Here is a 105000-nt window from a genome sequence, read left to right as displayed (position 1 = left end):
ACATATGATTGCTTTTGGATTCTGCTTTATTTGTCAAGTAGGTATAAATAGAGTCTGTTCGAGTTAAACATTGTAAAGTAAAATAAAAACACACAAAGTGATTATAAACTGTTCTTTAATAAAGTACACGTTATTTTTTTTAGAATCTAAAGCTTATCTTCCAGAGTCATCTGATAAACAGTTCTGGGAGTGGGATCAAATGTTTACCTCACTTCCAATCCACCAATTTTTAGTACTCCTGTTTTGTCCCATTTGGTTTTATGGTGAAAATTAAAGAATATCTTTATTTATATATCTATTCTGGTAATTCATTCTTTGTAAGACAGTTTGATGCTTACTTGTGATCTTGTAAAGTCAAAAAAAGAGACTAGTTTTGAAGAGCTTCCCATGAGAAGAGATCTGAAACCTGAACTGCAGGGACTTTGGATGCCAGCTGTCAGCGTTTAAACCAGAGACAGTTGGAAACTCTGGGTAACCTCTTTGGGAAATTCTGAGGCTTGAGAGCTTCAGTGTGAGGAAGTATTGTACCATATATTGTCCCATTTGGACTACATCCCTGGTAATACGTTACAAATTAAATCCTAGTCAAAATTGACTTTGAACTAAACACATAGAGGCCCATCCATTAATCTCTGATATTGCCAATGCAAAACTGGCAGAAAATGTAAACAATTTGACGCTGTAAAAAAGCTGGGTTTTTTAGCTTTATTTATTTAGATTAATGTAATTCAGATAACTCTCCCAAATGTGACATCTAATTTTCATACATTTGTTTACCACTTTTTTGCTTATGGTATATAATTTGAAAGTGACAGTCAAAAATCTCACGTCACCAAGGTGAATCTAGGTTTTTGCTTGAGAGGAGAAACCGAAAGACAAAGGGAGACAGAGGGGCTTATTCTAGTAGCCCCGAAGTTGTCACTGCCAAATTGTGCGGCTTTGAATGTTCAGAAGTAACTGAAGGAAATGTGAGGGAAAAAAAACGTATTCTCTATTCCAAATTGCATCGTTTGAACTGCGTCTTTCAAAAATGCCAAACCCTGTGGTTCAACAGCCATTCCACACGGGTTGTTCTTTTGTTTTTGTTTTGAAGCGGAGTGAACATAATAAATGTTTGATGCAAAAATTTCGAGCTGGTATAATTTGTTACCACATTCAATCTTTGTAGATTCATGAACACTAATAGATAAATATTAACAATTAAGGCTGCTGAACAACTAATCACACAATTAGTCAAAAAAAAATATAGGTAACCATAGTGTACATTCTCCCAAATGAGTAGCATTATAAATAAGCGACATATTTCCAATTAAAATATTTAAACGTTTACTATGAAGATGTTTACCCCTTAGGTAGAAACATTTGTATTATTTTGAAAGATGTGGTGTGAAAAAATGTTTAACATAATATGAAACCTGCAGCATAGCAAAGTCACTATATACGGTTACCAATAAGATATTTCTACTTTGGTTGGGAGTTAATGAACACCTACAGAAGGTTAAAAGACTTATGCCAGTTGCTCTATTAAACAAATGGTTTTGATTGACAATTCTGAACATTTGTGTTCCATGCCTCCACCCCTACTCTCTCTCCTCTCTCCCCATCCCTCTCCTTCTCTCCTATCCCTTTCACTCCATCTCTTCCTGTTCCTTCTCTCTCTCCCCCCTTCTCTCTCTCTCTCTCTCTCTCTCTCTCTCTCTCTCTCTCTCTCTCTCTCTCTCTCTCTCTCTCTCTCTCTCTCTCTCTCTCTCTCTCTCTCCCTCTCTCTCTCTCTCTCTCTCTCTCTCTCTCTCTCTCTCTCTCTCTCTCATCTCTCTCTCTCTCTCTCTCTCCTCTCTCTCTCTCTCTCTCTCTCTCTCTCTCTCTCTCTCTCTCTCTCTCTCAATAGAAGCTCAATGAGTGTCTGCTTTGTTCTTCCAAGGAGCTTCTCTAACATTATAATAACCTATTTAACTGTCCAAAAAGCATAAGCCATTTAACAATTGCAGGCATTTTCATTTATTATCTGATGCAGAGATAACCACATTTACAGTAAATTGTTTACCCGACATTAACTGACCTTGTCCTACTTTTCATTGACCAGATGCCTCATCGGAAACTTCCTGGCATGACTCCCCCGTATGTAACATGTCACCAATGCGCGACAGGGGTTCTGAAAGTATGGAGGAAGATGAGCCAAGGGATGAAGCGCCTCAGCTATCATTGAAGCAACATAGCCAGCACGTGTCTCTGTACAACTCGTTCAAGTAGTCAGTGATCCGACAGATGAGGCAGAACATTAAATGGTGTGTCACCGGGAACACATACAGTACAAATTGAAAAAGATGTGTCACAAGATATAAAAGACAAAGAAACAACTGGCAGACAACAATGTTATGCTGAAAAAAGCATCTTGAATGCCAGGTGAGACAAACAGGAACAGAGAGCATTGCTGCCAGTTTACTAAAAATGTGCAGTTTTTTGGAGCAGACACAAGATGGGAAGCATCTACTGTAACACAAAGGAATCCCTGATAATAAATGTGCCTGCCCAAAACAGGTCAAGAATGTTTTAAGGAGTTCCGCAAACACCTGCTAATGTCTCACAGACACAAATAACAAATAATACAAATACCAGGTCAGGGAAATAAGTGCTTCAGACATAAAAGTAACATTTAGGAAAAGGAGTCCCTGCTCCGAAGAGCTTACAATCTAATTGGCAGGAGTAACATACAGATACAGTAAGAGGGCCTACTAGTAAGTGAGTTAACAAGGGGCCAATCTTTATGTACCAGGTTTATAGTGTTATCCACAGAGCTACTTATATGCTTCGTTAAGCAGGTATGTTTTAAGGTGAGTCTTAAAGGTAGATAGAGAGGGTGCTAGTCAGGTATTGAGGGGAAGGACATTCCAGATGTGTGGGGCAGTCAGTGAGAAAAGTTTAACACGGGAGACGGCTTTAGATACAAAGGGGGTAGAGAGAAGACGTCCTACAGCGTAACGCAAGAGTCGGGATGGTGCATAGCGAGAAATTAGGGCTGAGATGTAAGGAGGGACAGAAGAGTGTAAAGCTTTAAAAGTGAGGATGAGAATTTAATGTGTGATACAGGATTTGCTAGGAAGCAGGAGAGGGATTTCAGCAGGGGAGGCACTGAGACAGATTTAGGAAAGAGTAGAGTGATCTTGGCAGCAGCGTTTAGGATAGATTCTAGGGGAGACAGGTGAGAGGCAGGAAGGCCGGAAAGCAGGAGGTTACAGTAATCGAGGCGGGAGAGATTGAGGGCCCGTGTCAGAGTTTTAGCAGTCAAGTAACAGAGGATAGGGCATATCTTTGTGATTCTGTGGAGGAAATAGCAACAGGTTTTAGATATGTATTGAATGTGGAGGAGAAAGTGAGAGAGGAGTCGAGTGTGATACCCTTTTGTCAGTGCCAGACCTGGTGGAGCTAGCCCCGCAGATAGAAATGAGTTAACCAGAGAGGATGCAGCCATATAGTCTGATCCCCTGAGCTAAAATCATATTTCCCGCTCACCCGGCTTTTCGAATCTCTGTGGCACGCCTACTCCCCTGACGTCAGCCAAGGGTCAATCCCCTCTTTCTATTGGCTGATGAGAAAGGATTCCCCTTCTCTGATTGGCTGCTTCTTACCCCCAACCCCTCCTGGTTCTGGGGATAGCCCAGTGGAGAGTATGTAAGGTGCTGACCAAGAGTGGGAGCCAGTCCTTCTAAGCCAACCATTCAGTGAGTCGATGAAGCTACGGCGGCCTTTTTAAAGTTGCTCTGTTCGAAAATGTTTGCCTCGCAGAGACTAAGTCCCGTCTTTTGCGACCAACTTTTCAAAATCGAACGGAGTGGTCGCGGCTAGGAATTGAAGCCGAAAAGAGGACCAGGAGAAACAGGGATATATCCAGGTCAGGGTAAGCTCATCCAAGCAGGCGACCTGCACCTAGGAAAGTCTAGTATTTTTCCCCAGAACCCCAGTAAGTGTATTTTTAATTGTTCCTTGTGTATTTCTTCTTTTTGGCCATGCCAGTCTTGGCTACATATCTGCCCTGCCAGACATATCAGTCTTGGTAAATACAAGCATTGCCAGGCAGCATCCCTGAGTGAAAGGGGTGGAGGTGGTACTTGGTCTGTGTGCAGCCAATCCAGGTGCAGACTTTGTGCCCTCCCCCTCTGTGCTAGGGAGGAAGCATGAAAAATTATAGTCAGTCTGAGTCTCTCCCTCTTGGGATTGAGACGTGCCCTCAGCCCCTCAAGTAGCTGAAAAGAAACCCCAGGCCTCAAGGTTGATATCTGGCCTAGGCACTATCCAGAAGCTGGGGCTTGTGACTGAAGAATGCATTCGCTGTATTACCATCTGCAGTGGATGTGAATAAAGAAGGCCTTGTTTTATATACCCCGCCTAAGTTTACAGTCTATTGGGTAGGGGTATGCTTGATGAGTTCCACTGTGGGGACTGTCTCCAGTCACGATGGAGCCTGCAGTGGATGGATGCGCTTGCACCAAGGGAGGAATGAAGTCTGAAACATCCAAAATCCTGTCCTATTACCCAATGTCATCGCGGATCCTCAGTATCTCCTGGAACCTAACAGGTACTAAGCACTACACCACCGGTAGCAAGGGCCAAATCTTCAAGGGGGGTGGGGGGAGGGAGAAGCAGCTCTACAATTATATAGAAAACTCAATAAGATAGTTCTTGTGAATGATGTGAATATTAGTGAAGTACCTGTTCCCCCACCCTGAGTGAGATCATGTGCCCACCATGTGTTCACATTTGGTGCATACCTGTGAAGTGGAGCAGGAGGCCTTGAGAAACTCTGTGTTGGTATGGGGGAGATATCAGGACAGGTTCTCAGTACTGATATTGCATGCTGCAGTGCCTCCAGCCAGTGAGGATCCTGGGGCAGCCAGGATTGTCCACACTGGCACTGCAACGATGTTCAAGAAAATGAGCCATAAAGTATAGTTCAACTTGTCTTTATTCATAACAATGGCATGTTCATTGTAGGCACAATCCCTGAGCCAGAACCCACAAGGTTTGGGGACCCTGTAAGCCTCTTCCCTAGCTTCTTTACCCCTGATGGTATTAGGGTAATCCAAGATCTGTATTGACAACTCGGGGCAGATCACTTTATTGTTCACACATTCCTACACTCACTTATTCACACGTTCATATTTATATATGTGTCCATTAGATTAGGCTACACAAGTATATTTATATACACATTATGCACTGTATCAAAGTACACAATAACCACACTATACACTAGGGCACTGTAGAGTATCCTATGGATTACTGATTTACTATATCCAAGCACATTATTAATTATGTATTATTATCACTATTAAGGGATCAAGTATATATTGACAATTCCCTAGATCTGTATTGACCACTTAGGGCAGATCATTTATAATTTTACACATTCCTACACTCACTGATTTAAATTTTAATATTGAAATACGAGTGTCCTTTAGCTTAGACTACATGAACATATATTATGTACTTCAATATTCATGTATCATAAACTATTACCATACTATATACTTTGGGTTCTGTAGTGTACTCTACAGTGGTATAGATTACTGATTCTATCTATATTCGCTCTATTACTGTATACGCGAGGTAATAGGGATCTAGATTCATACTACAATCCTTATATTCTTATGTACTCTAAGACACCCCATTCTTTTTATTACATAGTACCATTTTACACTGGCATTGTGTGCGGAACTGGATGTCTTTAATATCTTAAAGAGTAGGCATAAACACCCACCTTGGGCCAAATACCACCTTCACCCACCCCTGCTACTCCCAATAAACATTAAAACAGAATACTAGCCAATACACCCATTGATTGCCAGTGTGGAATGCCTATGCCCTCAATGGGAGCAAAGATAACCCCAATGGCAAAGAATGGGCACCATACTCCCCACCCCCTCCACTCCCAACAACCCCCCCTCCCCATAACAAATGCAGTACAATAATGGGCAAAATCCTTATTATCCAGATTTTTCATAATAGCCAATTTGCCCATTAAAAAATAAAACATTATTGAGCCAGCATAAAATAAATAAAAGTTCTACTTACCCCTGAAAGGATGAAGGCCACCCTCATCACCGTCCTCCTCATCCTTGTCCTCAGTGGGCAGCCGCATTACAATTAAAAAAAAACTAATGGTCACTAACCCTTTAATCACCTTAGCAGTTAGTAACCGCTATACTAATTAAGGGGTTAACTCCCTTTCACCCGTGACCCACCCTGAAAGCCTAACCACCCTCCCCTGAGGCAACTATCCCCACCTCCTCCTTCTGCCCCTTTACCAATTGATTGGCACAGTTGTAAACCATGTCCATATAATATGGGCATGGTTTGCCACTATAGCAATGAATAAGCAATCTACAAATAAAAAAACAATCACCGAATAAAATTAATTACATTGCAATATAAAAAAATGCCAATAAACCAATTGATTGGCACAGTGGTACACCATGCCCATATAATATGGGCATGGTTTGCCACTATGGCAATGAATGGACAAGCGAAAAAAAAGCACAAAGTAAAACACAACATTTAAATAAAACAAGCATTTAACAATCAGAAGGTGAAGACATCAAAGGTAAGAAAAAGATTGATTGTATTTTATTTCTTTGCCTATTTTTTTTTAGATGCCTATTGAATGCTAATGTGTTTATCTATACCCCATTTCGGGCTATCGATAAGCACAGTGACAAGCAATGCATTTTTTTGGCAAATGATTGTTTTTATTTAATTGTTATGTCTTGTATTTTGTGTTATGTTTCTTTTTAGTTTGCCCATTTATTGTCAGTGTGGCAATCCATACCCATATATTGTGGGCATGGTTTACCACAGTCGCAATCAATGGCTTTATTGTGAAATGTTTGTTTTATTTAAATTTCATGTGCTAAATTTTGTGCCTGTTTTTTTTAGCTTGCCCATTTATTACTAGCGGGTGAAGGGGGGTTAACCCGTTAATTACTATAGCGGTTACTAACCAGTAAGGTGATTAAGGGGTTAGTGACCATTAGTTTATTCTTTTGATTGTAATATTGCTGCCCACAAAGGACAAGGATGAGGAGAACGGAGATGAGAATGGCCTTCAACCTGGCAGGGGTAAGTAGAACTTGAATTTACTTATTGCTGGCTGAATAATATTTTATTATTAATGGGCAAATGAGCTATTATTCATATCTGGATAATAGGGATTTTGCCCATTATTGTACTGTATGTGTTGGTGGGGGTGATGGGTGTTGGGGGTAGAGGAGGTGGTTAGTAGATTTGTTGTATTTTAATGTTTCATGGGTGAAGGGGGTATTTGCCCTGGGTGGATGGTTAGGCCTCTCGGGTGGGTAGCGGGAATGTTTAACCCCTTCATTACCAAAGCAATTACTACCGCTATGGTAGTGAATGTGGTTAACTCCTCCCACAACCTTCCCAGCAGGCCTAACCACCCACCCTGGGACAACAACCCCCTTCACCCACCCGCTGTACCCCCAAGAAACCACATACTCCGGTTTAACCTCTTCATTGCCTTAACGGCTGGCCACTGAGGTATTGAAGCTGTTTGTATTTAGACTATAATAACATTGTATTGTAGCAGCTGAACCACATTCATTTCAGGTTAATGACCCCTGCTTCCCGGGTTACAGACCCCAGTATTGGGTGCCGGCATCACCCCGCAATGTTTAAATCTACTGCGTCCAGTGACCGGGACATTTAAATGCACAGGAGATACCGGCACCCTATCCCGGGGCCTGTAACTTGGGAAACAGGGGATCCCCAAGGCTCAAATTAATGCGGTGCAGCTCTGGAGATCCCCTGCTTCAATACTGTGTTAATAAAATTTAAATAAAAACAGTGCAATCGCCTGTAAGAGCTGTGCAGGTAAATGCAGCTCTCTCTGTGCATCTCTTACAGACTGCAGCCAGATCTCACTTACAAAAAGACTGAGATAACATCACTGCTGTCCCTAATGTTATTGTCACGGTTTGTGACTTGTGGTAAAGGTTTCTGATTCTTTCTGAATACCCTTATGACACAAATGACAAACCATTAGGTGGGGTCATGCCACACCTTTTGAGATGGCAACAATTTTATCGAAGCTTCTAGAATATAGCCTATATACAGTACGTACATTAAGTTCAACCTATTTTAAATGTAATCAGCTGAGGTACTTATTCTAAGGCAAACAAAAATTCTAAGTGAAACATTTGCCAATTATGTCACGTAAGATTGTGGTACAATTGTGTACAGCTCCTTAGTGACACCTCAGTAAATCGGACACCCTATATCACGCTATGTTTTGATTGATTCTGTCATACAAATAAAACATTGAAAAATGTAAAGGGAGGGAGGAGAAGAGGATTGTACTCTCGCTTCAGCTAGATGTAATAAACATATGAATGTAGACACAGGTACAAAAAGGGAACAAAGCATTAATTGTCAAAAATGAGGAAAGCACTCTTTGCGTCTAAGTGTAAAATGAGTGTGCTTAAAATCAGTTTATTAATTCAGGGTAAAAATAAATTTATTGGTAGGATAGAATCTATGGCCAATAGAAATAAAACACCCATCACTGAGATACGCATGCTGAATTACTTTCCACACTGTACCACAATGTTCTTACTCTCCTGCCATACTCCAGTACCATGTTTACTGTCTTCAATCGAAGGACATTCATTATGCTTTTATCGGGCTTCTAACTTCTTAAACGACCTACCATACTGGTTTTGACACCCTAGCCTGGGAACTCCAACCACACTAGATTAAGAATGACCAAGGAATTAACACATTTTGATTACATTCAGTGCTCCCTAAACTATGCTGCTTCAAAAGAAAACCGTGGTGGTGAAATGTCACAGCCTCTGCTTTTTCATCTCTTGGAGACTAATAGCTGTGCGGTCTGCTGTGAGACTGCAACCTTTTGTAGCTGTAGAAGGGACATGGTATTACACTGCATCTGTACAAATATATTCATATGGTAAACTTGTTGCTTTGTGTTTATCCCAGAAACCACTGACCTAACATTATTCTTTTTTTTTTTTTTTTTTTTTTTAGAAAATTCAAGTAATAAGTGCTATTGCATTTTGATCATTTATGTCATTTAATGTGTTGTCTCTGTTTTGTACTCCAGCACATACTTCAAAGGGAGATTACTATCTCAATCCTGGAAAAATATTTTAATAAATAATAAAGGGGTATTTTTAACCAGAAAAATGGCAACAATAAAAGGTTATTTTGTGATTATCAAAAGAAAGAGAAAAAAAAATGAGAATATAAGGATATATGTTATGGAATGCATGTTAATTCACTGGTACTTTTACATGAACAATTACTTCCATCGCCTATACTTAGTGCTCCAAACTGTTTCTTTTTTAAATTGCAGGGCTAAAAAAAAAGTTTTAATTGATTGTTTGATTTCTATTGAACTAACATACCCTTTTATAACACTGCATGAACTTTCAAGGGGACAGATTGAGGAACATTATATATACAATTTAACAAACATTTCAAATAAGGTGTAACGTAGAGAACAGAGAACAGAATAAATTTGACAGCAGCTGCAAGATTTAACACTAATAGTTTTGAAAGATTTTGGCTTAAAGGTTAAGAGTATCTTATGACAATAAGCAGACAGTATATATAATGTCAACAATCCTGTAGCTACATGTACAGTTATACTTTATTCATCAAAGTTTGTATAAGGCAAATAATATAATTATAGATGATTGGTTCCTGATATTGAAGAGAAAGATAATTAAAGAAATAATAATGTATGCAGCGGTTGTTCACTTGCGTATCTACTATGTAAAAGTTACAACAACAAAAAAAAAGTTAGATCATTTTTAACCATTAACAATTGCTAGACTTAGCTTTTTTTTTTTTGCTTTTATGCTGCTTGCATTGTCATTGAATTTTATATTTTGTTTTTAGTACATTTTCTTTAGACCAATCATTGTAAAATAACATTCCGATAAAAGTAGCACTAACAAGGTCATTTTCTTTAATTCCCTACGAAAACAAATATTGTTTGTACAATGATTGTGTTTTCAGAGGCAATTAAGCTTCATTAAAGTAAGATGACAGTTTTAAGCTTCATATGAAGTGGTTATTTAATAGAACATATTATAGTTGTCCAAAGGTTGCTATAATTCTACCTCTTAACAAGATCAATCATTCATGTTATCTATTTATGTGAACATGAATCATGCACAAATTAAGCAGAAGTAGATCATAGCCTTCTTAATTAATTTAGATCCAAAAGGTTGATAATATACACTTATTTTCAAGTGAGTACACAATTTAACTCCCTTTAGCCACTCACTCACACTGTAGTACTAGGATCCACTGATTGAGCCACCTGTACTGAAGCATCTTGAAAGCCTAAAGTGAAAAATTAGTGAACAAGCGCTAGTAAAATACAACAAACAATATACCAAAATATGACTGTGAATGAGTTCAATGTCCTTGAAATACAATGGCTGCCTAACCAGTCAACCTGGCTTCTCCAAACCAGAAAAGATTTGAATATGCAAAGGACCTATATGGCGCCAAATAACACTTAGGGCCTCATGCAGTAAGCGTTGATAAGGGAATTATCGCCATTTTATAGCCAAAATTGGGTTTGAGATTCAGTAAGCGCCGATAAGTGCTTGATATCGCCAGGTTTCGGAGCCGATTATTTTGTTATGGCCAGTCGGCTGCCGATAAGCCTGTTTTCGCCACTGATCGCCACTTTTTTAAATCGGCTGGATTCAACAAAAAAAAACAGCTTATCGGGGCTGATCGGCACTACGAAATTGAGATGTTATGGCCAATTTCTCCCGCCAACTAAAGTTGGCAGTTTGGAGGGGAGAACGATCGCTAAGGCTGCCGCAACGGCACTTAGAAAAAAAAAACTTCTGTACATCAATGGAGTCAATGGAGCGGGGACGTATAACAGTATAGTACTGTTTACGTTTCATTGCTCACAATACAAACGTCATTTGCATTACAGTGTGGGGGCATTCCCTGCATTGTGTCACAGCTGACGTGTATTATTTGCATAACATTATACTTTTACATGTTTGCAGCATTTGCGGGTCACATTACTCATCATGTGATGATGTGCCAAGGGAAAATACTATACTCAACTCTTAAAGGAGAACCTCACATCATATCACACATTTTACTGAACTGAGCGACAATTATTTACATGATGTTACACATGTCACACATGTCACACATACACAGTATATTCATCTTCCTTTACATTACACAATGCTTGTAATGTGACACGCATCTTTAAACGTTCATGTACATCTGTCTTCTCATGTTTACATCTAGTTTTGGGTCCTCCCTATTTTCATGACGTCACTTATTGGACGCTCAATCACATTGCATGTTTACATTGTAACCGTAGCATTACAAGCACTTCAACCTAACTTATACACACATGTACAGTAATTCAGCATTGGGACACCTTGTAAACTCATTCTATAGCAACTATCCTCATTACACAAATGCATGCATATGCACACGACTATTCATTGTTGTCAACATGTCACAATAACATGCCTAATTACACATGTTACACACAACTTTTCCCACGTCAATCTCAGCCTTTTTGCCTAATTACATGACTGACTGTTGCGTTCACAAGTGTTACATGCATTGCACATGCAACTATTTATTTGCAAGCAATGTTTCTACAAAGGTTCACGTCACATCATTGCCAAATATCATCATTCCCTGCAGAATACACACAACAAATACTTATAACAAGAACTGCACACAGCTTGCCACAGAAGTACTTTATTATGTTAATGTAACACCTTGCATTTTACTATGTCACCTGACATCATCACATACCTATTTAAAGGACGCCCATTACCTGATCATTCACAGCTACTCATTTCAAAATGTTGAGATTGTTTAGGAGACGGAGGAACATTCTTTTCTATGACATGCTTGATGATGAAGACAATCATATAGGGCAAGGGAGGGACACACCGAGGGACAGTGACAGTGACAGTCACGCGGATACGACAGAGACAGGGAGAGGGACAGGAGATCAGAGGAGAAGACAGAGGAGACAAGTTGTGCCTCGTCCGCGTCTGTACAGGGAGAGAACCCAGTTAGATGGGATGAGTGAGGAGGAGATTGTAAGTCGCTATCGTTTGAGTTCAGCAGCAATCTTAGCTCTTTATCAGGAGAATAAGGGGAGATTTAGATTTTTTCACAGCCAGAGGTCGTGCAGTCCCTGGGCTTGTTAAAATGCTGTGCTCATTACATTATCTTGCTTCCGCGTCATACCAGACAACTGTGGGCATAGTGGGCGGGGTCTCGCAATCTACATTCTCGCGGGCCTTGACCCAGTTTCTCTATGCACTCAATAGACGCGCTAGGAATTATATTCATTTTCCTACAGAGGCGACAGAGTGGCTGGAAGTCAGGACTGGCTTTTATAATATAGCAGGGATACCATGTGTGCTGGGTGCAATCGATTGCACACATGTTGCTTTGATTGCACCTAGTCAGAGTGAGCATGTGTACCGCAATCGGAAGCACTACCATTCACTCAATGTACAGGTGGTATGTGATGCGACGATGAGGATAATGCATGTGGTACCCAAATCCCCTGGTTCCAGTCACGATTCCTCTATCCTGAGGAACTCTTCAGTCTTCCATGCGTTCGAAGAGGGACATTTTGAACATGGTTGGCTGCTGGGTGAGTACACATTTACATGTTCTAACTCAAAACACATTTTTATTTAGGAATGTTGGCATTGTACAATTTGATCACTAATGTCAGCTTATGTGTGCTCAATTCATTATAGGTGACTCAGGATACGGAATTAGGCCGTGGCTCTTGACTCCGGTGCTAAACCCTCAAACTGAAGCAGAGGACAGGTACAATGCAGCCCATATATCTACAAGATCTGTTATAGAGAGGACATTTGGCCTACTCAAGACCAGATTTAGGTGTCTGGACAGAACTGGTGGGGCTCTTCTATACAAGCCTCAAAAAGTGTCTGATATTATCCTTGCCTGTTGCATTTTGCACAATGTTGCACTCAGGCACAATGTACAGTCAGACCTAGCTGAGCCTGTGGTAGACGAACATCCCACCCATGTAGCTGCTGAAAATGAACAAACAGCCAGTGGTGGCCAGACACGCCAGAATCTCATCAATTCATTTTTTTCTTGTAAGTAAAAACATATATGTTCCAAGTTATACTTTTATACTTACATTATGTTATCTTAACAATAATGTTTTTTTATATACCCTTCTGGTAGGACACAGATGAATATGGGTTGCACACCTTTCTTCTCTCTGCTGTGTGCACAAAGGGATGTGGCACCGGTATGTTATTGTTGCACAGGTTATATAATCCCTCTTCAATTTTACTTTAGTTGTGTGTATGTGAATACAACTGGGGTAACAAAGCACTAATATTTTAGCATTGTGTTGTTCCTTATGCTAACACAATACACATATTATGCCCATACTCATTCATGCTTCTAGTATGCTTACATACAATGTTATTGGGGCAGTGTAACATGTACATCCATATGATGTGTACACCAGCCTGATTTACATTTTGAATGTCATGAAATATACATGGTGTTGCACATTTAACACCAAATACACACTTTGCTGTGTTGTTTACGGTACTGAAGATGGCATGTCAATGTTTGCAATTTATATATTGTTCCTTTGCATTATAGGTATATCTCCAGTATGACTGATCATGGTATGTATATTTGCTGACATCTCTCATAAGATGTGCCTACATCAATCTTCCTATAATTATTTGTAGTAAAAACCCAACATATTGATTAAAACACAAATGTTACATATATGTACTTTCTGTATCATGTATATGCATTTAGCTACTCTTGAGCTTTCATGTGCATTGTATTAGAAAATGATTACTCCCATTTCATCACATTTTATGTATGTTTCCTTATAAATTCCATTAATGTAATATAGAGGTGTTTGGAGACAAGGGGATAACTGTAGTTATTTCTTTACTTACGGGAGATCATTCATCACGGATAAAATTGACTGATCATAAAACTCCATGCATGAATGCCTGCAATCACAACAATGCGTACTACATCTTATATTTAGCAATGTTGGTGTTTTGTAATGCTAGGAATTAATAGTCAACATTAATTTAAATTTGTGACATGTGTATGTATAAGTCACACGTGTGTGGATGTGTCCTACATGTACCAAGTGTTAAACTGTTAACAGAGAAGACAAATTTGTCGCTAATGTTACTGTCATTTAGCATTTATAATTTACCAATATGACAATGTTGGTAATATTTTTTGAATATAAATCACGTCACTTCATCATTATCATGATGATAATTATCAAGTATTTTCACAATTGTAACGTCAATCACGTGCACATTAGCATAGACACACTTTGTAAGACAACTGTTTGTGTCTGTATCAATTTGTGTAGGATCCATGTATAACACCGACAAATGATAACACCAGCTTTATTATGGTAGCTTATATCATCATATTGACTATACTATGTATTTTTAGAACGTTTAATAAACACAGTAAACTATAGTTAGTTAGGTTAATGAAATATACACAGAAACGTACTTCATTACATGATGTTGATGTCATAATCAGAACATCATGCATTGTAGGGGACCACAACATCTGGCCAATAACATTATTTGCTACAGTCCCAAACCATTTTATCAACATACCCATGTAACAAGAGATTTTTAACAAGAAATGGCTAGTTGGTTGTAAGTGTCCTTTACATTGGGAGAAGGAGTGGCTCAGTGAGTAAAGACACACACTGGCACTGAGAGTTTGAAGCAGGGGAGTCTGGTTCAATTCCCGGTGTCGGCTCCTTGTGACCTTGGGCAAGTCACTTTATCTCCCTGTGCCTCAGGCGGCAAAAAATAAATTGTAAGTTCCACGGGCCAGGGACCTCAGCCTGAAAAATGTGTCTGTAAAGCGCTGTGTACAACTAGCAGCGCTATACATGAACATGCTCATATTATAATTATTCTTATTATTATTGTTACATAGTTTCGACAGTCATACGTTCCATTACACAATAGAATACACAAATGTGTTAGCAGAGTGGGAATGGTTGTTATATATAAAACACACCATGCCATAAAATGATAGTAGTCATTAAAGAACACTCAATAAAAATTCATGAGGCACTATTTTGCAACATCATTATGTTAATTAAGTGCTTATGCAATATAGGCATAAGGGTATCACATTTTTAATTGTTTGTTAATAAGCGCTGCAAGCAATATAAAATTAGTTCCATATGTAGTATAGTAGTCGGTGACTCCTCCTCACAATCATCTCATATAAAGGTAGACTCTTCTGAAATCATACATTGATCCGATTGTATCTTCCCCGACATCTCTGAAATACAGCAAACACATGATGGTCAAATATGGCACCTTACTATATATGTATCCGTGACAACGCATTACACAGCTCTATATGATTGTGTACATACACACGTCACTCACTTATATGTTAGAAGTACAAGTGTACATCAGTATGTAATGTTTCTTTAAATTTGTAGCAGGCATAACTATGTATATGATGTGAACGTTGCCTGTATACTGAAAAATGTGCGCGCACATCTTAGTGTGCGCACGCACTTCACGCTTGGCTGCACTAACTGTTAGCGCATGCGCAAAACAAAGCGTACGTTGTGCGTTCAATACATCTTGAAAATACCATTAAACATAAAATCTTTATTTCAAATACAATGAATACGAAACTACATTCGTTCTAAACGAGTACATCTGTATTCTTTTGAAACAGACGTGTTTGGACAGAAAGGACGGCCGATAACACAATGCGCAAATGCAATACGTGTGACGTCATGTTAAACCAGCGTGAAACGCACGCTAACACTCCTCCCACTCAATTAACATTCAGCTAACGCCCAGTTGGCGCCTACAAACACTGAGCCGCACACATGACACACTGCAGTTACCGTTACTATAACAAAACATGACAGCCAATAGGCTTTGAGGCGCGCACGTCGCTTGGGGGCGGGACTTACATCCGTAATCCTTTTTAAGGACGCCTTGGCCCATGACAAGGGTCCCACGTCATACGTGGGGGACCCGCTTTTAAATGTTGCATGATAACAAAACAGGTATGTGTTAGAGTTATGTTAAAATGTTGCTAATATGGTTAAAGGGATAGGAAAGTACGTATATTTATTCCGTCAGCAATGTGTACTACTCTTTCAGGTTATACTATATTGTATTCGGCAACAATTTCTTTGTGATCGCTACATGTTATGCAGTCTGCAATGTTACGCTGTATCCACGCATTGAAAGGGAAAATGGTGGTTAAAAAAAAAAAAAAAAAAAAACATTTAAACGCACAGTCAACGCATAACGGTTGTTATATTTACCATTCTTCTAGAATTAACTCTTCGTCTGGCTGCAACTGGTCGCTCCAGAAATGCAAGGCATTTTCATCCACGCTTGACCCACCCGCTGAATCCAGTATGACACACATCTCCTCCATGAAGCGCTCATAGGAATCGCCACTGCTTTCTTCAAACAATTGGTCGGGAGGTAGGTTCATTTCTTCGGGTTCCCATTCCAATGCATTTTCAGCTGAAAGGCTTGGTACATAATCATAGTACTTTTGTTCTTGTACAATGTGGGTTTCAGGAATGGAGGGTGCAGATATTGCAGCAGGTATCGATTCACACGGAACAGTAGTAGCGGATCCATTGCTATTGGCATTAGGAATAAATATGCCTTTCACAACAATATATGTGCCCTCTTTCAGGGTAAAATGCTTTTCCTTTGCAATCTTCCAGAAACCATAGGTGTGTTCTAGATTATCCTGCACACGTTCAAAAAAGTCATTAGTTGATAAAGTGAATCTTATTGAGGAATTAAAATTCCGCGCATGCCTACGGTTTTGGTAATAAGGATATTTTGCTCGAATCAAATCATAGATTTGGCGTGTGCTTGCTTTGTGTCCGCGACTGTTTAAAATAGCTTCTGAAACCATGTACTTATACCCTAAAAGGGGATTCATATTGTTAACGAATTCATCAGCCATGTCAGAGTAGCACAAAAGATGTGTGCAGTTCTGTCTTCTTTGCTCATCAAAATGATTCTGCTCAATGGCTAACAAATTCCTGTGTTTCGTTTTCAAGGTCAACAAAAGTAACTAATTTTACTCCTTATTTCAAACGCCAATTGGATGTGTCCTTTTAATTGGGTTAAGTTTTGTGGTTAGTGATAGGCGAATGTGGGAAAAACATGTATCATTATTTTATCTCGTTTGTGAAAACATTGCTACACTTATTTCAGTAACATTGAGTTTTCTAGAAAAATAACAAAGAGCACTGTGTGAAAATAGTGCTTAGACAGCCATATCAGTAAATACACACACCTGCAAAATGAAATGTTTTTTTCCCACATACTTTTCTGTGTGTATTTGAAAGTCTGGTTAACTACCTGTCTGCATGAGTTTAAATACGTGTGTATCTATATATATATATAAATATATCTCTCTCATAAAAATATATATATATATATAAAGTGTATATTGTACTATATGTATAGTGTGTGTGTGTGTGTGTGTATATATGTATATGTATATATATATATATATATATATATATATATTGTATCTTTTTTTTTTTTTTTTTTTATATTGCAGGAGTACACACAACATATTGATGGCAGTAAGTAGGCCTTGTATGAAACCTATTTAAATGGTGATAAACATGAGTGAATTAAGTCATAAACATTTGTTTGCACCCAATAATGTTAGAGGCTCACACTTAGTATAGTTGTCAAACATTAGGCCTGTATTATTAAAATAGTGTGTTTTCACAAGGAAGCATGAAGTGTATGTTTTTTGTAAATACATCTATACCAGTTTAGATAGTACTATATATATACACACACACACACACACACAGTGTGTGTGTGTGTGTGTGCATATATCAATACATACTACATATATTTTAGTATAAATTCAGAGATGTTCTTGAAACAAGAACACATAAATGATTAAAGGACAACATTACAATGGCCACCAAAGGTAAGTAATATTTAACACAAAATCCTGCTGTACACGTACAAGAAAGATGTTTGCAGTTAAATAGGTGCTTTTATAATTGCATGAAAATAATATGCACATGCAATGATTACATCAATTAACATACCCAAATGCAATGTTTTGCTGCAAAGTAAATGGCAGCTTCTCTAAACTTAGCAACTGGCTCCTGGTGGACCATTACTGAACAGACGATTAAAACATAAATATTTATAACACTATTCATTAATTAGTAGTGTTAACATTTCCAAAACTTCACGTGTACAAGAACATACTTGAAAGTTTGGAAACAACACAGTCTTCAGCATACATACAATAGTAATTAGATAATCTGAAGTCAACAAAACAAGGCCAAAGACATATTTTCTGAATTATAACATTTATTTTTTTTGTTCCTTTTGCGAGCGAGTAACAGGCCTGCTTGTTGTCTCTTGAATTTTCCTTTTTCTTTTGCCACCAACTTTAGGCACAACAGAGCCACTTTGAGTGGCCTCTGGCACTTCACGGGCAGGGCTTGTGGCCAGTGACTCACCTACAGGGCTTTTGGGCAGTGATTCACCTACAGGGCTTTTGGGCAGTGACTCACCTACAGGGCTTTTGGGTAGTGACTGTTCACCTACAGGGCTTGTGGCCAGTGACTCACCTACAGGGCTTTTGGGCAGCGATTCACCTACAGGGCTTTTGGGCAGCGATTCACCTACAGGGCTTTTGGGCAGTGACTCACCTACAGGGCTTTTGGGTAGTGACTGTTCACGGACAGGGCTTGTGCCCACTGACACATGTGAGCAAGTTGGTAGACACTGCACAAGTGATGGTTGGTCTGTTTCATGTGTGTCTTTTGTTGTTTTTGACCAAAAACTGGTCAGTAGTAACTGCTTGTGTTTTCTTTTTGTGGCCTCCTTTGTAGGTGTCAGCTGCTGAATTTGTACAGATGCCAGCGGTAGGATGGCGTCAGGAACCTGCACAGCAATGTCTGCTACTTGACCGGTAACATTTGGGCCTGGTGAATGAATATCAGAAGCATGTGGTGAAAACTGACCTGCATGAACAGATCCTGCCTGTGAGCTGTTGAATTGTGGTACATTAGTCATTCTCCAGTAATTAGCTTGTGTTTGCTGAACAACTAATGCTTCGAATGAGGTGTTGATTTTTTGCAACTGTTTAGGCACTTCAATGAAGACTCTGTGGAGATGTGCCAATTGTGAAACTGTTTCTTCCTGCAGTGCAATCATCCTTTCCAGCACTGTCATCAGGTCAGAATGGCGACGATTTTCTGCTTCCACAATTTTTCCCTCAGAAGCTACAATTGCATCATATGTGGTATTTGCTGGACGTTTTGGCGGTAAAACAGTTTCAATTGGAACCTCTTCATGGTCACTTGCTTGTATTTGTGTGTCTATGGCGGCGGCGGCGGCATCATCATCATCATCATCATCATCATCAAAATCCTCTTCATCATGTTCTACAAATAAATGTACACATTATTAAATGGCATGTTAATCTCTGCTGTGTTACTATGTAATTGTACTGTGTCATAAGTAACAAGTAACATGTTTCCATACGTTTTATAACCTCACATTAAAAACTACCTTGACTTAAGAATAATGTTTGGACTCAGTATGAAATATGAGTGAATGAAAACTTTCTGTAAACTCACAACTCCTACATGATAGTTAACATCACTAACACAATACAAGTTGCCTTACACTTCATTTTCACTGACACTAAGTAATCCTATTTAAAGAAGATGTGCAAAACAAATAATGAACATGACAACATAACATATAGAAGAGCACATATTATATGGCCACCAACTGATACACTCACCTTCTAGGTGTGTTGAGCTGGCTGACCCAGGTGAAGACACTTGTTCAGTCTCAGGTGACACATGTCCTTCAGGGGCAACTATATATAACAATAACATAAGTTTTACATTTACATGTGTAAATATTGAACAAACAGTTATTGTATGTTCTGTATTTATGAGTACCTAACAGCATCATTTCCTTAACCCAAAATGTGTGTGTGAAAGTGAACATAAATAGTTGTAATAACAATGTACTTGCCTGTGTACTTAGAACTTTTGAGTTCCCTAACATAAAACATACTATGTTCCTGCAGTAATGCGTGAGGATAAATAGATAAAATTTGTACATAAAAATCATATGTTGTGTAGTGATATCAGTATCATAATGTACATAACTATCATGAGCTGACCATTCACAATGGTTATCATGAAGGTGGTCATATTGCAAAAAGTGTTGTTTTTGGTAGAGGATATGTGTGGTACATTAATATAAGATGTGGCACACCTGAATGTGGCTGTGACTCAACAAGACAACACATGCAGTGTGTGATAATGTGTCGTTGATAGTAGTAGTTCAACTATAGATATGAGTGAACTAATGTGTGAGGTACGCTTTGATAAGTAATGAGTTGTTGGGGCATTTAGTAGCAAAAGTGAAGCTTTCAAATGAGTGTGATTAACTTCAGTTGTGCTAGTCAGGCTGTAAGAACGGTATTCACTTCCCCAAAAAGCCTAATCAGCCACACCTTTCAATTACTTGAAACAGGTGAAAATGGTGTGAACTAAGTTGACCCTAAAATGAGGCTGTAATTAGTGTGTGTGCTGAACCCCACCCCCTCTGTTGAAGTGTATGCTGTGATGAGATATTAATTGCAGCTGCTTTAACACAATGGTAGATGAGCAAAATAGTCGTGTGCAGTTTTTAAGTTATGAAAACAATGACATAAAATATGATACGTGTGCCTCATTATGCTGTCTGTATATGACTTAAAGCAAAAATGGACCTTTTCATAAACAACTATAGATGTGTTAGTGCAAGTGATGTTTGTAGGCCGTTGCATGCAATATATTTGATGCATGCTTAAAATAGGCAGTAATGTCATGTTTGTCGGAGTAAAATAAATAAAATACACAATAATATTATACATATTTCTGTTCTGTACCTGTAGCTAGTAATAATTTCTCATTAACATGTGTTACACATGTGTACTACCCTGTTGTTCCCCATCTTCGCCCACCATCAATTGCTTCCACTGCAGCAATGCATTTTGGGAATTCACATGTAAATGAGCACGCAATGGCATGTGCTATATTAGTTACTGCTTTTAGTAGGACTACAACATATATGTCTATTTTGAGATATATATATATACAGAATCAGACATATACATATATAGATGCAGGTATGCTTATATTGTGAAGACAGTATAAAAAGCAGTGTAACTATGCAAAATAACTGTAAGCAACGACACGCCTAGTACAGTAATATTTCTCACCTGGTGGAAATTGTGAGGGGTAAATTCCTATATCACGGTCACCAGGTTAGCCTTCCACGATGACGGGAAGTAATTTTGCCCGAAGCAGCTCCTCCAATGGACTTAATATGAGACGTTGTGGTGTGGGCCCACCTCCAGTGCCAGTAGCATGCACGCGTTGGTGTTGTATTTTCTTTTTCAATTTGGACCTAATATCATCAAATCTCTTGTGACAATTCCGCTTGTCCCTCACATGATTCCCACACGCATTGACACCAATGACTATTGTGTCCCACATTTCTTTTCTGCTTGCTGAACTTGTCCGCCCTTGAAAAACATATAAAATATATGAGGTAAATGATTAATAATAGAAGCACCAGTTTCCTACACTGCTAGCTGTTCCAAGAGATAGCAAACATGCTGTTTTATGTGTAATATGTGAAGCACATGAGCATTCACTACTAAACCTATACAGTACATGTAAGCAAGGTTGCATTCATATTGTATGCAGTTATGGCAAATTGACCGCCTGTGTTTAGTTGTCCTTGTAAGGCATGATAAAAAGCTGTGTTTCCAGACTAATTAACATAGAAAGATATTCTGAACCCATATTTGCATATGAACAAAACTCAGATGACCTAGGATCACATGTATTTGAATAATAAATGTAAAGGTACCCTTACCTAGTAAATGTCCATATATACTGTCATAGTGCTCCAGAATGCCAGTGACAAGAGCTGTATTTTCCTGGTCATTGAAGCGAGGATTACGTGGCTTCTCCACACGTTTCTTCCGAGCAGGTTTAGGGTCAGAGCTTGGCTGGTGCTGACTGGACTCTCCTTCTTCCAATGGAAGAGCCTCCAAAAGCTGCCCACCAGCAAGCACGCCACCACCATCCACCCCATCAGCAACTGCGCCACCAGCAGCACTCACAGCACCAGCACTCCCACTCCTAGCACCAGCACTCCCACTCCTAGCACCAGCACTCCCACTCCTAGCAACAGCACTCCCACTCCCAGCAACAGCACTCCCACTCCCAGCAACAACACTCCCACTCACAGCAACAGCACTCCCACTCACAGCAACAGCACTCCCAGCAACAGCACTCCCACTCCCAGCAACAGCACTCCCACTCCCAGCAACACCACTCGGTGCACCAGCAACATCACTCCCCTGAACAGTACGTTCACTCCGACGCGTACTCGCACGAGTAGCACTCCCACTCCCACCAGCATCACTCTTCCCACGCTTTGCGGGCATACTTCCAGCACTCACAAAAAACAGACAACTAATGTACAGCCAATCACACGAAACACTTCCACATATAAAACAAGACAAAGATGTAAACAAAACAACAATGGACAAAGCTCACCCAATACACAACAAGTCTCTCCGTCAATATGCAAATGTTCAATCAGCCAGCTCTGTGCGTCTCTCTCTCTCACTCCCAACAACACAGAGAATGATTAGCAGTACACGTTGCCTTTAAATATGGCGCGCAATCCAAAACATGCTTGTTTCGCCTGATTCAGCAAGATTTGTGATTGGGCAACCTATCAGCACCCCGCCACGCACGCCGATACACCTGTGTGTGATCGGATAATCATCGTGAGAGTGGGCGGATTTGTTTTCGGGTTGATTTTGAATGTATTCGGCACTTACTGCATACGGAGAGGAAAAATCGCCATTAACATGACTAATCGGTAAGCTTGCCGATTTGACTTAATCGACGCTTACTGCATGAGGCCCTTAGACAGACTAGATTAGCCAATCAAACCATTAGAAGATTCCGGGTGAAATCCGCCAAATTGCTAGTGTCCCAAAGTTCCTTGTTGCAGTCTCATCCAATATTGGAAACATGTGAATGACAAGAAAAAAGGCATACAAAACACCAATGTTGCATTACCTTTGATATTACTAGGAGCAAACCTGAAACCTATTAATAGATTAAACAAATATTACCTGTATACTATAGGCATATAAAAAGCTCCTAATTGGATGCAAATGTATTAACAAAGTGAAATACACTAAAATGCTGCAAAAAGCTAAAAAAAAAGTTTGGATATGGGTTTGTTGGTTGTTACCCAAAAAATCTTAATAGAATCGACTCCCCCAAGAAATGTTTAAAATTGGAATCCTACTCATGATCCGTCCTGAGGACTTGTGCCTGTAAGTAGGAACCACTATTAGTGCGTTCTCTGCCTGGCTGTCTCCCCTCATATTGTGGTAGTAGCTGTCAGCTCCGTATCTGTATATCTTAGGAGCATTTAGTTTGATTTGCATTCAATTATCAGGTAGCCAATTAATGAATATGTTAGTGATATGTCCATTACCAAGAAGTTAAAGTTGGAGCATATTGATTGTCCCTTTTATGATGTGCTAATATATATATTTTGTATAATATATACATATTTTGTGTATGTAAAAACAGATTCAAGGCGGGACGGACTCAAATAGAATTTACAAATTAGAATTTAATTGGACACAATAGAACACGGGCATCTGATATAAATAACAGCCAGCATACATCAGCTGTATTTCCCGTGACGAAGAGACACATGGTCTTGAAACGCGTAGGGCATTTTGACTCTCCAAGGACACCGAAGCTAAAATCCCAACAGTGACGTCACAGTAGCAGCAGCCGAGCGAGCGAGCAGTGGAGTTGGAAGAAATCCCGAGCCAGCAGCTACAGCACAGCTGAGACGAGCTGAGACGGAGGTAACTCCAGGATAATATCACCAGCAGCTGTGGTATGCGTATGGACACCCTTACATGCCGCCACGTGGCTTGAAGCATCGAGAGATGGAGCTGACAGCTACTACCACTGTATGAGGGGAGACAGCCAGGCGGAGAACACACTAATAGGGGTTCCTACTTACAGGCACAAGTCCTTAGGACGGATCGTGAGTAGAATTCCAATTTTAAACATTTATTGGAGGAGTCGATTCTATTAAGATTTTTTGGGTTACAACCAACAAACCCATATCCAAGCTTTTTTAGCTTAGGAAATTGTACCTTTATGGTATACTGTGGCAAACGCCTCCCATATGTAGCGCTGCCATTTGCCCATGCTCTTTGCAACACAGTCTTCTAGGGTTAAATTTGTAGAAAAGGACAAACACGTGTATACACACACAACAGGCACTCAGCCCTCAACCTTCATCGGTTTATTTTTCCACAAGCCACTTAAACCACGGGTACACTGTGCCTTTAAGAAAACAAAATCATAAAATAAAAACATATTCCCTATAGGGAAACTAACTAAACTTTGCTGTGGCCCTTTCTAAGGACGCTGGCCAGCTAAACTGGTTCCCAGCCCAAAACATATACTATCCTATGCAAGCAAACAGTCTTCTAACATTGCAGAGTCATATTGATAGCTTATCTGTATTGTAGGGAATTCCTATTTCAGGGTCTCTGTGAAGGTCCAACAACAAACAGGAACGCCAGTTCCGGGAAGCAGGCTGTGTCCAGCCCGTGGAAATCATTATCCTGGGTGTGGTTCTCAGCTGGTCCCAGCAGCCGTGCTACTTGAAGGGCTGGGGAACCAGAAAAGCCAAAGTCCTTCTGGGCTTGGAGTAAATCAATCTCCTCCTTGCTATGGAAAAGCAGTCTCTCTTGTGCAGACTACTTCCTGCCTTTTAAACATTCACTTAGGAGTGCTGTCTTGACTTGTACCAGGTGCAGAAAGCTCCCATAGAGAAAGGTAACCTCCTGTACAATGGAACCTATCCACTCCGGTAGCTCTCTAGTCCATAAGGACAGTGACTCTGTCACAATACATAATAACATAATCACAACAGGGTATATAATACCTACTGTATTATATTGGGGTCCCAAGTATTACCACACAAGCACAATAAATCCAATAACAGCAGTAATAACAATATGACAATATGGGGCAGCTAGTCCCAATAATACTGAGGGTGCTTTGGCACCTATAACCGGTGTCTGTCAAACAACCCTTCCCCAATGTATGTATGAGGGCAGAGTTACCCTCACCCTTGCGGTGCACTTATACCTTCCTGGTTACGTCCTTAACCAGGGAATACTTCCAGATGGAGGATGATTAGCAACAGGGTCCCACGCCGCAGAGTCTCAGACAACAGCCCCTCATGCCTCACGTCCGACTGCTGCACAGTGACACTCCACTGCAATCACTCACTACAGGGAGATGCCTAATTGTGTGGCCAGCCCTGCACACTCAACTAAGGTGAAGGGACTGCCTGGGACCTAGGGGTAGTGTTTCTGTCCTAGTCCAGGAGCTTGACTAGCTCCCCGGACACTACATTCCTCCTTGAAGGCTGCGGATCAACTGGCATTGCCGTCCCCAGTCCACAGAGGAAATCCTGAGCACAGGAAATCCTCTCTCTCTGTTCTTCTATCCGGTTTGGATGTACCAAGATGGCTGATACACCATCTGCATAGGAGTCCCTGGTGATGTCTCTTTACTCCATCAGAGGTGAGTGGAACAATCCTGCCTAGCAGGAGGTAAGAAGGGATACCCTGCTACACACACAAACACACACTGCAGCCCCCTCAATATACACACACTCTGCAGCCCCCCTCTACACACACAAACACAGCCCTTTATACACACAATAGTAATGTAGTCCAAAGGTGGAAAAACGGTGCACAGCATGAGAAGGAAAAATGGAGTACATCACATCAAGGTATTAAGTTAAAAACCTATTTATTGGGGGAATACATGGGGAACATCAAGGTGAATGGGTATAGAGTCTACTCTGACGCGTTTTGGGCATTTCTGCCCTGTGTCAAAATGTGTTTGACTCGCTCGTTGTCTCTCCTGCTTTATGTGTAGCTGGATGTGACGCGACATCGGCACAGACCCACCTCCAGCCTTTATACCTACATATATTCAGACCTATGAATACACTGGGTGCAATACTGATTATAACTAATAAGGTGAGTCGATGGAAATGTCTGTGCAAATCAGGATAAATATATTTATAATATATATAAAGATAGTATATATGAACAATTAAGATTTTAAGCCTCATAATATGGCATCTTAATTAACAATTAAGCAAAGTTAAAAAAGGCGGATTTGATTGAACAGTAAAGTTAACGATATCTTGTTAATATATGTGGCCATGATTATTCATTGAGATGGTATAATCTTTAATAGAATGTACAGTAAATACAGCTCAACCCCGTAATAGCGCGATCCGCTACAACGCGGATCCGCAGTAACGCGGTCTAAACGTGGCTCCCGATTTAAAAACATCTCCCTTTTTTTAAGTAGGCTTTTAGAGCCTGTGACATAACACAATCACTGTGGCTTGGAGGTAGAGAATTAGTAATAGCATATAATGTGGTTCAGCTGTAGTAAGTAATTTATGATAAGACCAACATTAAATAATGTGGGTAATCATTGGACAACATCTTTAAAGAAGATGAATCGAACAATGTATTAATAAATGATTATATTGTCAAATAAAGCTTCATAATGTAATAGATGCATATATACTCTTAATCACACTAAATATTAAAGTTATAATTTATTTGTGTTCCCCTTGATGTTCCCCATGTATTCCACCAATAAATAGGCTTTTAAATTTATACCTTGATGTGCTGTACTCCATTTTTTCCTTCCCATGCTGTGTACCATTTTCCACCTTTGGACTACATTACTATTGTTTCTACTGCTGGATGCACGCCCTGGAGTCCTTAAGATCAAGTATCCAGTGAGTAATATCCAATTTTGCAGTTATGTTCCATGTTTTACTGTGATCTACTATCAACATGTCTTACACTCAAAGTAGTACTTCCCACACGTGTGCTAGTGACTAGGCTAGAGTGGCTTCATAGGCTATCTCTTCCCCCAATAACCTTAAATCCAACTTGGAGTATAATAGGCCCTGGTGTGGCATCTACTAAATCTAAGTGTTCAGTTAGAAAATTATTGGTCAAGCGAATTCAAGGAGCTTATTCAACTTTTCAACTTTCATCAAGCCTAGTTATGTCTGGCTCTATTCATGGGACTTGAGATATATATATATATATATATATATATATATATATATATATATATATATATAACCTTTGTTAGTACCTTGTCGCTTCGGTCTTGGGACTTATCATTCCAATTTTTTCTTTATACACATAGTCACTCACACATGCAATGCCTTGTATGTAATGTATAACCCTGTTCACTTAATGTAACTATACATTTGTAACCATGTATTATTTGTCATCATAACTATGCCCAGGACATTCTTGAAAACAAGAGATAAATCTCAATGTACAGTATTAGTTACTGGTGAAACATTTTATGAATAAATAAACATAGGCACACACTGCAACAAGGGTTTCCACCTTTCCAGATTTGACTCAGAGTCTATGGGTTTGGGAAATTATCCCTGAGCTACGGGATTTGATTTAAAATCTCCGGGTGAAAGATGGCAGATGAGTTGGACCATCGGCAGGAGCGAATTTGAAGCAAGGTGGCAGAGGAGGACACCAGGGAGAAGCGCTCCCCAGCGGTTACGACCCGAAAGTCTTCATTAACTTCTTGGGCAGCATCTCCCCCTGTATGCTCCTGACAAAATCGCCTTGCAATGTCAAATGGTGTTGCATTGACATAACAACAGGACGGCATGTGACGTCATGGTACCATGCAGCATGCAGCATCACAATGCCATGACAACGGGAAGACCTTTGGCGCCACATTTCTATGACAACATGAAGCTTCATGGCGTTGTGATGTCACCTGAAATCCCGTTGTCATGGCAACATGACAGCATTTGATGTCGTGGAGCAATTTTTACAGGAGCACACAGGGGGAGGGAGATGCCGCCACAAGAGAAGGTAAGATAGTTAAATATATAAATAAAAATCTTGGGGGGGAAAACTCTCTGTTTTATCATTCAGCTGAAGGTGACAACCCTGACTGCAGCCCCCCCCCCTCTATACACACAAACACACTGCAGTGTACCCTCTGTACACACAAACACACTGCACACACCACCACCAACCCAACCCCCCCCCCTCTGTTTACGTTACCGCACACAAAAACCTTTATCCTCAGTGGCTTCCTGTGCAGGCAGAGAGAGGGAGGAGTCAATGCCTGGCTGGTTCCTCCTGTCCAACCACCTCCCCTTTCTGAGAGCTGCTTAGTGTTCTTGACAACTCAAAGGTGATTTTGTGAAAAACTTGGCAAGGTGCCAAAAATTCCAATCCATTACTGTATGGATAATTCCCGCAATTTTGACCAATTAGAGAGCAGTGATTTCAATAATGCACCAAATTTCTAACAGTTTAGCCTATAATCTGTGTTATCAGTAAGTAAGATAAAGCAGGCTACCTCCGTAAAATGTTTTTTTGTGCAAATAAAGAGATCAACTTGCAATGAGCTATGTACTTGTTTAGCTTTGTGTTTGTGTTAAACATCTGTTTCTGTTTTTGTCCCTGAGGGCTGAAAGTGGAAAACAAATGTCATGACCAGCAGAGCTTTATTAATTATGCAGTGTTAAGCAGAGACAGGATTGTAATATTTGCAGGTACTACTGTTTGGAGAAGCTTTCAGAGGTGAACAAAGTTAAGTGGGAGACCTTCTGAAGCTAGCTAACATGTTTATAAGAAATATAACTAATGGAGTGTCAGGTTTCCTTTTTTGCTTTTCTTTACATGCCAGGAAAAGAGACGGATTAGCTGCACCGAAGTTATACTGTGAGAGAAAAATGAAATGTATGCACTTGATAATCTATCATTTAGTACAATAAACAAATAAAACTTGCATTATTTTATCTACCAAGATTCCAGCAAGATGAGCAGTGAAACCTCAAGAAACCAACTCTAGTTTCTTAAATTAACAAAGAGGGGATATTTATCAATCTGCCCTAGAGGGGGGTGGTTTGGAACTCCCTGAATCAAACCTCTCCAAGCACCCCTCCCCTCGAAGTTCCATGGTACAGATTAATCAGAATGGCCAATCGGATCTCCATATCAGAGCCAAATCAACATTGGAATGAAACTTTGTTTTTGATTCCTGCTCGGGTTTGAGAAGGAATATCACCACAACAAACATTCTCAAGATGGACGAATTTGTCAAATTTTCCCGAGTCCCATCTGATTTGTGCAATGAAATCTGGAAGCAGACTGTGAAGTCTTAAATCTGAGCGGTGTGCTCGGAACCACCAATCTGAGCGGTGTGCTCGGAACCACCAGCATGCTGTTGCCATGCAGCATCTATGGAATCTGGGTCCGAAAACAAAAACATTTGTATTTCCACTCCCACTTTCTGTCTGTTTCATATGCAATTTCTATTGAGGCAATGTAGAGGGTGTGTGGCTGTGTGGCACAGAGGTTGCGGTGCTGGCTAGGTAGCAGAGGTCACGCATGCGCGGGCATAGCTGCCAAAGCCCACGAAGGAGGAATAGTTCTGATAGGGTGGAGCGTAGGGGACTACGAGTTCCAGCAGCCACCGTGAGACCAGGTGATGCCAGGGAACAAACCGGGGGGTTGGGATATCGGGAGATAAGGTCGGACGTTGCTCAGAGCGCGCAGGAGGAGGAAGAAGATGGAGCTCCAGGTGTAGGGAGGCACGCCACCCCTACCTAGGCCTTATACCCCAGCCCAGTTAGGCCCTGAGTCCCCGTAGAGTGAGCGGAGCTAGGGATTGGCCCTAGACAGGTTCCACTTTCCCTTAGTGTGTAAATTCAGAGACAAAGTAAGAGACAGTACACTTTGGGAAAAGGTCTGGGCTCTGACCTCTACACAGTTGCTGCAGTCATCTGGGTGGGATCGCCCCGGGGGACTTTCGCTGGTTCCAGTCGCATCTGATCCTTTGTGAAGATCCTTGGCAGGACCGGGTACTGGAGTGCCCGGCAGGTAACCATCACCAAGTGCACCAACGAGTCATACTTTATTCACACAGGACATAGTGGCTGCGCAGTCACCCATACATATCCATTATCTCACTTGCGAGGGAGGTTACTGGACACGGGGTGGGATCACCCAGTGAAGGGGGAAGCGTCCTGCGAGACGCAGAAGATAGTAATTCCTCTAGAGAGGGACACCTGTTGATATATACATACTGCCTATGCAAATACAGTAAAGTCATTTGGTTGTTTTATATGCTGTGTGTGTGTGGAGTGATATATAAGTGTCCTGCGAGGAACCACTCCCCCTCTGGTGGGAGCCGTCGCAGGTGGAGGCGCTGCACCACGTATAAGGTTATACATATTATTACGCGCGCCCCAGGCTCTCCGTGGCGGAGGCTCAGGCCCTGCGAGCCTACAGGTTATACAGTATATGGTAGCGCACTGTGTTCAGTAGGAAACAGGGCTACATAAGTATGCCAGAGGACTATTAATATCAGGTTTAATACGGGCCAATCACAAAAATGGAATCACATTAGGTCTTTTTCCAGACCCAATGGGAAAAGGAAACCTGATAAAACTAAAATACGAAGAAAACAGGTACAAGTGCACCGTAAAATAAATAACCGTGCACTTAAATGGGACGGTGAGTGAAAATGATTTAATGTTAGGTGTTACAGAGCAGAACACTTCACCTGACGCCCACAGACAGCCAGGGGGAGGGGGAGGGGAGATAAGTTGCAGTGCTAGCCCTGCAGGAAGTGAGGGGTAGCTGGACTTAATCACTGCAGCTCCTGGGTGAATCTTAAAAGTGCTTTTAAATAACTTAAACTAAACCAAACTTTCCCAAAATTGAATAATATCAACCCCTTAATGTTCATATATCAAAAAATATCAAAATCAGCTTAAATAAATCTCAATAATATATTTTTAGAAGCTGTTATGTGGTTGCTGTTCTCACAGACAACCTGCTGCTCCTACAGCTATTCAGCCAGTGTCAGAGGAACAGGTTGTTTGGGCAAGTATTGCTCTGTCTAAGAATAAACCGGTAGGCACATATTTAAAAATGATGATGCATTGGCTTCCCAATGCACGAAACCCCCAATCATCGCTCACTGCAGAGGTAACAATGTGGCAGACATGTTGATTAAGTTGGAAAACAAAAAATGCTACTCCCTAAGCCATTTCTTGAGCATTGGTAAATGTGTAGCTATAGATGATCTGTTTAGTTTGTAACAGTCTTAACTTGGGAGATAAATTGGCACATCCACACAGTGGTCTTAAGTATAGCATAAGATCTTGTCTTAGGCTTGGGTCCCGCTGCATCCGGCGGTGCGCGCGGCCACGAGTGTGTTCCCCACCATCACATGGTATCCTCCCGAGCCGGTCCCAGTCCCTCCTCACTGCACAGCTGACTACGTGCTGTGACGCGTCAGCCTGCTGGAGCTACCAGCTCCTTGTATTTTGCAGTGCTGACGCGTCACGTGGTGCACGAGTTCAGCCAATGAGGAGGGGAGGGGAGGGGAGGAGGAGAGGGGAGGAGGAGGGGAAAGGAGGGGAGGAGGGTTGTGGGGAGGGGAGGAGGGTTGTGGAAAAGCTCAGAGGCATTTATCTCTGGGAATGAAGCAGCCAGTGCTTGATAGCAGAGTCCTGCTGCAGGCTCACAGGGGATACATGTATTTACTTCCTGTCCTCACACTGACATCCCATTTACATGCAAGGCCTGGGGGATGGGGCCATGTGTCAATGTTTTACAGATATACTCCACTCCAGCACACGGACACACAAGTCATGGCCCCTCCCACCCAACCCATTTGGCCACAACCCCCCTCCCCCCCCCCCCACGCTCCAAAAAAAGTTTCCTGCAGACCGCAGATCGCGGTGCAGTGAGTTGCACGCGCCGCCGGCAAGCAAAACAGCTGTGCGGACGCGTGCAACGGGGCCTTAGCCTTACATGCATCTCTATGCATGTGGTATACTGTGTGTATATACAGGTGTGTGAAAAAGAAAGTACACCCTCTTTGAATTCTATGGTTTTACATATCAGGACATACTGTAATAACAATCATCTGTTCCTTAACAGATCTAAAAATTAGGTAAATACAGCCTCAGATGAACAACAACACATGACATATTACACCGTCATGATTTATTTAACAAAAATAAAGCCAAAATGGAGAAGCCATGTGTGAAAACCTAAGTATACCTTATGATTCAATAGCTTGTAGAACCACCTTTAGCAGCAATAATTTGAAGTAATCATTTTCTGTATGACTTTATCAGTCTTTCACATCGTTGTGGAGGAATTTTGGCCCACTCTTTTTTATAACGTTGCTTCAGTTCATTGAGGTTTGTGGGCATTTGTTTATGCACAGCTCTCTTAAGGTCCAGCCACAGCATTTCAATCGGGTTGAGGTCTGGACTTTGACTGGGCCATTGCAACACCTTGATTCTTTTCTTTTCAGCCATTCCGTTGTAGATTTGCTCATGTGCTTGGGATCATTGTCCTGGTGCATGACCCAATTTCAGCCAAGCTTTAGCTGTCGGAATGATGGCCTCACATGGTATGTATGACTGATGTGCTTCAGAGAGGACTGTCTCTGGTACTTCCAGAGCCCCTGAAGCTGGACGCGCTGAACACCAAAAGGAAAGAACTACAGATGATATCCAAAAGCTTGTCCTGGTCTCCATATCACCGCTGACAGCTCAGCTCTCCTGAACCTACTGTAACAGGTCTGCCTCAGCACCACACGGCAGCAATACAGTGACCTCCCATAGGGTGGGGGAAACAGTGCTACATAAACAATATTAATTAACTGCTTCCTAATCATTGTATATAAACAGTACTGAATGAAATAGTCCATTGTAAACTTTAAAAAATGTGTTTGCTCATACAGACAATACATTTTAAAGTCAAAATACTGCCACTTGAATAACCTCCTATTCTTCTAGATAGTATCTGCTTTTGACCTCCTGAACTCTCTCTGCTGGTTTCCTATTAATCTCTATATAAACAACTACATTTCTCCCTATATCTCATCTTTGCATCATGTACCTCTGCAGCCCTCTCCTGTCTTAAACATGTTTCACTAATCTCTCCCTACCTATGAAACGCTCTTCCACTCAACATTTGTCAAGCATCTTCCCTTTCCATATTTATAGCCCACCGAAAAATCCACCTATTAAAAGAAGCATCGCATTAAATGATCTATGCCACGACTACAAACTCTAGTTGCACTTGAGCTCCCCTGACTGCACTTATGATAATGCATTTTTACTCCTACTGTGTCTGAAACTCTCCAAACATCACACTTAGATTGTAAGCTTTTCAGGACAGGGTCTCCTGTTGCCTTGTATTGTCATTTACCTGTTGCACTTATCTCCATTGTTTGTTATTTATTTACATTGTATTGTCATTTTGAAAAGCACAGTTGTTTCATCTTTTTATATTGTTGGCACTAAATGCAATTATACATAGGTACATCAATACAAGTAGTCAGCTAAATGATAACTCCTTTTTAATTTATTTACATTAGAGAGATCATAAAACTTAGTGGATTTGTTTTCATCAATAGCTGCTGTTTGATCATCCAAGAGTAACAGTGCTTTAAGGACAGCAATAGGTTTAGTACATGGCAGTTTTATGTTGAAAGATTTATTATGCACTTAATTGACAGTTCAGTTTCAAATGTGGCCAACAGTGACATAAATCAGCAGAGTTTAAAAGGCTGGAAAAGGTCTTTCAGGTTAAATTCTCCAGAAAAAAAACTTAGGTGGTCACATAATTCAAGGCTTTATGTTAAGTTTGTTTTAATGAACTTTTACACTGAATGGCCTCTGGAATACATTACAAAACATTTTGTTCTACAAGACAAATTAGCTAAAACAAGCAATAAAATGTGACATTAAACATAATTGGACATTAAAAGTTTTCATGAAGTTAGAGGTCACAAGCAAATGACCTGGTTAGATTGGTGCCTTTTAACATTTAGATACGTTTTCAAAATAAAGAATATGCACATATTGTAAAGTGTTGCATCTGTTGTTTTCAGAACCCTTTGTGAAAAACGATGGTCTTGTATACTGAAAGTTTGTTTCATACTGTAGTAAAACGTGACGTAAAAGTCACAGGGTAGCGATGGAAAAGTTAAAGTTGAATAACACAAAGGCAGATAAAAAGGAGATAATATATTGCCAAGCTTGCTACCTTCATTTACAATGAAACTGTTAATAGAAATTATTGCATGTGAGTTTTGAGACTTCATAAATACTGTAATACTGTAAATTTCAAAAAGATCTGAGGATTGTATACAACAAAAATCTTCTCTTTGTCCCAGCATTTGTCCTATTTCACCACTGTTCTATTTCTTACTGCATGTCAAAAACATCCTTTCTTTCTCTTTTGTTCTTTCTTTCCTTCCTTTTTTTCCTTATATTTAGAATACATGTTGAAATATATATGTCAACATATATCTCAATTATACATGTCCCATGCCATAATAAAGTGTATACGATTTATGGATGTTGTATTCAAGTTCATTATTGCCCCAGATACGTGTTTTTATGCAGGTTCAGGGTGAAAAGGAAAATATACAATACTAATTCAAGAAGGAAAGCGAGTGCACTAGCAGAAATAAAACATACAGCCGCAGCCCCTTTTATTCTAGCACTTCACCGATATTTTCCGGTGACTTTTTCCGAATGCCACGTGCTTCGCCGCGTTCGTGCGGCGTTCGTGCCATATTCATGTCGCAATAATGCCGGTGTCACCCGCGCTTGATCTGTTTAATGAGAATGTTTTGGATTTAATTGGTTGCAATTCTTCGCGTATCCGCCAGGTGGCAGATATTCATGAATTGTAATGAAGTCTAACGTACTGTATGCGCATGCGCTTAAGAAATGTGTCAACTTGCAGGTGTTTAAAAAATACCACTGTGGTCCTTTGTGAATTGACCTTGGTACTGAAGAAGTTGTACAACATTGTATCTATTTAGGCGTTTCATATTAAAAACTAAATGCAAAGTGTCTGGTGTTCTATTCCATTGTCCAGAGAGGTCCACAGATGAGTACACCACTGCAGTCCGTGTTCAAAAAGCCCAACATAACGTACGCTTATTTAATATGCAATTAGTTCAGCAGATGATAAGATGGCCACTGTTGGTCAAATTTATCAATATTTTATCGAAAATTATGACTTTTACAAATTTTCACCAGATGCTCTGGGGTGGAAGTGTGCGATAAAGAAAAAAGTTATGTATCGATCCACATTTTTTTCGTATTGCTCCTGCACCCAGAGTTATAGGAGGAGGGTATTGGTGTGTTGCCCCTGAATTTTCCAGTATCTTTGATCATGGAAAGTTCAAAAGGCGAAAGATCAGGGTAAAATCAACTAAGAATCGTCAGTCCCAGGCAAGCAATGTGCCAGCGCCAGCACCGGTTTCCAATAACGGTCTGATCGTCTGTGAAAACCTTCTGACCGGCAACCCTTGCTATCAGCCCCCGCCTGGATACCTGCAGCCTAAGCAGGATTTCACGTACAGATACCAGCAAGCTTGCATGTACCAAAGCGATTTCCAGCTTCATCAGCTGTCAACTACAGGTGTAGCAGGCCCACTGTCACCTGTCAACTACATGTATAATCAAGACTACGGGACTTTCAATGGCTCTGCGCCAACTGAATGGCAAAGTCTATGGTGGGTACAGCTGCCGTATGTAATTATTTTTTTACCATATCAATATCAATGCACAGTAAAGCGATTCTCCTGTAATCAATCGCTTCGCTTATGGTTATTTAGTTCTTGTAGTCACAATTCACCAAAATGTAGTCCAGCAATATCATTGGCTGTGCAGCTTCAACAGTTAGGCGCATGCACATTGGAACCTTGTTGAAACGCATACAGTATGCGTCTCATCACATCTAGGAGCATGTGTGTACTGTATGTGAACAAGAGACACCCCCCGAGAAAATAATTGTTGGGACTGACTGAGGGGACTGCGGGGACTGACTGTGGGATCTTCTTTAGGGGACTGACTAGTTTGAACTAACCATTACAGTTTTTACAGTATTTATTTTTCTTCCTCAGAAAAGAAACTTTGTCATCAGGCTGAGAATGGCAAATGGAGGGATTTCGATGGATAATATCGCTTTTTGTAACGATGCTTGCACACTGCTGAATCTGAATCAGTGCCATTTTTATTGATTAGGTTAGAATAACTGAGCTTTATTACATACTTTTTTACATACTGTACTGTATAATAAACACCAAAAATAAAAAGTATGCATTTATTCTGTACATGTATTACAGTACAGTATGTGTATTCTACTGTAATAATAATACAAATACCGATAATGCATTTAAATACTGTTTTGATATACTGTAATGCGCAGTAAGTAAAAAAACATTAACGGTGTACTGTAATTAAAAACATACAGGTATATTTAAATAAAGCAGCAATTTATTTTATTGGTGGGTGCAGTAAGTAAAAAAACATTAATGGTGTCCAATACAGTAAAAACATTGACAGTACAGTATGAATACAATCTAAAACAATCAACATTATTTTTATTGGTGGAGTACTGTAAGTAAAAAAACATTAATGGTGTACTTCATATACCTGTACTGTAATTAAAAACATACAGGTATATTTTAAAAAAGCAGCAATTTCTTTTATTGGTGGAGTACTGTAAAAAAACATATTAGAATACAATTTAAAACAATGAACAAGTCAGAAATGAATCAACATTTTAACAGACGACCAATCACGAAGCGAATTCGATCCCCAGCAGATTGTCCTTCCAGGTCTGATGCCTTGTATGCCGCAAAATGCCATTAATGGTGTCTCACGCGATTTTCATTAAAGGATCGGTAATTGAAAATTACAGCCGCAATTCCTCCATAATAGTCTTTCTTAAATTTTCAGGAAGAGCCTTTTTCTCACGATTCCCTTCGTAGTTTACATTGTGGGCCCACCCTAAGTACAACGGGTATGGCACGTGGTCTTGAAAATTAACCAGGCATGCCTCTGGGGTATACGAGCACTTGCAAATCTATACTTCTCCCTGAGTGGCTGGGGCAGCTCGCGCAGGATGATGTCGGGCAGCGTCTCAATGCAAGCTTATATGGGTTGGATTCTGGGAGCAGGTGTTCTTCTGGGAGCGGGTGTGCTTGTCGCGGTGGGCGGGGGTAGGTTGTCTGGGAGGATGCTTTCCTCCTGTCTTGGTCTCCTTGTCAGTATTGCCTCCTGGCGTGGTCTTGACGGGGTTGTCATGTCATCCTCGTCAATGGCATACATGAACACATATTCTTATGATGGAGGGGGTGCGCTTGGTGATGGAAGGTTGAAGGTCCCATTCATCCCATCCATGCCACCCTCCTGCTCCGGCATCCGAGATACAGGGGCATGAACTCTGATCAAATTATGTATCCCCGCTATGTCAGTCTCTATCTTCTCCATCCGTTGATCCATCTTCTCCATCCGTTGATCCATCTTCTCCATCCGTTAATCCATATTTAGCATGGTCTCTAAAAGAAGATCTATCTTTACCAGCATATAGTTCCCAGGGATATCGACACTTAACCCATTCAGCATGTGGTCTAATGAGCTGAATCTTGTGCACGGGGTGCTGTGGACATCTGGGTGGATGGGTGCATAAGAGGATGAGATGGGGGTTCCCTGGAGGTAAGCGGCAGAGTCGTCGAGGAGTGATGGAGGAGGTGTCCTGTGGATTTCCGGGAGAGAAGCGACAGAGTCGTCAAGGAGTGATGGAGAAGGTGTCCTCTTGGTTTCCGGGAGAGAAGCGACAGTGGCGGTAAGGAGTGATGGAGAAGGTGTCCTCTTGGTTTCCGGGAGAGAAGCGGCAGCGGCGGCGAGGAGTGATGGAGAAGGTGTCCTCTGGGTTTCCGGGAGAGAAGCGGCAGCGGTGGAAAGGGCTGATGCAGAATGTGACCATTTGTTTTGCTTTGAGTGTACATCACCGAATTTCTTCTTGACATACTGTAATAAGGCTTCTTTAAAGTCTTACCTGTAGCCTTTGGAGTCGTCAGAAGCTTTTCTTTATTAGCCTTAGCCTTTCGCTTTGGCCTTGGCTTTGAAACAGCTGCCGCCTTTCGTTTTTTCTGCATGACAGGCACGGCAGCGGCGAGTGGGTTCCTGCGTCCGTAGAATCGGGGTTGATCCATGGAAGCAGATGGCACAATGCAGTATCTGGACAAGGGCAAGTTCAGATACAGATCATCGAGTGGGAGGCTATGCAATGTGTGTCACCTTTTATGTATGGCGACGAGGTGCAGGTGTTAAAAGAGCGTACTCTAATGTGAGTCATCAAAGTATAAATACTGTACACCATCCATTTTGTGGATTCACTGCACATTGAATACACAGACTAAACATCGAATATACATTCTTGTGCTTGTATTTCTTTCGACACGCAACGATGCCTGTTAAAAAGATTTCTAAGGATCTCAGCATGAGAATAAAGGAGATGTACACGAGAGGACACCGAATTGCAGATATTCAACGCTGGCTAAGTACTTCTGGCCTCGTTGTGCCAGCAGCAACCGTGAGCTATCATGCCCACGGTTAGACCAAAAAAGTAAAGAGGACACCAACGGTAACTACCGCATAAGTACTGTACTACTGTATACTGTAAAGAAATTGTCACTCACTTCATTATTACTCATTATGACTCACGCACTCACAACCCCCCATTTCAGTACACAGTTTACTCACATTATGTATCTATCTATTATTATTGTTATCGCTGTATATTTTATAACTCTATTCTATACAGTATCTATCTATTATTATTGTTATCGCTGTATATTTTTATAACTCTATTCTATACAGTATCTATCTATTATTATATTTATCACTGTATATTTATACAGTATAACTATTCTATTAATGTAACATCTATATTTGGCCATACTGTAGGCTTGAGCATAAAAGTACCTGTACTTGTGGCCCACTGTAACGCATTGTTGTTTTTCCTTTAAACTGTAGGGAGACAACTGTTCTGGTTGACAGAATAAGTGAAGAGAATGATGAGAAGAGTGCCTTAAGGGTCAAAGACACTGCAGAAAAACCACAATCTAACCGTATCAGAGACCAGCATTAAGAAGATGAGACACAGAATTGGGTGGAAATATGGACTTGTGAGGTTAGTAGTAGACAGTACAGGAGGTGAAAGTGTGGTTTAATAAACTGTACCTGTAAAATTATTCGCTGTCATTACAGAGCGTACCCTATGATAAGGGACGTCAACAAGATAAAGAGAGTGGTCCAGGCACAGGCATGGATCGACAGTTGCGAAAGAATTGTATCTTTACTGACGAGTCTACTGTATCTCTGGAGAGATTTGCCACCTTTGCATTCCACAAAAAAGGACGCATATCTATGAAGCAGCGTCCAAAACACCCAGTGAAGATGCATGTGTGGGGTGCCATCTCTAGGCGTGGACCAGGATGCATCGTCATCTTTGATGGTACAGTATAATAATGCACGAAGTCACATGCTGTACCCTTAAGCACTGTACTGTACTACTGTAGTGTGCATTATTTTGAGCACTTTTCTATTCTTGTTACAGGAATCATGAATAAAGCTTTTTTCCAAGAGCAAATAGTGCCTGAGATTGTGGAATACATCACACGTAAATTCCCAGATGGTCACCGTTTCTACCAGGACAATGATCCGAAGCACACCGCGTCAACTGTGCATATTCTTGCCTGCGGTATCAACTGGGTGAAGACGCCAGCGGAGTAAGTACAGTAACCGTGTCTCGTTTTTTCACACTGTTTACTGTATCTCTTTAACTAATTCTCCTTTTTCCCCCTCCAATGACAGATTGCCAGACTTCAATCCTATCGAAATGGTCTGGCATCAGCTGAAGGACCATATCCGAAAAGTGGTGAAACCCTCAAAAAAGGATGAGTTGGCGAATGGCATAATGAGTTTTTGGAATGATGTGCTCACCGTGGAACAATGTAATAAATATATCGACCATATTGCGACTGTGTTGCCCATTGTGATAGAGCGTAATGGGCAAGCATCAGGAAGGTAGTATAGTACTGTAGTATGGTAAGTACAGGCACACCAAGTACAGCATGATACAGGTAAGTATGGCACAGATTGTTTTACAGTATATAGCATGTACTTTACTGCACTAATTTTTAATTTTTAGAGAGAGCTGCACTACCAATCTTGTTACAAAGTATTTTACAGTATAGTAGTTCCAGCATACAGTAGTTTGACAGTAGTAACTGCATACAGTAGTCCAATATGGAGTAGTTTTATTGTACACAATGCAATTATATGCACTTAACTGCATTAATTTTTTCTTTCCTTTTCAGAGACAGCTGGCTGCACTACAAAAGGACGGGTGGGGGGAGAGGGGTATCATGTGTAAATTGTGTGAAATGTGTGTATAGTGTATCTACAGTCATGATTTACACAACCCCCCCCCCCTCTCTCTCAATGAACTACAGAATGCAATGTGGCCATGACGAACAAGATAAAGACTACACATTTGTATTACTGTTTTTATTATTATAAATGGGCATTATTCATGATTATTGTATTTTCCATTCTTCCATGATTATGCACCGGCCCTCAAATTTCAACTGACAGAAGAACTACAGTACACTACTGTACACTACTGTACATGTACAAAGAAGATAAACACTGAAAATGATTATTTGTATTTTTTATTCCTGATAAAATAAATATTTCATTACATTCATTACATTCACATTTTTTTTCTTTGAACTTTAAATTCACTGTGAATGCGTGAGGAATGGGATTCTTCAAGAAGGCTTACATTTTTATTAATTGCGAACTCAGGGAAAGGCTAGGGAGGGGGGAAGGGAAGGAATATACCCTCGCAACTGCTGGAACAGTAAAATCTGTGGTGCTACAATCAGGGGTGGATATGAACTAGTACTAGTAGAGAAACAGGACCCCAACGGAGAGCACTCAACAGTGCACAATATACAGTGAAGGAGGTAGTGTGGGATGTAATATGTATAGTGAGTTGATTAAAATACCATTTATTGGAGTCTTAACTCAATTAAAATAAAACGGACGCTAAGTACCAAGGTGATAAATGCTAGTAGGCCAAAAAAGCGCAGCGAAAATAAAAAGCACCAGAACTCGTGTGTAAAGTGTTGGCTGTTACCCTTGATGATATATGCATGGTAAAGTCAGATGTTATGAACAAACCCAGGTGTCTGTGTATATAGTAGGTAAATCACAGATACAGCCACCTATATTAATCAAGTGTCTAGCTTATAGGTGATGGTGACTGGTGTTATATGTACCAGATCGTTATATACTCAGGTAAATAAACCAAGTGAGTACACACCTCAATAGGTTTATGTAGGGACCGCCATCAGTTAACAGTGTTAGAGGTAATCCATATAAGCAGGTCGCTGCTTGAGTCCCTGGGTGGTGCTACTATATCAAGGCACCATAACTGTGTAAAATCACACACACTCGCTGAAAACTCCCCCAACGCCAGTCTCCTGGGGGGGGGGGTGTATCTATTGTAAGCAGACAAAAGATGGCTGTAGAACCGGTGGATAGCAAAATGTAGATCACATGTAGTGTCTACTAACACTCAGATGCAGATAAAAAACAGCACGAGGTACTGGTAGCATAAAAAAGGCAGGAACCGTGGCCAAACTGTGTCAATATACACACATCTGCTAATGCCTGGGAGTTACTCTGGGTCAGGACGCGCTTGGCAGTGACATCATCACGTCAAGGGGGCGGGACCAACGCTCGTGATCGGAGCGCGTCCTGACCCAGAGTAACTCCCTCACAGAGAGTTATATATGAGCATTAGCTCGATACTAGTTCATGCAGGCAGAAACCGTGCAGACCTTTGACACACCAGGCATTAGCAGATGTGTGTATGTTGACACAGTTTGGCCACGGTTCCTGCCTTTTTTATGCTACCAGTACCTCGTGCTGTTTTTTATCTGCATCTGAGTGTTAGTAGACACTACTTGTGATCTACATTTTTCTATCCACCGGTTCTACAGCCATCTTTTGTCTGCTTACAATAGATACCCCCCCCCCCCCCAGGAGACTGGCGTTGGGGGAGTTTTCAGCGAGTGTGTGTGATTTTACACAGTTATGGTGCCTTGATATAGTAGCACCACCCAGGGACTCAAGCAGCGACCTGCTTATATGGATTACCTCTAACACTGTTAACTGATGACGGTCCTTGCATATACCTATTGAGGTGTGTACTCACTTGGTTTACTTACCTGAGTATATAACGATCTGGTACATATAACACCAGTCACCATCACCTATAAGCTAGACACTTGATTAATATAGGTGGCTGTATCTGTGATTTACCTACTATATACACAGACACCTGGGTTTGTTCATAACATCTGACTTTACCCTGCATATATCATCAAGGGTAACAGCCAACACTTTACACACGAGTTCTGGTGCTTTTTATTTTCGCTGCGCTTTTTTGGCCTACTAGCAATTATCACCTTGGTACTTAGCGTCCGTTTTATTTTAATTGAGTTAAGACTCCAATAAATGGTATTTTAATCAACTCACTATACATATTACATCCCACACTACCTCCTTCACTGTATATTGTGCACTGTTGAGTGCTCTCCGTTGGGGTCCTGTTTCTCTACTAGTACTATTTTTATTAATTGGTTACATTTTTATTCATTGGTTACATAATCAGATTAACATATTCAATTCGAGAAGGGTTTATCACAAGTGCGCATGCGTTACCTAAACAAAGCCTCAAAGGGCTGGGGGGGTCGTCATAATGGATTAGCATAAGGGATTAGCCAAGCATTTGAAAATGAATGTGAAATTATACACGCATGCACATTAATCATCAACTACAGCCGCGGCTAAGCTTAATCTAACGCTTACCCGCTATTTTTTTCAACTTTTTTTTTTCCGGCTGGAATTGGCCGCGTGCCAGCTGCATCTCATGGCTGCGCGCGGCCGGTTCTCCAATCCGCGCCAAATGGCGCTGAACAATAGAAGCGCCTGCGGCGCCGAAAAAAATAAAAGGCCGCGTCTGCACGGGGTTTTAAATTACCCGCAGTGCCGGCCGCTTGAGATAAAGTTTAGCCGCAGCTGTAGGTCCCTTCCCAAAGAGGATTAGATGCAGGCTCATAGATGTGACGCTCGGCTCGGGACGATTAAAAGCACAAAGCCAAGCTTTTGAAAATGAATGGTTTTCAAGAGGTGTCGATAAGAAGTTGAAATCCTTGAGCCTTGTGTGTGTCTGCGGGGGGAGGGGGGTAAATCTGCATGAAGGATTAGCACTACTGTAGTTCAAAGACATATTTTCATCAGGTCATCATAATGTTTTGATCCCCGCACCCCCAAATCAATAAAAATTACATAAAGCATGTGAATGACCAGTGTCACATTAAAAAGTGACAGTACCGATAGAATATCAGAATAACAATATTTTTTATGCAGGCACACATGTCTGGAAACGAAACATAAAAAATATATTTTTTTTTTCTTCCAGACTTGAACTTCCACATGATTGTGAAGTTATACACGCATGCGCATTAATCGTCAACTAGGTCCCTTCCCAAAGAGGATTACACACAGGCGCTGAAATGTGACACCAGGCTCTGTACGTTATACACGCAGGAATGTGATGACAGGTTCGGGATGATTGAAGCCAGAAAGCCATCTGGCTGGGAGAGGTGTACTGAACTGTAGATAAGAAATTGAAATAGTACTTTAGCCGTGTGTGTGAGGGGGCGAGAGGGAGAGCGCTGTATGTGCCGAAATGTGATACTGTAATACGTCTATGCGTTTCAACAATGTTCAAATGAGACATACAGTACTGTACGGTACACGCATAATATAAAAAAAGTTGGAAAACAAGTAAAAGTACTGATTACAAAATACTGTAATACAGTACATACAGTACTGTATAGAAATGTGATAATTTTATATTCGAAGAAGACGCTATATTTTTGTAATACTGTATACTGTAAATCCTCCGTTTTACAAATACTGGGCGCGCACACACAGACATAATGCATTAGACATGCATTAGACTTATTAGACTTTTAAGACAACAGCTCGCAAACGCCCACTTGTGTTTTTAGACGGTGTTGCAGTATAGCGGACAGCGCTAAAATTCCGAGTGCTAACATACCGGAAAGCGCTACGGAAAAAAAGAAAATATACCGCATTTGACCGCGGTTAGCAGAGCGCCGCGGATCCGGCCGCATTAGGATAAAGGCGGCCGCAGCTGTAACTAAACTAAGACATGAAAGAAATGAGCGTAAATGTATTTTGTCACCAAATATCATATGGTAACTAAAAAATTCACATTCCAAGATTTTTTTTAACTGTGTTGCTACTGTACAGCCGTTTTATTATGATATACAGTATTGATTGTTTAAAATGTTAATGTTTTTCAGGGGGGCTTCATCAATGACAATCAATTCCTAACAGTTTTCCCATTCTGCCATTTATTTTGGAGAAATATGATTTATAAAAAAGAGGCCTGATCCAATGGCATCAAGTACCCTCTACATCATTGGTGCACAAAGTGGTGGACGCGGCTGTTACAGAGGCCCGGCGCTTCCCCAAAGGCATTTAAAATAAATGTTGGGGATGGTGCAAGACCGCTGTAACTTTTACTTACTTTGCCTTCCAGTGACTCATCTCCATGGCAATTAGACGTCAAATGACGCTGCGGGTCACGTGATGTCATGTCACATGACCCCATGACAATGAGTCGTGCAGGGAGGGGGGGGCGTGAGCCGAAGGGGACAGGAGACAGGGGGTGCATGAAGGAACCTTTGCGCAACCCTGCTCTACATTACCGATACATTATTTTTCCTTACTTAAATATGTAGAAAAGAAAGGTAGCCATGCCATCTGTGGCTACTAGCTTGCTTCCCTCCTGGCAGTAAGTCCTGGTATAAGCAGGCCTTGCCAGTAGTCATCATGGGGTTTTCCCCTTCACCTTTGGTGCTGCACTTGAGTGACAGCAGGGGGTGGTACATCCTGTTGTAGCTTTGACAATGGGGTGCCCGCCTTCTGGCTGTACTTAAGGACAGGGCCGCCCTAAAGTTAGTTGTTGTTCCTTCCCTCTGAGGAAGGCAGGTCACACGTCTAGGAGCCTGAGATTGGGGCCTACCCACGTGCTCTTTCCTGCGGGGAGAGTTAGGATGGCTGTGGGTGCCCTTGGCCTGTAGTGACGGTCTAGGGACCATCTCCAGTGAGAGCTGATCTAAGGAGACTGTATCCGGCAGAAGACTGTTCTGTTGTGTTACTGCAAAGTGTGTAGAAATAAACTGTTCCTGTTTTCAATATACCTCTGGCCTGGTGTGTGATCTAACTGGGGGGGGAGAGGTACAAGTTCTACTGTGGGAGATCATCTCCAAATCCCTGGGTCTACGGCAGATGGAGGCGCTGCACTGCTAAGTATTATATGGGTTATGGACCCCAGAAGCCTGTTCCTGTGTCCCAAAGTCATCGGGGATGACTCAGCCCTCCTGTTACCAGCAGGTATGCACCACACATAATGTGTAATGGCCCCTATCTGCGATTCGGGGGGGGACGACGACACTGTTACATGTGCATACCATATAATATAGCAATTCGTTGAATTAGTTGCTCTACTATAGGGTCATCCATATGGACAAAGTACACAAGGTGTATTCCAGCGCAGGAAGGTGTCTTTGTCAGTAATCTTCTTAGTAAATATGGCCCTAATCCTGTTATATGACAATTTAGTCGATTGTGGAGGAACAAAAAGTTTAAATGCTCATTAAAAGGAAAAAAAAAGATTACAAACATGATAGAAGAAGAGTCTTTATGTAAGGCAGAACCATTCCTTTTGTCAACTTTGAGGAGGTTTGTTAGCATCAACTTGATTTTAACTGCAGAACCCAAATACAGTATATGAGTATTTTATAGACTACATTATTTTCTGTTTGTTTGTTTATTTAATCAAACTTTAATAATTGCAAAGAAACATTAGGACTATCTAAATGTTAAGATTACGGCTTTGTATTTTCCTACAATTCTTTTTTGGATTTTAGAAATTGAAAAGTTTGAGAGTAGTTATATATTTTTAGCCCAGTGTCATTAAAGTAAAGTAACATAGATCCTTATTTATGGAGCACGTTAAGCCTTAATGACACTAAAAGGATTACAATTATGTAATGTTAATGTTGTTTTTAACAAGTATTGTTTTGCTTTGGATGCCAAAGAGCTCTCTTAGCCAATGCTGACTAGGGAAGAGCAATGAATAGTATTTGAACTTCAAAGGATTTTGTAGGAGGCCAATGTCCTTGTGTTAGGTATCCCATGATGGGAGAGGAGAGTGTTAACTTGTTGTATGCCTTAATGCAGGGGAGCGCAAACCTTTGCTGCTGCAACCCCTGTCTTCCTTGCCTGGATGCTCCCGGCCCCCTCCCTACCTAAGACCTGCATCATAGAGCAACTGAAAAAAAAGAACAAAAGCGCAAACGCACATAGTGAAGTATGCAAAGTAAATATATATATATTTAAGGGTAAGATATCTGCGTACATCAGATTAAAAGGTTACCAGCAATTCATGTACATAGACATGGGTGATTAGAAGTAGTGCAGCTGCCGCCAACCATCTGGGGATTTTCTTTACTGCATCAAGGCACACCCCTACAGCTGAAGAAAAGCCTCCGTTTGCGTCCGTCTTTGGGTTGAAGGAGTCTTGAGTAGGACTTTGCTTGAGGGAGGCTTCGTTCTGCTCTCCCCGGCTCCTTGCTCGGCGCCGACAGCAATGGAGGTTAGCAGCTTCTCGGGCAAGCTGTTACCTCAAGTGTCCCGTATTTCCTGTGCGTTCGGCCGCAAAGTGAGGACGGCCGTAAAGTGTGGATGTTTTACCGCACTGTTCACAATCGCGGGTAAATGTCTATGAGAATCGGCTCCACGTAGTAACAAAAGAGTCAGCTGGCACACAGATCAATAATAAAAAGTGATAATTCGGGCTAAAATTTATCCAACGCGTTTCGAAGCGCAAGCTTCTTCATCAGGGATATTAATACATTGAATAAATGGGAAATATATACCCTAATACCACATCTGATTGGTTACTGCTATAATTAGGCTAAACCTATCAGGTAAACGACAAGGTGACTCCCACATGTGTGGGTTTAAGTAGGTCATTAAGACATACATGTCAACAGTGAGTTTAACCCCATCTGGTGTGGTCAGGGTATAAGTACATATATCAAGAAATAATAAGCTTTATTTACCAGGGCACAACATTATATAAACAACCTAAATCATACATTTACATAATTTAAAAATATAAAAATATATATTTACTAGTAATGGGGTTTCTGAAATAAAACAGACAATCAGTTAGTCACGTGAAAATAACAATGCGATTGTGCTTATACCTTTGACTAGTAAGAATCAATAGATCAGGCAGGACATATAGGAAAGGATAAAATTAGATATCTAATTTCCGAGACAAACATATTTTTTTAATAAAGACACCATAGGTCTATATTTTCATTAAGGCCGTAAGGACCTAATGTTTCTAGCTTTTGTATCCAGTATGTTTCTTGGATTGAAACATCTTTTAGCCTATCACCTCCTCGTCTACTCCGAGGTATAAACTTTATCCCTTTATACATGAGGGATGAGGGGTCTTTATTGTGATGGGTAGCGTAATGTCTACTTACACTATGAGTCTGTAGAGCATTCCTAATGTTTCTCACATGCTCTTGTATGCGGAGTTTTAGACTACGTTTAGTGCGGCCCACATATTGCAAGCCGCACGGACATTCTAATAAATAAACTACAAAATTGGTATTGCAGTTTATAAAGTCGGTAATATTAAACACTTTATTTGTCTTATTAGACTTAAACGTGTTAGTCACTGGATGAAGGAACTTGCAAGTACAGCATTTTCCACACGAATAGTTCCCAAGTGGTTTATTGCTTAGCCAAGAATGGCCTGACTTATGTTCTCCATTTTTCCCAGCTTGCAATATGTGGGCCGCACTAAACGTAGTCTTAAACTCCGCATACAAGAGCATGTGAGAAACATTAGGAATGCTCTACAGACTCATAGTGTAAGTAGACATTACGCTACCCATCACAATAAAGACCCCTCATCCCTCATGTATAAAGGGATAAAGTTTATACCTCGGAGTAGACGAGGAGGTGATAGGCTAAAAGATGTTTCAATCCAAGAAACATACTGGATACAAAAGCTAGAAACATTAGGTCCTTACGGCCTTAATGAAAATATAGACCTATGGTGTCTTTATTAAAAAAATATGTTTGTCTCGGAAATTAGATATCTAATTTTATCCTTTCCTATATGTCCTGCCTGATCTATTGATTCTTACTAGTCAAAGGTATAAGCACAATCGCATTGTTATTTTCACGTGACTAACTGATTGTCTGTTTTATTTCAGAAAACCCATTACTAGTAAATATATATTTTTATATTTTTAAATTATGTAAATGTATGATTTAGGTTGTTTATATAATGTTGTGCCCTGGTAAATAAAGCTTATTATTTCTTGATATATGTACTTATACCCTGACCACACCAGATGGGGTTAAACTCACTGTTGACATGTATGTCTTAATGACCTACTTAAACCCACACATGTGGGAGTCACCTTGTCGTTTACCTGATAGGTTTAGCCTAATTATAGCAGTAACCAATCAGATGTGGTATTAGGGTATATATTTCCCATTTATTCAATGTATTAATATCCCTGATGAAGAAGCTTGCGCTTCGAAACGCGTTGGATAAATTTTAGCCCGAATTATCACTTTTTATTATTGATCTGTGTGCCAGCTGACTCTTTTGTTACTACGTGGAGCCGATTCTCATAGACATTTACCCGCGATTGTGAACAGTGCGGTAAAACATCCACACTTTACGGCCGTCCTCACTTTGCGGCTGAACGCACAGGAAATACGGGACACTTGAGGTAACAGCTTGCCCGAGAAGCTGCTAACCTCCATCGCTGTCGGCGCCGAGCAAGGAGCCGGGGAGAGCAGAACGAAGCCTCCCTCAAGCAAAGTCCTACTCAAGACTCCTTCAACCCAAAGACGGACGCAAACGGAGGCTTTTCTTCAGCTGTAGGGGTGTGCCTTGATGCAGTAAAGAAAATCCCCAGATGGTTGGCGGCAGCTGCACTACTTCTAATCACCCATGTCTATGTACATGAATTGCTGGTAACCTTTTAATCTGATGTACGCAGATATCTTACCCTTAAATATATATATATTTACTTTGCATACTTCACTATGTGCGTTTGCGCTTTTGTTCTTTTTTTTCAGTTGCTTTAGGGGTTCCTCTACCCTTATTACTTCAGCTGCAGACGCAAGTTATATAGAGGTTGCATATTCATTTGTTTATTCACTTCACCAGGTGGTGTTTTATTGGGTTAATTACACAGTAGATAATAGTAGCTGCACACTTAATATTTTGTTCATCTGCATCATAGAGCACCTGAACCTCGGTAAGTATAGCGTTGCATAGGCTTCACGCGATCCCCTGGCATTTCATTTAATTTAAATGCCTTGGGGAAGAGCGCGGGGCCTCTGCAAACACCTGCGTCCTCCCAGAAAATATTGAAAAAATAGAGGGAGGGAGAGAGAGAGAGAGAGAGAGAGAGAGAGAGAGAGAGAGGGGGAGATTTAATGTGACATCACATCCTTTTGAACAAAGGTAACCTATCACATGGTATAGCAACCAATGGGATTGTCTTCAAGCCCATTGGCTCTAATACCATGTGCAATGGCGATGTGGTTTGAAGGATGTGACGTACCTCCCTTGGAGATTATGTCACATCCTTCACCAAAAAAAAAGAGGCGGGCACATGATACAGCGTCCAATTAGATTGGAGCTATACCATCTGACCTAAAAATGTGATATCACAGGCCATATTTAAGGTCTTCAGTTTTTGGATTAACAGATGAAGAAAGAAGATGAAGAAAAGAAAGAAATGACAGACCAAGAAAGAAGGTGATTGAAGATCAAAGAATTTTGTTACCTGGTCCAGATCTTCAAGGTGGATGGTGTCTGATTGAGTTGAATGACGTCGCGGCACGAGAGCTTCCTGATACCCCTGGATTCGGAGGGACAACACTTCTAAAGGTTAGTAAACTATTGAATGTATGTAAAAAAAATATATAGTTTTTTTTATTGTATTTCTTTCTTTTAATGTTTTTCATTGCCCATTGACTGCTAATGTATTAATCTGTGTCTGTTTAGGGAATTTATTAATACAGAGATAGCCAATGCATTTTTGGAGAAATGTTTTTTTTTTCTATTGAGTGTTATTTTTTTGTATTTTTCTTGATTTTTTGGATTAATTAGTTTGTAATTTGGATGGCTTGTTTTTATGTATTTTTTCGATTGATTAGCATTTTAAATTAATTTCTTATTTTCTCTTGGTTTGAATTGATGTGTTGGCTAGTTGTTTTATTAATTCATTGATTTGTTTGCTACTGGTTAAAATTAATTAATTGTTTTGTGATTAGTGCTTTTATTAATTGAATTTTTTGGCTATTGTTTTTATTTCTTGAATTGGGGTGTTTAGGTGCTTGTGTGTGTTTTATTATTGTGTATTTTGGGCCTTTGATGGCTATAGTGGCTTATCATGCCCGTATTAAATAGGTATAATGTACCACTATGCCATTCAATGGGTTCAGGGTGGGTATACTGGGTCCAGGGTGGGTGGTTAGGCCTCCCGGGTGGGTAGCGGGAGAGGGTGGGTTAACCCCTTAATTACTATAGCAGTTATATACCGCTAGGTTAATTAAGGGGTCAGGGGCCATTAGATTGTTTTATTTCATGTATTATTTCTGACAACAGAGGTCAGTATGCTGATGAGGAAGCCCTTCATAATGGCAGGGGTAAGTAGAAAGGTTAATTTACTTTATTTATGATACCTGGCTAATGTTTGATTTAAAAATGAGCAAATGAGTTATTATCCAAATCTGGATAATAGTTCTTTTGCCCATAACTGTACTGTATGTGTTGGGGGGAGGGAGGTGTATTTATTGCAATGTATGCCAAATTTTATTTTTTGACACAGGATTGGTACCGCAGGCCAGCGGGTACCCATGTGGACCACTCAAGGACCCCCAGACACCCACGTGACCACCCGAGTACCCCTGCCCACCCACTGGGACCACCTGAGGACCCCCAGACACCTGCAGGGAACACCCATGGGGACCACCCGAGGGCTCCCTGACACCCGTGGGAACAACCCGCGGGGCCCCAGATACCTATGGGAACAACCCGGGGACACCCAGATACCTGCAGGGACCACCCGGGGTTCCCGTTGGGGCCCCCAGACACCCACGGGGACCACCTGGAGGCCCATGGACACCTGCAGGGACCACCCGGGGACACCCACCAGCCTCTGGTATCAATCCTGTGTATACAAAAATTAAATTATGGTTTTATGTGGGTGCAAAGGGGTTGGGTTGTGTATTGGTGGGTAATACATATTGTAATGTTTATTGGGACAGAGGGGGTGAATAAAGGGCCAAGTACCCACTTCATCACCCCCTCTGCCCCCCAAAAAGCTGCTGTTGTTCCTTAACCCTTCATTGCCTTAGCGGTTAGCCGCTATGGTAATGAAGTTGACTGTAAATGCATTTGTATTGCATTTGATTGATGCCGGTGGTCTCCGGGGCTGATATTAATGGATATCAGCTCTGGAGACTCCCAGCATCAATCCGATGCAGGAAAATGCATTATTTTTTCTAAGTCCCGTCTCGCCGCTTATTGGCAGCTTCTCACACCCTCTTGCCAACTTTTCCTGGCGAGACGATTTTGAGAGGAAATCTCAATTATAGAGCCGCTATTAGCCTCAATAAGCTGATCGGGGCTACAAGAATAGCACGAGTTTGAAAAGCTGGCAATAAGTGGTTTATCGCCACATGTTTGGAATTTTTTTTGTTAGTAAAAAGTTTTGCCGAAAAGCTCTCTTATCGCCAACTTATCGGGGCTTACTGAATAGCAGTACGCTTTTTTGGTGATAAGTTGGCAATAAGTGCATATCAGAACTTAGTGCATAGTCTCTATTCCAATGTACAGTACAAATCAAATACTTTTTGATCAACATATAGTGAGCGTTAGGTTTGATTTAGGTATTTTTAGTTGGTGTCTCCTTAATTCTAAAATAATCTTAATGATAGATAGTTACAGCTTAATGATAGGTGTTGTCTCTACTGTATTGTGTGAATTAGGTATTTCAGGTTAATATATAGTTAAGTGGCTGATTCCATACTGAGCTATTATTGAATTTGAATTTAAATCATAAACCTGAATATGGACAATTTTTGTACTGACCCCATTTATCAATATTATAAAGCTAATACATTAGCTTCTTTCCCTCCAGTAATTATAATTTGGATTGATGGTAGATTAGCCATTCCCAATTGATAACTAATATTGTGTCAAATATCCACTATTTAGATCCCTTGATCCATAATATCTAATATTATATAATGATGTGAAGTGTTTTGGTATTAGATAGAAACCATTTGCGGTATGGTAATTATATGTCTGGGCCAGTTACGTTCTACTATAATGTATACTATTTATTCTTAAATAATTGGTATGATCTACTGTGTGCAATTAATTGGTCTATAATTGGATATAATTAAATGCCTTTTTATGTTTTGATATCTGGTACGATTCATGTGTATTGGTTTCTTTTAATCAGCATTTACAAATGGGTGTTTAGGTAATTTTTGATTAACCAATGTAAGGTAGGAGGTGCCTATATAATTAGACAGGGATAGGTAGTGCATCAGTAACCACTGACGAAGACTACGAGTTGAAACGCGTAGGGTGACGATTGTGGAGAGAGCACTGACTTAGGATCAATATTGCAGTTTTTTGTCTTTTCTGCTTGGATAATACATCAGTTGCTGGCTGATGGGAGAACAGAGGATTTCTTGTATGAGTGCCAAATCTCCCGTGAGTGCCTCACAGTAGAGCCAGAGGCAGATCTCGCTAGACACGAATTGAGCTACCCCACGTGACGTGGAAGTGGTGGTGTGGGAGGACATGTAACGTGTTATACAGTTCCGGTTCCACCTCACCAAAAACGGTCACTGGAGAGGGTAAGCAAGATCTCCATCTAACGCACTGTTAGTAAACATATGGTGATTACCCCACGGGTTATGTAACTATTGGAGGAGAAGCCAGGACTATACCGGCTATCTATAGAGTAAGTTATGAACTTATTACTCTGGTCCCAACCACCCAGAAGATCGTCACTGTGGATGGTAAGGAGGACTGTGATTATAAAATTGCTGGCAGAATATCTACAATTCATACGTATTGTTCTATATATTACATCCTATGGATACAAGGATTCATACACATTAACTGTGATTTACAATATTATTGATCCCATAGAGAACTCTCTCCCTTGTTTTTTGCATATTTGCATTTTTACAGCTTAGATATTATTTCTCATGTTGAATTTTTTTTAATAAATTCTATTTTATTTTTTGCACGATTTATCTCTGACTTACATTGGAAATAGCACACTTTTTCTATTGGTCCATTGGATTAGATTTATTTATTTATTTATTTATAAAATATTTTACCAGGAAGTAATACATTGAGAGTTACCTCTCGTTTTCAAGTATGTCCTGGGCACAGAGTTAAGACAAATAATACATGGTTACAAATACAGTTACATAAATGAACAGGGTATACATTATATACAAGACATTGCATGCACAGTTAAAGAAAATATATGTTATGGGCGAATGAAACAGTTACAGACCAGATTAAAATGTGAGATGTTAGATTTGTTAGATTTGAAAGAACTTAAACTGGTGGTGGATGTGAGAGTCTCTGGTAGGTTGTTCCAGTTTTGGGGTGCACGGTAAGAGAAGGAGGAACAGCCGGATACTTTGTTGAGCCTTGGGACCATGAACAGTCTTTTGGAGTCTGATCTCAAGTGATAAATGCTGCATGTGGTAGGGGTGAGGAGCTTGTTCAGGTAGCTGGGTAGCTTGCCCATAAAGAATTTAAAGGCAAGACAGGAAAGGTGAACTTTGCGCCTAGACTCTAGTGATGACCAATCTAGTTCTTTGAGCATTTTGCAGTGATGTGTGTTGTAGTTGCATTGGAGAACAAAACGACAAATTGAATTGTAGAGGGTGTCAAGTTTGCTAAGGTGGGTTTGAGGTGCCGTGCCATATACTATGTCTCCATAGTCAATAATTGGCATCAGCATCTGCTGTGCGATATGCTTTCTGACCAGGAGACTTAGGGAGGATTTGTTCTTGTAAAGTACCCCTAGTTTGGCATAGGTCTTGGTTGTCAGGGTATCAATGTGCATTCCGAATGTTAAGTGAGAGTCAAACCATAAGCCCAGGTATTTAAAACTAGTGACAGGGGTTAGGGTGGTGTTAGTATTGGTTCTAATATGGAGCTCAATCGCTGGAAGCTTTAAGAATTTAGTCTTGGTCCCAAATACCATTGTTACAGTCTTGTCAGTGTTTAAAAACAGTTTGTTTTGGGAAATCCAGTTTTCGAGTCTCAAAACGTCAGACTGAAGTATGTGTTGAAGGTCAGAGAGGCTATGGCTGTGTGCATATAGGATTGTGTCATCTGCATACATGTGTATTGAGGCTTCCTTACAAGCTGTGGGAAGATCATTAATGAACACTGAGAAGAGTAGGGGCCCCAGAACAGAGCCTTGCGGGACACCACAGGTGATATCCAGGGGGTTGGAGTTAGAGCCTGAGATGGACACATGTTGGGATCTTCCTGATAGGTAGGACTGAAACCAGTTTAAAATTAAACCATGCTTCCATATTCCAGAGCTCTGGAGTTTGTTAAGCAGGATAGCATGATCAACTGTATCAAAAGCCTTTGCAAAATCTAGGAATACTGCATCAGTGAGTTGTCCCTGTTCCATTCCACACTGGATTTCATTGCAAACTTTTAGCAGGGTAGTTACGGTGGAGTGTTTGGTGACGCCTGAGTGAATTTTTAATTCCTGTTGAAGCGGTTGAGTATTGGTTTAATTGGCCATTACCGTATCTTCTCCATATGTTGGCATCTATACTCCTTAGCATTCATTACATGAACTACTACAAATATACCATCTCCAGTTGGAAGTGCTTTTCTTATTTATTTATCATATTTACCTACACAGACACTATTTTCTAATTTTTTCCTTCCCTTTTGTTTATATATCTGCTCCAAGGTCATTTGCATATATATATATAGATACATCTATCTATCTATCTATCTATCTATCTATCTATCTATCTATCTATCTATCTATCTATCTATCTATCTATCTATCTATCTATCTATCTATCTATCTATCTATCTATCTATCTATCTATCTATCTATCTATCTATCTATCTATCTATCTATCTATCTATCTATCTATCTATATCTATATCTATATATGTGTGTGTGTGTGTAACAATGTGTATAAAAAAAATTAAGCGTCAAAGTGTAATGTACAATACATGCACAGGTAGCTAAAATGGAAATATGGGGGATGTACAGTACAGTACTGATGGAAGGTTTTTTGAAAAGTTATATTTTTAGTTGAGTGTTGAAAATAGAGTGAGTACAGTGTTGAAAATAGAGTGAGTATGTGCCTAGAAAATAGAAAAGGGCAACCATGGTCAATAATTACAATTCATTTAAATAGCTGTTAAGTTATGCTAAAGAATTCACCATTTAGTGAATTTACCCCAATACAGCAATAGATACAATGTGTCTGCTTCAATACCTGCCTAGGTGTCACATTTGACTCCTCCCTCACATTCTCCTCACATACTCACAATGTAGCTAAAACCTGTCGTATTTTCCTTCAGGACATTGCAAAAATACGCTCTTTCCTCTTTTGATCGACTGCTAAAACTCTAACGCAGGCCTCATTCTCTCCCATCTAGACTATTGTAACCTTCTATCTTGCCTTCCTGCCTCTCACGTGTCTCCCCTACAATCTGCTACAGATAGAATTACTTTACTCTCAACTAAATCTCTCACAGCGTCTCTCCTGTTAAAATCCCTCTCATGGCTTCCTATCAAATCCTGTATTACTTACAAAATGCTGTTACTCTCTTTATAGGCTTTACACTCTTCTGCCCCTCTTTACATCTCAGCCCTAATTTCTCGCTGTACACCTGCCCGACTCTTGCATTCTGCTCAATGATGTCTTCTGTCTACTCCTTTTGTATCTAAATCCCTCTCCCACGTAAAGCTTTTCTCACTGACTGCCCCACACCTCTGGAATGCCCTTCCCCCCAATATCCCACTGGCACCCTTTCTCTCCACCTTTAGGATCTTTCTTAGAACAGACTTCTCTAACAAAGCATATGTGTAGCTACTCGGGCTGATACTACACATCTCATGTGCACTGAACATCGTCCTTTGCAGATGCACTTACTAGAACACCCTCCCTCGGTCTCTGTAAATTTTCCCCACTTACCACTAAAATTGTATGCTCTTCTGGGCAGGGACTCCTTTTCCTAATGTTCTATGTCTGAAAGGCTTATTCCCATTATGTGTTATAATATTACGTCACATGTATTGTAAAGCACTATGTACCTCGGTGGCACTATATAAATAAAGACATACACACATACAACTGAAATAAAATAATGGTCCATTTGCATCCCTCCCATTTGACTCAACTCTTAGATATAAATCCATTAATCCAGTTGGCAAAGCCTGACTGTTATTTTTGGCAACTTGCCAATGATACCTCATCTTCAGGTGTCATTAGTCACATAGCCATGTCGAGTTTACTCCTATAATGCGCTTCGTCCAAGGGATTACAATAGTTTCTGTACCAATAGCCATACTGTACACCAATTTACAGGTAGTATCTGTACCAATAACCATACAGTACCCCAATGTACAAGAAGTATCTGTCCCAATAACCGAACAGTACACCAATGTACAGGACATATGAATTTATATGCTGTTAAGTTACATTATACCCACTTAAATTGCATAGTTATGAAGTTGACCACTGTCTTTATCAACCCTTTGAATGCCCCATGACATTGGAACAATGTTATATTAGGAATAAGAGGAACCCTGGTGGCCTTATAGCATGTCCCTAACATTATTGGTATTTTGCTTGTTTCTAGGGGAGGTTGTGACTGGTGTGATCCTGTAGAGTGTACACTTCTTTTTTTTTAATTATGCAGATTTTTTTATCTTTTTGTTCATACAGTACATTGGAAAGAGATTCTTCAGAAGTTATACAATATTTCTGTGCTTTTGGCCAGCTTACATATTGTCATTAAAGACAAAATGTCCTTTTATAAGTAAAAGCTGGAATATAAAAGAGTAAAGTTTACTTTGTTCCCAATTAGGCTCAGCACAATGTGTTTATAGTTATAGAATTGTATGGATTTTTATGGAAAGTATATTCAATCCCTACTGCCATTGTTCTACTTGCTTTATGTAATATATATTATAAATATTAACATTCTATTTCTTCCAAAGTTTTATTTCAATAAACAAAACCAGCAGGTTTTTTTTTGCTGATTTTTCTTCCCTTTTATTGGAAAACGGGAATAAATCTGAGTACAAAATGAGCAGTTTGGACTCTTATGAAAATATGTAAATCAGAACTATGCCTCTTACTGTATATAATTTGTAATGGCAAACACATTACACTTGATCCACTATGCTGCAAAAAAACGGAGTTTGACAGAAAACTGAAATATTAACTCCCGATTTAGAAACAAGTCCTTTCGAATGTGTAGTGTACAGTATATTTAAGTAGCAAGAATAATTTTATATTTTCTATAATGTAGAAAATGTATACTTTTGACCTGACTTTAAAAGAATACATTCAAATATTTGTTTGAGTAAAGAGACAATTGATTCAAAATATTTCATTAGAATAAATAACATTTTACAAAATTAAAAGAGTACCCACATCACTCTTAGGGCCTCATGCAGTAAGCGTCAATTATGTGAAATCGGCAATCTTACCGATTAGTCATGTTATTGGCGATTTTTCCTCTCCGTATGCAGTAAGTGCCGAATACATTCAAAATCAACCCGAAAACAAATCCGCCCACTCTCACGATGATTAGCCGATCACACACAGGTGTATCGGCGTGCGTGGCGCGGTGCTGTTAGGTTGCCCAATCACAAATCTTGCTGAATCAGGCGAAACAAGCATGTTTTTGATTGCGCGCCATATTTAAAGGCAACGTGTACTGCTATTCATTCTCTGTGTTGTTGGGAGTGAGAGAGAGAGAGACGCACAGAGCTGGACGATTGAAGATTTGCATATTGACTGAGAGACTTGTTGTGTATTGGGTGAGCTTTGTCCTTTGTTGTTTTGTTTACATCTTTGTCTTGTTTTATATGTGGAAGTGTTTCGTGTGATTGCCTGTACATTTCTTGTCTGTTTTTTGTGAGTGCTGGAAGTATGCCCGCAAAGCGTGGGAAGAGTGATGCCGGTGGGAGTGGGAGTGCTACTCGTGCGAGTACGCGTCGGAGTGAACGTACTGTTCAGGGGAGTGATGTTGCTGAGAGTGAGAGTGGTGTTGCAGGGAGTGGGAGTGCTGGTGCTGCGAGTGGTGTTGCTGGGAGTGGGAGTGGTGTTGCTGGGAGTGGGAGTGCTGTTGCTGGGAGTGGGAGTGCTGTTGCTGGGAGTGGGAGTGCTGGGAGTGCTGGTGCTAGGAGTGTGAGTGCTGTTGCTAGGAGTGGGAGTGCTGGTGCTAGGAGTGGGAGTGCTGGTGCTAGGAGTGGGAGTGCTGGTGCTAGGAGTGGGAGTGCTGGTGCTGGGAGTGCTGCTGGTGGCGCAGTTACAGATGGGGTGGATGGTGGTGGCGTGCTTGCTGGTGGGCAGCTTTTGGAGGCTCTTCCATTGGAAGAAGGAGAGTCCAGTCAGCACCAGCCAAGCTCTGACCCTAAACCTGCTCGGAAGAAACGTGTGGAGAAGCCACGTAATCCTCGCTTCAATGACCAGGAAAATACAGCTCTTGTCACTGGCATTCTGGAGCACTATGACAGTATATATGGACATTTACTAGGTAAGTGTACCTTTACATTTATTATTCAAATACATGTGATCCTAGGTCATCTGAGTTTTGTTCATATGCAAATATGGGTTCACAATATCTTTCTATGTTAATTAGTCTGGAAACACAGCTTTTTATCATGCCTTACAAGGACAACTAAACACAGGCGGTCAATTTGCCATAACTGCATACAATATGAATGCAAACTTGCTTACATGTATAGGTTTAGTAGTGAATGCTCATGTGCTTCACATATTACACCTAAAACAGCATGTTTGCTATCTCTTGGAACAGCTAGCAGTGTAGGAAACTGGTGCTTATATTATTATTAATTTACCTCATATATTTTATATGTTTTTCAAGGGCGGACAAGTTCAGCAAGCAGAAAAGAGATGTGGGACACAATAGTCATTGGTGTCAATGCGTGTGGGAATCATGTGAGGGACAAGCGGAGTTGTCACAAGAGATTTGATGATATTAGGTCCAAATTGAAAAAGAAAATACAACACCAACGCGTGCATGCTACTGGCACTGGAGGTGGGCCCACACCACAACGTCTCATATTAAGTCCATTGGAGGAGCTGCTTCGGGCAAAATTACTTCCCGTCGTCGTGGAAGGCTTACCTGGTGACCGTGATATAGGAATTTACCCCTCACAATTTCCACCAGGTGAGAAATATTACTGTACTAGGCGTGTCGTTGCTTACAGTTATTTTGCATAGTTACACTGCTTTTTATACTGTCTTCACAATATAAGCATACCTGCATCTATATATGTATATGTCTGATTCTGTATATATATATATCTCAAAATAGACATATATGTTGTAGTCCTACTAAAAGCAGTAACTAATATAGCACGTGCCATTGCGTGCTCATTTACATGTGAATTCCCAAAATGCATTGCTGCAGTGGAAGCAATTGATGGTGGGCGAAGATGGGGAACAACAGGGTAGTACACATGTGTAACACATGTTAATGAGAAATTATTACTAGCTACAGGTACAGAACAGAAATATGTAGAATATTATTGTGTATTTTATTTATTTTACTCCGACAAACATGACATTACTGCCTATTTTAAGCATGCATCAAATATATTGCATGCAACGGCCTACAAACATCACTTGCACTAACACATCTATAGTTGTTTATGAAAAGGTCCATTTTTACTTTAACTCATATACAGACAGCATAATGAGGCACACGTATCATATGTTATGTCATTGTTTTCATAACTTAAAAACTGCACACGACTATTTAGCTCATCTACCATTGTGTTAAAGCAGCTGCAATTAATATCTCATCACAGCATACACTTCAACAGAGGGGGTGGGGTTCAGCACACACACTAATTACAGCCTCATTTTAGGGTCAACTTAGTTCACACCATTTTCACCTGTTTCAAGTCATTGAAAGGTGTGGCTGATTAGGCTTTTTGGGGAAGGGAATACCGTTATTACAACCTGACTAGCACAACTGAAGTTAATCACACTCATTTGAAAGCTTCACTTTAGCTACTAAATGCCCCAACAACTCATTACTTATCAAACCGTACGTCACACATTAGTTCACTCATATCTATAGTTGAACTACTACTATCAACGACACATTATCACACACTGCATGTGTTGTCTTGTTTAGTCACAGCCACATTCATGTGTGCCACATCTTATATTAATGTACCACACACATCCTCTACCAAAAACAACACTTTGTGCAATATGACCACCTTCATGATAACCATTGTGAATGGTCATCTCATGATAGTTATGTACATTATGATACTGATATCACTACACAACATATGATTTTTATGTTCAAATTTAATCTATTTATCCTCACGCATTACTGCAGGAACATAGTATGTTTTATGTTAGGGAACTCAAAAGTTCTAAGTACACAGGCATGTACATTGTTATTACAACTATTTATGTTCACTTTCACACACACATTTTGGGTTAAGGAAATGATGCTGTTAGGTACTCATAAATACAGAACATACAATAACTGTTTGTTCAATATTTACACATGTAAATGTAAAACTTATGTTATTGTTATATATAGTTGCCCCTGAAGGACATGTGTCACCTGAGACTGAACAAGTGTCTTCACCTGGGTCAGCCAGCTCAACACACCTAGAAGGTGAGTGTATCAGTTGGTGGCCATATAATATGTGCTCTTCTATATGTTATGTTGTCATGTTCATTATTTGTTTTGCACATCTTCTTTAAATAGGATTACTTAGTGTCAGTGAAAATGAAGTGTAAGCCAACTTGTATTGTGTTAGTGATGTTAACTATCATGTAGGAGTTGTGAGTTTACAGCAAGTTTTCATACACTCATATTTCATACTGAGTTCAAACATTATTCTTAAGTCAAGGTAGTTTTTAATGTGAGGTTATAAAACGTATGGAAACATGTTAGTTGTTACTTATGACACAGTACAATTACATAGTAACACAGCAGAGATTAACATGCCATTTAATAATGTGTACATTTATTTGTAGAACATGATGAAGAGGATTTTGATGATGATGATGATGATGATGATGATGATGATGATGATGATGATGATGATGCCGCCGCCGCCGCCATAGACACACAAATACAAGCAAGTGACCATGAAGAGGTTCCAATTGAAACTGTTTTACCGCCAAAACGTCCAGCAAATACCACATATGATGCAATTGTAGCTTCTGAGGGAAAAATTGTGGAAGCAGAAAATCGTCGCCATTCTGACCTGATGACAGTGCTGGAAAGGATGATTGCACTGCAGGAAGAAACAGTTTCACAATTGGCACATCTCCACAGAGTCTTCATTGAAGTGCCTAAACAGTTGCAAAAAATCAACACCTCATTCGAAGCATTAGTTGTTCAGCAAACACAAGCTAATTACTGGAGAATGACTAATGTACCACAATTCAACACCTCACAGCCAGGATCTGTTCATGCAGGTCAGTTTTCACCACATTCATCTGATATTCATTCACCAGGCCCAAATGTTACCGGTCAAGTAGCAGACATTGCTGTGCAGGTTCCTGATGACATCCTACCGCTGCCATCTGTACAAATTCAGCAGCAGACACCTACAAAGGAGGCGACAAAAACAAAACAAGACACACATGAAACAGACCAACCATCACTTGTGCAGTGTCTACCAACTTGCTCACATGTGTCAGTGGGCACAAGCCCTGTCCGTGAACAGTCACTACCCAAAAGCCCTGTAGGTGAGTCACTGCCCAAAAGCCCTGTAGGTGAATCGCTGCCCAAAAGCCCTGTAGGTGAGTCACTGGCCACAAGCCCTGTAGGTGAGTCACTGGCCACAAGCCCCGTAGGTGAACAGTCACTGCCCAAAAGCCCTGTAGGTGAGTCACTGGCCACAAGCCCTGCCCGTGAAGTGCCAGAGGCCACTCAAAGTGGCTCTGTTGTGCCTAAAGTTGGTGGCAAAAGAAAAAGGAAAATTCAAGAGACAACAAGCAGGCCTGTTACTCGCTCGCAAAAGGAACAAAAAAAATAAATGTTATAATTCAGAAAATATGTCTTTGGCCTTGTTTTGTTGACTTTAGATTATCTAATTACTATTGTATGTATGCTGAAGACTGTGTTGTTTCCAAACTTTCAAGTATGTTTTTGTACACGTGAAGTTTTGGAAATGTTAACACTCCTAATTAATGAATAGTGTTATAAATATTTATGTTTTAATCGTCTGTTCAGTAATGGTCCACCAGGAGCCAGTTGCTAAGTTTAGAGAAGCTGCCATTGACTTTGCAGCAAAACATTGCATTTGGGTGTGTTAATTGATGTAATCATTGCATGTGCATATTATTTTCATGCAATTATAAAAGCACCTATTTAACTGCAAACATCTTTCTTGTACGTGTACAGCAGGATTTTGTGTTAAATATTACTTACCTTTGGTGGCCATTGTAATGTTGTCCTTTAATCATTTATGTGTTCTTGTTTCAAGAACATCTCTGAATTGATACTAATATATATGTAGTATGTATTGATATATGCACACACACACACACAGACACACACTGTGTGTCTGTGTGTGTGTGTGTGTGTATATATAGTACTATCTAAACTGGCATAGATGTATTTACAAAAAACATACACTTCATGCTTCCTTGTGAAAACACACTATTTTAATAATACAGGCCTAATGTTTGACAACTATACTAAGTGTGAGCCTCTAACATTATTGGGTGCAAACAAATGTTTATTACTTAATTCACTCATGTTTATCACCATTTAAATAGGTTTCATACAAGGCCTACTTACTGCTCAATATGTTGTGTGTACTCCAGCAATATTTTAAAAAAAAAAAAAAAAAAAACATTTTTTTTATATATATATATATATATAATATATATATATATATAAAAAAAAAAATTTTAAATTTTTTATATATATATATAATATATATATATATATATATATATATATATATATATATATATATATATATACACATACACATACACATACACACAATATACATATAGTACAATATACACTTTATATATATATATATATATATATTTATGAGAGAGATATATTTATATATATATAGATACACACGTATTTAAATTCATGCAGACAGGGACTTAACCAGACTTTCAAATACACACAGAAATGTATGTGGGAACAAAACATTTCATTTTGCAGGTGTGTGTATTTACTGATATGGCTGTCTAAGCACTATTTTCACACACTGCTCTTTGTTATTTTGCAAGAAAACTCAATGTTACTGAATGAAAAGTGTAGTAATGTTTTCAGAAACGAGATAAAAAAAGGATACATGTTTGTCCCACATGCGGCTATCACAAACCACAAATGTTCAAGCAATTATAACTAGAAATCCAATTGGCGTTTGAAATAAGGAGTTACAGTTTATACTTTTGTTGACCTTGAAAAGGAAACACAGCAATTTGTTAGCCATTGAGCAGTTTCATTTTGATGAGCAAAGAACAGATACCTGCACACATCTTTTGTGCTACTCTGCAATGGCTGATGAATTGGTGACAATTATGAATCCGAATTTAGGTTATAAATACATGATTTCAGAAGCAATTTTATCAACTTGCGGACACCAAGCAAGCACACGCCAAATCTATGATTTGATTCGAGCAAAATATCCTTATTACCAAAACCGTCGGCATGCGCGCAATTTTAATTCCTCAATAAGATTCACTTTATCAACTAATGACTTTTTTGAACGTGTGCAGGATAAGCTAGAACACAACTATGGTTTCTGGAAGATTGCCAAAGAAAAACATTTCACCGTGAAAGAAGGCACATATATTGTGGTTAAAGGCATATTTATTCCTAATGCCAATAGCAATGGATCCGCTACTACTGTTCCGTGTGAATCGATACCTGCTGCAATATCTGCACCCTCCATTCCTGAAACCCACATTGTACAAGAACATAACTACTATGATTATGTACCAAGCCTTTCAGCTGAAAATGCATTGGAATGGGTACCCGAAGAAATGAACATACCTCCCGACCAATTGTTTGAAGAAAGCAGTGGCGATTCCTATGAGCGCTTCATGGAGGATATGTGTGTCATACTGGATTCAGCGGGTGGGTCAAGCGTGGATGAAAAAGCCTTGCATTTCTGGAGCGACCAGTTGCAGCCAGACGAAGAGTTAATTCTAGAAGAATGGCAAATATAACAACCGTTATGAGTTGACTCTGCGTTTAAATATTTTTTTTTTTTCTAACCACCATTTTCCCTTTCAATGCGTGGATACAGCGTAACATAGCAGACTGCATAACATGTAGCGATCACAAACAAATTGTTTCCGAATACAATATAGTAGAACCTGAAAGAGTAGTACACATTGCTGACGGAATAAATATACGTACTTTCCTATCACTTTAAACATATTAGCAACATTTTACCATAACTCTAACACATACCTGTTTTGTTATCATGCTACATCTACAACATTTAAAAGCGGGTCCACCACGTATGACGTGGGACCCTTGTCATGGCCCAAGGCGTCCTTAAAAAGGATTACGGATGTAAGTCCCGCCCCCAAGCGACGTGCGCGCCTCAAAGCCTATTGGCTGTCATGTTTTGTTATAGTAACGGTAACTGCAGTGTGTCATACAGTGGGGGCGTACACTGGGCGTTAGCCGAATGTTAATTGAGTGGGAGGAGTGTTAGCGTGCGTTTCACGCTGGTTTAACATGACGTCACACGTATTGCATTTGCGCATTGTGTTATCGGCCGTCCTTTCTGTCCAAACACGTCTGTTTAAAAATAATACAGATGTACTCGTTTAGAACGAATGTAGTTTCGTATTCATTGTATTTGAAATAAAGATTTTATGTTTAATGGTATTTTCAAGATGTATTGAACGCACAACGTACGCTTTGTTTTGCGCATGCGCTAACAGTTAGTGCAGCCAAGCGTGAAGTGCGTGCGCACACTAAGATGTGCGCGCACATTTTTCAGTATACAGGCAACGTTCACATCATATACATAGTTATGCCTGCTACAAATTTAAAGAAACATTACATACTGATGTACACTTGTACTTCTAACATATAAGTGAGTGACGTGTGTATGTACACAATCATATAGAGCTGTGTAATGCGTTGTCACGGATACATATATAGTAAGGTGCCATCTTTGACCATCATGTGTTTGCTGTATTTCAGAGATGTCGGGGAAGATACAATCGGATCAATGTATGATTTCAGAAGAGTCTACCTTTATATGAGATGATTGTGAGGAGGAGCCACCGACTACTATACTACATATGGAACTAATTTTATATTGCTTGCAGCGCTTATTAACAAACAATTAAAAATGTGATACCCTTATGCCTATATTGCATAAGCACTTAATTAACATAATGATGTTGCAAAATAGTGCCTCATGAATTTTTATTGAGTGTTCTTTAATGACTACTATCATTTTATGGCATGGTGTGTTTTATATATAACAACCATTCCCACTCTGCTAACACATTTGTGAATTCTATTGTGTAATGGAACGTATGACTGTCGAAACTATGTAACAATAATAATAATAATAATAATTATAATATGAGCATGTTCATGTATAGCGCTGCTAGTTGTACACAGCGCTTTACAGACACATTTTTCAGGCTGAGGTCCCTGGCCCGTGGAACTTACAATTTATTTTTTGCCGCCTGAGGCACAGGGAGATAAAGTGACTTGCCCAAGGTCACAAGGAGCCGACACCGGGAATTGAACCAGACTCCCCTGCTTCAAAATCTCAGTGCCAGTGTGTGTCTTTACTCACTGAGCCACTCCTTCTCCCAATGTAAAGGACACTTACAACCAACTAGCCATTTCTTGTTAAAAATCTCTTGTTACATGGGTATGTTGATAAAATGGTTTGGGACTGTAGCAAATAATGTTATTGGCCAGATGTTGTGGTCCCCTACAATGCATGATGTTCTGATTATGACATCAACATCATGTAATGAAGTACGTTTCTGTGTATATTTCATTAACCTAACTAACTATAGTTTACTGTGTTTATTAAACGTTCTAAAAATACATAGTACAGTCAATATGATGATATAAGCTACCATAATAAAGCTGGTGTTATCATTTGTCGGTGTTATACATGGATCCTACACAAATTGATACAGACACAAACAGTTGTCTTACAAAGTGTGTCTATGCTAATGTGCACGTGATTGACGTTACAATTGTGACAATACTTGATAATTATCATCATGATAATGATGAAGTGACGTGATTTATATTGCAAAAATATTACCAACATTGTCATATTGGTAAATTATAAATGCTAAATGACAGTAACATTAGTGACAAATTTGTCTTCTCTGTTAACAGTTTAACACTTGGTACATGTAGGACACATCCACACACGTGTGACTTATACATACACATGTCACAAATTTAAATTAATGTTGACTATTAATTCCTAGCATTACAAAACACCAACATTGCTAAATATAAGATGTAGTACGCATTGTTGTGATTGCAGGCATTCATGCATGGAGTTTTATGATCAGTCAATTTTATCCGTGATGAATGATCTCCCGTAAGTAAAGAAATAACTACAGTTATCCCCTTGTCTCCAAACACCTCTATATTACATTAATGGAATTTATAAGGAAACATACATAAAATGTGATGAAATGTGAGTAATCATTTTCTAATACAATGCACATGAAAGCTCAAGAGTAGCTAAATGCATATACATGATACAGAAAGTACATATATGTAACATTTGTGTTTAAACCAATATGTTGGGTTTTGACTTCAAATAATTATAGGAAGATTGATGTAGGCACATCTTATGAGAGATGTCAGCAAATATACATACCATGATCAGTCATACTGGAGATATACCTATAATGCAAAGGAACAATATATAAATTGCAAACATTGACATGCCATCTTCAGTACCGTAAACAACACAGCAAAGTGTGTATTTGGTGTTAAATGTGCAACACCATGTATATTTCATGACATTCAAAATGTAAATCAGGCTGGTGTACACATCATATGGATGTACATGTTACACTGCACCAATAACATTGTATGTAAGCATACTAGAAGCATGAATGAGTATGGGCATAATATGTGTATTGTGTTAGCATAAGGAACAACACAATGCTAAAATATTAGTGCTTTGTTACCCCAGTTGTATTCACATACACACAACTAAAGTAAAATTGAAGAGGGATTATATAACCTGTGCAACAATAACATACCGGTGCCACATCCCTTTGTGCACACAGCAGAGAGAAGAAAGGTGTGCAACCCATATTCATCTGTGTCCTACCAGAAGGGTATATAAAAAAACATTATTGTTAAGATAACATAATGTAAGTATAAAAGTAGAACTTGGAACATATATGTTTGTACTTACAAGAAAAAAATGAATTGATGAGATTCTGGCGTGTCTGGCCACCACTGGCTGTTTGTTCATTTTCAGCAGCTACATGGGTGGGATGCTCGTCTACCACAGGCTCAGCTAGGTCTGACTGTACATTGTGCCTCAGTGCAACATTGTGCAAAATGCAACAGGCAAGGATAATATCAGACACTTTTTGAGGCTTGTATAGAAGAGCCCCACCAGTTCTGTCCAGACACCTAAATCTGGTCTTGAGTAGGCCAAATGTCCTCTCTATAACAGATCTTGTAGATATATGGGCTGCATTGTACCTGTCCTCTGCTTCAGTTTGAGGGTTTAGCACCGGAGTCAAGAGCCACGGCCTAATTCCGTATCCTGAGTCACCTATAATGAATGGAGCACACATAAGCTGACATTAGTGATCAAATTGTACAATGCCAACATTCCTAAATAAAAAAGTGTTTTGTGTTAGAACATGTAAATGTGTACTCACCCAGCAGCCAACCAGGTTCAAAATGTCCCTCTTCGAACGCATGGAAGACTGAAGAGTTCCTCAGGATGGAGGAATCGTGACTGGAACCAGGGAATTTGGGTACCACATGCATTATCCTCATGGTCGCATCACATACCACCTGTACATTGAGTGAATGGTAGTGCTTCCGATTGCGGTACACATGCTCACTCTGACTAGGTGCAATCAAAGCAACATGTGTGCAATCGATTGCACCCAGCACACATGGTATCCCTGCTATATTATAAAAGCCAGTCCTGACTTCCAGCCACTCTGTCGCCTCTGTAGGAAAATGAATATAATTCCTAGCGCGTCTATTGAGTGCATAGAGAAACTGGGTCAAGGCCCGCGAGAATGTAGATTGCGAGACCCCGCCCACTATGCCCACAGTTGTCTGGTATGACGCGGAAGCAAGATAATGTAATGAGCACAGCATTTTAACAAGCCCAGGGACTGCACGACCTCTGGCTGTGAAAAAATCTAAATCTCCCCTTATCTCCTGATAAAGAGCTAAGATTGCTGCTGAACTCAAACGATAGCGACTTACAATCTCCTCCTCACTCATCCCATCTAACAGGGTTCTCTCCCTGTACAGACGCGGACGAGGCACAACTTGTCTCCTCTGTCTTCTCCTCTGATCTCCTGTCCCTCTCCCTGTCTCTGTCGTATCCGCGTGACTGTCACTGTCACTGTCCCTCGGTGTGTCCCTCCCTTGCCCTATATGATTGTCTTCATCAGCAAGCATGTCATAGAAAAGAATGTTCCTCCGTCTCCTAAACAATCTCAACATTTTGAAATGAGTAGCTGTGAATGATCAGGTAATGGGCGTCCTTTAAATAGGTATGTGATGATGTCAGGTGACATAGTAAAATGCAAGGTGTTACATTAACATAATAAAGTACTTCTGTGGCAAGCTGTGTGCAGTTCTTGTTATAAGTATTTGTTGTGTGTATTCTGCAGGGAATGATGATATTTGGCAATGATGTGACGTGAACCTTTGTAGAAACATTGCTTGCAAATAAATAGTTGCATGTGCAATGCATGTAACACTTGTGAACGCAACAGTCAGTCATGTAATTAGGCAAAAAGGCTGAGATTGACGTGGGAAAAGTTTTGTGTAACATGTGTAATTAGGCATGTTATTGTGACATGTTGACAACAATGAATAGTCGTGTGCATATGCATGCATTTCTGTAAGGAGGATAGTTGGTATAGAATGAGTTAACAAGGTGTCCCAATGCTGAATTTCTGTACATGTGTGTATAAGTTAGGTTGAAGTGCTTGTAATGCTACGGTTACAATGTAAACATGCAATGTGATTGAGCGTCCAATAAGTGACGTCATGAAAATAGGGAGGACCCAAAAGTATATGTAAACATGAGAATTTAGATGTACATGAACGTTTAAAGATGCGTGACACATTACAAGCATTGTGTAATGTAAAGGAAGATGAATATACTGTGTATGTGTGACATGTGTGACATGTGTAACATCATGTAAATAATTGTCGCTCAGTTCATTAAAATGTGTGATATGATGTGAGGTTCTCCTTTAAGAGTTGAGTATAGTATTTTCCCTTGGCACATCATCACATGATGAGTAATGTGACCCGCAAATGCTGCAAACATGTAAAAGTATAATGTTATGCAAATAATACACGTCAGCTGTGACACAATGCAGGGAATGCCCCCACACTGTAATGCAAATGACGTTTGTATTGTGAGCAATGAAACGTAAACAGTACTATACTGTTATACGTCCCCGCTCCATTGACTCCATTGATGTACAGAAGTTTTTTTTTTCTAAGTGCCGTTGCGGCAGCCTTAGCGATCGTTCTCCCCTCCAAACTGCCAACTTTAGTTGGCGGGAGAAATTGGCCATAACATCTCAATTTCGTAGTGCCGATCAGGCCCGATAAGCTGGTTTTTTTTGTTGAATCCAGCCGATTTAAAAAAGTGGCGATCAGTGGCGAAAACAGGCTTATCGGCAGCCGACTGGCCATAACAAAATAATCGGCTCCGAAACCTGGCGAAATCAAGCACTTATCGGCGCTTACTGAATCTCAAACCCAATTTTGGATATAAAATGGTGATAATTCCCTTATCAACGCTTACTGCATGAGGCCCTTAAGCAGCTGTGACACCAATGAAGGTCAAACAAAAAAACAGTTTAATGCAAAAAGAGAAAGTCTGAATAAACAGAGCATGCTAAACATGGTATTGTCGAAAGGCAACTACCCAGACAGTTATTCCCCCGGAGATGGGTATACCCAGGAGGACTGAGAAAGGGAACAATAATTTCCATTTCGTAAAAATGTTTAACAACATGTTGTCTCGTTTTTTTTTACCCTAACCCCCCTTTTCTTCCCTCTCCTTTCCATCTAAAACCTATTTATACTTATCACAGGAAATATCTAACTTGTCCAAGAAGGCTACTGCTGATTTTATTCTATTATACATGCTGTATATATAAACATTAGTCAAGCGCTGAAAAGTAGGTATACACCAAACTTGCAGTAATAATTGAGCAGGTTCGATATTCAGCCAAAATCGCAGTGCAGGAATTAACATGGCCTTTAGTGGGTGTGATCGTGTTTTATGTCATAACTATTATTCCAGAAGCCTATGATAGAAATAACATTAACCCGTTTGTTGCCTGCGGTTGCCAAGGTATACCACAGGCACCAAAGGGGTTAATTCATAAAAATAAAAAAAACACTACCTACCTCCGTTGCCCATGAGGGTGCTTTGTTAAACATTACTATGCGTTGTTTTATTAGCCGCTAAAGTAACCAAGGAATTAACCCATCTCCTCACCATACCCGGGGCAAATACCCTCTACACCGACCACCCCTACCCCAACTCACCCTTCTAGAATAATGCCCAATATCCCTATTAGCCAAATATGACTATTAGTGGTTTTGAGCATTAAAAAAACAACAAAATATACGTTTTACAAAAAAAAAAACAACAATAAACTATACATTTTAAACATAAAATTATTGATTGTCATTGTGGATAACTAGGCCCTCAACTGGGAACCCAGATATCCCCATTTTTAATCAATGATAACATGTAATAAAAAAAATACATTGACATTAACATACTTGAATGTACCCCCTTAAATATCATAGTGGCTAAACGCTACGGTAATGAAGGGCTTAATCCCTTCTGCAACCCCTTCACCCTGAAACTTATTTGGCTCTAAAACCACATTTTTAAGGTTATCGCCGCTTGATAAATCCTGGCCTATCTATTCAGTCTTTAGGAGCTTTAAAATGGGCATGATATATTTCATTTTAGGAATAACAATTTTTGAATCAAATAGTTTTAACTGTGGGCAGCTATCAAGTTTGTGCAATTCCCTTACAAGTGGCAGCACCAATATTTTCTTAGTATTTTTCTGTTAAAGATGCCAAAGAAGAACTAACATTAAAATGTAGTGCTTACACCTCACCTCATGAAGTTGAGACCAGCAGCTTGCAAACGTTTGTGCACATGGGCTCCTTATTCAATATGCTTTAACTATCATGCTTTGAAATACTTAATCTTAGATAAATTAAGCTTAAATCATCCTGAGAAGGGATAACGTGGTGTAGTCATGCCTGGTTTTGGTTACCAGTCTGCCCTCCCTGACATGTACGCCCTGGTAACAGTGCAGGCAGTGACAGGACCAATCCTGAGTTTTCCCCGCAGAAGCAGCTCCCTTGAGTGACAGAGGAGGAGGTGGGACTAGGCTTGTGTTCTGCCCAATCCTGGGTTCAGATCTGGTACATAAATGGCTGCACTACTAAATTTAACTCAGTTGAATCTACCCTTGAGAGAGACAGGGAATCACTACAGGGGTGTAGCTGGCACCCGCTGTCTTCTCCCCTTGGGGAGTGTGAGTGATATAATTCTGCTGGTTCTACTAGAAAGCCAGGGAAGAGTCTGGACTGGCTCTGAGGCCTCAAGCCCCAGATTTGGATTTTCAGGGACCATCCAGAGGTTGGGAGCCTGTATTGACCGGTGCTGAGAAGATATCAGTGTTATACTGTGTATGCTGAGGAATAAACCATTTCCAGTTAACTATAACTCCTGCCTGGTGTGCAATCTTTTTGGGGGGGAGGTGGTGGGGGGGGGGAGTGGAGTATGTTTCATCTGTAGGAGATGATTGCCTCCACACATCTCGAGCCTGCAGCAGATGGAGGCGCTGTATTAACAGAGATATATATCAGTAGTATACCCCAGAAGCCTGTTCAGACGTCCCCAACACCTCCGGCGGACCACTCAGTATTCTGTGAGCCAACAGGTAGCATGCACCATACACCTGATAACAGGGGAATCTCCCAGAGGGTGGGGGAAACACTGTTACAGTGGTATCACTGGGTATTGGACAAGGGTCATTTACTGTATTTAAGAAATTAATTTAGAAAACCTGACTGACAGCAGACAGGAGAGTAGGGGGAAATACAGGTGAATTATTTTATACAAAAACAAGAGTGGGCACTTTCACATGTGTTTTGATTTTGGTTCTAAAAAAAAATGTCATCTAGTTTTGGCTATAAGTATTGTTTGTCTTTTGGTTTTGGATGTGCCCTTGGAGCTACATATTATTTTACTGATTTGCTTTTGGGAAACTCCACTTGTTTTGCTTTAGGATTTTTAATTTTTAATTATGGGAAATAATCTAAATAAGACGGAGAATGCTAAAGTAATCTCATAAAAAAAGATATAAAATCAAAGTAAGAAATGGCACACACGTCCTTAATGTCTCTTATCCCTTTGCTACCCTCATACAATATGTATGTTAAGAATGTCTCAGTATTTTTTATAATATCTATGTGTAAATCTATGCAGTCTGGCAACTTTTACCTGTTGGCAGAGATGTCACTATCTTTTATTTCTGCTTGTTGTTCCATACTTTTTAGCTGCCTTCTGTTCTATTTTTATTTTTTATTTATATTGTGTGATTATGATGTAACTTTACTTTGAAAACTATGACCTTTCTTTCTCTTTAAATTACATGTTTGAATAGAAGATCCTAAACGCCTCTTTTATTTGCCTTGGATTATGTGTAATTATATATTTTTGGTTCTTAAACTATTAACATAAAACTAACTTGGTTTCTGTCTTAATCCTAAAGCTCCTGATCTGTTTGCTTTATTCCCTTGTCATAATACTTCTGTTTGGTACATCTGATTCCTTCTCTGCTTTCTGGTTCAGTAATATTGTGCGTTGACCCCTGAGACAAAAACCTTTATTAAGTTTTCTTTGTTGTAATTCTAAATGTAGTGTATTCTATTTCTCCTTTAAAAGGGGGTGTAAGTCATATTTTAGTGCATAATACTATGGCAGCATGTTTCAAATTCTACAACAGTAGAAATGCACTTAATAAATATGTTCCGTTACAGACAAAACTATATATATATATATATATCTATATCTCTCTATATCTATATCTATATATATCGCAAATGTGTCAGCGCAGAGCAAATTTATCGATGCAAAGACACCATTGTGATAAAAATATCAGTCAAAGAGTTGGGGTAAAAAATGGCTACTGGTTTCTATTGCCACTTACTGTAGCTACTCAAAAGCAAGTGCTGTATGCAACTATGCACTGACATCACACTTTATTATGCAAACACTAGTTGCCTAGAGACAGTATTTTCTAAAACAAATTAATATAAGTGTACAATATACAGTAAGTAAAAAAAAATATTTTTTGCAAATCACAAAATTGACCACTTTTCTTTTTTTAGTGTAAAAAGGGAGCCCAAGTATGAGTCTCTTTCTAAAATGCGTTCCAGAGCTTGATTCAGAGTTAGGCTCAAAGATCAAATTCAATGCTCAACTTGAATTTTAGACTTACTGTAGAAACCTAATTTTCAAACTGTGCGACTCTGAGTCAGAATCAAAAGTCCAAATTCGCAGAGTTCGGATTTTAAACCCATGAACATGCCCATCCTTAATAACAAATAATGTTACAATGAGTTCTTACTAGGAGCTGAATAAAAGCTATATTTATTATTCAGTGATATATATATATATATAATTGTTTAAGAACATGAAATACAAAAGATGATGTGTGTGTATATATATATATATATATATATATATATATATATATATATATATATATATATATATATATATATATACACACATCCTCTTTTGTATTTCATGTTTTTAAACAATTATATTGTCCATGTTCATAAAAAGTAAAATTGTGTTAAGAATATGTGCTAGTTTACAAAGAATATATATTTTTTATGTCAATGCAATTAAGTCATAAAGCAACTCTAAATAGTGGCCTTTAGAGGAAAAATAAAAAGAAACAGTTGGATAAAGAAATAGGCAAAAAGACAATGCATCTGAACACCGATGAAAAATACAGGAAACATTTTTGATGACATTGTCCTGGAAGCCTCCAAACACATGACTAAAATTATTTAAAGAAAAGTCAAATTGAAGCGTGCTCCAAATGCTTTCACTTAATTCTGCATCCTGCCTGTAACATCCTGCCTGGGTGCTGTAACTTATTTGATTAAAACAATGGTTTTACTGAAAAGTCCAAATAAATCCATTTATGAAAAGGATTTTTTTGGCCTAAGATCAGACAAGTGAATAATAAAAGAGGCTGCTGTCAACCTGGGAATCTGAGCCAAACCCAGAATACTGAATAACACTTTTGAGTAACAGTTGTGAACTTTCCCACATATCCCACATACTGTATATTGACAGCTGTTATTTTTAACTTGACCTTCGTGTGCTTATCCGTTTCAAAGAACAATAGAATAGTAGCAAATTCTAAATAAATGTTAATGCACTTTATGTAAATGGAGTAGCTGGACTTAATATGTATTATCCCATTCTCAAAAAAAACCCACATACATAGATAGATTGTGTGATACCTATCTTTGAGTAGACCAAGACATACTTTGCATAACCAAGCTTTAAAACACAAACGTCTTCATGTAACAACTTTAAAAGGCATCATTTACTAAAACAAAACAAGTTGGGGGGTTAGTACAGGGGTGCGCAAGGTTTTCTTCCTGCACCCCCATGCCGGCTCTCCCCCCCCTGCTCGCGTCCCCCTACCCCCCCCCCCCCCCCGCTTGGCTCTGGCGTCTAATGACACCAAAGGGTCATGTGACATCATGTTACCATGGCAATGCAACATCATGTGACCCCACGGTGTCATTTGATGCTGAGTTGCCATGATGACGCATCACTGGAAGGCAAGGTAACTGAAGTTACAGAGGCCTCATGCGATCCCTGGCATTTAATTTAAATGCCTTTGGGGAAGCACAGGGCCTCTGTAACTGCCGCGCCCCTCACTTTGCGCACCCCTGGGTTAGTATGCATTACTAACTCTTGACTTACCTTAGCCGGAGCTTCCATGACGCTCACAATTTAATTTTGTATACTGGACACGCATACACTTTATAAGTACTTTATTTTATACATTCTTGCTGGTCTAAGGAAATGTACACAAAATTGCTAAATATCTAGGGGTAGAGCCACAGAACTGAATTCAATTTTTTGTGTTACATCACCATTTTACATATCAATATCCGAAATACATATCTCCAAAGGTGCGTAGCGTTATGAAAGGAACCTTTCCTCTGCCAAAAGGGCTGGAGGCCTTGTGACTGGATACACACATCTGGACCCTGCAGCAGACTCCCCCGGGAAGCTTTATCGCGCACTAGCACTGTTATCTCCGATTTGATGAACGTACAGGCCTGGAAAACGAAGGAAATGAAACGTAACACAAGCCAGATTTCAAATTCCTTTGTCTCAGTTTATTAAGCATAGGGTAAAGACTTTTATACAGAAAAAAAGAAAAGGTTTGGTTAGAGGCGTAACGTAGGTGTAACCTGGGTGTGGCTTGGGAGTGGCTTGGGTTAGAGGCGTGATTTAGGGGCAGGACATATTAGTGGCATGATTTTGGGACGTACAGTAATTCTCCCAATACAGGCACTGTCTGAATACATAGCCCATTCATTGTCAGTTATCAAAAACCTTGAATTTCTTCTAGCAACTTTGTTAGGTGAACCTGCCTTTCTCAGAGAACCAGTCTTATTGTTTACTGACTAAAACAGCAGGAAACTGACAACACAAAAGTATCTTAGCAAAATCCTGAGCAAGGAAAGAGGAAATGTAATTTGGCAGAAGCTGAATACATTAGAAATTATATTTCAGCAAAAGGCTGACTACAGAATCTTAACTGGTTATTACAGACAAAATGGATGGCTTAACACAAGTGCAGATTCTGGCCTGACCTACTGGTCCTAACACATTACAATGTTATCGCATTCACCTGAAAAATAGCTGATCCATAAATTACAGATGCACCAACGAGTATCCGAACACTTGCCTTTGAAAATCTGGGTTAATCTCCCAGTAATGCTGCAACATTTCTGTGACATTTCTGCAAACAGACTAATGGCCCATTGGATTAACACAGCGGGGGTCCCTGGCAGTCTCATTCAGTTTAAAACATTAACATTCAGTTTGAATGGGACTGCCAGGGACCCCCGCTGTGTTAATCCGATGGGCCATTAGTCTGTCTGCAGAAATATCACTGAAATGTTGATGCAATACTGGGGTATTGCCCAAGATTTTCCCAGCAAGTGTTCGGATACTCGTGGCTGCATAAGTATCACTGACTTTTGCTTACTCATATACAAATCATATGGTAATGAGCAGTTTACCTAAAAGAAATCTTCGACCTCCGTTCATGTTAGCGCATGGGAATAATGCTATGATATTTAAGACCTGCCAAAATCTGGCGTAGCCAACATCCAGACCCTGATTATCATTGAGTTTATTCTGGGAAAAGCCTAAAAGAAATGTAATGTGTATATAACGTACCTGTTTCATTACAAAAAGTTGCATGTATCTTCATGACTGAAACAAATCATAAACTGTATTATGATTTTTAGGGATTAAAGTGATATGGATGATATATAATGTAATAATTACTGTATTAATTATGGATGTACAATAATGTATATCCATACATACCTCAACAATAATAAGTCATATTTAATTTGTATTCATTGTTAATTAATAAAAGAAAAAAGCACACTATAAATAATTGAAAATGTTAAGTGTAAAAATGATACAGTTGTCAATATAGGAAGATTTGCATTAGTCTTTAGTAAAGCACATGAGTAAAGCGTTTTTATTGCATGCGTTAATAAGGCGCATTATAGTTTGACCAATGTACATGTGCAGTCTATTAGAAAATGCATCTCTGGGACATGAAAATAAAATTTAAATAAAATAATATCTATTCCCAATTTCTGTAATGCGCGTTATTAGCTGAAAAATGATGGACTTCTGTGTATTTGTCACCTAGTCTTCTAATAATTCTAGGACATATAAGGGGATTCCTTCACTAATGTGTATGGAACCAATCAGAGGGCATCGAATGGATGTGTTCACTCCTATAGCCAAACAAAGTGATTACATAACTCTGAGCCCTCCCACACCTCATAAAAAGTTCTGCACATGCTGTGGGTTATTGAGACAATGAGAGACATTACATTGCATCATTCATTGTTGCATTTCACTCACGGTTACATATTGCTAAATTGTTTATATATATGAACAAAGAGAAAGAGAGTGCACACCACATAGTGTGAATCCGATTTAAAAATTAACAAAGCCTCAAGTTGGGGACACTCACAAGAGTAGCGGGTAAATTCGCATTGTGAGAATAAATCTCCAGGAAAATCAGAGTGAAGGAGGAGCCAATAGCATCCTCAGTAGGTAGTATCCACTACTAACGTCCCTGCAGCAGCAGTTGATGTATGTTGTAGCAGGACACCTATAATACACTTAACATAACACTGACAATGTTATCAATGCTGATAAATCTAACAAGTAAAATAAACATACAACCATTAGTTGGGGTGCGACAAAACAATGGTCCTTGCAGTGTCCAAAGATGATGGTAATAATAAATTACCAAGTGCATGAAATAGAAGAGAAAACACACATAGCGTAATACTGTGGCTGATTAGGACAATTGAGAGAAACTACAAAAAACACACAACAAAAATGGACTAAACTAACTAGAAGCCTCAGAGACAAAACAGGTGATAATTACTGAATATAACATACATTTATTAAAATTGATAGATAAAACAAATGGAAACTAAATACATACAAAAAATCCTACTGATACGCTGCTGCACTAGGTGAATGCCCTACTTACTAGACGGAAGGCGTTAGTTGGTGGTGGATAATGTCTCGCTCATGGCACGTCTGCTGCAAGGTACAGTAACTGCTGCCGTAAGACTATCTACCAGTCGGTGGCATATCCCTCTGATGGTCACCGGCTTCGGATTCTCTCTTGACGGGTTATGGCGAGTGTACTCTAAGCCCAGAGTGCTCCGTCGTCGGTTCCCACGCAAAGTTGGCTCTCAGGTCTCGCGAGATTTTAGGAGGAAAAGCCGGTTATGGTGTGAGCTAATTCAAAACCTTCAGGCTAGAGTCTCTGCTGTAATGTAATGTTATGTTGAGACACAGTGTCGCGGGAGACTCCTGTGGCGGGTAGGATCTCGGTGGCCGGAACAGCAGGAGCGTAGTAGGGGTCACAATCAGAGGTTCGAGGCAGGCGGCAGAAGGCATAGTCATGTAACAATCAGGGGTCCGAGGCAGGCGGCAGATAGCGTAGTCAGGTAACAAGTAGAGGTTGGCAACGAGGAGACTAGAATAGGACAGGGTAGAAGGGACTGAGAACAGGGAGCAGGGACTGAGACCAGGGAGCAGGGACTGAGACAAGGGAACAAACAAGGACAAGGCAGATTTCATGCAAGGGCCTTTACTATGAACAGAATCAAATACAGGACTGGTACTGGAACAGATTAGGATCAGAGACAGAAGCATGTGCATAGGAGTCTGACTCAAAACAAAGGCAAGGGAACAAACAGGAAGCAAAACTATAAGACAGAGAGAGGAGCAACAAGAAGACAGACAGAGAAACCCAGAGCAAACAGAAAGCAGCAGCACCCCCGGTGGACAAGGAAAGAACTATGGCTAGGCAGGAGGTCTAGGAGACCCTGACACACAGGCTGCTTCAAGAGTGATAGGATAACCCTACGCTCTTCGAAAGACAAACTTTCTTCATCAGGGGTGCAATAATGCTGTTAGGCAGTGTCCATCTTTAATTAGTTCCAAATTCTGATTAATTCAGTTCACCTGAAATTTTATCTGCACATGCGCAATGGCTATATGTTCTTCTTTGCAATCGCATTAAGATGTGCATGAGCTTCTACGAACTTTTATAAGGTAGATGCGAGAGGATTAGAGCACCATCAAAAACTGGAGTCAGGAGGGGATCCAAATGATGAAAAAAGCTTTATTGGAGTAAAATATGCACAGGAAAAACACCTCCAATAAAGATTTTTTGATCATTTGGATCCCCTCTTGACTCCAGTTTTTGATGGTGCTCTACTCCTCTCGCATCTACCTTGGATTTACCAGCAGCAGCACGTCATCCAAACAAGGAGGTATCTGTGAGTCTATTTGCCTTTGTGCTATATTATTGCCCCCAATGAAATTGATTGTGGTGAGTTTTCTCATACACTTTCAGTTTTCAGGGATTCATGGCTTTATTCTGCTTTATGGACTAACTCACATTCATGATATACACCTACTGCTGCGGCACAGTTTATTCGAGCATTTGCCCGTTCTGTGCCGCAGCAGTAGCCTGGCGCGCGCCCGAGTGTGACGGGCGCACGCCGAAGCAGCGGAAGAGCGCCCTCCGATCGGGGCGCTCTCCCTACCGCTGCCGGGTCCGCCGGGTCCCCCGGAACCCCCTGCCGCTGTCCCGCGATCGCGGGACACCAGGGCTCCCTCGGGGAGCCCCTGGACACGCGTGCAGCGGGCGCACGCTCCCGATGACGCGTGACCGCGCGTCTATGACGCGCGGCATGCCGAGGGGCGGCCACTAGCAAGCCGGGAGATTTCCCGGCTTGCGGTACCGACCACACTTCAATAAAGTGTGTCGGTAGTGTACCTGTGTTTTGGGATTGATTATTCATTCTACAACTGGGTATTTTTAGCATTCTAACACTTTCCTTGTTACAAACTAATATACTCCACAGTAACATACAAAATCACAATACAACATGTAAAACATATGAGAAACATATAAAGAACAATCCTACATAACATAACTGATCAATATTAATGCTAGTTACTTTGATCTCCTTTGAAATTATACAAATTCATACACATATGGACATTTAAATTTCAAATTAGAACTAAAATATATAAGCGAAATAGAAATATGTACATATTTAGTTAATACATATTATGGTTGTTAGATCAAAACCACATCATCTAATTTGATGTATTCTAATTCCTAATTTGGAACTCCCAGTACTAAGACACAGTTATTTGATAATGTACATACTTGTAGATTGTATTGCAAAACAAGAGCAATAAAGGGTAAAATGCCAAAAATATGATGTCCCACACTTATGGACACAGAACTAAATAGTATAAGATGCCGCATTGCTGAATAGGGTGCACACATCAAAGTGTGGAAAAGGAAAATAAAAAAGGGGGGTATAGGAAAGGAAGGCAGAAACAAAAGCCGCCATACGTGAAAAAAGAGTTCAGACCAATTGGATAGATATAAATGTTAGTCTTCTCCCAAAAATGCCTTCAGATCAAATTTGACATTTAAGTCTAATGGTGTTCGTGTACGGAGTTCATAAATCTAAAACGACTCTCTTCTTGTGAGAAGACTAACAGAATTCCTGCCTCGCCAGTGTGGTGCCTCAAAAGCCTTGCAAATGAGACCTCTCGGGTTCTGTCCATGCACTTGAAGAAATGATTCGATATGCTATGGGTAATTAAACCTCGTCTAATATTGTAAATATGTTCGTACAGCCTTCTTTTGATACTTTTGACAAGGTTTAATTACCCGTGCCCAAGAAGAGAGTCCTTTTGGATTTGCTATTTGCTATTTTTAGTATGGATACAATTGATCAATTGTGATCTCATATTATCTGTCCAAGATTTTTGATCAATCAATCTACTGTAGTTTAATCACTTAATATATATTTTTTAATCATTAGTTCTTGACATTAGTTTTTATTTCTATTAGATATAATCTTTTATCTGATATTTTTCTTTTCCTGATAATGTTTGATTATTTAAATGGCGAGAAAATACTCTGCAATTGAGGTTTATGAACGTATGTAAAATAACTCCGCATAATCAACATAATACAAACATTCCACATTTTCTTGAAACTACTGAAATTATGGTTTATACCAAGAATTTTAAAATTCTTCATTTATGTTAGCTGTTTTACAGAAACTATACTGGAAAATATGGTTCTTCCGACCAACTTATATACTATACACATCTGTTTATTGCACAAAAAGTCCTGTTTTACCAGGCAAGAGCATGGTCTTGGGTTCCCACAAATGTGTGCAAGAGTAAAAGTTTCTGGGGCCTCATATTAGCAATAGGAACTGTAAAAAAGGCTAACATTAACTCTTACTGGGCTACACAATCTATCTTTCCAACATCATCTTGTCCCCTCTGTACTGAAGAGAAACAGATATCTGATTTTGCTAAGATTTCTGCATTTTAGTCTTTCTAGAGACTATCCAGACCATGACAAGCTGCATACATGAAGGTTCCAAATTGTCAGCCTGTGTATAAAATTTGCAGAAGTATATACCCCTTCTAAAAATATCAGTGTTGATGAATCACTACTGTTTTTTAAAGGAAGAGTTGTATTTTGGCAATGTATCCCATAACAAAAAGGGGCCAGGTATGGAATAAAATGTTATAAACTTTGTGAAAGTTCCACCAGTTACTGTACTGTATACATTTTTTTTCTTATGAGGAAAAGGACAGGAAGTTAGATCCACCTGGCTGCTTACCTACTTCTAATTCAAGTAAAAAAATTGGTATCTCATAACATCTTTGTCATGATGTGGCTACCACCTTCATGTAGAGTAGACAAAGTCTATACTAGTATCCATCTCTTTAGAGGCTTGTGTTGCCTTGATATCCTAGCATGTGGCAAAATCAGGCACAATAGAAAGGGATTTCCACAGCAACTAGTGGCTAGAGATGGGTGAACCAGTCAAAATCTGTTCCCCGGAATTCCACGGCTTGTTTAGACAAAATCGCCCCCCCCTCCCCCTCCTCCCCATTTTTAAGAATCCAAACTCGAATATCTTATTGAATCCGAAATTCGTTGCTGGATTGGTAAAACTCCACACTCGGATTAGAGAGAGAGGGAGAAACATGTATTGTACTGTACATTGAGGCAACCAAGACTTGGGAAAAATAATACAATTTTCTTCCACCACCATGCCCAGGCTAACATTTGTACAGTTGCACCTGTCAATTAAACAATAGGGATGTTCTCTGTCGCTGATGTGATTTCTGAAATTGAGAAACCTTCTGAATCGGTAAAAAAAGAATGAAAGCAAAGATTAAAACAGTGGCATCAGTGGAGTATTGCATGAAATCAACATTACTTTAGAACGAGCACAACCAAACTACTCCACTTGAACCCTACTGAGTAGCATTCCCAACATAATTAAACAATAAATTGTATTTATTAAAAAATGACATGTTTTCAGAAGTTTCAGTCATTGATTACTCCAGCCCACAGTGCTCAGATGCCATAATAGTCCATTAATTGTGTCTTTCACATTCTTGATTTCTGCATTAGTGTTTTTATATTGCTTCCCAATTGCATCTAAACAAGCCTTCGTGGTTGCTGAATGAGCAGGATAGTAGGTCTCGGCTGTATGGGATTCTACCAATTTCTGTATTGTTTGGAGGCACATGGGGGGGGGAAGAGTCTTCACAGAAATCGGGGTCTGTCTTGCAGTTGTCCATCCACACGCGAATAGAGACCACACATGCGCCTGGCTATAGGGTCTATCCTATATTTCACAAGGTCAATTTTTGAGTCCATAAAGTCCAGTCTTAGCTCCTGTTCAGGTACCTGTATACGATCAGTGACTGGTATGGCCACACGTGTATGAAGTAAAACAGCATCACAATTGTCCCCCCAAAATAACCCTTGATAATGCCATACTATCCCTGAACAACGTACTAGTTACAGTTAGACTGGAGCTTGGTCATTGAAAGGGGTGTGCTGGGTTCGTGGAGGGGTGAACTGGGTCTGGAGTGGGGGACAATGGGTCCGAGGTTGGATGAGCTTGGTCTGGAATGGGGTGTGATGTTTCTGAGTTGGCGTAAGCTGGGTATGATGGTGCTTCACGTAAAAAAAAGAAAAACCTAGTGGAATGAGGATTTTGTAATGCAATGGTTGGTGGAGGGCGTGCGTGGGCTATCGTAATATTGTAATTAGGTTATACGTGTTTGGTTTTTAATGTTTATAGTTATATTGTAATTTTGTTAACTGCAAATTATATATATATTTTTTTATTTTAGTTTTTTTTAAACTTAACTCCCTCCCTCTCTCAGTCTCTCTCTAAACTGCAGGGCTAATGCCCTCTTTTTGGCTGGCGGACTGAGCCGGGATCTCTCTCGTGTCAAAGCTAGTGGAGGGGTTTGGCTTCACGTGGGAGGTGGATGGGTTTTTTTTTTTGCTTTATTCCCATGCCTCACTAATTTTTGTTTACATTAAGCTACAGCCACTACACTACATATGGTGGGGTTGGACAATGTTGGCTTCAAGGGGAACTATGGAGAAAAGGCTATTAGGTATTTTTGTTGACCACTACAGTGCTAATGCATAGGTAAGTTACAAGCACTCATTCCTTTATAGTGAAAATTCAAATTGTATATTCCAAAACAAAGTATTCAAAAAAATAGACAGATTAAAAAATATAAAGTTCTGTCATGCCCTATATTCCTGGGACTGTGCTGGCTGTCTCTGTTTAGAACTTGTTGGGGAAAGAGTACATTTTTGTATTATTTCCTGTAGTGATGAACAAACTGGGGGGCGCCAGATATTCGGGGGGGGGGGGGTACCTATTCCTATTGGTAACAGTTGTGTAGCTAGACAAAACTCCACCTTACACCCCCGATATCCACACCCTAAACATTAATGGGACCAGCTGTACAGATGGTCCATACTCCATCCTGAGGCATTCTCCATCCCATAATGAGCAGCCACTTAACCTTCTGTTTAAACATTGTCCCTCATTCCCTCTTGATTGTAAGCTCCCATGAGCAGGACCCACCATAACTTTTTGTGTGTTTGTGCAGGCCTGTCCATATTATATGTAACTCTTTATGTAATTATCAAATCCTGCACCCCTACTGTACTACATTGAGGAATATGTTGGCACTTTACAAATAAACAATAATAATAATACTACATGACTACAAAGATCGTTATTTGAAACACACACCTCAATTGACCACATGACATGCTGGACCGGAAACGGACCCACCCCCCAAAAAATGGGTCCAGTTTGACCCAATTCAGGGTTGGAAGGACATGGGGGGTCTTGCACTAAGCTCGGTTAAGTCGTTTTTAGAGCGCAACGTGCTTTTAGAACGTGATGTTACGCTGATCACGATGCACTAAGCCACGCAAACAGGAACTTTGCGCTCTAATTCGGACTTTTTCAGGAAATTTTTCTAAGTCCAATTTTGCTCGTTCGTTACCTTGTTTGCGTTAAATTCTGCCTTGAAGCGGGATGCACTAAGCTACGTAACCTTAGCGTACGCGAAAGATGCGTTCATCAGAACACGTCAGCTCAAGGTAGACGCAAAAAAAGCTGGACTTTGAAAAATTTCTTGGTTTACATTTTTGCATGCGCAACACCCATACAACAGGCCGGCGGGTGTCCCAGGCTGACCCCGCGGGCATCCCAGGGTCCCCGCAGGAGTCCCGGGGTACCTGCATATTTGTTAAATCTTTTTTTAATATACATGTGTTTCATAGTGTAGATATGCAGGGGTCTCCGGAGCTGAACCACATTGGTTTCAGGTCCGAGGACCCCCTACTTCAGGAGATACAGGCCCCGTTATGGGGTGCCGGTATCCCCTGCACTTTCAAGCGTCCGCGTCACGTGACTGGGACATTGAAATTCTGCAGGGGGTACCGGCACCCCATAACGGGGCCTGTATCTCCTGAAGTAGTGTGTCCCCGGACCTGAAACCAATGCTGTTCAGCTCCGGAGACCTCCTGCTCATGTACACTACTTTTAAAATGTTTTTATTTAGTGTACGATCGCCTGTAACAGCCTTGCATGGAGATACAGAATCTCCATGCAAATGTTATATGCAGCTTTTTTTTCTATCAGCTAGCGTACGTGAAGTTTAAGAATGCTAGCAGGGGGAAAAAAAGCAACACATACGCTGTGGGTGTTTTGAGCACGGACGTTAAAAAATGGGCTCAAGGCCTTAGTTAATCGCGTCCCCGGCCTCACTTTTTAACGGACGTGCTTTTTTGGAACATCAGAACGCAAACCCATTGAGCTTAGTGCATAGCCCCCATGTTGTCTAAAATATATGATGGGCCACCTGTCAATTGGACCTTCAAAAATGTGCACTGAACTTCTTGAGACTCACCCTACTGTAAATACTATGGAAACACAATTTATATGCATAACTTTGCCATGACTGAACTGGATAATGGCACTGACACTAAACCTAATGAGGATATTTACCAGCCAGAGGTGGGAAACATGAAAGCCCAAGCCCGACTCATACACCCATTTATTCCAATGGTCACCAGGGTAGGGGTAATGGACTGCAAACATCTCTGGAACATGGGGTGTTTCTGCAACTGCTTTGACAATGTTTCTGTGTTTTGGTTTTCCGGTCTCTGTGTGTAGTTGTAGACAGCACATGCACTTGTTTCTGTTGATTTAAAAGGACAAATACTGTATATAGAATTGAATGACAATATGCTGTAGTTAATACTGGTTAGTGGGGGGTGATTGTGCAATGATTATTTTGTAGTTAAGTTATACATTTTATATTGTTGTACTGTTGTTTCCAGCACAATAAATCATTTTTTACTACTTCTTATTCATAAGAACTTCAGCATTATGTTTTTCACAGAAACAAAATATTTATAAATGAAATAAAATAGATTTATAACCATTAACTCCCACTCTTAAATTCCTCCCTTTTTTTTTTTTTTTTATAACTTGTATTTTTATTGAGATAAGGTACAGGAACAAAGTATAACATGACACTGATATAAGCAATTAGAATAAAATTCAGCTAACATGAAGAAGTGATATATTGCACTAGGGATGACGACAAGAAAACAAAAGACAAGACTGACTCAGACATCACCAAATTCTCGGTGGTAAATCGTTTGAGTATTTGAGTATCATACATAACAATTTACCGGGTGATGGGGGGGTGACACAGGAGGGAGAAGGATGGTAGGGGTGTGACTACTGAAAGGGGGAGGGGGGTGGGATGATAGGATTGCGGATGGAGTTTCTGAAGACTGTTTATTGGAGCCCATCTTCACATCATTGTTATTGAGGAACCCTTTTGTCTAGTTGAACGTGGCGCCTGAGGCCTTTATGTGGAAGTGGAATAAGGTCTTTACCCACCGAAGGAGAATGCACCTCGAACTATCAATGCCATATTGTGTCGCGCTCCACCCCGGGGATCTCTGTTTGGGCTAGCCACGGTATCCAGATTTTTAGATAGTTGATGCCAGTGTCATTAACCAGACTCGTTAACTTTTCCATCTAGCAGACAAACCAAATGCTGTTTTGAATCTTGGGAATGGATGGGGTTTCATTAAGTTTCCATACTGCTGCGATCTTGCACCGGGTCGCTAGGGCAATATGCCCAATTAGTTTATTGCTTGCTCTTGAGAGCCCTTCTAGTGGTCTGTTCAACAAGAACAGCCATGGGTCTAGAGAAATCGGGAGGCCCAAGATCCTCTGAGTCCAATCTCAAATTTCTTCCCAGAGAGGGGCGATCCGTGGGCAAGACCACAGCATATGTAACAGGTCAGCTGACTCTCCACACTGTCGAGGGCACAGCGGGGAGAGTCCCGGCACATACCTTGCTAATTTTAGCGGGGTGTGGTACCATCTCATTAGGACCTTATATGCATTCTCCTTAAGTGTGGCGCAAATTGAGCTTTTGACAGCTGCTAGATAGATTTTGTTCCAATCCTCGTCTTCTAGGGATTCTCCTAGGTCGGACTCCCACTGGGATCTGTATCTCGGGTGTCTCTGCTGGGGGACCTCAGAACCGACCACCTCCCCGTATAACTGCGATGTGAGTCCCGAAGTGTCTGATTCTACCAGACAGAGCTTTTCAAAATTAGTCAGTGCTGGGTAAGGGGCTAATTTATTATAGAATGCTCGGACCTGGAGGTATTTGAAAAATTCAGAGTGGGGAATATTCTTTTCAGATCTAATATGTTCGAATGATTTAATTTTTTTACCAATTCCCTCCAGATCCCTGAGGCGCATATAACCGGCCTTTATCCAACTAGAGGTACTACCGTACTGCAGGCCCGGAGCAAAGTCGGAGTTCCCCCAAAGGGGGGACATCAGGGAATTTTTAGTGGTAAGGGAGTGACTATGCTTTGACGTGTTCCATATTGTCAGCGAGTTGGTCACAGAGCAAAGCGGAATGTCAGCACCTGTGCGTGCTGTTTTGGGGAGCCAAATCAAGGAATTCAGCTCTATTGGGGCGCAAATTGCCCTTTCTAGATCCACCCATCTTTTCAGTGCAGGGTTGGAATGCCATTGAACAATTTGGCTCAATTGCGCCGCTCTGTAGTAGGACCACAGGCAAGGTACCGCTAAGCCCCCTGCAGCAGGGGGTCTTTTCATAATTAGTTTGTTTTCTCTCAGTTTTTTGCCTCCCCAGATAAACTTGGAGATACTGCACCGACACACTTTATTCGAGCAAATACCCGGTATGTACCTGGCAGATACCTGGAATGCGCCGCTCCTCACCTCTGACAAGCCCCGTTGCATTTGCCTTCCCAGCCTGGGTTCATGCCTGGCTGATGGGCGGCTGATCTGTTAAATGATAATGATTAGGATTTAATAGGCTGCAATGCTTCGCGTGTCTACCAGATGGCATAAATTCATGAATTGTAATGCAGTATATATATATGTACTATGCAGTATTGCAGCCAGCGGGAATAAAATGCTTCAATCCCTGCTGGAAAATAACTCAATGCACTCGGGCAGAAAACAGTCACAAACCTCAATACACCCGGGTATACCCGAATTCGTGGGACTAGCCGAGCTCGAATAACGTGTGTCGCCAGTGTATCAGACTGAAGCGAGAGTAGGTCTTTCAGTCTCAGTGGCACCGGTAACGTTTGGAATAGGTATAGGATACGGGGGAGGAGATTCTTTTTAATACTTTGTATCCTGCCTATCCAAGAGATTCTTTGGGAGGACCACTTTAAGATGTCAGCTTTTAGAGATCGAATTAGGGGGGGATAATTTGCCTTATAAATGTCTCTGACGTCTCTGGTAATATGGACGCCCAAGTATTTAATCTGGTTCTGTTTCCAATTAAAATCAAAATTAAGCTTTAGTAGCTTTTCAACCTCCCCGGGGAGGCTGATGTTAAGAGCTTCCGATTTAGATTGGTTGATTTTGAATCCAGATATTTTAGCAAATTTGTCTAGCAAGTTGAAGAGATTTGGCAGGGAGATGAGGGGCCGTGATAATAATAATAGAATGTCATCAGCATATAGAGCTGCTTTGTTGGATTGTGAGCAAATATCTACCCCTACTATGTCTCGACAACCACGTATCTGCGCTGCTAGGGGTTCCATACAGAGGGCAAACAGGAGGGGGATAACGGGCACCCCTGTCTCGTGCCTCTTTTAATTTGGAATTGGGCAGATGGGAAGTCCTGATGTATGACCCTAGCAGTAGGACCTGAGTAAAGTGCCATAATTGCTTCACTCACCCTATCCCCAAATCCAAATGCCCCGAGCGTCTCCTTTAAATACGGCCAGTCGATCCTGTCAAATGCTTTTTCTGCATCCAGACATAACATCATGTTTTGTGATTTTCCTTTGTTAGCCAATTCTATCAGATCAATGATTCGTCGGGTGTTATCCGCTGCTTGTCTACCTTTAATAAATCAGACTTGATCTGGATGTATCAGTCTGGGCAGGATCTGACTTAGTCTATTGGCCAAAAGCTTGGCGTATATTTTGATATCAGTATTGATCAGGGAAATTGGTCTATAGCTTTTGCATTCCAGCGGATCTTTGCCTGATTTATGAATTAGTGAAATAGACGCCCGAAGCATCTCTCCGGGGATTGGGGCTCCTGCTAAGATCGCGTTAAACATGTGGAGCAGTCTTGGGGCAAGTACTTTGCAAAACTTAAAGTAAAGTAAAGCCCCGAAAAGCCGTCTGGGCCAGGGGCCTTTGACGGTTTTAATTCTTTTATCACCGTGGTTATTTCCTCAATAGGGAAATCGGCACCCAGACTATCTCTGTCCGCCTCAGTGAGCTTTGCTAGATTCGAGTTTGCCAGGAAATCTCCAAGGGTCTTACTCGTTTTTGGTGAGTGTGCCACTTTCTCCCCGTTGTAAAGAGACTCATAGAATTTACCAAATTCGTTAACTATAATTTTAGGGTTGGCCGAGGTGGGGCCTGATTTCAGTCTAATTGCTTGAATATTATAGTTGGACTGTCTGTTACGTAGCAATCGGGCCAGCATCGTATCTGGCCTGTTTGCCCTCTCGTAAAATTTCCTCTTGGACCAGCATAGAGAATTGTCTGCCCTGGATATCAAAAGCATATTTAATTCAATCTTAGTATCTTTCAAATCTTTGAGAGCCTGCGGGTCTGAATTTTTTTTATGTATCACAGACAGGGAGCTTAATTTAGACTGAAGGGTGATAATTTTAGCATCCCTTTCCCGCTTGCGTCTCGCTGCGACACTTATCAATGTACCTCTAAGGGTTGCCTTGTGAGCCTCCCAGAGAACCATCCGAGATTCCACAGAGCCTGTGTTGATTTCAAAGAATTGGTCTATTTCCTTACCAATGTGTTCGCATATGTCAGGTATTTTTAAAAGGGATTAATTTAGTTTCCAGTTTGCTCCGAGCCTGTCATGTTTAATTTGGTTACACCTTAGCTCTATAGGTGCATGGTCAGACCACGAAATATCATGGATGTCCGCTCGGGCGACCAACGGGACCAGTCTACTAGAGACGTAGAAGTAGTCGATTCTACTGTACGAGTTGTGAGGGTGTGAGTAGAATGTATAATCCCTATCTAGTGGGTGTAACTCTCTCCAATTATCTGTCAGATGGTTTTTCCGGAGGCCAGAGGTTAGGGCGAGCCGCTCTCTTTTGTTATTCTCTTTAGGGGTGCTGGATCTATCTAATGGTGGCTGAAGGGCTATGTTGAAATCTCCTGCTACGATTATATGACCATGTACCCATGTGTGTAGGATTTGGAAGGTGTCAAAAATTGTGCATCTTTATCGCAAGGAGCATACACGGCCGCTAAGGTGATAGGTTGTCCATGTATGAAGCCTGCCAGGATAATGTAGCGACCTTCTTTGTCCTTTTTTACTGTTTTAGCAGTAAAGGGGATCTTATTGTGGAAAAGTATAGCTATTCCCTTCTTTTTTTCGGGGGCCGAGGAGAGGTAGAACTGAGAGTATTGCTTATCCATATAGTGGGGGGCGCTCTTATTACTAAAGTTAGTCTCTTGGAGCATAAATATGTCGGCACCTCTTCTCTTATATTCTGTAAATGCCAATTTGCGTTTGATGGGGCTATTGAGACCTTTCACGTTATGTGAAATAATGTTAAGGGCCATCTAATGATAACAGGTGTGGAATGCGGATTGTGCACCAGGTTCTTACCCCGTTCCTGGGGCCGGGATCTCCATCTGTTGGATTGACTGGTGATGTGGTGATAGAGGCTCCAAGTGGATCCATGTCGCGACTCCTCTCTCCATGGAGGTAGAAAAGGGGGGTGGGGGGGATTGGGAAGGGGGGGGAAGGCGAGGGGGGGGAGGGTGAGGGGACGGGGGGAGATTGAGGGGAGGGGGGGAGGGGGAGGGAAGGGGGGGAGAGGGGGAGAAGGGGAGAGGGGGAGAGGGGGAGAGGGGGGGGAGGGTGAGGGGAGGGGGAGAGAGTGGGGGGAGAGGAGGGGAGAGTGGGGGGGAGAGGGGGGGATAGTGGGGGGGAGAGGGAGGGAGGGGGAGAGGGGGGAGGGGAAGAGGGGGGGGAGAGTGGGAGAGGGGGGGAGAGTGGGGGGGAGAGGGGGGAGGGGAAGAGGGGGGGAGAGGGGGGGGGAGGGGGAGAGGGAGAGGGGGAGGGGGAGGGAGAGAGGGAGAGGGGGAGAGGGGGAGGGGAGAGGGAGGGGAGAGGGAGGGGTGGAGAGGGGGAGAGGGGGAGAGGGGGGGATGTATAAAGCTAGAATCGCATGGATCACTATGGTGCTGCTGGGTAGGGGGGTGAAGGCTTGGTGACTAACCCATTGGTGCTGCTGGGTAGGAGGGTGAAGGTTTGGTGACTGATCCTCCTCCTCCCTCGAGCCCCCGGCCCAGCCCGCAACCCCGCGATATCCCGGAGGTGAGGGGGAGGGACCCGGAAGTGGAGGGAGAGGCCGCCACCCCGCGGGCCACCAGAGCACCAAACGGAGGCGCGCCCAGAGGGTCTGCGCATTTATTTAGAGGCTGGCCCCCCCAATCGAGACCCCGGCCCAGCCCGCAACTCTGCGAGGCCATGGAGGTGAGGGGGAGGAATCCGGAAGGGGAGGGACCTGGAAGGGGAGGGACCCGGGAGAGGGGGACAGGCCGTCACCCCGTGGGCTACCATAGAGCCTAATGGAAGCGCGCCCAGAGGGTCTGCACCTTTACTTGGAGGCTCGCCCCCCTCCCCCAAGCCCCCGGCCCAGCCCGCAACCCTGCGAAGCCCGGAGGTGAGGGGGAGGGATCCGGAAGGGATCCGGAAAGGGCGGGATCCGGAAGGGGAGGGACCCGGGAAAAGGGCAGAGGCCGCCATCCCATGGGCTGCCAGCGAGGCGGACGGAGGCGTGCCAGAGGATCCGCGCCTTTACTTGGAGGTTCCCGCTCAGCCCGGGGGGAGGAAGGAGGGAAGATGGCCGCTGATCCAGAAACTGCGACCGGTCGGCGGGGGCTCCGAAGCTGTCAGAATCAGACCTCTGGACAGGATCATCTTCACAGCAACAGGATCCGAAGGGGCAGCATTTCTGGGTGAGTCAGGAGGGGTGCCATTATTCCGAGGAGCTTCATCTGGTCAGTAGTATACTGTAGAGCGCTTGTCCAGAGCGGCTTAATCTTTAGTGGTGGAGGGGGCAGATGCAGCTCCAGCTCTACTCCATGAGGTCGAGGGAGCCTCCTCTCTCACCGGAGTGGTGCAGGTGGGGGTCTGTGGGGGCCCCGATGTGTGTCCCAAGCCCAGCCTACAAAGGAATGCCTCCCTATCTTCTGGTCTGTGCAGGGTATGTGGAGCGCCATTTTTTATAACTAGCAGCGCAAAGGGGAACAACCAGCGATATTTGAGATTGTTATCACGTAGTGTTTTAGTGACTGGCCATAGATTCCTCCTCCTTGCCAGCGTAGCTGGGGCCAAGTCCTGGAAGACTTGGAACCGGACCTCATCGAATTCAGTGTGTTTTTGGTTTCTGGTCTTTTGGGATATGGATTCCTTTGTCTTGAAGTAATGGAATCTAACAATAATATCCCTGGGGGGGTCCCCGAGTTGTGGGCGGGAGCGGAGAGCTCTATGACATCTATCTAGATGTCTCTCTGTGTCTGACCTGTCTGGAAGTAGGTGTTCTACCCAGCGCACGATGAAGTCCTCAGGGTCTGTTACAGTCTCTGGTACCCCTCTGATTCGGAGGTTATTACTCCTGTCCCTGTTGTCTGAATCTTCTAATCTGTCCCCCATTTCTCTCACCTGGGCTGACAGAGTGGCTACCTCAGCGTTGGTTTGGTGCAGGGCTGTTACAGTTTCATCAGATTTTATCTCCAGGGTGTTTGCCCGCTCTCCCAGGGCATCCAGGTCTTTGCGCAGGGCCAAGAGTTCTAACTTGCAAAATTTTCTCATCTCCCCACATAGTTCTTTGATGTCCTTAACTCTGGCCCATTCCTGGTCCCCAGCTCCGGAGGGGGGTCTGCTAGTCCCCAATTCTGTGTCTGTGTCAGGCTCTCTAACGTCGCTGTTGGGAGATTGGGGGGGAAGTCTGTCTCTGTTCCTACTCTCCTTGCCTTTCCCGCCCGTTGCCATTGCAGCAGGGGACTTGCGAGGGGTTTTGTGAAAGTAGCTTGCTACCGAGGTGACTCTTTTGCCCCATCTTGTGGTCAGCGGCATCCCCCACTGAGGTTGTCTTTTTTGTAAAGTTTTGTGCAAAAAATGCAGGTATTTAGTTAAATGTTTGCACCGACGGGCTGGAGCTCAGTTATCAAGCATCCATGCACCACTGCTCCCAGGCTCTGCCTCCAACTTCCTCCGTTTAAATGACAGGGACCTCTTCTTGACTGGTGGACTTGCTGGAATGGGCAGGGGCCTCTTCCTCATGTCGAAGCTGGAGGAGGGGTCATGATTCACATTGGTTTTGGATGGGGCCTACTCCATCTCATGCTGGAGGATTCAGATATAGAATTCTCGCTGCAGTTTTAAAATAAAACAAGTCCTTCAATAAACACTCAACATCTTTTTTTTTTTTTTACATAATTTTTGTCAACTCTCTACATTTGATCCACTGACAGTACTGCAAACATCACATAGACCAACACACAGAAAACAATAGGGGATAAGTACTGTATACAATATCCTCCATTCCACAACCAGCCCCTCATAGTTACCATTCTCCTCTTCCAGACACCATGAGTGGTCAAGGTCCATGTCCATCTGGTGACAAGGAGGCCTCTGTACTCAGCCTGAGCAGGAGGAGAATGTTAGCTCTGCCAGTGTCTCTCTACAAAACACACAGTAACAGAGTTTAAGCACTGCAGTACAGTATATTGTATGGTATATATAATTTGTACCTAAACACAGCATGCAATTATTAGAGTAGGTATTGTATTCGCACTTGCTCTGGTAGGGAAAACTATCATCTATACACTTGTCCATCATATCACAATATTTCTGTGGGAACAGCCGGAGCAGGACTGTGGGAATGGTCTGTGTTGTCCCAGCGGGTGTCTAAGGGGTGATCATCTTAAAAATGATTATAAATGTCTAGCAGCGGACGTTAAATTGTTGCTCTTAGTTAACCAAGTACAGTATAAACAAAGGGAGGGAGGTGTTGAATAACCTTAAAGAAATAAATTCTTATACAAAGCTGTCTCCATCTTTCCATCTATCTGAGTGTCTGTGTTTTCCCAAGTGCCTCAATAAAAAAATGATGTGTCTTACAGATGCATGGGGTGAACTCCGGTAGGAGGGTCTCATCTTTTATAGTCTATGATAGTACGGTGGTGGTCTGGCCACAGACCACAGTCCGCAAATCGCTGCGCAGTGTCTTCACTGGCACTATCACTAACTGTATACAGCTTCAGGGGAAATGTCCTTAGCTAGGGTTTCCCTGTAGCAGCCACACTCTGCTTTGGTGAGTGGGGTTAATCTGACTTAGTCTGGGTGCCACTGACACCCAGACCCTACCTTCCCTTTCTCTGTCCTGGCTCCAACTGTCAGACACTCCAACTGCCAGTCACTCTAACTGCCAGAACTCCAACTGCCAGAATTCTAACTGCCATGCAGCTCTCAGCCCTATTGGCTGTGCTGTGTCTCATGAGTCTGTGCCCTATAGCATGCTGGGACTTGTAGTTCTTCTCTGTCCTCTGCGTAGCCCTGTGTAATGGTCGCCACAACTCGTAACTCTTGTAACCAATGCATTGATCAACTAAGGTAAGAGAGCCAAGGGGGGACCTGGCTACAGGTGGTATTTTGTCTGCTTCATTTATTTGTTTTATTTATACATATATACAGTGGTGTGAAAAAGAAAGTACACCCTCTTTGAATTCTATGGTTTTTCATATCAGGACATAATAACAATCACCTGTTCCTTAGCAGGTCTTAAAATTAGGTAATAACAATGTCAGATGAACAACAACACATGACATATTACACCGTGTCAGGTCACGGTCACGGTCACACTGAAAGGGTCCTATATTTTCTTTTCTCATTTTTTTGTTATTAAGGTACTTAAACAACATTTTAGGGTTGCCCTTACTTTCTATTGCAATCCTTTTTTCATTATCCATTTTTGCTAAATATATGCAGCAGGGTCACCCCTGACTACTAATCTTCCCTTCTCCTGGCAGTAAGTCTGGTATAAGCAGGTCTTGCCAGTAGTTATCATGGGGTTTTCCTCTTCACCTTTGGTGCTGCCCTTGAGTGACAGCAGAAGGTGCTACATCCTGTTGTAGCTTTGACAACGGGGTGCCCGCCTCCTGGCTATACAGTACTTAAGGACAGGACCGCCCTAAAGTTAGTGTTGTTGTTCCTTCCCTCTGAGGAAGGTCACATGACTGGGAGCCTGAGATTGGGGTCTACCCATGTGCTCTTCCCTGCGGGGAAGAGTGAGTGTGATTATACCTCTGCCTCCGCTAGGGAGGTGGGGAATAGTTAGGACAGCTGCGGGTGCCCTTGGCCTGTAGTGACGGTCCAGGGACCATCTCCAGTGAGAGCAAATCTAAGGAGACTGTATCCGGCAGACGACTGCTGCGTAGCTGTTTGTTGCTACAAAGTGTGTAGTAATAAACCGTTCCTGTTTGCAATATACCTCCGGCCTGGTGTGTGATCTATCTGGGGGGAGAGGTACAAGTTCTAAGGTGGGAGATCATCTCCATATCCCTGGAGCCTACAGCAGATGGAGGCACTGCAATGCTAAGTATTATGTGTTGCATGGACCCCAGAAGCCTGATCCTGCGTCCCAAAGCCATCGCAGACGACTCAGCCCTCTTGTTACCAGCAGGTATGCACCACACACCCCCTGTAATGGCCCCTATCTGCGATTGGGGGAGGGGGGGACACACTGTTACATATACAATACATTTTACATTTAAACCTTATCAATTATGTACTGGAACAAAATGATTTGGGGTGTCTTTTTACAACTATAATATTTATTATCATATATCTTACAATCATATAATACCTAATATTTGAAACAAGACAGATGCAAATATGAAAAATAATTAATGATCCACTGGTGAAAGACAGCAATTAAAAGCTCAACTTACCATCCTCTCCCTCCCCTCCCCCCCCCCCCCCCCCCAAAAAAAAAGATATATAGTTTTCATAGGTACATGAAAAGACGCAAAAAAGGAAAGAAGGTGTATCAAATGAAAAACTTTGGCAATGCCTTTGGCCACACAGGTGGCAAACACCCCAGGCACTAATAGGGTTAATATTAATTGAAAACATATTTGGAAACACATTTTGATAGCAGGATCCATTACACACGTGCTCGTCTTTAAAATGGAACTTGATGGATATTGCTCATAACCCAACCATAAATCAGTATTGGAACCACGGTGGAACCACTGGATGACATGCTATACATGAAACTTAGTCACAAACCATCTGTCACACTCCACCACAAGATCTTGCGGGTCTAAGAATTGGGCGCAACTGCAGCTTTCCCAATTCAAAGAGATGCTGCAACATCAGTTTTAAATGTGCGATGCAACAAGAAACATGCTTTGCTCTGGCTCTCATCAGTCTCAGTTATAGTCTGTACTAAAAACAACAGACAAATTTTGATTAAAGTGCTGATGTAATCCTTTGAGGAATATATTCATTGCGAGGCAGACTTTTCAAACAGGCTTTAGGCAAACTGTAGTGAAGAGTGGGAAGTGACATCATGCTCTTTATAAGCAATGGGGACAGGATACATTACACAAACTGTTTTCAGCAGTTGCATTGTGTTGCATGGTTTCCTAACTTGAAATAATGTTTTTCAGTTTGGCTTACATTTCAGAATAAAGCCATAATACGAAATGTTCATATATTCACTATTTATGCTTCGGTTTAATAGTTTCAAATAATTATTGGAAAATTTGTGTACATTTGGTATTAATGCAAATACAGCCTGTTACGTGGAAATATCTGCATCTTTATGCTTTTAAGATGAAAACCATTAGGTAAACAATAAAAAATACTGTACTCCACATACACTAGAGATATACAATATAATGGGAAAAAAACTAATTTTTTAAATACAGTACCTCTAATTCAATATACATTGGATAAAACATGAACATACTGGGTTCACAGATGACCTAGTTATAAGAACCACTCCCTATAAAGTAATATTAGAATAATCTAATTTAGGTATGTTAATGTTATACATTTTAAAACAATTGTGGGGTTTAGAGACTCTAAGAAATAAATATGAACATGTGTATAAGATTTTAGTTTATTCACAACAATTTTTTTCCCATAATATATGCATTCTATGTTTTATACAAGTTTTAAGAGTGAGCAAACAGCATATAACGCTTACTCCAGTACCTGTTACAGAGGATTAATGTATTAAAAATGTTTGTGAATGATGATATATAACTACTGTAAGTTTAAATTTAAGAAAAATAAAGGTTTAACGCCCAGAACGGGGCAACACTGTATGTGTTGAAATACTTAATCAACCAATACGATAGAAATGTAAATGATTACATTTTAATTCAGCAGTCATACTGTACTTGTAAAGATGAGCCCAAATTGCAATGAGGTGAAAGCAGTGACTAGTGTTCCTTCTCATCTACTATTTTTAACATTTGTTTCACTCTTTAACACATGCTGAACTATTCATATATGTGTTCAACCAAACAGAAGAATGTTATGGTTATTCTAGTGTGCCAACATTGCAGTATCAGGACTAGGGTATAAACTAAATGTAGAAAAAAAATCAGAATAGTGGCATAGACAAACACACATTTCCAGCTAGCTCAAACTCTTACACCCACCACATCATGAATATATATTTATGTCAAAAAAGAGTGCTGCCGAGCGTGGCAAATGTATACAACAAAAGACAGGGGTGCCCAATGCTACATCCAATTGACAAAACATATACTGTATGGTCCATATATGTTTTGTCAATTGGATGTAGTATTGGGCACCCGTCTTTTGTTGTATAGTGTCATAGACAGTAAGATATTTGATATGGAATATAATATGCAAAGTAGAGTTCAGAGTACAAATAATCACCACTATCAATAATCTCTAGCAAACTGTATATTTATATCTATCCCATTTCTAAAATCAAGACACATTTATTACAGGCTACTGTCTTTATAGTCTTTTTTTTTTTTTTAAATATTTTTCCTTTATTGGTGTCATACAGCGGGTAGGTACATGGTACAGAAACTGGTTAACAAGCCAACTTGTATATACGGCGCAGTACATGTACATTACATGGGAGAGGTAAGCGACACACAATAATCCCTTTTCCTTTTTTCAGTGATGAAAAGAAGGGGGGGAGACGAAGGAAGGGTGGATAGTTGGGAACGACTTTGGGAAGAGAGAGGGGGAGGACGGGGGGGGGGTATGGGGGGGGAAAAAGGATTTTGAGGTTCGTTGGTCGGGGGGGGGGGGATGGGTGTTGCTGTAAGGTTTATGTGGGGGTTGGTAGTCCTGGCCAAGGTTCCCAGACTGAATAAAATTGTGGGGTTTTTTGTTTCAGCATTGCCGTCAGTTTTTCCATAGTCATAATTCCGTCTATCCTAGAGATCACTGTCCTTCTGGAGGGGGCTTTAATTTTCTTCCACGCCGCCGCAACACAGCATCTCGAACACAGCATCTCGCAGCCGTCAATATTGCCGCTGTGAGTCTGGCAGCGGGGCAGGGAGGTTGTCGATTGGTTTTCCCAGCACGTAGGTCAGCGGGTCCAGGGGTATTTCTATATCCAGGGTCTCTGTCAGGAGGCCCTGGATCTGGGACCAGAATCTTTGGATCTCCGGGCATGTCCACCAAATATGGGACATGTCCCCCCTTTGACCACAACCTCTCCAGCATTCGTCTGAAGTGCCTGGGTAGATTTGGCTCAGTCTACTCGGGGTCAGGTACCAGTGAAATAATATTTTATAGATGTTTTCTTTTGTGACGGAACAAATTGATGTTTTGGTGGCTTCCTCCCAGATATCCTCCCAGTCCTCAAGGTCCAAGTTGGTATTTAGAGCTTCGTTCCATTTCTGCATATACAGGTGATTGGGGGGGGGCTGGGATGCCTCGAGCGTTTTATATATCTCCGATATGAGGCCCTTTTGGTATTCGCCTTTGAGGCAGAGGGTCTCGAATCTGGAGCGCGGCGGGAACCTTAGGGTAGGGGACTGGGTTCTAAGGAAGTGTCGAAACTGTAGGTATTGGAATGTGGGTAAATCGGGGGACGAAAATTTAGCTCTTAGTTCCAGGAGGGGCATGGCCTCGTCTTTTTCCAGCAAATCCGCAACCACTCTGATGTTTAAGCCTTGAAATTGGCTGAATTGGGTTCGGGCACACCCGGGTGGGAAGTCCGGGTTCCCGAATAAGGGGGTCAATTGAGAGGGGGTTGAAGCTAGGCCGTATTTCCCTTTGGTTTTTAACCATGTCGACCACGTGCATCTCATAGCCCCGAGGCTAAGTCTCAACGATTTCTTGTTTTTGTGGGATGGGGACCACAATAGAGTTGGGAGGGTGTTCGGGGACGCCTGGTGTGTCTCTATCTCCAGCCAGCAATTGGAGGTGGGGGGGCTGTTCCATACTACCGCCTGCCTCAATTGGGCTGATTGGTAGTATCGGAGTATGTCCGGTGCCCCCAGGCCCCCTCTCGTCCTCGAGGCCAAGAGTACTGACCGTGGGACCCTGGCTCTCCGTTGTTGCCAAATAAACCTTAGGATATGGGCCTGGGTATTCCTCAGTTCTGCTAATGGTACAGGGACGGGGAGGGTCTGAAAGAAGTAGAGTAAACGGGGTAGGATATTCATTTTGGTGGATACTATTCTTCCGAACCAGGAGATCTGGTGGGTTAGCCAGGTCTCTAGATCTTTTAAGATTTGGCGGAAGAGGGGGGGTAGTTAATTTGGTATAATGAGTTATATGAGCTCGCTATTTTAATTCCAAGGTACTTGATATGGGAACTATTCCATTTGTATTTAAATTTCTTTTGTAGGGCTGACCAAACGGGGTTCGGTAGGGAGATGCTGAGCGCCTCCGACTTGTCAGTATTGACTTTATAGTCTGACAGTTGGCCAAATTCGTTGAGGAGTTTTTCTAGGTTAGGGAGGGAGGTGAGGGGGTCTAACATGGTGAGGATTATGTCATCGGCGAACAGGGATATTTTGTATTCCCTGTCTCCGATTGGGATACCTTTAGTAGTGGGTTCAGTTCTAATTCGGGCGGCCAGGGGCTCTATGGATAGGGCGAAAAGTAAAGGGGAGAGGGGGCAGCCTTGTCTAGTGCCGTTTTGTATTTTTATTGGGTTGGAGCGGCCTCCCGGGAGTTTTAGTAGGGCTGTTGGGTTAGTATAGAGGGCCCGGACGCCAGCAAGAAATGGTCCGGAGAAACTGAATTGGCTCATCGTTTGGTCGAGGTAGGACCATCTGATGCGGTCAAAGGCCTTCTCCGCGTCGAGGCTTAGTATCAGGGCCTGGGATTGTTTGAGGTGCACGTGGTCTATTATATCAATAATTTTGCGGGTGTTGTCAGAGGCCTGTCTTCCTGACACAAATCCCACCTGGTCTATATGAATTAGTCTTGGGAGAATAGGATTCAGCCTGTTTGCGAGAATTTTGCTGAAAAGCTTGAGGTCGGAGTTTAGCAGGGATATTGGGCGGTAGCTGCCGCATTGAAGTGGGTCTCTGCCCTCTTTATGTATAATAGCCAGATTGGCTGCTGACATAGTGTCTGGGATCTGTTGATCCTGCATGAAGGAATTGTACATTTCTAGGAGATGAGGGGACAGGGGGCCTACAAATTTTTTATAATAACCGTTGGTAAATCCATCCGGTCCAGGTGTTTTAGCTATTTTAAGTGAGGATATTGCTTTTTTTAGTTCCTCTTGAGTTATTTTCTTATTTAAGAACTCGAGTTCTTCTTGTGTGAGGGATGGGAGGTTGCATTTGGTTAGGTAGTCGGAGGTATTTTTGGCGTTATCCTTTGGGTGGCCAGTGGGGGGAAGGTTGTAGAGATCCGTGTAGAACTCTGCAAACTCACTTGCGATATCTTTCTCATTATAAGAGATTAGACCGCTTTTAGTCCTGATCTTTGTGATCTGGGTCTTTGCTTTCATGCCTCTTAATTTGGAGGCCAGAAGTTTGTCCGCTTTGTTGCCCCTATCGTAAAACCGCTGTTTGGTCCATTTCAGGGCTCACTCTACCTCGTCAAGTTGAAGCATTTTTAGGTCGGATCTCGCTTTCTCGAGTGCTCTGAGCACCTTTTTCGATAGGGATAGCTTGTGTGAGCGCTCTAACGCAAGAATTTTATCAATAAGTTCATTCTGGGCTTTCTGTTTAAGTTTTTTCTTGTAGGAGGCTATTGATATGAGTTCCCCTCTGATGGTGGCTTTGTGGGCCTCCCATAGAGTTGCTGCCGAAGGTACTGAGCCTTTGTTTATTTGGAAAAAGGTGAGCAGTTTTTGCTTAATTGTTTTGACTACTTGTGGGTCGTTGAGGAGCGAGTCGTTAAGTTTCCAATTATATGTTAATGACTTGACGAAAGGCAGAGAGAGGGTGAGTGCGATAGGGGCATGGTCGGACCACGTTATTGGGCCTATTTCGGAGTGGGAGGATGCCTGGAGAACATTATTGGTGCCTAGAAAATAGTCGATCCTCGAGTAAGACTGATGGGGGGTTGAGTAGAAGGAGTAGTCCCGCTGACCCGCGTGCTGGGCCCGCCAAATGTCTGTCAGAGAGTACTCTCTGAGGATATCTTGGAATTTTTGGGCTTTTGTCTGTAGTTGGGTGGAGTATGGGGCAGTAGTTTGGCCTCATCTGTCATGGTCTGGACTAAGTACCATATTTACGTCTCCGACAAGGAGAAGGGAGGAGAGCGTCGATTGGTCGAGAGTGCTAAGGAGGTTCTGTAAGAATTGAGTTTGGTTGGCGTTTGGGGCATAAATATTAAGGATAGCTATGGGGGAGCCTGAGAGCGTGCCTTGGAGTAATACAGTAGCGACATCTTTTATTCGAGTAAATGCCGGCGGCATGCCGGGATCTACCCCAGCTGCCGCCAGTCAGAAACGCGCGCCGCCGCGTTTCCCCCACGCACCCCCCCCTCCACATCGCGCGCAATTACCCCCCCAAAGACACCCCGAACCCGGCTTCTACTCTGCCCCTCTGCTTCCCCGCACCCCCGCTTACCTAGATTTGAACTCCAGGGGTGTCGGGGAAGCCTGGGGAAGCCGGGGAAGACGGGGAAGCCGGGCGCGCTTGTGACCGTGACGTCACAGTGCGCCGCCACGCGCCGCGGCTACCCGCTTCCCAGCCTCATTCAGCCAGCGGCATTTGCTCGAATAAGAGCTGCCGCTGCTGTATATATCGTCCCTCGGGATCTTTGGTTATCAGCGTCGGGGCAAATGGTATATTGTTTTTAATCAGGATGGCCACCCCTCTTTTCTTGCTGGGGAGGAAGCAAAAAACGCTTGGGGGTACGTGTGGTTAAATGTGTTTGGTGGGTCTGTGTTGTTATAATGGGTTTCTTGAATGCAAATTATATCACCTTTAGTTTTTTTAAATTCTTGGAGGGCTAATTTGCGTTTGCGGACCGAGTTAAGGCCTTTGACATTCAAGGAAATAATTTTGATCGACGCCATTAGTGGGGGGGGGGGGTCTCGGGGATAAGCCCCTGTCCCTGAGTTATTCCCATGTCAGGGTTGATTTGAGCGTCGGGGTGCATGTGCGGGGGGAAGTTTCTGGTTTTCCCGCAGGGGGTGCTGGGGGAGGGCCGACGGGGGGAGGATGGGGTGGGGGGGAGAGAGGGAGGGGGGGGAAGACACAAGAGGACAAGAAAGAGAGTGGGGCTGTCCTGGAGCCCGAAAAAGGTTCCTCTTGACATTCTAGTGTCAAGGGGCTGGGGTACAAAAAGACCCCTAGGAGAACTTTCGGGGCGTCACTCATGGACCGCAGCCAGTAAGAAGGGTCCGGCGCCCCCATCCTATTGCTAGTAGGGGGGGGGAAGGGTCCTAAGTAAGGAGGGAGAACTCTGGTTTACGGAGGCCTTACTCTCCTACGGTTAGTACTATAACTGATCTTTTACATCCTTTGCGAACATTGTTTTCTTTTTTGTGTTACGTTCTTGTTTCCCCGGGGGGGGGGGGAGGGGGGGGAGGGAGGGGGGGGAGGAGGAGAGGGGGGGGGAGGGGGGGGTCTGGTGTTTATAGTTTGCACTGGTAGGGCAGCGTTACTCTTTAGTGGGGGTATGTCCTCAGGTTGATTCCCACATTAACCTTGTGATTGTACATTAATATGCAGTAAGCAAAGGTGGATATACATGCAATATTTTGGTTTTGAGGGGGGGGAGAGGGGGGGGAGGGGAGAAAGAGGGGGGGGAGAGAGGGGGGGTAGGGAGGGGAGGTGTGGTGAGAGGGGGAGGAGGGAGGAGGGGGGGATGGGAGGGGGGGCGGGGAGGTGGGAGCATATAGGATACACATAGTTGGCAGCTGGTTTAAACATTACTCTCGGGGGGAGTTCCATTCCCAGGCCGAGGTCACTCTTATACATTGCTGTTTGGCTATGCATTTATACATTGATATGTAGCATTACCGGTTGGTTTGACATAAGACATTTCTCCTCTAGGGGGGGGGGGAGGGAGGGGGGCAGGTGGGGGGGAGGGGGGGAGGGAGCATACATTATTCGTGACCTTGACATTTTATTTAAACATTGCTCTCGGGGGGAATCTCATTCCTAGGCCTAGGAGTCCCTTGCATTATGTCTTTTTCATCTAGTCAGTCAGTAGTTGGTCATACATTGGCATATAACTATACAGACTGGATAAACATAGTACAGATGGTTAAGCATAGTACAGGTCTTCTCTTGGGGGGAGGGGGGTAGGTGGGGGGGGGGGGAGGGCTGAAAGCTGTCCGTGGCGGGGGGGGGGGGGGGCGGGAGGGACACTTGGGGGGTTATCTAACATAATATTTTGTCTGATTAGTGAGGGGGGGTGGGGGGTGGGGGGGAGAGCGGAAGGGGAGGTGGGAGGGGGGGCTTATTGTATATAACCTTTTCTAGCATTTGGGAATTATCACTGAAGTGGGGTTAGTTTCGTGCCGGGATGTTGTTTGGAGGTGTATGGTTGAATCTTGAGGCTTATATGATGTGTCAATTGCTGTGATGTGAGCTGTTGTGTCTGGTGCTACTCCGGTTCTGTTCAGGGGGGGGGGGGGGGGGGAAGTATACGGGGCGGAGAGGGGTGAAGGGGGGGGCAAGGGGAGACAAGGGGGTTCAGGGG

At 41.4% G+C, this 105000-nt stretch overlaps 1 protein-coding gene across 1 annotated transcript; it reads left to right on the top strand.

The window, feature by feature from the left end:
• Positions 1 to 4452: 4452 nt before the first annotated feature.
• LOC142492425 (uncharacterized) lies at positions 4453 to 62782 on the top strand. Its single transcript, XM_075595066.1, has 5 exons — positions 4453 to 4573; positions 4990 to 5086; positions 59744 to 59931; positions 61330 to 61407; positions 61773 to 62782. Exons 1-5 carry the CDS (start codon positions 4453 to 4455, stop codon positions 62780 to 62782), a joined length of 1494 nt encoding a protein of 497 aa, XP_075451181.1.
• The last annotated feature ends 42218 nt before the right edge of the window (positions 62783 to 105000 follow it).

This window comes from Ascaphus truei, chromosome 4 (assembly GCF_040206685.1).
Source record: "Ascaphus truei isolate aAscTru1 chromosome 4, aAscTru1.hap1, whole genome shotgun sequence".
NCBI lineage: Eukaryota > Metazoa > Chordata > Amphibia > Anura > Ascaphidae > Ascaphus > Ascaphus truei.
This window is presented reverse-complemented; position numbering and strand designations above follow the sequence as displayed.

Coding starts and splice junctions, on each gene's coding strand:
- LOC142492425 (XM_075595066.1), top strand. CDS start 4,453: ATGGAGCCTGCAGTGGATGGATGCGCTTGCACCAAGGGAGGAATGAAG. Junction 5,087..59,743: donor ATTAGGGTAATCCAAGATCT/GTATTGACAACT, acceptor TGATGATATTAG/GTCCAAATTGAAAAAGAAAA. Junction 59,932..61,329: donor CCCCTCACAATTTCCACCAG/GTGAGAAATATT, acceptor TGTTATATATAG/TTGCCCCTGAAGGACATGTG.